Source organism: Talpa europaea, assembly GCF_964194135.1.
Source record: "Talpa europaea genome assembly, chromosome: 1".
NCBI classification, from domain to species: Eukaryota; Metazoa; Chordata; class Mammalia; order Eulipotyphla; family Talpidae; genus Talpa; species Talpa europaea.
Genome location: NC_140073.1, coordinates 91082440 through 91226618, shown reverse-complemented (window position 1 = coordinate 91226618; position 144179 = coordinate 91082440). Strand labels below are relative to the sequence as shown.

General features: G+C 37.2%; 1 protein-coding gene across 2 annotated transcripts; it reads right to left on the bottom strand.

Annotated features, from left to right (window-relative positions):
• Nucleotides 1–32426: 32426 nt before the first annotated feature.
• On the bottom strand, nucleotides 32427–86770 carry MBD5 (methyl-CpG binding domain protein 5; the record flags this gene model as incomplete). Of its 2 annotated transcripts, none has more annotated exons than XM_084231896.1 (10): nucleotides 32427–32498; nucleotides 35465–35540; nucleotides 45735–45808; nucleotides 55875–57083; nucleotides 59771–59979; nucleotides 61491–62516; nucleotides 74753–76888; nucleotides 82290–82470; nucleotides 83529–83631; nucleotides 86652–86770. In XM_084231896.1, the coding sequence occupies 10 exons, from the start codon at nucleotides 86762–86764 to the stop codon at nucleotides 32427–32429; spliced, it is 5199 nt and encodes a 1732-aa protein (XP_084088022.1). The 2 variants fall into 2 exon arrangements, with proteins under 2 accessions (XP_084088022.1, XP_084088023.1); XM_084231897.1 differs by having other exon boundaries at nucleotides 62190–62516; nucleotides 86652–86764.
• Between the last annotated feature and the right edge of the window lie 57409 nt (nucleotides 86771–144179).

The window sequence follows — 144179 nt, the reverse complement described above, 5'->3', positions numbered from 1 at the left end:
GCCTTGGGATTGTTAATGTGTTTCTATGGACAGGTGTTAGCTTGCCACCCAGACAGAGCTTCACCTTTAGAGCACAGGCGCTGGCATATTTATCTTGGTATTCTCCTCATCCCCAAGACCATCATGACTGGCACCATACTTTATAAGAACAGGGGCTCCACCTGTGGTAAAGCTGCATTGCCTGTACAGCTCTTGTGCCTAGAGGGAGAATGCTTTGTCCTCCAACCACTCAACTGTGGGCTCCATGAATCCTGCAGGGTTCTTGCTCAGCCATCTTGATCCATTCTGGAACCATCAGATCCACAGGCATAGGTGGCTCTTGGGATACTGTACTGAAGTGCAAGTTGGTTTGTCTCTGCAAGTGGGGTCCCACTGAGAGTCAAATATTCTGAGGTTCTCAACAGTAGAGAATTTGAGATCACAAGATGGAAAAGAACCAATGAAGGCCCTGACTTCTCTGCATCTTTCACTTGAATTCCTCAGGGAAATGAAAAAAGAGGCTTTTCATTCCCTGGTACTTGAATATTAAATTTGAGATTCCTAACTCTTTCACCTTCCCTCTGCCCCTGCAGATGAGTTTTATTCGCTCTTGAAATCTTCCCAATGGCATGGGTATTAGTTTCCTAGGGCTACCATAACAAAGTGCCGCAAACTGGATGACTTAGAACAGCAGAAATCCATTGTCTCACAATTCTGGAGACTTGGAGTCAGCCATTAACGTCAGTATGAAAATTCACCCTGTGAAACCTGTAGAGGGAATCCTTCTCTGCCTCTTCCTAGCTTCTAGTAGTTGTTACTTGACTTGCGGGTGCATTGCTCTTATCTCTGTCTCTGTTTTCACATGGCATTCTCCCTGTGTCTCTATGTCTTCACATGATCATCTTCTTATAAACAGCTATCAGTTATATCGGATTGGGTCCTTAAAAGTAAGTGCCATCCTATGTCAGTATAACCTCATCTTAACTCATTACATCTGCAATGACCCTATTTACAAATAAGGCCACATTTTTAGGACTTTAACATATCTCTATCGGGGAACAAAATTCAACCATTACAGCATTATATTGGAATGGGATGAGGGCCAAAGGTATGTGTGCCCAAAGCGAACCATAAATGTCCATAAAACTCCCTTGAAGTTGAAATATTTTCAGAAAGTAAACAGTCATGTACACAAGGTAATGAGAAATAAGAATCTAGCAGAGCAGAATGAAGGGGTGGGGGGAAGTAAGGTAAGAATAAGGGGAGGGGAGGCTGAGTGAAGGAGCACACTCAGGAAGACACATGGGCAGCGAGAAGCATGGAAGGGAAGACAAGAAGCCTGTTCTGAAGGACAAGAAACCACAGACTCAATATGGGAAATCTCATCTTTGTGAGTTATTATTTTGGAGTTCATTTAGCAACTTCCTATGTGAAGTTAAAAAGGCAATGGGCATTCTATCCAACAAGCTCATGGTACTGCTTCATTTTGGCTTAAAAAGGTTATGACATTTTGAGCCAGGTCCCTTGAGATGTAGACCCAAGACCAGACTGATAGACACCCCAGCAAGGGGGCTGGCAGCACTGCCCAGAGGAGCAGAATTGCTTCCTGTGGGAGCTGAACCAGGGGCCTTGCAAGACACTGACTACTCTTGCCTTACACCAGGGAGTGAGCACAGTCTGGTCCTCTCAACCCCCTCAGACATAGGAAGGCACACTATTCTTAATGGTCGGCTAGAATCCCCCATACCACCTTGCCCCTCTCTACGTGGAGGGCATCTAGCCATAGTTCCAGCCAGGAATGCAAGAGCTGGGGTGAGAGAAGTGGACTTATCCACTTATTTTTGGGGTTCTAGAGGACCATGGATCATCTCCTTCTGAACACTAGCACAGGTCTTTGTGAAACACAGACAGTCTTTAGGGTCACCCCTCAGCAGATTTGAAAAAGAGACAGATGACCTCTAGTCGGCCCTCGCCTCTATGCTGTTCTTACAGACAGTCCCAGGTTGGAGTGTTCAGTTGGAGTGCCAGGTCCCATGTCTCTCCAGCTGTCTGGGGGTGGGGGGAGCTGCAACCATAAATTTCATTTCTGTAGTGGAAAGGGGAGCATGTTTTTCTATTTTAGGGTTCCTCCCAAATAGGAACAGTTTAATGTAGGCAGCCCAAAAGAACAACTGTTCAATAGAATAAAATATTCATAAGGGCCTCTCAAGACAGCTCCCTAATCAAAAGAGAGTCTCTGCTCATGACTTCAGGCACCATGACAGATGGATGGGGAGACTTGCCTAATCTCATAGGCAGGAAACCTACGATTCAAAGTTCAGTTCCTCTGTATATCCAAGTGCTCTGGATGCTACTCAGCAATATTCACTAAATTAATAAATGGTTGGATATTCCACCTCCCTCAAAAAAACATCAAAAGAGGTAGGATAGGACTAGCAATAAATAAAATAAAATCTGAGGGCCCTCAAGTGAATTTCTGAAACTCTCTGGAGCTTAGTCTCCTTATCTTGTAAGATAAGTAGTTTTAAGAGGCTGATCTCTAAGAACTTGCCTTTGAGCAAACTGCAAAAGAATTTTTGTCACATTTAAGACAAATGGAAATTTGAACACCGACTAGATAACTTAATGATCTTAAGGAATCTCTATTAATTATATTTTAAGTGAGATAATGATACGGTTTGATATTTTAAAGTTCCCTTGTCTTTTTTAAGATACATGCTGAAATAATGTTGGGTGAAATAATATGATGTCTGGGATTTGCTTCATAATGAAATGAGATAGAAAGAAGGGAGGAAAACAGATAAAAAAGATAGTTTCAATATGTTACTGGATTCAGCAATGTGTACATGGGAGTTTATTGTACTGTTTTGTCTACTTTTTATATGTTTGCAACTTTTCCACAATAAAATGTTCTGAAAATCTACAACTTTCATTCCCTGCAGCACCTATAGTACCCAGCCCAGTCAGAACTCCTGGTAGACCCCAGGAGTCACTCACCTCATGGGAATGATTGCAATATCCTCCATGATCTTTCTGAATCAATTGCTGCCTCTTTCCAGCTCCATTCTCCCCAGAGCCAGAGCGATCCTTTAAAAATGCAAATCTGATGGTGTCTTTCCTTGTCCTGTCCATTGCTGCTCACTGCCAACCATGTTCTCCCAGCTTCTGCCCACCTCCCACCTCCCCTCCACTCCTTCCTTGTCTTCTCCACTCTAGACATCTCGGTGTGCTCCTTAACCACACCCCATTCTTTCACCTCAGGGTTTTCCACCTAAGCTGATTCTTTTTTGGAGCTGTCTGCTCTTCATCTCTCCCTGATTTCATGTAGCCAACTCCTTTAGGTCTTACCGTAAATGTCACTGCCTCGGGAGGTCTCTTTCTCTCTTAGCCCCACCAAGACTTCTTTACATGTGCCTGAAGTATCTTACCTTTCTCCTTCTTAACAATCAATATAATTGGAAACATTTGCTTACTGTCTTTCATCCTTATTAGATATTACACTTAACGAGGAAAGGGATTTTATCCACTTTGCTCCACACTCCGTTCCACAGTCCTGGCACATAATTGGCAATTAGTAAAAAAAATACCAGTTGGGTGCCTATCAAGCATAGCCATTGCTGAGGTGTCCTAAAAGCATGGCCCCTGTTACCCTCTGAGACTCTATTCTGCTTCTTAGAATATTCTGCTTGATAGAGATTCTGCTTATTCTGCTTGGTAGAGCTTCACATCTACCAAGTTCTCCCTGGAAACAGGGCCTGGACAGAAACAGTTAATAAACCAGAGTCTACTTTGGAACCTGGAATCAGTGGTGTCACCTTACAGAGAGAAAATGGCTTATTAGAATTCAGGACATTCGCTCAAGCAGACTTGCTTCTTACTCTTCTAAAACGTTTTGTGTGACTCAAAGAAACAGACTACAGCCTTAAAACAGCAATGGCTGAGAGGAGGAAGAAAGGCTACAGTCATTTCCTGTTCACCCACCGTACACACCAGGGGAGAGAGTGTCCTTGTCTCCATCCTGCTTCCTGGGAGAAAAGAAGCCTTTAGAGTCCTCAAGTCAGTGCTCTCTCTCCCTTCTGGGCTGCAGGGAGAGGGCTGGTAGGAGAAGCCACAGCTATGATGTCAACAGATGGGGTCCACATGAAGGGCCTTAGGTGGGAGCCACTGGTGGTGGTGGGAGATACCCAGTGAAACAGGCATCTGGAGTATTTCAACTTCCTGAAAGGAGATTTGACTTCAAAGGGTAAACCTTTCTGCCTTCACACAAGGCTGTTGGGTCTCCTTTTGCAGGGTCACATGAACCTCATCTCCACTCTGGGCACGAGAACACTCCCTTCTCAGAGTAAACACAATCACTAGAAAATCAGAGCCCTCTGAAAAAAACATGGAGTCATTTTACCCTATAGTTGGATGTAGAGTGATTGAGACTGTTGTGTTAGGGAATAGGCGTTATAGGGATGGGCGTTGAAGTGGAAGTTAGGTACAGGGCGGGCGAGCTAAGGGCCAAGAGAGACCAGAGGGTTTCTTTTTTTATTTTTTTTAAAGATTTATTTATTTATGCATACAAGAGCTGGGGTACAGGCCAGAGATGCAGGAGTGGTGGTGAGAGGATTTACCAGAGACAGAGTGGGGAACAGAACGAGGCAGACTGACTGAAACACATTGCTGAGGGGAGAAGCGGGCGAGACAGGAGAGGTCTGCTTCGCCATGTGAGTTGCTCTCTGGCTGCAGATTGCTTCATAGTGTGGTGCTTAACCCCTTGTGCCACCAGGGAGGCCCAACCAGAGGGTTTCTAGACCCAGTCCAGTCTGCTAAGTCATGATGCCTCCTACAGGCGGGCCTGGCCACAGGGACCTTGAAAGTCTGCCCTAGAGATGCTGGAGAAGGCCAGAAGGTGGGAGCCATGGGGACAGTGGTCAGAAGATATAGCAGGTGGCAAAAGTCAGCAGGCCCAGGCTTAAATTCAGACTGAGAACTTGTCACATCTCCTGAGACTCACTGTCCTTTGGTAATAGGTCTTACAGACATGAAGATAAATGTGTATGGACTCCCTAGCACACAGGAGGTTCCAGATTCAAAAGACAAACTTGCACAATTATTACACAGACAAACTTGCACAAGAATCTCACCTCCATCCCTCCTACCTCAGCAGGCTGCCTTCAGAGTGGTTTCTCCAATACACAAGCAGATCCTGTCAGTCCTTGGTGAGGACACTCACTTTGGAACTTCTGCAACTTTTCAGCTGAGGTATCCCTAAAGAGAGAGAATACATGCCCCAGAGCAGCAGAGATGAAATTTCTTTTCTTTCTTTTTTTTTTTTTTTAAGATTTATCCATTTATGCATACAAGAACTGGGGTACAGGCCAGAGACGAGGCGGGTGAGAGGATTCACCAGAGACAGAGTAGGGTACAGAACAGGCAGACTAACTGAAACACACTGCTGAGGGGAGCAGCAGGCAAGATAAGAGAGGTCTGCTTCACCATGTGGATTGCTCCCTGGCTGGCTGGGGATCGAATTTGTGGAATTTGTGCTGCAGAGGCTGCTGCGGATTGCTTCACAGTGTAGTGCTTAACCCTTGCACCCCCAGGGAGACTCCAAGATGAAATTTCTTTTAAGTCCCTCATTCTGTCTTAAAAAATCATGTTTATTTTTGCATCTTGCTCCATAATATATTCATGCTTGCTTTAATATAAAAGTATTACTTTTTCAAATGTTAAAAAATCTACAGTTCTAGGATGTTGCTGAGTAAAAGGGGCTGGGAAGTAAGGAAGGAGAGGGAGGGCTAGGCACCTCACATCTGGAACTTTATTCAATTCTTCCCAAAACCCTATGAGGCAGAGCTTTTTTTTTTTTTATAAAAGAATCAAAACAATACAGATTTTATATAGCAGAATAAGAGTACATCCCACAGATGTTAATTCCCTAAAAGAAACCCTTGCAAAGAGTACCTAGGGTCCCTTTATTTTCACTGGGCTTGATGAGTTGTTGGCCATCGCTGTGCCCTGGAGACTGTGAGGTGTATCTCAATTGTACAGTCACTTTAAACACTGTCCCTACCTTTTTAATGGAGAGTGTGGGCCTCCTGCCCATATTCCATTCTGTTAATTAAATGTAAGGTTTGGCCTGAAGTCAGTTCTGTCAGAAACTAAGTGAAGTGATAGGAGGAAATTTAACTTCTTAGGACGGTGGCCTGATATTTATTTTAGAAGTATCTGAGTCTGATGAGGATTCCTTGTTCAGAGGCAGGAGCAGTTGGGCAGCTCCTCAGGGATCTATTTGCATAAAGAGAGGAGGTGGTGGGGACTTCAATTCAGAGCTTGATGGGGAGGGGGATGGAGCTGGACATTATGATATCTGTACCCTTTGTCTGTGGAAGAGAGGGTGAGAAAGAAGCTGCAAGAAGTTCAATGAGCTGCTTGCAAAGGGAATTTTGAGACCCTGGTCCAGTGGATGAAATACAACACAGGTATGAAAGTCTACCTCCTGCATCTACAGGGCATCTAAAGGCTCAGGGAAGAGGCAGTGCTTTCAGGGATCCTGGCCCATAAGTGGTCGCAAGTGGCTTCATGGGTAGCAAAAAGCAATGAGGGAGCAGGGCAGAAGGTCCTTCCTGAGAGAGGAGTTTGCCCTTTCACACAGAGAAGACCCAAGTACTACTCAGGGGGAGTCTTATAGGGGATGCCAGGGTAGAGGCAATGACCAAAATAATTTAATACTAAATGTTTATATGGCCTCCAAACGATTGACATCCAGGGAAGGCTTGGGGAAATTTAGTTGAGAGAAAAATTCCATCAACCAAGCCTTTAATTACCAGATTTTTTTTTTTTTTGCTCATATGTTTCTGAAAACAAAAACAAAGCAACAACAACAACAACAACAAAAAAGCCTAGTACTTATACATCAAATGATTTGTCCCTTCAAAGTAGTACTTTAGGTGGCCACACATGCATTCCAGATGCTCACAATATTTGCACAAATCATCTTTGGGAACTGACTTTAAAGCCACCCTATGAGTCATACTTTAAAGTCAGTTAGTTTGATCACCCAACTTATTCTTTAGATTTGCCTTTGAATAATTTTTGTTTGATTCCAAAGATAAAATCTTCTATCAAATTATTGTACTCTTTCACCAAGCCTTTTTCTCTGTAGGCTATAAATTTCTTGAACCAAGAGAGCATGTCTGGTTCATCTTTGGTATCCAAGGCCTGGCCAGGCACTTGGGAAATGCTTGATCAGAATTCTGTTGTGTATTTATTCACTCTACCTCATAGGGCTGTTTCCATCACCATTGTGTCTTATATATTTTGCAGACATCAAAACACTTGCCTTCTCTTCTCAGGCTTTTAGTATTAAATACTTAATACTTCTACCAGAAAACGCAGGGTTTCTCTAAATCTGTGCCCTCTAAAATGCACATTAAAATGTCTTCTGGAATGAGCATCAATGGTTTAGTTTTTTCTGTTGGTTGACGTCACAGAGAACATTCTGTCAACAATTTTCCCTGCATTGCTTTTCTTTTTGGGGCCATAGAATAAAGATGAAAAAGCACTGCTTTGGGAGCACACAGAACAGAGAGCTGGCACTCGAGGGATTGATTATGTATTCACTTATTTATTACAATTTTTAAAAAATGGCCCAGCTGCTTTGGCTTACACAAGCTGGGCTAAAAGATTTCACTTGCTAGCATTCTCATCTGGTGGTTACAATACTGAGAGATTTAATGCAAGTTGTTTTTTTTAAACCCTAAAAGAAGAAAATCAAAATTAAAAAAAAAAATCAGTGCCTAAAACTAGGACTCAAATATTCAATTGTTTGCAAGCAGTGGCCACTGCTTTGCTTTCCCTGCCTTGGGGCCCATAGCAGACATACCCTCCAGGGTGCACGTGGGGACCACCACACCTTAGGGAATTTTTCAGTTGCCCACATGTGTTCCTTGTATGACATGGAAGACCTAGGCTGAAAACTGGCCACTTGTATTTTGGAAAACATTCCCAGGTGATTGTGATGTGGCTCTCTGATGGGAAATAAGTGATCTGCAGCCATCTGACCAATACTGCCCTGTGGTTTCTCTCCTGTGATGGTTGTCATACCTGAGTAAGAAATGCATTGGCCAAATGGTGGGCTAGCCCAAGTCCAACTGTTTTAGACAGAAGCAGAACTTTGGTGATTCATGTATTTTGCAAGTCCAGCATAGGTTTGGCCAAGATGCTGCTGGAATCAGGTATTCCAGTGGTGTGAAAATTAGGCATCTCTCCTTTTGTGGCCCCTCTCATGTTGGTGTTTTTCTTGGACAAATTCTCTTGTGAAGGCAAGCTGACCACCAACTGCCCTGGCCTTGTAAACTCTAAGTCCATAAGAAAGTTAGTCTCTATATCTCAACTGTTTGAATGAGATTTTGTGATATGTGTCTCTGTCCAAATGAGGTTTCAAGCACCAATTTCATCTATACCAGGGCAGATTCATTGGTCAAGTTAAGAAGCCACTCTAGATAATTAAATCAGAGAGAAGTTTAACATCAGTATTGGGTGCTTGCAAAATTGTTGGCTGCAGAAAGAGGGAGTTCTACGTTGAATCTTTAGCAATAACTCTCAGAACACAGCAGAATGGACCTGCTAGGGAGAGCAATGACTCCTGAAATGCTTAGGAAGGTGTTGGGGGAGGGGAGGTCAGGAGGCTACTATGAGAACGGTTCAGTTCAAGTTCACTGCTTTGCCACTGAGCTGCTTCTCAAAACCACGACACTATTAACCAGATGTCAGAGCACTGCTGCAGGAGGAAGTGTCTCCATGAACACACATTTTATACAAAATGTGAAAGTCACAGGGAAACCATCTCTTCCACACTTCTGTATTTCAAATCTAGTTTGAGTGAAATTTTTGAATAAAATTTTTTTATTCAGATCATTGCCTATATAAGAGTGTGGGAAGGTAGCTTTCAGTTGTCCAGCCTTTGCAATAAAGGGTAGCACACCAGCGGGCAGTTGTGAAAGATTCTGAAGACCAATTCAGCATAGAAGGAGACTGAGAGAATTTACGGCTTTCCTGGGCTATGCCAAAATCACACCCCCAGTTTCTGGAACTGGGGGGAGGGTCAAGTACACCTATAGCCCAGGGACTAATAATGGGATGGGGTTGGTTGTCCAGAAGAAATTTAGCTTTAATATAATCATTATACTTTTACTAGGAGGGCCACAGGTAACAAAACCAAAACATAACCCCTGCCAGGTATATATAACACTTTGTTGTTTACGAGTGCCTTCACCTGCACTGTTCCATCTGATTCCTCACAAAAATTCCATGGGGGGGGGGTGTCAAAATACCATTATTCTCATTTTACAAACAAAGAAGTCCAAATGCAGAGGGTGAGAGCTTCCCCAAGCTAATTCCTTAAAGATGGTAAGTGGCTTTATTATAATTAGTCTTTTTCCTGGTCCCTTATTTAGGTTTTCTCAATTCCTGCTATGAGACCCTCCGGTATTTTTCTTTTTCTTTCGGGCTTATTTCGTTGAGCATGATCCCTTCCAGCTCCATCATGTTGCTGCAAATTGCATGAGTTTATCTTTTTTGATTGCTGAGTGATATTCCATTGTATATATGCACCACATCTTTTTGATACAGGAAAAAGACTAATTATAATAAAGTAAAAATCAAAATCAATAAGCAACTATAAACTAGAGACACACTGCGGGGGAGAAGAGAATAGGATCAAAACAAGGGTGGTGAGAATTGTATGGGGACTATAACCAAGATGAAAATGCATACATTGTGCAAAATGAAAAATGATGTAAAATATATATACATATATAAAAAAAGATGGTAAGTGGCAGCACTCAGATGAGGGCCCAGTCTTTCAGATTCAAATCCCATTCCTTTGGAGCAGAATGTGCAAGAAACTTCTTTCCAAAACACTGTTTCCCAGCCTGGTCTCTGTGTGCAAAGCCTTGTGCCAGGGCCCTCAAACAGGAAAGCATTCCCCTGCTTGCTGGCAGCTATGGCCAGAGTGGAGCAGCGGGTCATGGAGAACTGTGGTTCCAGACAACAGGCAGGAAACTTGCATAAGCCCTGGATGCTTGGCCCGTTCTTCATTTGATCTTTATTTGAAGAATGAAACAGTGAGTTTCACCTTTGTTTGTTTAATGCTGAGTGTTCCAAGATGCCTCTCTATCATTTTAAATATCTGAATTTAGGGCATAGATTAGCTTCTGTTTCTCCCAAACAGTAATATTTTTAGCATTAGCCAGTCCCACATAAACGAAAAATCTTCTTTGATAATAGATCAAAGCAGATCCCTCCTCCCAGCCTTCCTGTGGGCTGCAAAATGACTAGGTTTGCATAAACCAGATTAGAGTCACACAGAGAGGCTACCAGCATTACAAATGCCTCCCGGTGTTCAGCACCAGAAAAACATCCACTGCCAGACCAGCAAGAGCTTCCTCTTCACTGACCCTCAGAGACAAGGCCATCATAGTGATAAGTGTTTTCAAAACCTGAATGCATGGAGTTCTCAAAAGTGGCACCACATCTTGAAAAAGGAACCTGTCCAAGGGCCAGCGGGGCTACAAGAATTCATGGGCACATACTTGAGTAATAAAGAGCAGCATCTGGGCCTGCCCCAATGAAGTCCTACCTCAAGGTCATACCCCTCAGGGTTCCCTCCAATAGTTGCTATGTAAAGACGGCTACACCATGTTGAGCAATGGGGTCAAAACTGTTTGGGATCAAGGAGGACCCTCCTCATCACAAGTGTGTCTGGGTCAGCCCACTCCTGGAATCCTCGCTATATGTCTTCTTAGTTAGCTGGGGCTGCTATACCAAAGCTCTAGAGGTGGCTTAAATATCAAGTATTTATAGTTTTGGAAACTGGGAGGTTCAAGATAAAGATGTTGGCAGTTTCTTTTGTGGTGAAGGCCCCCTTCCTAGTGTGCAGATGACTTTCTTTTGGTGTCTGTACATTAAAGAGAAAGGTGGAGAGAAGAGGAGAGGAGAGGCAGGGAGAAGAGAAAAGGAGAGGAGAGATGGGAGGGAGATAAGGCAGAGGGGAGAGACAGATGTCTCTCATGTCTCTTCTTATCAGGATACTAATCCCATTCAAGACATTTATATCCTCATGATTAATCAACCCAAAGGTACTTCCTAATAAAACCATCTTTTATTTCACATCAGAAGAAAGACAAAAACTGAATAGTATCATTCCTTTGTGGGATATAGAGAAATCAAAAAAGGGTTGGATAAAATCAAACTCACATCAAACAGTAGAAAGCTGACTATAAAACTGAGGCTACTGAGAATAAAGTGTGGGAAGAGCACAATGGAGTATGGGGAATAGCTGTGGATGCTTTGGTGGTAGGTGTGTTGTAGCAGCCACACCTGAAAGGGGAGATCCTGTACCTCTAAAACAAACAACCATGCAAACCAATGTTGCCTCAATAAAATAAATGCCACCACATAATTCAACATGGATTTAGGGGAACACAAACATTCAGTCCATAGCAACATGCTGCTGTAGAGTTTGTTAAATCAGCTGCTACCTTTGGTGGCAGTAAGTCACTCCTGGGATTTGGGCAAAAGTGACCAAGTGGGGCCATTCTTCTGGTTAAGTTGGTTGGCTTTTTCCCCTCTTCCATTGCTTCATTTTACCAAAGTTAAGAAAATACTTCTGGGCCTCCCTGGTGATGCAGGCGGTTGAGCAGTGCTGTGAGGCTGTCCACAGCCTGTGCAGTGCCGGTTCGATCCCCGCCAGCCTCGGAGCAACCCACATGGCACAGCAGACCTCTCCTGTCTCGCCCCCTGCTCCCCTCAGCAGTGTATTTCTGTCAGTTCTGTTCCCCGCTCTGTCTCTGGTGAATCCTCTTGCCCTCCCACACCTCTGGCCTGTGCCCCGACTCTTGTATAAAGATAAATCTTTAAAAAAAAAAAAAGAAAAGAAAAGAAAATACTTCTGTCACGGGCTCAATTGTGTCCTCCTCAAAATTTATAAGCTGAAGTCCTAATTGCCAGTACCATTGAATGTGACTGTATTAGGAGATAGAATTGTTAAGCAGGTAATTAAATTAAAATGAGCTCATTTGAGGGGGTCCTAACCCAAGATGACTGGTATCCTTATAAGAGATTAGGACACAGATACATAAAAAGGAAAGGCCATGTAAGGATAAAGGGAGAAGATGGCCTCTAAGCCACGCAGATGGTCTCAGAAGAAACCGAACTACTGACTGACACCTTGATCTCAGACTTCCAATTTCCAGGACAGTGAGAAAATAAGTTTTTTAGTTTAACTCATCCAGTCTGTGGTATTTTGTTACAGTCGCCCCAGCAAACTAATATACCTTCACTCCAGATCAACTGGTAGTATGACTTTTATTCTCTAACCCTTTTCTTAATATAACTGCTGATCATTTTTCCTTCAGATTTAGAGATGGCAGTGAGGCCATCACCAGTAGGCATGTGCATGGAATCCTTTATCGGGCCAAGGATCACAGGTGCCTCTGCCAGGTAACACTCTGTGGAGAAGAGGGCCCACATGTACGTGACACCCTCCTTGGTCTCCACCTTACCATTCTAGACAGCAGAGTCACCAAATATTTGCCCCTCTATTTCTTCTCAGTGGCAGACATTTAATCCAGTGGAACTTGCTCTCCCAAACTTATTTCCAACTACCTTGGCACAATACACACAGAAGTTCTGCTACATCTGCCCCAACCACTGGGGAAGCACATTATCACATGGCTGGACCCAGGTCTGTGCCCTATGCAGAGTCTGGGCTATAAAGTTGCTTCTTCCTACACAAGGGACTATGGTGATGGTGCACAGGTAAGTTGGTGGTGGGAATTTTATGGGGACTACATCTGAGAGGAGAAAGCATATATTGTACAAAAATGAACAATGATGGGCCTCCCCTGGTGGCGCAGTGGTTGAGCACTGGGCTGTGAAGCTGCCCGCAGCCTCTGCAGCGCCGGTTTGATCCCCCGGCCCGTAGGCGAGGGTCCCACATGGTGTGACAGACCTCTCCTGCCACGCCCGCTGCTCCCCTCAGCAGTGTATTTCGTTAGTCTGCCTGTTCTGCTCCCCACTCTGGCTCTGGTGAATTCTATCACCCTCCTGTGCTTCTGACTGTACCTAGCACTTGTATAAATAAATAAATAAATCTTTAAAAAAAAAAGAACAATTATGTAAAATATATACAAATAAAATACATTAAAATTAAAAAAAGAAAAAAGTTGTTTCTTCCTGGAGAGCTGGGTCCAGACTTCACCTCCTTCCCCTCACCCTCTCTTTCCAGCCCCTATCTTCTCCACTCCAACACAGGCCTTTGTCCCTCCTGAGCCAGATTTACCGACTACTGACATTGTCCCTGTAAGGCTCCAAGTGGGGGCACCCACCTCTAAGCAGGTGCACTTTCAGGTACAAGAGGTGAATGTGATTCAAATCCTGCCTAACACAGCTAATGGCTCATTAATCTTCGAAAACTACAGGTACTGAGCTACCCTGAGCCTCTTTTCCTTACTTGTAAAACAGCACATGAAGCAGGGCCTGGCCTTGTGACCAGAGCTCCTTCCCAGCTCTACCCAGCTCCCCACTCACCCCCATGGCCCTTCCTAAGTGGCAGATTCACCAGGGGTAACAACAGCCTCTGCCTCTCCTGCCTCTGCCTTGCCCTGTAGTGATGTGTTAGTCAAGCCCCTGGTCTGCACAAACAACTGCATGATCACTGCCCTTAGTATTACTATTCAGAGTGCTGCAGAGCCTGGCATGTAGTTGACATTAAATAAATATTTGTTAAATGAATGTGTGAGATGTTCTGGAGGTGCTGTCACTGCCCTGGCATCCATAGGATGTGTGCCCTCCATGCCCTGCTACTTGGCAGTAGGAAGCCTGGAGAGCAAGAGGGTACAATCTAAAATTCCTTCATATCTTTGACTCTTTTTTTTTTGTGTGTGTCTTGCAAAAGCACAGGAAATGAGGCCTTCATAACTCATAAAAAGATGGGGGAGGGGATACTCTATTTTCCCCTTCCCTGCTGAGTTACTGACTTGGGGGTCTGCATGGGATTTCCCTCTGCCTTGAGCGTGGTTTGCAGCAGGACCCCCATGGTCCACCCCATTCCACCCCAATCCTAAATGGATGGAGCCAGAAGATGTGTGCTCCTGGGCCCTGGGGTACAGTAGCACCTGCTGCCTGGTGCTCAGAGGCCCCTCAGAGCAGAGCTTAGAACTTATTGTGCCTCCTCATTCTGGCTAGAGGAGCGCCCTTCTCTGAAAGCTCCAGCAGCTACAGAACCCTGACTTGTTTGTGACATCCAGAGGTCACAGAAGAAGGCAGCTGACTGGCAAGGGAATGCATGAAGGCAGGAATAGTTTAATCTCAAATTGAGTGCATCTACAGTTTCATTTTTAGCTCATATCAACAAGAGCCTGAAGGCATAGCATTCCCGGTGGGCACATTCCCAGAGTGCAGACAAATCCAACTCTGACTGGTGATGTCGGGAAAGGACAGCAAAGGGAAGGAGAGCAGATACAGAATGGCAAACACACACACACACACACACAGAGAGAGAGAGAGAGAGAGAGAGAGAGAGAGAGAGAGGCAGTAGAGCAGAACCAGGTTGTCCAGAGATGTCCCTGCAGTTCTCAGATTCCAGTGTGTATCAGAATCCCTGGGATGGGAAGCTTGATACAGACCCAGATCTTGAAGCCCCACCCCAGGGATCTTGACCTGTAGCAGGGTGGGGAGGGGGATTGGGGTGTGACAGGAAATTTGCATGTAAATGAGCTGGTGATCTGTGAGCCACACTTTGGAAAATATTTTTTTTTTTTTTAGCCAGCACTATGTTGATGGGCATTTAAATTGAAAAACATGGGATTTCCCTCTGGCTTGAGCCTGGCTTGTAGCAGGACCCCCATGGTCTACCCCATTCCACCCCAATCCTCATGGATGGAGCCAGAAGATGTGTGCTCCTGGGCCCTGGGCCCTGGGAACTAAATAATTTTGGAGCCTGGGTCAATTCGGGTGGAGGCAGGTCTACCACTGTTCTAGAACACTGTCAGGGAGGAGTGTGGTTAAGAAGATGCCAGGGCGCCAGGTATGAATGAAGGAGCAGACCCAGTTTAGCAAGGAAGCCAGAGGATGCAAAGTCTGTCTTTTCTGAGCCTTCGTGTGTCAAGCTGCCCTTTCTCTCTCCCCTTCTCCATCTCCTGGACCACTGTGGGGGAGAGCAGAATGAGGACCAGTAGGTGAACTGACCCCTTAGAGAGGCCAGACTGCACCAACCTCAGTGGCACTTCATCTCTGCCTCCCCCAGAGATGCCAGGCCCCTCCAGCACCCCCATGCCCCCCGCCATTATGGTCCTCTCTCCCAGTCTACACGGCCTGCCCTCTCGTGTTCCTCCCCAGGAGATGCCTCATGAACACATCCTGGTCTTGCTGTCTTCTTGGGGATGAAGGCAGGGTGGAGGAAAGCAGGCAACCACCACTGGCTCCTTCTTTACTAATTGGAGGCCCTGGCCTAACCCCTGGAACACCTTGTCTTTCCCAACCAGCATACGTTTTCCATGGTGTTGCATTGGGGCATCGAACAGAGCTTTGGTACGGGGAATGGAACAGGATAAGATCATTTCAATCTTCCCTTTAAGGTGTAATGTGATAATATCTTCTGGGATAAGATGCTGGGGACAGGGTGACTGAGGAAAATGTTATGTTTTTCCTCCTATTTTGTGCAGTTTCTCTTTTAAATTTTTTTTTTATTTTCTTACATCATTGTGAACAATGATCTTTTTTCTTTTTATGAGCAGTTGGCCAAGTCCTTTGCTTTTGTAAGGGTCTAGGCCTTAGGGCAGATGAGGAGAATGAGAGAGGAGAGAGAGCAGTGCCTCGGTGTCTCTTAGGAAATAAGAGGACTAAGTAGCCCAAGGGAAGAAAAGCAGATTGCCCTTTTGACCTGGGGCAAGGAGAGGTGTCCCTGGGCTCCTTGATTCTTCAGATAACTGCCAAGGAGTCTCACTGGTAAAGCAAGGGGTGAAGGGTACAGATGGGGGACAGGTCTTAAAGGAAAGATGTAAGTTTTTTCTCTGCAAGAGGATTCAGGAGGAAAGGATGGCACCTTAAAGGCCCAAAGAAGTTTTCTCTTGGAGTTCTTATTGGTGATTTCCTGCATCCGCGTAGCCCAACCATCCCATACCAGGCAGGCTCATTACCGGTTCTAGCAGCCGTGTTGGTGTTTTCCTGCGCTCTGCTGTTCGTTGCGCTCCGCTGCACTCTGCCACAATCTGCCACATTCCTGCACACTCTGCCACATCCCTCCACACTCCACTGCACTCGTCTGCCGGCACCACGCCACGCCGTGCTGCACCACACCATTTGGCCGAGTGCACATGCGCTGTGGGAGGGCGGAAAAGACTGAGGCTTTTCCCCTTTGCTTACCTCACAATCTGCTATAGGACTATAGGAGCAGCTTCTCCCCTAAGGTTCAGGTAGTTTTTTGCCTTCCCAAGTTTTTTGCCCTTCCTGGACCAAGAGGTCCAGGAATATGGAGCTAAGGTGAATTGAGGCCCTTCAGGTCTTGAGAAACTGTCGCCCTTACCTTAAAGAATGCTGGTCACCCAGATTTAGGGACATCTCCCGAAATAACCTTTTTATAGGAGAAACCTATCTTACAGTAGCACGAACATCTAGAGGCAGGACTTGTCACATGAAGTCATTCCCTCCTCATCGTGTGAGACCCTCTCCTCTCTCCTTGATGCCCCAGACCCTTATCCCATCTTAGACTCAAGGATAAAAGCCCTTGGTCTAGCCCATTGACTCTGGAATTTATAATTATATAAATTCTGCATATGTATGCCTTTGAACTTGATCTCTTTTTCCAACTAATCTGTCTGATACTACTTTGTTTTCTTGACTAGCCCAAGAAGACCACAGAAGGCTGGGAGAATTTTCCCCTGCATCCCCAAGGGATGTATGATTTGGGTTCAGTCCTATTTTCCTGTGGAGGAATTTCAGCAAGACCTCATCCCCTGTCTTCTCTCCCCACTTGGTGCCCGCCACCCCTGCAGGAGTAAGTGGAGGAATGATGAGTTTGGGAGAGGAAGATCTCTCCCCGCTTCTGTTCTAGTTTCCTGCTCCCTACGGTGTGGGGAGGAGTGGACTGGCTGCGTCCACAGGTGTGTGAGAATACCAATTTTTTTCTACAACTATAGATAGGAGGCTGGAGGAGGATTTGGGAGATGATAGTAGAATACCATGCAAACTCGGCTTTGCAGAGCTCCAACTTTATGGGCAGGATTCTGGAACTCACACCCCTTTTGATCCAAGCAGCTCAGCTCATTGTTATCTCCTTTGTTTCTTATTCCCAGTAAGATTTCTTTTGAAGAAAGGTTTCTTGTGGTTTAACCAAAAAAAAAAAAAAAATTTAAACCACAAATCTAGTACAACCACCTCACATTTCAGATAAGGAAGCCAGACAGTAAATTTTTTCACCTTCCTGGTGTTTAGTTTTGATTTGGGCATTGCTCATTTTCTTAAATTGGGTGGTGATTTCTTAACCAAGTTCCAAACTGGAACCAAAAGAATCACAGTGAAACCAACTTCCTTTGAAAGCTGAATCGAGGTGGTCTCTTCCCGGTATTTTTCAGCCCCCCACCTTTCCCAAAGTCCTGGCCCTCCTACCTTATGGCCCCCTGAGAAGTGGGCATCAGTTCTCATGTGTATCAGGTGCTATGGCATGCCATCCACATGTCCCATCTTAGAGCAGAGGCTCTTATTCCCCATTTCTTTGGGTATCACCTCTGGTGCTCTCATAGCGGAGTCTCTTCCCTGGAACTGCTCTTGATGCAAAGGAGCGGCCTTCCCTAACAGGGCATCCCAACAACTTCTCCATGGGAGTGAGGCACAGAGGCACAGCATCATGCCTCAGTTTGGGACAACTCAGAAGGGCAATCCTACTCGAGTTCCCCATGAAATTGTCTGTCACCTTTGCAGCCACTTCTCTCCCTTCTTAACCTGGCTGCCCTCACCCCTCACTGGTGTCAATCCTGAGCGAATTCCCTGCTAAACTTCTTTCACTCAAATCTCCATCTCAGAGATTATCTGGAAACCCTGACCCGAGATCCATATGGGGAAGGCCTATCAGTCTCCCCAGAACACTATTAAGTCAGGTTCTCACTATTAAAAAAAATTATCCCCATTTTATTGACCAAGAAACTTAGGCTCAGAAAGGAGGAGGCATGACAGGCTCACCTCACCCATTCTAAGAGTGGCTGAGTCACAATTATCTATAATGCATGGCACAGCCACTGAATTATCTATAATTCCTGTTAGCTTGGTTAGTTAGTTGACTTGCTGTGTGGCATTGAGAGTGCCCAATGGCAAAACTAAGCCAGATGGTGCAATAGGAAAAGAAAAATCTCTCCCTCTCCTTAACCCCATCACTTTGTACTTCCTTGCAGGCTGGCTCCATTCACTATCTCTTCTTTTTCTCTCTCTAGCATCTCCAGTCTCTTCCACACAGAAAGCGCAAATCTCTCCTTCCAATTTGGTTTGGATTCTTTTGGCTCCCAGGAGCTGAAGCCTATTCTGGATGGCTCATATAAACTTAGATGACCTCAGGAAATTTAGTAAAAACTACAGTTCCTCAGTTTAGGAAGGGTCAGCTCCCAGAGCTTTAGACAGCACATTCCATCTCCCCTTTGAGAGGAGGTAATGCATACTGGCTAACAGCAAGGACACAAGAGTCAGCCAGTTTCACTTATATTGTAGTTTTCCTGTGAGTCACACACAACTTCATTGTCTTAGCTCCCTTATCTGCAAAACTAATCATAGATCGTAACATCCATCTCATAGGATTGTTGTGAAAAACAAATGAGGTAACAGTAACATAAAGAACTTACTACAGTGCTTGGATGTCTGAAGCACTATAGATTATTATTGTTACCTCTTACTTATGGCTTTGCCACTTTTCTCCTTGTATCTGTTATTCTCTCTTTCCCAGTCACTTCCTGAGGTCCTCATGACTTAGGCACACACAAGGCCTTACAACAAATATTCTATTCTCAACTCTATTTGATATTCAGTTCAAAGGTCCATTCCCAAAAGACATCTTTTTTCTGTGTCTCTTGATTCGGGGTTCCAATGACAAGGAATCTGACTGTCTTCAGTCACCTTTTTAAACCTGATCATTCAAGCAACATGTCACTTGGCAACTTAAGTTGGCCTCTTCTAGTCAGGTGCTCACCTTGGTCCAATTATCGGAGGCTGGAAGATGGAGATAACTAATTTTCCCTCCACTCAAAGGACCACTGGGCAGGAGAAGACTCGATGAGAAGGGAGTGTAGGGGGTCACAGAGCCCCACATATGCCTGTAGCATACTCCTGAGAAACAGCTGCAGTACTCTGAGCTCCTTCATCACTACATTTTCTCTTATTGCACAACATGTTGAAAGACTAATCTTTTTTGAAGACTTTGCTTACTCTTCCCTTCTTCAGCTCCTTGCATCCAACTACCCACTGTACCCACTCACTTGAAAGTACTTCCTTGAAGCCTCTGTTTGTCACCTAGTCACACAATCCTCAAGCATCTGCTCAGTCTTTTTCCTTGAACTCCCTGCATATTGAACACCCACTTTCATCATCCCTTCTCTATGCATCTCCCTTGTAATTTTCTGTGTTGCTAACCACCCCTTGGTCCTCCTACCTCACTTGCCAGCTTAGCCACTTCTGTTACTTTAACAGGCACTTGGGTATCTAATCTTCTGTCTTAGATTATAAGCTGCTGGAGGTCAGGGACTGTGTCTTGTAAGGCTGTGTTACACAGGCTTCTGCATGGTAAGTATATACCTTAAATCATGAATGTTTCCATCTGCTTTTGCTAGGTTATGCTGTGGTAACAACTCCCAAATCCTCGTGGCTTAAAACAACAAAGGTTTGTTTCTTACTCATGTTTCATGACTCCTGCAGGTCAGTTACAGCTCTGCTAAGCTCTGTCCAGTTCGGCTCTCAGTGTCTCATTCACTGTAGACTGACGGAATGTCTCTCAGCTAAAATAAAAATTTGTGGGTAAATAAACCAGCAGGAGATCTGATAGAAGCACACAGTAGTTCTTTAAAGCTTCTTCTTAGAATGAGCTCTGTCACTTCTACTCATAATTCATTGACCCAGTGAATTAGCCCAGGGCCAAGCCTGATGATCTCAGGGTAGAGAACTGGGAAGATGCTACAAATCATATGGCAAAGAGGTCCTTTAATAGGGAGTTGTGAGCAACTGTGAGAATGACAGGGCATTCTACAATGCCAGACACTACTGTTTAGGGACTACTGACAGGGAGAAGCTTAGTGGTATTGCACAAGCAATGTCGTGGCATCCTTATTTCTATACTAAGAGAGATCCATTTTAAGTAATGACTCCAATCAAAACATAACTCACTCTTCCCTTGAAAAGTGGCATAAAGCCCTGATTCCTCTTGTTGTTATGGATGTTTCTCCTTCCCCACAGGGAAAGCAAAACAGCCCTCAGAATGTGCAGGTGATGGCGACAGGAATCAACAAAACCCACAATATCAGGGCCAGATTTTTTAAAGCTTGATGAAAGAAATCAAAGCATTTTGTAGGAAATAATTGGCACTTGGTGTTTAATGGCTATGTACTATACAAGGGCAAGTATAAAGAATAAGTTTATCACCAAGAATCTGGGGCAAGAGGCAGCAGAGGACACCCGACAAGAACAACATAGGAAACCCAAACTGATCAACTCAGACTGGACTTGCCTTTAGTTAGACAGGTTAGGAGTTACTGTCACTTCTCTTGCTAACCAGAGACATTCCTGAGGTCCTTTGTTGTTAAACCAAAGAATGAAATTAATCTGGTTCTCACAGCAGTGTCCTGTTAGTCTTACCAAGAACTTGGAGTTGGTTTTATAGACTCATTGAGATTTGATTAGTATCTAGACTGGTACTTATGTATCTATTACCTTTCTAGTGTATTCTTGGTATCCAGAGTGGACAAGGCCATGTGAAGATCCCCTCAATCTAGAAGTTAGATTTACTGAGGTTTGTTTGCATCTGGGTGTGATAAGGGGTATAGGCATGCAGTAAGCTTATGCTCAGTGGAGGAGACTCATTCTTCCTGGAACAGGTTGGGTTTGATGCCAATTTTGTGGAAGGAAAATGTGTCCTCTAACAGGACTGAAACTAGTTAATAATTTGATCATCTGTCAGGGACATGAAGTACTGGTTATTGGGCATGATTTAAGAAAACAGAGATTAGAGTCCCCTTTATCATTTTGTGCTGATACTGAGGCATTATATAATTCTCCATCTCCAAACTAGCTATGACAATAATTCCAATTACACCAGACCCATTATGGTTTTATTGCAATTTCACTGAAGATTTGCAGAGGCATGGGGGGGGTGGGTGGGAAGGAGAGGTCACATGTAGAGCACGCAGCATCTTTCTTTACAAGAAAGAAATTTCTTTTAGATAAGTCTCCTCTCCCCTAAATCACCCCCTGTGGTCCGTTGGGAACTGAGTTGGGCTGGAAGGCCAGGGAACTTTCTCTTCCTTGATACTTTCCCCACAACACTCACTATCTCCTTCTTCCAAGAAGCTCCCTCTTTCCTTCCAATCTGACAAGGAATTCTCCCTACTCCACAAAGGAGTTATCACAGCTTCTTTCTGTCAAATCTGATCTCCTTTCTCTAGAACCATTATGTAATAGCTGCCAAGAAGATATTTTCTCTATATTATAATGAACTTTACAAATATGCTTTTGTGTGTGAGGTTGGATATAGTTATATATCTACTTATTAATGTTGAGAACTCTATTTCATGTACTTGAACCATACCTTATATATGTAAAACTGAGTCTGAGGAAACCTGACAGTTTGGTGTAGCAGTTAAAGCACTGGGACCTAGGATAAGCCTTGGACGTAGGAGAAGCCAGCCTGGGCTCTCTCCCAGGCTGCCACTCTCTACCTGGGTAACATGAACAAATTACCTAAATTCTTTGTTTTAGCTTTCAGATCTATAAAATGGGGTGATAAGAGTGCCTATTCCATAGAGTGGGGAGTAGTACATCATTTAACTCTCATAGCATGGAGAATGCTCTACATTGTTCTTGGCAAAAGATAAGTGGTCCCAGAATATTACCAGTTGTTTTCTATCATAGAAATACCAGCAAAGAGACCATGCTCTAATCACACATTTTGTTAAAAACTTGTACAATGGTTTTAAATGTGTCAGCAAATCTTTGTCACTCCATCAAGAGAGGAAGTTGAATTTTCCTCTTCTAAAACACAGGCTGGCTTCAGGGCTGTGCTTCTAGCCAATCTAACTGGTCAGGAACAAAGATGTGACTTCGGAGGCTAGGGTTAGAAAAGATAATACAGCTTCCAACTGGTTCTTTCTTTTGTGTCTGGGGACACTTGTTTTTGTAACCTAGATGCAATGTTGTAAGGAAGCCCAGAGAAGCCATGTGTAAGTGTTCCCCCAATAGTGTCAGTCCCAGCTGACAGTCAGCATCAATAATCCGTCACTGGACATGTGAAGAGAAAACCATTATTATAACTCTTCAGGCCCCATGTATCTGGCTGCAACAGAGACCCAAATGATAGCCTCCTAGCAATGGGTAGGGCACTCAAAGGTGATATGGAGCTGGTAGTGGTGAATCTTGACAGAAGTGCCACTTACAAATGTTCTTACTTCCTAGTTTGATAATGGTTGAATGCCATAATTGCAGAACAATTGCAGCACAGGGGAGTGTGTCATCATCGAAGTGGGCTTATTTTTAGGCACACTGACAGGCAGACTACCTTTCTGTACCTTTGGAGGACAGGATGTGTGTGACACTGGGACAGCTTACTGCCCATCTTTGCCATAATGATCAGGTCTTCATGATCTCAGAGGGATTTGTAACCCTTGGGTATGGAAACTTTAGACACGGGACGGTCTGGAGGGATTTGGGTGCTCATCAAAGCTCACCCTGTGCAGTATCCTTCTCAGGTCCTGAAGAAAACACTGTCTTCTTGCCTGAGGAGTTTTATCTCCTACAATCTTTTGCAGTAAAAAAGAGAAAGGCAAAATCCAGCCTGAAGGAAATAATCGCCTGCTGAGAGGTATAAGGACAATGTGTACACACCAATTGGACTGTTCTTTGTTACGCCATCTGTGTGTTTCAATTTAGTCCAATAATAAGGACAGATTGGAGTACAGGACAGGGGAGGAAGGTGTGGGAACCCAAGTTACACAGAAATAATAACTTCAGTAGACTGTCTGTTCATTGTCAGTCCATGAATAGGTAGATCTGACAAAGATGAACAAAGATTAATTAATCTGACAAAGATTATGAAGGGATTATGAAAATCCCTTCATAAACAAATAGTAGCTATAACATGCTGATCACTAACCCTCTTCCAGAGAACCTTAGACTATTAATAAGAAAAGTGGACTCCTCACAAAGGCAGTCACTATGGTTTTATCACTTTCTGTGGACCTGGTTGTCTTATAAAACACACACCTTCCCCTCCTCCCAGAATGCCTCACCTGCTCTATGATTGCCTTGGACATTTGGGAAGAGTCAAGAGAAACGGGAGAAAACAGTCTCTCCTCACCTTTGCTGACTTTTGTTCAGATAGATGGCTTGTCCAAAGAACATCAGTGCCTTCCACTATTCCAATTCTTCTATGCTTTCTTTTCTAGTTCTTGTGAATTTTTGCTTTTCATTCTTTGCCAAATAAACCAGAACAGTAAGAATCAGTCTGCTTTTGAAATTTGAAGGAACCTACAGATTCTATGTAATCCCTACATGGCTGGAAAATTGGGACAAAGCCTTGTAAAAGGTCAGATTTCCTAAGGATATATTTCATGGTCGTGAAAGCTATATAATAGTAACTTGGTGGAGAAAGCTATGCTTTGTGGGACTCAGTCACAGCCAGGGACCAAAGCCCCACGCATTCAGTCCTTCAGGTACATTCTCTATTTCAAAGTTATGACACAGTGGCCCAGGGAGCTGAAGAGACAAGAAATCCTGAAGACACCCTGCCCCTCAGAGCTATGTGTTCTGATAAACCTACTCCCCTCCCCATTAGTGTCTAGAAAACTCTGTTCCCCTCTTTTAGCAAGATGTGCCTAATCTGAAAAGTCTAGAAATAGTTTTTAGACATAAAGTTCCAGTTAAGAATGCTTGTTTTTAGACTTATATAAGCATTAAAAAATAATGCTTAATAACATTTAAAAATATCACCACTTTAGATTATTAGTTGTTTCCTCTCCCTTTTAAAAACATGTCTCAGTGCACTTTCACTTTTCATGTTCATATTAGTTTTCTACTCTATTACATATTAGTTTAGTACATATTAGTCAATACATATTGATTAGTACATATTAATTAATACATATTAGTTTAGTACAACTACTGCTGGGATAGTTATGAACACCTTCCTCCCATCCTCCATGTTCTCAAATCTTCTGGAAACTTCCTATCTTTGGTTTGGTTCAACATTTCACTCCTTTCATGAGCACCTGTGTTTAAATTAGGTAAGAAATGAACAGTTAAATTGTGAACAGCAGCATCTTCTAAAGTGACTACCTCGGAGATGACTGGTTCTTTCCCTTGTATGGATGAGGGAACTGAGTGAGTCTCAGCCTCTATTGTTAACAGTAGTAATAATAATAACAATAACTAGACTTCCATAGCACTTAATCTATACCTGACACTCCTTTAACATCTTCACATATGTTTGGGCCTGCCTGGTGGCGCAAGGGAGTAAGCATCGCACTACAAAGCAATCCGCTGCCTCTGCAGCAAGAGTTCGGTCCCACGGCTGGTCAGGGAGCAACCCACATGGCGCAGCAGACCTCTCCTGACTTGCCCGCCCGCAGCTCCCCTCAGCAGTGTATTTCAGTCAGTGTGCCTGTTCTGTTCCCCACTCAGTCTCTGGTGAATCCTCTCACACACACCCCACCCCCATCTCTGGCCTGTGCCCCAGCTCTTGTATGCATAAATAAATAAATCTTTAAAAAAAATGATTAAAAATAAAGTCATCACATACGTTAAATTTATGTAATTCTCAAACCATTCTCCCCTCTTTCAGAAAATGAAACCAAGCTGCTGAGAGGATAATTTGCCTGTGGTCATAGAGCTACTGAATGACCGGATTCACACCCTAGGAATCTGGCCCCAGGATCTTTTAGTCATTTGTTCTACATTATAGAGCCAATCAGCAAGAAATAGGACCCCAAATTTCAGGCTCTTTAGTAAAATATACTTTTCCCTGTACCACAATCCCAATTTGCCTGATTTAAAAAATTTCACATCTTGAATCACTTATTTGACGACACAGTTTCAACTTCACTCTGAGGTTGAGGGTTAGAAGTTCTATCTGATTATCACAGTCAATGCACTTCTTGGAGAAATCATTTTCCAGACTAGTTTATTGGGGAAATATTTTGTCCATTTTTTGCATGTGGCAGTATGGACAGTAGAATCTAAGAAATACCTTGGGTAGTAGATCCAGAAACTGGGCTGGAAGGGGAGAACCAGAAAAGGTCTCCCTGCTGTTTGTTTTGGGCAGAACCACCTTGGCAGGTAAACCATCCTCTTATGTTGAAGGGCTTCCTGGGGAGACATAGCAACTGAAGACACACCTTTCCCTGGCAGGAATTCCCCCTTTCTGATATAAATACTGACATTGAACAATAAATATTCCCTCAGTGCCTGCTCTGTACCAGACACAAGAAGCTTTATCTGCATAATTTCCTTCAATGTTTAATCAACCCCATGAAGGAAACACTATTTCCATTATCATCATTGCTCTTTTGTAAATGAAACTAAGCATAAATAGGTTAAGTAGCTTTCCCAAAGTCAAACAACTAGTTAGCGGCAGCAGCATAGCATAGATTTTGATGCAGACTATCCCCCTCCAGGGCCCAGTTATAAAGGGCTGCCTCCCTGTTGAGTCTCCATTTCCTGTGCACAAGACCTTGTACTAGAGGGAAAGGCTATTTGCTGATCTCAGGATGGGATGTCTTTTATTGCATTGCCTCTGCCTTTTTTTTTTTTTTTTTTTAAAAACAACCCAATAATTAGCTTTAAAAAGCCCTCAAATTCAATACTTGGTGAGTGTAGGAGGTGACTAATTGGGGGTACGGGATACTTTGAAGAGCATGTACATAATCATGGGCTCAGATGGATGATGAAAGGCTGTGTGGTCTCCCCTGCTGTGGGGCAGAGGTCCCTATAGCCAGATGGCCTTGTTCTGGGCCCTGACTCACTGTGGGTCTGTTTTCCAGTGTTTTCATAACCTTTGGTGCTCACCTGGTACCTCTGGCATCTTGTGTGCTCCTCTGCTATTCTCTGTGTGTAGGAAGAAGTGATCATGCCAAAGGCCTATCCCTGATTTATACTTACCTGTACATGCTGGTTAGCAGGCCTTGCTTTTTGACACTATAACTAAAGCCTTTGGGATTTCAAACTTTCCTATCCTCTGAGCAGCAGCATAAACACATGCTCTATCAAGAAACAGGGAATGATATTGTTGGCAGTAACTGTAAATGTGCTGAATAGCATCTCTTCGTGACTCTTACAGTGAATTTACGCACATATATTTATATACATACCTCACAACTGGGATGGATCTTGCTCATCAAATGTAATTTGAAGAATTAAGTAGGCCAGAATTTGAAAAAAAGTTTTAAGGAAGTGCATGCTTTTTAAAAATGCTGCACTTAAAACGAGATATTATACTCTTCAGTGTTGTCCCCAACCAATGCCTGTTCTTCACAATGCAGTCAGAATCATCTTTCTAAAACACAAACACGATCATATCACCCACCCTTAATTCCCTATTACCATCCCGTTCAAAAGCAGTCTTGACAAGACTTGGCCAGCCTCCCATTCCTCTTCAAAACTCCTCCATGCACTCTCATCTTCAGACATTCTTGTCTCATTCATGCTTCCTCTGACCTCCAATGTGCCATTTTCTCTGCCCCTAACATGCTCTCTTTTATCTCTTCCAGGCCACATACTTCTCTACCTAACTGACTCTTACTTCTCTTTCCTTGATTCTCACCCAAGACCCCATCCCTATTAAACCAGGTCAGAGGCCCATGATGTGCTCCTCTGAGCCCTTGTCATCCGTTAGTGTACTTACATGCTTAATTGGCATCTTTCTTCAGCAGCTCAGAGAAGGCAGAGATTGGGCCTGTCTTATTCACTATTTATCCCCATTGTTGTGCACAGGCTGTGGCATATAGCGAGACTCAATAAATATTTATTGAACAAATAAATTTATCAACGATATCCCCAAGATCAACTGAACTGCTTCTGTGAGAACTTATAAGAGGATCACACATAAACTACTGATATCTAGGCCAGATTGCTAAAGAAAGCTGTATATAAGTCTCATAGTCCCTTTAGCCAAATTCTTCATCTTGACCCAAGGGGGTTGCGGTACTGTCATCAGGAAGCTTTCTACTACCTGAATCGCCTTGGTTTTTTAAAGGTTATCAGTCTTGTAAATTCTGTTCCCAATTCAGGCAACTCTCCTAAGCCACAATTTGGGAGCACTCAAACTATGATTGTCCTGGGGCTTATGGCCAAATGAGTCAAATGTATTAAAAATGAAGCTGAAGCCAATGTACTCTGTCTTTATAGATGGAATGAGACACACCCCTTTGGCATGGATTTTGATTTGGAAATCAGTTTCCTGTTGATTATAGCATGTAAAACATACCCAGGTTTACATAGACATGTGCTCCCTAACTGATTCTTTTAAGGTAGCGGTTTTCAAATTTCCCTTTGCCCCTCACCCCTACCCTAGGAGACATTTGATAATGTCTGCAGTCATTTTTTATTGTCACAATTTGGAAGGGGTCCTACTGGCATCTGGTGGGTAGAGGCAAGGGAGGCTGCCAAGCATCCTACAATGCACAAGACAGTCCCACAACAAAGAACGCTCTCACCCAAAATGTCAATAGTTCCAGAACTGAGAAGCCTTGCATTGAGGTGACACTCTGTAGACACCTTGGTACACAAAAAGTAGGCTCTGTTTATCTGTGCATTGCTTTTCAAGACAAGCAGAAACAAACAAACAAAAAAGGAATAAAAAGCAGTAAGTTGTCTTCCCCCACTATGATTAGAGGTTAAGATGCAATCTCTGTCTCTAAAGTAGAATAATTCTGTTTGGGGAAGTTTCCTATATAGATCCCAATGAATCTCTTATGGAAATCTCATAATGAAGGCATCTAGCATGGAATTGAACAGACTCTTGAGTGTGAAAAGAAATTTTGGTGAATTCAAAACCGTGTCTGTTTTTCACATTAAAAATGTTCAGGTCATTTTCTTTTCCTAAGAGTATAACCATTTGGACAAAAATCTATTTGAAATGCAGGTAAAATGTAAATTACTAATGTTCTACACAGACAATCCAGTGTATTTATACTTAATCCATAAAGGCATGATGTTACAAAACACATTTGTATATTGTGAAGCCATCTGGCATCAAATTTTTCAATTTATAGACAACTTTGTATTTACATAACAAATTATTAAATCGATCGTTTTTCCGGTTTATAAAAGATCACTGAGGTACACACACAGTGTGTATAAAAGCAAATAAGGCTGATAATACATATTTACAGTAGATACAAATTAATCTTTCATATTTGAAGATAATGCTTTTTATATATATTTTTTCTATATCGACTCCCCACTGGTTAGCAGGATTTCCATGCTTGAGTTGTTTATTGCTTTTTGGCTCACTGATTGAATATTCACTTCTGGGTTGTTTACACATATAAATTACTAATGTTCTTATCTCTTTGGCTAATGCAAATGTGATAGAGTGAAGGAAAGAAAAAAATAAGTTAATTCAATATTACAGTTCTGACTGGTTGATATTATTTGTTCATAATCCCCAAAGAATTAGGTAATATATAACTCATTTACACACTACATTGAAAATTCTTGGGTCTTTCATTACACCATTTGGACATAATTGGGCAAAGTAAACAAGACATCAGATTTTCCATAAGGTCTAGAATCTTGGCTTCTTTTCAGAAAGACCAATGTCACTGTAGCATTTTAAACTTTAAAATCTCAATGCAAAATTGCTTGTCACTTATGAGAGAACATGATAAACTGCATGAAAGATTACCAAAGTTAACTTCAATGTGTTCTCACAGTCTGAAATAAAAAAAGAATCACCTCATGGGATAAATCAATTGAGAAACTTCATAAACGTACAGAAAGCAAAATAATGACCTTCTGCTCCTCCCACAATTCTGTAGAATGATATTCAAATAAGGTTGTGTCACTTAAAAAAAAAAAAACCAGACATAGCAAATAGCAGGGTCCAAATAAAGGACTAAAAGTGGCCCATGATATCACAAGGGATGAATATTCTTAAAGCATTTACATTTTCAATGAGACTGAAAAGACTAATCAAAAATGTTCCTTTAAATAAATAAACCCCCTGATTGCTTTTAATGCTACAAACAAGACAAATCAAACAAGAGCTGCTCAGTTAATTTTCACTCATTTGAAATAATCTTTAGAACTATTTAAAGGTGTAGGTTATTCTCCTTGTGCTTTCCTAAGACTGGTAAGGGACACAAAACAAAATTAAATTTCATTTTCCAGGAAGGACTATTATGTTCTCTAAAGGAGCAAAAAATTTTCATCTGTTTTCATTTTAAGATTTGTTGGAAAAAAGGCCTATTATAGAGAATAAAAATGTGCTAATGTAGAAGGGCCAGCCTCCATTAAAAAAAAAAATGAATTGGCTTCAATACAGAGAAAAAGACATGGTTCTATGGGCAAAATTCAAATATGAGTGACCAATTTTTTTAATTGTAAAGTAGGTGCAACATTTTAAAAATGTTACAGCACTGCATGACCTGTAATGCTAACAATATTTACATTAACTGCTTATACAAAACCATATAACTGTAAAAAGAGAAAGAGAGAAAAACAAAAAACAAGCCCATGTAGACTAAAACAGCAATACCTAGCACCCACATCAAAGCCATAAGCAACCAATGGAATCATGGGCACAAACATACTTTACATGGTCTATTGATGTAAAGTATACAGTGGTGGGAAAGCACAAACCCAAGTAGCTTCAAATATCAAAAAGAAGGCTTGGTCAATACAATCATGACAACACAAACAAATGTGTTATCATTATGGCAGTCTGAAGACAAAAAACAAGGGCTAAAAAAGAATCTACATATCAACACACACTTCCCCCCACATATATGCAGATATCTCCAACACACAAACACACATACACGCTATCTGTGAATGAGAGCAATGGGGTAACTGGATAGACAAACAGTAGTAAAGTGGGTTGGTGTAAAAAAAAAAAAGAAAGAAAGAAAGGACAACATTAATGATTCAAACATACCAATCACATCAATTTATAACAAAAATGTGTCAACTAAACTACTCAAAAGATTACTAGAGGCAGAATGCATGAAGGATGGGCAGTCAGTTCCACCATTAGGCAAAGAAAAACACAAACCCAACCCCAGAAGGAAGACTTCCTGCCTCCAGGCATGGAGCCCAGTTGCATTCCACTAGGCTTAGGGGTAGGGGTGATGGTAGAGTGAAGTGGACAGAGAGACATAGGAGACCTAGGGGAAGAATTAAAAGCTGTTGCTATCAAAAGTGAGCCTGGGTGGAGTGCTCTGTGCTGTGGCTCTAAGAAACCAACTGGAGGAATGACCTTGGTCTCCTTTTTCCTGAGTGACTGAAACTCTGCTACGAGGTGGGACTGAGGCGATTGGGGGTGGATGTGGGAGAAGCAGGGAAGTGGTAGGCATTTCCAGGTCCGGAGACTCCTATTGGAGGGCCCCCAGCAGTCCGAGCATTAAGCTGTTGAGTGAGCCCCAGGCTAAGGGGTATAAGGTTTGGGGGTGGGGGCTGGTGGTTCTAAGAGTGAAGAGATAATGCATCCCTTCCTTTGACAGTTTATCTGCTGAAGTCAGGCTGGAAACCTGAAACTTCGCTTCATTGCCTAGAAGATAGGGTTGCACCACCACCAAAGAAATTGTGAAAAAAAGACGGAAAATTATGTTGTGCTACATTTCTTATTAATAACCTTGTACTTTACAATGGCTCACAGTTTTAGGTTTGTATACTGGTAATGTATTTTCTCTCTACCTTTGTTTCACATTTTTTCTTACTTAATATAATATAAATAATTTGGTTAATAGATTTAACCTGCACATTTCAGCCACATTAATATATATAAGAATCTGTTAATGGTATAAATAATTCTTTAAATAAAATAAATCTGATATGTTACATAATACTGATAAAAAATTACCATAGCTAATAATTTTGTAAGCCACCTTAACTTCTGTTTAAGTAATACTGATGAATGGATATGAAACTTGCTTTGATGATTTAGATTTATTTTTGCCACTATAAAAAAACTGAATTATAGTTAACCTTCTGATAGATTTCAAAGTGGGGCTTTTGCCTCCAGGTACAGAAAAAGAAAATTATATCTTGTCAAATATCATTTGCAAAAAACAAAAACAGCAAAACCCTCCACTCTGAGTCTCAATGATGGTGCAGCATAAACTATCTAGTTCAATAGGTGGCTATCAAACGTTAACTACAGAAATGATTGAGTAAAATATTCCATCTAAGATCTTTTTTTTTTTTATAAAACCTATTCTACTTTAAAACTTAGGTAAAAAAAATATGCAACAAATGGTTGCAGTTTCTGAATTCTTAATTTAGACCTGTGAGCCCTCCTTCCTTTAGAAATTTGCAAGGTTTTGATTTCCTAGACACCCAAAATCGAGTCCAGTGCTTCCAGGCAAGGTTCATTCCAAACAGACAATATAAATGAACACTCAGTGGTGTGCAGTGTATGTCAGTACATCATCATGCCTTTTCTCTGCTGTTAAATACAAAAACAGCATCTTTTATATTATCATAGAAAAGGATTTAGGTTGTATTTTTATTTATCACTTTACACTGGTAGTCTCTGGTAGGTGTACTCCATAGAAACCAAAGAATTTTGTACACTATTTCTTTGTACAATAAAAGATAAAGTGTGCATTAGGTACGCTTATACATGACAATATTGTACAATATTTACATTTCTGATATCACCATGAAATTCTGTATTTTCTATATACAACATTGAAAATTCTTCAGAAACATTTGGACTATTTCTTATAATCACAATTTCAGTATTATAGAAAAAGAGTTTCTTAGTAATCTCTTGACCATTTATCATTCTCATCATTCAGGGATTATGATTGATTTTACCAGCATTCAGTATACTTCCTGATCAAAAAATATTGTATCACTGTTTCTTTTAGCACCCTGTGGTGGTGGTAGCTATCTGCCATAGTATAAATATTGATATAACAGCTATATCAATACCTATATACAGATACATCTGTGCATGTTCCTTTAATAAACACTGCGCATTGGTGGAGTAGTGCCTGTTATCTGGAGATCTTCCTCCTCTTGGGTTTGGGGGGTCTCATTTGTCTGTCTCCCTGTGGGATTTGATGAACCTGGAAATAAAGAAGTAGAAAAAAACAGGTTGAAATCACAAATACCATATGATCTCTGACAAAGAAACAGAGTGGGGAACAGATTCTGACATTCTTTTTCAATCAATGATATCCTGAGGTATTTAAAATTTTTACTAAGACCTCAGATCGCAGTGTGTCCACAGTAACTACAGAGTGAGGGATCCTAGAAACTGATAAGCAGAGAAACACTGTGGGGTCTCCCAAGCCAGTGGAAAACACAGGAGGAGCAGGAAACTATCAAGTGTGGGAAATGCAATGTACACATGCTATCCCTGCTGTACATTTAAGACAAAGTAAAATCTTTTCCTGTCAGCAATCCCTAGATCACCAAATTCAGTAGTGTCTGCAAAGTGCTTATATACACACCAAACATGTTATCTTTTTTGCTTCAGCACCCTGCTTGTTTTCCAACTACAAAGATGGGTGAAAGATTGTAAGAACAGGCACACAACTCAGGACAAGCAGGTTTATTTATGAGAAGAAGCAGGATGGAAAACAGAATACCACCACCATCTGTTGGCAGATCTGAGCTTGTGTGGTCTGGAAAGAGCAATTAATTCAACTCATCTTTATAAACGAATGCAGGAGCCAGCAACATTTAGGGCTGGGTATCAGATTGAGTGGGGAGGGAGGGTTGGGGAGTTGGGGGAAGCCAGCTGCACAGCACGATTGCCAGGTATCAGACAGAAGACAGGAGAGGGAGGAGAGGAGAGGGCCTAGAGAAGAGGTCAGGTAGTCCACACTGTACTATAGCTACTGATATGAGAGGTCAAGGTCAAGAGCTAAGAAACAGAGGAGGGTCCAAGGCAGTGGTGTGGCAATTAGCTCCCTGAGGGGTAGGCACTAACCCAGTGTAGCTGGGTTTCAGGTTATCAATATGATGTCACAGAACTTAGTTAGGAAGAGATGTGCACAATCAGTTCTCAAGATTCACTATAAATTGGCACAACTGAAATTTTTAAAAATGCTTACATAATAGCAACAACCAATGGTATTTAGAAACAACTGCAGAAAGCTTTTCTAAAATTCATATTTACATTAAAAAAATGTAAATAATATATAATATCCGGCCTCCCCTGGTGGCGCAGCAGTTGAGTGCTGGGTTGCAAGGCTGTCCGCAGCCTCTGCAGTGCCGGTTCGATACCCGGCCACCGGTGAGGGTCCCACAAAAAAATATATATATATATATAAAATATTAAAAAAATTAAAAAATAATATCTATGAGCTTTAATCTCTTTCTCCTTCCTAACCTTTCCATGTATATATTTTAAAACCAACAGTCCCTAATAAGGAGCCATAACTGAAAGCTTTTTATAATTGAGCAAAGAAGCCTTTATCCAAGACTATAAACTAGTAATCTGTGGACCAACCGTGGCCTGAAAAAGGCATTTGTTCAGTCATATGATGTTATAACATTTAAAAAATAATTGTGAACACTAAAAAAGTGAGAAATTTACTTCCAGTCTTCTAGCTTCTCATGAAAAATGGGAAAATCATGTAACATTGGCTCAGTTTCTCATATAGCTGAGAGCTGTTGGAGTGTGGAAGAAGGAACTCCTTCTGGAGAAAGCATGCTCACAAGTTAGCACAGTCCTTATTACTTCCAACTGCCTGCTGGCCACAAAGGCCAAATGTCCTAAGCTAGAGACTAGTGAGATGCACGCCCAGCCAATTTTCTCTTTTTCCTGAGCACGCACATCGTATAATACATTTCCTAGTCCACTTGAGGAAGGGCATTTGATTGGGTCAGGCCAGTGGACAGTCAGCAGAAATGATGAGCTTCCAGACCTCATCCAGAAAAATCCATCCTGGCAGTGCTCTGTGTACGCTTTTCTCTCACTTGCTGAGCCAAAGAATAGAATGGAACACTCAGAAGGCCTAGGAATGGTGGACACTGGAAACAGAAAGAACTTGAATTCCTAAGCCTTTTCTCCCTCCACTAGTAGCAGACTAACTGAGCAACAGCCTTTACTGTGTTGAATCTTTAAGACTAAAAGTTGGTAGGCAGCCTACCCTGACCAGTGCATGTTGGCTAGAATTCCACAATCCACTTAAAATCCTGTTTTTCTCATATTTGACCCATATTACTTACTGATATTATTTCCATGATCCTAGATGGCATTTGAGTTTATAATCCCCGCTCTAAACTTTTCCTGTAATTCTATCTAGCAATTTAACCTCTCCAGGCTTCAGTTCACCCATCTGTGAAATGACGGGTTAGATCACAAAATCTCTGAAACCTATACAATCAATATTACATGAATCTATAATTCATAGCTTTCATTCCAAAGCCACTAGATGGTTTCCAGATAACCTAAATCAAATAAAAGTAAAAGAAATTACCTTCATTGCTGAATAGGTTTAGATAAATCACATGTTTAGAGATTACCAAAGTTATACTTCATTTACTAGTTGATATATGAATTAGAGGATAATGACTAACCATTTCACATTCAACCCAATTATACAGTTCAAGAAAAATTAAAAAAAAAGTGGACACTTCTTTAAAACTAGAATTTATAATGTAAAATAATTGAAACACAGAATTTTGTGCGAAATTATTTCTAGGGAACAATAGAAAGGAAATGAGAGGTCTATACACACTTGTACTTGACCCTATGTATTCAATTTTGCCTTTATGTTCGAGGGCAATGTGAAACTTGCATTACTGGTGCTGGACATTTAGGCAACTGTATTGACCAGTGCAATTTTAGAGTCAAATTTTGAACTGCAATAATTTTCTCTTCACATTTTAAAAGAATGTTATGTGGGAAAAACAAAAGTTAATTATTTTTTCTTAAATCACCCCAAAGCTTTTCTGATACTAGCCTTTTTCCAAGCCTAGTAATTTAGTATTACTTCATGAGTTGTGAGGACTTTACAAAAAGTTTGATACAACTTATTTTCAAGGAAACACAGTATAATGGAAAAATAAATTAACTTACAGTCCCAGACATTTTGTCCAATTCACTCATGGCCTCATGAATAGCAGCTTCTAAATGGTTATTTAGCTTTCCACTTCTGCAATTAATAAAGAAACAACACAAGAGATTAATAAACTAAAGAAACCAAATCTCAATTTAACTCCCTAATCAGAAAACAGAAGTCTCAACTCCATCAGAAAAAGTCTTTATATTCGCATGTGGAAAATGCAGATTGACAGAATACTCTGGGATTCTCACCACTGAATATTAATTGTGAAGTCACAGTGCTACCAAAGAAAGAAACATGAACACATGATTGTGGAAAATGGATTCTTTCCCCTTCCACATGCTTAGTCCTTCGTCTGGTGATTTTGCAAGAAAGTTGGGCCAAGAGTCTGCACAGATGCAGCTCCTCAAGGATTCCAGCCTGCCCTGCATTGCCTCTTGTTCTGGCTTGTCTCAGGCAGCCACGCTGTGTGGCCAGGAAAGGACGGAGGGGCTGAACTGCAGGCTCTGGCCACTAGGGAGCTCCCTCTGCCCTCTCTCGAGGGTCCTGGCTGAGCAAGTAAAGGATGAAATCCCAGTGTGCGTTTCTTCCAGGTGGGAAACAGCTTATCTAGCTGCACCTGAGGCTCCTGCCATGCCTGAACTCATCACATTTTCCCAAAAACCAAAATGACATAACTATTTAAACAGATTAAGAATGACGGTCTCAGAGTGTCCATCACTCCTCTGACCTTTTCTCTCCACTCAGCATTCCATTACAGGTGTTTGGCCTGAAAAACACACATATGGTACATTATTGAAACTTACATCTTGGAAACTGTTGAACTAATTTACTAAAATGAGGCAAATCCGTAGTATACAGCTCTCTGGTTATGCACCATTTGTCCATTTTGACTGTTAACTCATTTTTTCTTTTTTATGCCTATCAATAATTATTCAATTATTCTGAGTACTAAGGTGACTAATTTCATTTATCTTGTCACGGCAATTATTAGAAAACCTAGAGGCTTTTCACAAGCAGGCTATTTGAATGACTTTCCAAGCTTTAAGTCCTATCTCAGCATTTACATGGAGACTGGAAATTTGCAATTGTAGAAGAATTTGGCTCCCTATCATCCCATTTAGTTTGGCTTGCATCAAGCTTAAAAACATATTTGAACTTTAGTGGAATGCCCTTAGATGAGGCCTTTGAGTTTATCACAGCTCTTGCCAGATTACACTCTCATAAACCGGGACTGGTTCAAATCTAGCATGGTGATAGTGTATTTTGGAAAACATATATGCACTTAAGTCAGTTTAACTAAAAGAAAAGACTGATATGTTGCTTTTTATTAAATTTATAATAGCAGTGGTGTACCAATTCCTTCCACCTACCGTTTGCTGACCTATAAGCTAGCAACTAGCTTTTATATTTTCCCCATTTATTTGTGAAATGTAAGCAATGCAGAAAAGTGCATAGAATAAATTAACAACTCCTAACCCACTTCCAAGAATAACTATTAATAAATTACATATTTCTTTCAATAACTTTTTTTATTAAAAAAAATGAAGCTCAAGTTCCCATTTGTAATCAATTCCTGGTCTTAATTTTTCCACCCTCTTTCACAAAGAGATTTATGTTGTATATCAATCTGTATGTTTCTACACTTTACAAATATATATATATAAGAATAGTACCAGTATCATTTATAAATATTTTTATGTACACACAAAGGGTGTCCTGAAATTCATACCATTTTACAACTTGTCTCATTCCCCGTTTTGCACTGTTTTTAAGCATTGTCCAATAATCTATTCATATACTGTTTAAAATTTCATTCAGGTTTTAAGGCGCCCTGGGTATCCTGTACAGTCAGTCTGAGTTATTTTCCCAGTGAGGCGTTTGGAAGCATGATTCTGGCTGCCTGAATGGGAATATAGTCCTAGGACTCTGCAGGGCCATCCAGGTTTGACTGAGGTTGGACTGTGGCCCCTTTTTGTGGGTTGTTTGGCAAGGACCCTGAGCATTGTCTGATTGCCTAATAATAGTACACTTGTGTCACGTGTTAAGTAGATTTATCCTCATTATTTCTTTTGTATTTGAAGTATAAATGGAGCTTTAAAAGAGATCTATTTTTTAGACATGTTGATTATAAGATTTTATGGACTTAAAATTGACTGCACAGAGGGAAACCACAGCAAAAATAAACAAATGGCACTGCATCAAATTAAAAAGTTTCTCCACAACATAAGAAATTAGCATTAAGACAAAAAGACACCCTACTGAATGGGAGAAAAATTTTGCATATTAACATTTGACAAGGGACCAATGTTAAAAATTACAGAGAAGCCATACAACTCAAATAAAAAACAAACTGCCCAATCAAAAAATGGGCAAAAGCCTTAAATCAACACTTCTCCAAAGAGGACATACAGATGGCCAAAGGCACATGAAAATGCTCATCATTACTTATCATCAGAGAAATGCAAATCAAAACAGCATTGAAATTCCACTTCACACCTGTGAAAATGGCCCATATCAAAAAGACCAGCACCAAGAAGCATTGGCAAGGGTGTGGAGAAAAAGGAAACCTAATACAATGTTGGTGGGATTGTAGATTGGTCCAGCCGCAATGGGAAACAGTTTGGAGGTTCCTCAAAATATTCAAAACATGGGGTTATGGTTAGAGGAAGAGGGAATGGGACTAAAAGAAAATAGATATAGCATATGATCCAGTAATTCCACTTCTAGGTATTTACTCCCCAAATAAAAAAATCATTCTTTAAAGGGGTATATGCACACCTATGTTCACTGCAGCACTACTTACAATAGCCAAGTTATGGAAACAACCTAAATGCTCAATGACAATGCAGTGGAATAAGAGGTGATACATAAGCACAATGGAATACTACTCAGCTATAAAGCAAGATGAACGCTTGCCACTTTTGACAACATGGATAGAATTTGAAGGGATTATGCTAATGAAATAATTCAGAAGGAGAAAGACAAATACTGGGTGACTTCACTCATGTGGAATATAGAAGGAAAAAAACAAAGGAACTGACAAAACTAAACCAAAACAAAGCTTAGAAATATATTCCCCTAAATAATATACAGTGTTGTAACCAATGTGACCTCAAAAAAAGACAAAAAGAAAAAACTAAATAAAAATTAAAAAATAAAATACTATACCCAAAACCTATATAATGTTATAAACCAATATTACTTCAATAACAATTTTCTTTTAAAAAGCAAAAGACATGGATTAGAATCCTGGCTATGTCCTAAGCCCATTGCATGGGGATGATCAAATGAAATCAACCTCTCTTACTATTTCCCTATATTTAAAAGTAAATAGTTGAGTAAATAAAAAGTTTTAAAAATTAAATGTATCTTTAATCTCTTAAAAAAAATCTACCACATGATCCAGCAATCCTTCTCCTAAGTACCTAGAATAGAAATCAAAAAGACAAATTTGAAGGGATATATGCATTCCGATTGTCATTACACTACTCTTTACAATTGCCATGCTGTGGAAACAACTTAAATGCCCCAAAATAGATGAGTAAATGAAGAAGATATAGTATATACATACACAATGGAATATTACTTAGTTATTAAAAAATGAAATCTTGCCATTTGGGATGGAATAGATGAAATTCCAAGAGAATTATAATAAATAAGTCAAAAGAAGAAAGACAAACACTGTATTATTTTACTCATAGATGGAATATATAAAACAAAGCAAATGAACAGGAAAAAACAAAACAAAACAAACTCTAGAAATCTGACTACAGAACTGAAGCTACCAGAAGGAGAGGTTGGGGAGTGTGGGAGCAAAGTGGAGAGGATATTTACTGGCCTGGTAGAAAATAATTGGTGCTCTGGTGCTGGATGTGATGTAATAACTTACATTCCTAGAGGTATGAAACTGTACCCCTAAAACAAATAAAATGTTTTAAATCAATAAACATAATTAAAAAATAAAATGAATTACATAAAATTCTAAATGTCTAAAAAGGTGAAATGTTTCAATGGAAAACCTTCAGAGAATTTTGGTTCTCTCACCTTTTTTCAATAATAAAAATAGTTATTATTTAGAAAAATTTTCTATGTGCTAAGAATTGTGTTAAATCTTTATACCCATTATCTCATTTAATCAATGCAACAATCCTATGAGATAGGTATTAAAAAATTGTTTATATGTAATAATTCATCACCTTTTAGGAACAATTGGTAAGCCATGAAGAAGGTAGACATTTAACTAGTTTTAAAACTGTATTTTTTTAAAAAGTAAAATTGAAAATGTTTTACCTAAGTATAGAAAATTGCAATAACATTATCATTAAAGAATAAAATAATTTGACCTTATTGCATGAAAAAATATAATTTTAAGCATTCCTAAGATATTTAAAATGTTTGTAAATGGTATTAATTTAAGCTAAACTTGAAGTGTTTTTCCTTTAACAAATTAATTTATTGAGGGAGAAATGACCACTTTTGGAAGACAGACAGTAAATACAGAGATATGGGACATGAAATTATTTGAATACTTCATGAAAATCAAGAGGTAAAGAAAGAATGTCCCACATGTGGAATCTGCAGACCAATTTTAACTGGTCAGATCAGGAAAGAAACTTACAAGCTGAAGAGAAAACTCCCTGAATTTATGAAGTGAACAATTAGTCAAAATTCAGTCTTCCAGTCCAGAGGGCCTCCCTGTGGAGTCTCTTCTACTATTTTCTATTCCCTGCTGATATTTCATAATAAACATTTGTACTAATGGACACTCTAAAACCTACTTGATTAAGCAATAGATGTTTATATAATTACATTTCTAGTTATTAATGGAGATAATTGCCACTTCTCATCTTCATTGCCTATATTGTCACACATTATCCTTATCTTCGCTAATTAAAAAAAAAACAGGTACACATTTGTGAATGGTACAAGAAACGAGAGGGAAATGAGAAATTGGATCTTGCTCTACACTGTCAGTTTCAAGTTTAAACAACTCACTTCATATAAAAAAACAAATTTGGGTGAGACTCTGAAACCTAATCTATAGGGAAAGTGCAAATTTAAGTACATTTAACATGTTTAGTATCACTTCTTGTTTTTAAAGTGAAAGTGTAACATATTTTAATCACTATGGTTTTCCAATATCATAAAAATCAGGTTACCAAGTAAATTTATAAGTACATATAAATAGAAAATTTGATCCTCACTGAGATTAAATTCATAACATAATTAAAAACTATGAAAGTTTGTTCTTAATGAAGCTATTTCCTTGTTTAAGTAGAAAATAATTCCAAGATGGGTCTTCAAAAATATGTTAATATTTATTTTGTGATTAGGCTATAATAAACATCAACTTAAAGATATTTATTTATTGTACAATTTGATGGTAGGATATTGAGAATTAAAATTATAAAGTTCACATTTCATATGGTGATAATGTTTCAACTGATTAAAACATCAGATAATTTTGTTTTCTATTTGTATGTTTATAATTAAAACAACTGTTTATTAAATATCATGCACCTGGTATTGGAACAAGAACAGACATACAGACCAATGTAATCGAATAGAAAATCCAGAAATAAACCCACAGATTTATGGTCAACTAATCTTTGACAAAGGAGCAAAGACTATGCATTGGAGCAAAGAAAGTTTGTTCAATAAATGGTGCTGGGAAAACTGGGTCGCTACATGCAAAAGAATGAAGCTCGACCACTACCTCACACCATACACAAAAATCAACTCAAAATGGATTAAAGAACTAGACATAAGACCTGAAACCATAAAATACATAGAAGGAAATATAGGCGAAACACTACGTGATTTGCATATCAAAGACATCTTTACAGACACATCACCCAAAACAGTGATAGTGAAGGCAAAGATAAACAGCTGGGACTACATCAAATTAAAGAGCTTCTGCACAGCAAAAGAGACAATAACAAAAACAAAGAGAAACCCCACCAACTGGGAGAACATTTTTGCACACAACACTAATGATAAAGGACTGATCACAAAAATCTGCAAAGAGCTGATGAGACTCAGCAACAACAAAGAAAATAACCCAGTCAAAAAATGGGCAGAAGAGCTAAAAAGAAACTTCTCTGAAGAGGAAATGCAAATGGCCAACAGGCATATGAAAAAATGTTCAACATCACTTGTCATCAGGGAAATGCAAATCAAAACTACCATGAGATACCATCTTACACCAGTGAGAATGGCACATATTAAAAAAACTAGCAACAACAAATGTTGGCAAGGTTGTGGAGAAAAAGGAACTCTTCTGCACTGTTGGTGGGAGTACAAACTGGTCCAACCACTATGGAGAGCTGTGTGGAGATTTCTGGTCCTACTAAACATAGAGCTCCCATATGATCCAGCAATTCCACTCCTAGGTATTTACCCAAAGGACACAGAAACATCAATTCCAAAGAGCACCTGCACCCCTATGTTTATAGCAGCACTGTTTACAATAGCTAAGCTTTGGAAACAGCCCAAATGCCCAAAAATAGATGACTGGATCAAGAAGATGTGGTACATATATACCATGGAATATTACTCAGCATTCAAAAAAGATAAACACATGCAATTTGCAGCAACATGGATGGCGCTGGAAGGGATCATGCTCAGCGAAATAAGCCAAAAAGAAAAAGAAAAATACCGGATGGTCTCACTCATAGCAGGAATCTAGAAAACTTAAATAAGGGACCAGGAAAATGAATAACTATAAGAAAGTGAAAATCAAAATCAACAAAAAACTATGAACCAGAGACACTTTTTGGGGGGTGGGGGCCAGGAGGGGAGGGATTGGGTTCAGAATGGGGCATTTGCAATTGTATGGGGGAATATAAAAATAAAATTTATTATTTAAAAAAATAAATATCATGCACCAAGTACTATGTTAAAGTCCTCTTTATATTAGCTATATTATAACAATTCTAATTAAAGCAACTGTTTACTAAATATGCACCAAGTACTATGTTAAGGTCCTCTTTATATTAGCTATATTATAACAATTCTAAGAGGTAAGTATTAATATGCCCACTTTAGAAGTGAGAAATTTACACTTAAAGAGATTAAGCAACATACTCATGCCACACTGCTCTGAAGTTAGTGGAAACCAAATTTGAACTCAGGATAATACCAACTTCTTAACCATCTTGTTCCAAATACCAGTTTGTTTGTCAGTCTCTTCCTTTCTTCTCCACCCCCACTACTCACCAATGTACAAAAGTAGTCAAATCTTTTTTTTTAATTCATACAAGAACTGGGGTACAGACCAGAGGTGCGGGAGGGTGAGAGGATTCACCAGAGACAGAGTGGGGGAGCAGAACAGGCAGACCAATCTAAAGCACTGCTAAGGGGAGCAGCAGGTGAGACAGGAGAGGTCTGCCGCACCATGTGGGTTTCTCCCTGGCCTCCCGGGAATCGAACCCACACTGCAGAGGCTTCAGACAGCTTCACAGTGCTGCGCTCAACCCACCCACTGTTCCCTCGGGGAGGCCCAAAAGCAGTCAAATTTTTGTTCTTAAAAATTTCATTGTTATTTTTAGGAAATTTTCAGAAAGGAGAGGACATAGTTTATATTATCTTTTTCAGCAACTTTATTCACTCTTCAATCCAAGGTCACTTTGTTTTTATACTCATCATTCTACCGGAAACTGTTTCTGCTAAGATTACTAATGGTTTCAAAATTATCCACTCCAAAGGAGAATTTTCAGTTTCTCTCAGTGGACTTCTGTTAATCATTCTACTATCCTGGGGATTTTTCTGCTAATACCCTATGATCCTATCCCTGATTTTCCTCCTCTTTACTGATTGTTCTTCCCATCTTCTTCATCTCTAGTTGTTCAAATGCCTCCGCATTCAACTTAGTCTACTGCTCAAACTGGCCACAGTGTCTCTGATCACAGCCAAGTCTACATTGTCAAATATCACTTATTTCCATCTTTAGATTTGTGCATCAACCTATCCCACAGGCAACCCACACAATACTCACTAGTTTTCACTTGGATTCTTCCTTTCAGTCAATATCCCTACCACTAACCCAGTCACCTAAGCTAAAAACCTGAGTTGTCCTTTATTGATTGCTCTTCTTCACAGTCCAGTCAATCTCCATGATGTCCTGTTAATTTCACCTCCTCAATATTTCTTGCTCACTTTCCTTTTCCCTCCATTCTCTTGTTCCTCTGCTTTTGTAAATCCTCACCCTCTCTTATATTTTGCCATGACATCTTAAATGATTTCCCTATGTCCAATATTGTTCCCCTAGAATTTATCTTCAAACTGCCATATCTAAAGTGAAAATTCAACTACGTCCCCTTCAGGCACTTCCTATAAGATAAAAGATCCTAAGGTCTTCACTGGGCCCTTCATAATCTTGTTTCTACTTAGACCTTTTTTTTTTTTTTTTTTGGTAGAACTGGAGTGTAGGCCAGAAGTGAGGAGGGTGTGTGTGGGGGGGGGTTGTGTATGTGAGAGAGAGGATTCACCAGAAACAGAGTGGGGAGCAGAATAGGCGGATTTTCTGAAATACACTACTGAGGGGAGCAGTGAGCAAGACAGGAGAGGTCTGCTGCGCCATGTGGGTTAGCTCCCTTACTGGGGATTGAACTCAGGCCCTAGCAGTGCTAGTGTTAAGACTTAACCCCTACTTAGGACCTTTAACTGCATCTGTTAGAATTTCCTGCCCAACACTTTGCATCTCCCAAATCCAATTACTGATTTCATCTAAACACTAGACCACCTCACTTCATCTTACTTCCTGTTTCCTTTCTCTGGCTAGTATCTATGGAGTGTATAAGACTTGGCTCAGATACATCTTTTCTAGGAAGCATTCCTATATCCAAGTTTGATGGAACTTCTCTGGGGTCTCACAATACATTATGCACACTATTTTTGCTGCAAATTTAACATTTTAATTATTTGTTTCTAGATTGATTTCCTTCTCTAAACAATGATTTCCAGTTGTTATAGCACTGTGCCTGGCATAGGTTTTTTGCTAAATTAGTCCCCTTAAGTTGGGGAATAATATGTGAAGGCATTATTTCATTTGTTATCAACCCTATTTTGTATATGTTACACATAATTCAACTAACTGGCATACCTTACTGGATGAAAGATTTTAGGGATTTTTCACATGAAATCAACAAATATTATTGAATATTCTATAGCAAATGACCCATTGCAAATTTGTGTTGCAGGTAAATTCTGGTTTCCCTCCTTTTATCTAGACCTTGTGTTAATTTTATAGGTTATCCTACTAATAAGCTCTGCATAGGAAAAGTTACTTCAGTCACAGGAAATGTTACTTCAGTCCTTATGAGATCTGTAACCAATCTAGTAATTCACTAGGCCCTTGTCACAACCAATGCAAATTTGCTGCCTTCCAAAGGAATTCTGAACATAATGTGGGCATATGACTTTACTCCTTGCAGTTGGCAGCTCTTTATGAAATATTCTAGTAATATCTCCCCAGGACTTGCTGAATTTTATCTCTGGCAAGTATTATTGATAACATCATTTATTAAGAGAACGTGCTCTCTAACAGATATTACTGATATAATTTTATAAACATTTTATACACGATAGACTACTAACATTTGGATGTTTGATAATATGAAAATAATAGTAACTGAAGGAATGCCCAAAATAACTCATTTGCAGTTTTCTACCTTAAAATGAAGTAATAGCTATAAATGAAACTACATTATATTACTATGGAAATTATGTTTCCAACATTATCTATTTGTCCTGTATTTACTCACAAATATTTGGGAAAACTCAAACAATAATGCCCCAAAGCTCAACTTCTTGCTAAAATTCCAGAGAAATTCTTGCCCTTGCCCCAAGAAAAGATAATTATTTATCATTACTTTGATTAATCTACCCAAATTATTTAAATGTTATAATTAAGGGTATATTACTTTAAAGAATTTGAGTAGCAAAGGGATAGACTTTTGCTACATTTTCCAAGACTATTTAGTTGCTACAAATTGAGATTAATCACATTTTTCCACTGAATGAGAGGGATGGAAATAGAGTGAGAAAAAGGTGATGAACAGGGAAATCCCAAATACAGTATAAATTGTTAAGAAAAAAAAACATTTTATGCAATAGCTAATTTGGCTTGTCCATAATGGTCCTGCTTGGTGATAACTATTAAACGGTATTGAGGTGGTCACAAAAATAGACAAAATCAGTGAGATTTCATTGTCTCTTTGGAGGAAAACCAGTGAATTATATCCTTGAAAGACAAAATGGAAAAAAAAAATTAGTGCTTACTTTCTGTTCCTTTTCCGGGCTCGGCTGTAGGCTTCTAAACCTTCTGTTAGTGTCTTCAACTTCTCGGGCTCCACCTGAGTGAAGGTACGAAGACCAAACCACATTACCCAGACCTGCAATTGCTAACACTGTTTTTAGTTTCCTGCTGTACAAGCAGAAGTTTCATTGGTGTAGGGGAGGCTGAACTTTCACTGCCCTGTCAGATGTCCTGTCCTTGCTCAACAGTAGTTGATCTCCATGGCTCCAGGCTGCAACATCGACGGAAATGAGACTGTTTGGCTTTCAAATTGTCAACGTTTTGAAAATATTTTAAGAATAAAACCTGGAATTTAAATCGTCTTCAATTCATAAAATCATATAAATCAGAAATCCTGGTTTGCTTTCTTCACTGCTCAGCGACTGCAAATCTGGATTCCATCAGAAGAGGACAGAGCAATGGTTAGTGAAGGAGGTGGGCTTGGGAGCAAACAGATGGATATTTGAATCTGACCTCCTTACTTCCTAGCAGGAGTAAAACACATTTTCCAAGTCTCGGTTTCTACTTCTTTAAAATGAGAACAATAAAACCTACCTTCCTGCAAAGCTGTGAAAATTCAAATGTGACAAGTCAACACTTAGCCAAGCCAAGAGGAGCTATTATTACCTAGTTGTGTTAGGCTCTGCAGAAGCTACAAAAGTGGGGCAGTAGGCCATGCAGAGTCCTCACTGATGTGGGAAGAGGTGATGCTACAATTTGTGGGTATACCCTCTCCTCCCTGCTGCTTTATCACTGTGAAGCCTGTTACATCTTCACAGTGAGACCATCAAATGGTGGCTGGGGAATTTGGGGAGATGTAGCCTTTACTATCACTCAATACTATCACACAATAACCTATGACGGTTCTTGAAGCTACCTCTCCCAAGAAAAACAGTTAATAAATGGGAATGCTTGTATGTAACTTGTGAATAAAAACACTTCTAGAAAAACATTCTATTTTTACTGATCTTAAAAAAAACTAAGTAAAAACAGTCTTGCTTGCTATGTAAACACAACTTCCAGGCAATTCCCTCATGCTATCCCATAACCCAGTTTTTTTCCCATCCACGACACTATTCTACAAAAACTCAGAGTTTGCTAAAATGCTTTGGGTAAGAAGATAAGATTAATACGCAATGAAATTATTATTATTTTTTATCTTTAAGTCTTTCCGACTTGTGAATATTAATTATAATTTTTCTTTGAACCCTTCAACTTTATTACACAGTAATAATTAATAAAGGGTTTCTATTACCAAGACTGACAACAGGCATTTCTAATCATTCAATGTGAAAATCAGTCAAATAATACAAACATGTTCTTTTTCACAACTTTTACATTTTGTCCTGAGGACTCCAAAAATCTTACATATTCGGGGGATATCCAATCTATGGCAAGCCAGAACAAGAGACAACTTTATTCTAACAGCACTTTACAGGGACTATGGAGAAAAGTGTCTTATTGAGATAACTAGAAAAGTTTAAGCAAGATGAATAGATTTAGGTGGATTTTTTTAAAATGTGCCTGAAAACATTTTTGCAATTCATGTTAGAAATCAAGTTCTATCTTGTATTCATTCCCACAAAGAGCATAAGAAAGATATTTCATACATTACATTTATGTAACTTACAGGTAATTCCACTTTTATTTAGATGACTTTCTTGACAATAGGAAGGAAGGTTTTTTGTAATATAAACTTCTATTAGACACAAACTGGTATAGAGAGAGATCCCAGAAAGGATTGATGCAAGCAACAGAAAGCTGATTCACAGTGATTCAAAGCAAGACAACAATATGAAAACTTGTCTTACTCGTCTTAATTTTAAAGAACTAAATTAAGTCAAACTATTATTTTAATCTTCAGCTTTTATTTTTAACTAAATAATGGGGTGCAGTAAAATCATTTCTTGTGCATTTATTATGTAAAGTCACTGTTTTATCTTTAATATGGTAATATTGTAAAACAGTATTATTTTTGTTATTTTGAGTTTAAGTAACATGGCTAGAAGAAACACTAACTGAATCCACAGCACTCACTCTCTCTTTACCATACCAACTCCCATATACACTCATTACATATATATACATACATATGCAGACACACAAATATGTATATATGATATATACATGCATATACACAGATTTTTAAAAAATTAGATGAAGTTATTTTAAATTAAATTATATATTTTACAGACATTTAGGTGAGACTTGCCCAAATTTATCTTCAAAATTTTTTATGCTTGGGTAATTTTCTGAATTATCATCATTTCTGCATTTAAATTTAAGGTAATCTATAATAAACGATTTTATTTATAAAGGATTCAATGACCTTAAAAGAGAAAACAATGGTGGTGCTTTCTGAAACTACATATAAATAAGATACACATCACTGTGTATTTCTGATACGACAAGATCATACATATCTAGAGGTAAATGTTTAGTTTATTTTGTTTCATAATTTTAGTACTTGACTATTGTGAAATATATATGAAAAGTGTGTGTTGTTTCTAGAGAAATATGCAAACAGTTCTGCAATAGTCAAGAAACTCCTTAAATACCCCCAATATAGATTCAGAGAAGAACAAAATAAATTTCTAGTCAAATAGAAATCCTATTTAGTGAATTAATGAACACGTCCTTCATAAATTACTTAGCTAACTTGTAAATGAATAGAGTACTCGGAAATCAAACAAGTAAATGTAGCACCAAAAAGGTTAAGCACTCAATTTTTAAATAAAACTTACACTGAAGGAGCAAGTAATTTAAGACACTTACTACCTTAATCTGTAATTATAATCTCATATTCCTGTATATTCACAAGTCAGGAGTTCCATAAATTATTTAATTCCTATCTTGGTAAGGAAATGGGGGAGGATTTTAAATGTATCTTTACTCATATTCTGCCCACATATTCTCATTCTAGTAATGATATTGCTAACAGTAGTAATGGCCATCATGGTATAGAATTCTTTTCACATGGGATATTTAAGAATAGAAAAAGAAACCCAAATTTATATATATATTTGTAGTTCCCATATATAACCTATACATTAAGTATACACACATATCAAATACTTTAGACTCCTAAAACCCTTCTTTCACTCATTCAAATAATTAGGTGACAATTCTTTTACATAAATAGTCCAATAGTCAGTTCAGTAGGGTTAGTAACATACCCTTAAGGACAGACACTATTATATGGAGGAGGTTTAAGATTTTTTTCTGACAAGTCTGAATCCCTGGTTGTTTATTTTGTTCACAAAAGCACATGTTAAACATTTGGTAATTTAGTTATTTGGGGTTCACACAGTAGCATGTAATGCACTCAGAAGTAACTTAAAGTCCATGATTGAAGGAGACAAGAACTTTTCAGAGACCCAAATTGACCCTCAGAAATGAGGGTCTAGAATATATTAGAAGAACTGGCTCAAGGACCCCAGATCACTTTTGAATGGAGCCAGTTATCCAGAGAGGATTTCAAAATTCCCTGCAAACTTTAATCCTCATAACAGAATTAAATCTCTAGGTGATTATTTTGATGCTACTTAGTGGTAAAGCAAAGCTGTCACATTAAGGTTGAAGAACAGAGCATAAACCACATCACAGATTTCATCAAAGTGATAAAACAGCTGATCTCAAGGTCCTTTCATTCTTTTCTTCTCCACTCCATTTCTACAGTCACCAGCTCCTGTCCTTGGAGAAATGGTATAAAGTAAATAGTAAGAAACTCAAGAGTTAGGAACCCAGGGTCAGGGCCTGTTATTTGTGTCCTTAGGAATGCCACCTCTCAGGGTTTCAGTTTTCTTATCTGTAAAATGGGGATTATGGACATATTTATGGTCCATTGAGATAATCTAAGGAGACAATGAACATGAAGGTGCTTTATAAATACCAAAGCAGTCTACCTCAAAGTGCCACAGGTAGTATGTGAAGTTATTTTAGGTGGAATGTGGATAGATCTTCATTTAAATTTATATTAGAAATTTTAAAATATTCTAATATAAATTAAATACTTCTATTAGAAAAATACAAAAAACATGATACCTATGATATCACATATACTTCTATTAGAAAAATACAAAAAACATGATAGCTATGATATCACATATAGTATACCTTAGAAAAAGACTGAAGAAGTTATTTCAAAGGTGACTTGAATCAAGCCTAGCACATAATGAATCAAAAATATTTGTTGAGTAAATAAACGAGCAAATGAATTTAAAGAAAAATTTTGACTAAGTAATAGTATAGGTCACATGCACTGAGCTGAGGTCTGAGAAAAACAGGTTTGGGAACAATAAGGTATTTATTAGGTACACCTATCAAGCATTTACTAAACAGTAAATGTTAAAAAAAAAATTTCAAGCTCAAGATGTCCTGCTAACATAAATGTACTGTTTCAATATATTTGAAGCATGCGGATTCATGATAAATCAATAATGTGGGGTAAAAAGTTGACTCACCTGTGACAAAAGGGATGAACCTAATTTCCTAACAATAATACAAAAATAGTACTCATGGAAAAGTCCCTACAGTGAATTTCAATTTTTTCAAATTAACTAACAAAATCCACATTATTAAATTTTTGTTAATCTGATGAAGTATCTTTTTTATTCTTTCCTCTTTTTTTCTTTCATTCCTCTTCATTTTGACACATTAAGTACTACAGAACTATACTACAAGACCAGAGTAAATCTATCCTGAATGTGACAACAAACTTCATATCCATCCACAGCACATTAATGGAATTAAAATGTTTTGGATAAACTTGTATTTTAAGAGACACCGTTTGAAAGTTCATGTACCAAAAGGATGTATTTGCCTTAGATTTGAGATTCCATTTGCTACGACTTATATGGAAACTATTGACAAGCTCAAGAACTATGTGTGGTTCTGTTATCTGTGTGGATGAAGATAGGCCCCTGGTTTTCAGGCTTTTCTGTCCTCCCACCAATAGGATTGCCCTGCCTGATGGGGTACCCACAGTTGTTACATTGTTGTAAGCTGTGTTGTTGACGTCTATGGGCCAAGACTTAGTATTGATACATTGGCCAAGAGAAGCAGGAGAGGAGGCAGGAGAAAGAAGCAGAGAAGAGGCAGGAGTGAGAAGGGGAGAAAGAAGGCCAGGGAAGCCCAGAGTGAAGACTTGCTGGGGGCATGGAGGCTTACTGGCCTCTTGGCACCCCCGGCACCCCTGCCTGCCATGTACCTGTTTGCCACACTACTTGTAAAAGCTCAATAAAAGCCTGAGTAAGCCACCGAGGGCTCCAGGACTCTCCTTTACCCTGTCTGCCCTGATCACAGAAATCCTGTTCCATAGGCTTCCTGACACGACAGCCTCCTTTTCCTCTTTAATCTGGCTCAGGGGGAAAAAAAAAATGTCCACAATATCCCATAATTCATTATAGCAAAGTTTACAGTTCTGCCCTAGGATTTTTACTTAATTTAGTTTTTTTTTCTAGTACATTTCTGGTATTACCTAGTTCTTCATATTTATTGGCTTTCAAATTTTGATCAGTCACAGTCTTTATTAGCCTGGGCTTCATCTTTTTATAACTCTTCAAACACTATTTTGCTTTCTTCTAAAATGCAGCTAACTCTTCCTGATTCTGATTGAGTAAAGAGAAGAAATTCACTTCCAACATAGGTTAAGAAAATATATAAGGCAGAGAAAATGCACAGAAAACACTTTAAAACAAGAATCATATTACTGAAGAACACAAACGGCTAACACTGATAATCTAACACAGAAAGAATGTTCTTCAAAGTAAAATGTTTAAACATCACAGGAGAGTTTACTTCCCAAATTTGAATCCTAGGTTCAATAACTTAAGTTACACATCCCTGGAATGTGCTGTAAGCTGTCTCTGGTCATGCCCCACACTGTCAAAATGCGCTTGTGTGTGATGCTGAGCTGACATCGAGAAATGTATTGTTCCAAAATACATTTGGTTATAGTTTTAATATTGATGACTTTTGCCTGGTTTGACTAACTATCCATAGAACAATTTTTATAATTGTATGGAAAAAGTCAAAGTGTAAGTCTAAAGAGGAAACACTCTACTCACTGCTTTTAAAAACATGTTTTCATTTAATCAGATGGTGCTGTACCGAAATGTAGAGCTTTTCTGGGTAATCATGAGATGTCTCTAACTGTCCAAAGATAACAAATGTTTCATTGAAAAGAAACATTATGGTGCCAATCTAGAAATACATCTTTTCAAATTTGGCTTAAGTCAGAATATATACATCAAATGTAAGAGCAATGAAATATGAAGGCCAATGGGATACTACTCAGAAGAGTAAAAGTGATCTACTCAGAAAAAAATAAGGATTTTAGTTGTTGATTACTACTTGAGGGGCAACCCTTTTAGGCTAATTATTATTGTAAGATCAAAGATGACAGATGATTATTACAAAATAAATAAAAAAAATAATTTTTCCTATTTTTAAAAAATTATTGGGAATATATAAAGATGTTTTCCCTAATAGTTAGAGAGGCTTTCAATGGTTACCCTTACCCATTACAGTCTATAGGTGTAATGTCAGTATTTTCCTTTCCAAGAAATTCCTAATACTGTGCCAAGATCTGGCCATGGAACTTTCTGGTCATGACTAGATACTGGAGCACAGCTCTGATGTCTTAGTCTTGGTTACTCAACCTGAAACGATAAAAGGTTCATAGCTTACCTTGAAACTTGCACAACTAAAAGATAATCTATGTATGGTCTCATTTAACTCTTGGAACATCATTCTGAGCAGAAATTTACATTCCCACTTGAAAGGTAAGGAAACTGCAGTTCTGGGATATTAATATACCTACCAAGGACTATTTAGGTAACTGGAAGAGGTGAGCTTGATTTCATGTTAGAATGCCCAAAGCCCACTCCTCTTTCTGCCATACCCTGCTTTCTAGTTCTCTGTAGACTGTGTTACATTATTTGATATTTAGAAACCAAACCTTATAGGAAATAATCTCAGAAACTGAAAAACACTTCTAATGCATTTAGTAATTTTGCGACATTTAATACTCTACCAAACATTTAAAAATGCCTTTTTAAGATCATAAATTTACTATCACGACAAACATAATCAGTTAAAGTATCAACTTATGAATATCACGGAGATCTCAGTTATTGGCAGGTATCAGTGCTCTGATTACATCATTGACCTCTCATCGTAGTAGCTGCTCATTCAACTGAAAAATGCAAGAGGCATCCAGCTTGCTTTGAATTAATAACCTGCAATCCTGTTAACTAATCATTTCCCCCCTACTATATCTGCTTCCAAAGAGAACTTGAAGTGGCTTGCTGAGAATCAAGGTCATAACAGAAAATAAATGATAGGTTTGTAGGACGTAGGGGAAGGGGAAAGACAAGCTAATAATCTATTCTAAAATTTCAGTTAACATAGATTTTATCTGGTGGGAGGGAACTGACAGGATTTTGGATTATTTTACTTGGACATAGAAATAGAATGAAAAACTGAGAAACTAAGAGTTTAATATAATAAAAAAATGTTGTGTAGCAAGTCTTTTATTTGAGATACTGCAAATTAATCACTAGTGGAAATAGTCACACACTCCACATTAGCAAGGTGGAATAAGTAAGATTTTATATAATAAACTGTTTATGGAGTCAGTCTCTATTTTTCTCTATTGGCTTTATCAAAATGTCAGGCATTGCCATGGTACCTAATGCACTGCTTTCCTTTTCAAAAAGCAGATGTCTGATTATTATTGCATAAAACTATTTCCCCAACATTGTCGAGGACTAAGGGTTTCTATGTAAGTAAAATTTACATTATAATTGGTTCACTTGAATAAGAGAACAAATCTAAAAAGTGTTTTACTGGAACTCTTTCTCAGAAAGATCATTCTTGTCTTATACAGATATTGAACTTGGCTAAATAAGTTCTTGATGAACCAGGATCCCAAGACATAAGGGAAAGGCCATTTGGCCAAAAGACAGACAGACCTGTGTTTGAAATTCACTTTTCCTGGTGTTAGAAACTGAGTACACTGTTTGTTTTACTGGACACCATTAAATAAGGTATGAGGAAGCCCATCCCTTGATATGTGAACCATAAGAGAAAAAAGAGCACTTGTGAACTAGTACTTTGTTTTTTGTTTTTATGTGTAAAAGTGAGTAGGTTCTGGAAAAAAAACAGAGTTTTTAAAAAATGGTAAGTACCCTAGAGCTCTTAAGGCTGTTATACCTTGCTTTTTAATGACAGATGAATATTTCATGTGTTACCATTAATATTTTATTATGTTTTCCATTTTTCATCTCTAAATGTGTGCTTTAAATTATTTTTTTCTGAATTACTAAAAATAATTTTAGTGTGTCTTGATATTGAGGTTTTGAGAATGCTAAATTACACCGTCAGTCATTGAGAGGAGGACTATTTGAATTGACTGAAACAATTTTATGTTTCCTACTAGAAATTCATCTACTGTTTATAATAAGGAAGAATCTGGATTTTGGAAACATTTATTATGATTTTATAATGAATGAAAGCCAGTTATTTAAATGAAGCAAAATAAATGTTTCTTATACTCTTAGATAAAAATTTTTTTAAGGGCATCTCCTTAAACATCAGTGAGTAACTTAATCTCAGGAATTTAAGAATACAAACTAATCAGAAGAGCAGGACTATTGTTTAATGTGAAATGTGTTAAAAGTGCATGCCTTTATTCTCCTGAGGACGTAAAAAGATATTTAGACAAGGCATTTGAATGAATGAATGTTTCCAGGAAAGGGAGGCCACAATCTTTTCTTTAGTTAAGTTTTTGTAAAATGGCACATAAAAAATACTTGGTTTCATCTGCACAGAGATTGCAGAAACATTTCAATGCCTGCATCTTGTATTTGTAGCAGTCCCATTTATATCCTAAAAGCTCAATCTTGCTGTTTCTAATTACTTTTTGAATGAACTGTCAAAAATATTTAGGTTTATCAACCCAAAGAATGTTTGTCTGGTCTCAGAGAGTATAGAGAATAAAATGTTTCTTGAACAGAAGTATGGAATTCATTTTCTTATCAAAAGTAGAAGCATTATACCGAGAGTGTATCCTGACAAGTATATATTAGGCATTATAAGCAACGGGTTTTAAGGACCTCCTGGTCATTTGGAGAAAGACAATCCTTTTATTGTGCTGGCAAAAATGCTTTTGGTTTCCTGCCATTAAACCTAAGTGCCAGTGGAGGTTTGAGCAGAGTTGAAATAGTTCTAGACAATATACTCTTTAAGAGAACACTACATATCTGTAAGAATACTTTTCATTTCCTAAGGAGATGAAAAATTATATGTTTCTTCATCATGTGTGAGGAATGTGCATAATTATCTCCTCCTGGTGAGATATAAATTTTTCTATCTACTTTAAACATTCTGCATATGTCTTGCCTAGAGAGCCAATTCCATCAATTGTGAGGGGGAAAAAAGCCCAGAAGACCCCTACTAATTTCTGCTAAATTAAATGGTAGTTTCATGGAGAAGTTTTCATTTAATTTATATGATCAGACTGTGTTAAGTAGAACCAGACTATGAGGTTAAACATTTCCATATGTTATAAAGGCTCAGAACTTTTCCTGAAAGGAGACACCATTCTGAACTCAGACATTACCTGCTGCTTCCAGAAATGGCTGCAAAGGCACCCTCGCCCCAGCTTTACATGTCACAGGCAAGCACACGGAGGACAGGCTGTCCCTGGCACTTCCTGTCTCCTGGGAGGGCGCCTACCTCTGCCACACTCCTGGACTCCAACAGCCACCAGATTTTATACCCAGTCATTGCTACTTGCCTTCATCCTCTGTGCACGGAATGAAGAATTAGGTAAATGCAGGGAATGAAGGCAATATTAACAAAACGCTGGAGATCTGGGTCCTAGGTTAAAGTCCCCCCTGAGTCCTACAAATGCTTCACAACTCACCCCTTGATGATATGAAATTTTGGTGACTACAACCATCCCCTCTTCATGTTGTGCTCCAGAAGTCTGTGAGACCTCACTGAGTCATGAAGAATCCTAATTTCAAATCCAAAGAATCCAAAGTGATGATAACAAAAAAGAATAATTGATACCTGAACAAAGGTTAGTATTTGACAATGGATAAAGATTGGTATACCTTCCCTTCCTCGGGGCTTTGTTGACATGAATTGTGAACGTCGTCTTCTCTTACTAATTTTCCAGGCCAGGACGTCAGTCCTTTGATTTGGCCCCAGACCAAGTCGCCAACATTGAACGTCCTTGGCCTATAATGTATCAATTCATTTGAAGAGGGGGAGTCTGGATTCCTTAGGTCTTCTTCACTACTAATACTTTTAGCGTCTGAAGGGCTAGGCACACACCCATTAATGCCTTTGGCATTAAAGTCTCCATTGTAATGGATGTAGTCTTTGACCAGAGAACTTTCCAAACTATTTGAGGAACTTGGAGACTGCTCCTCTAGGACTAGGTCTTGCTTTGTGGTGCTCAACAATTCTCCAAATCCCCGACTCTGTAGAGGTCTGTTCCCATTAATATGTGCACATCGTTCCACAGTGTTCTCTAGTCTCTCCTTAAAACTCATCATAGTTCTTTTGTAATTATTATACCTGAAATTTTCCTCCAGAATTTTATCCCCTTGACAGTTTCTTGGCGGTAACAGCATTGGGTGCTGTTCCCCAGGCAGAAATGGCAGTGTAGAGACATTGTTGGGCCTTTCGTTACAAGGACTACTGTGGATATGGCCTGGATGGTCTAAAAATTCCTCACACTTCCACCTGTTTCGCTCCCCTCCAGGGCTTTGCTCCCCATCCCACTGTTTTTTGGATGTGTGACAACTTGCTGACTTGAAATATTCAAACCCATCTCCTTCATTGGGGTTTTTCCCATGGTCCAGGCTCCTGGGCAGCCGAGCCCCTCTTGCATTCCTCAGCCTGCTATCATGATCGACAATGCCCATGTTTCGTCCATGAATGACCGCACTGACAGCACTGGGGAGACTTAATGGGTCGCCAATCGAGGCAGTGAAGGCACTCATGGCACTCAGAGCTGGAATGGGGCTGATCTGAGTTGTACTGTTGACTGCAGTGGTAATGACCACCTGCATTCCTTTGCTGGCTGCATCAACGACTGCTTTGTAAATGGCATCTACAGAAGCATCGCCTTGGCCACCCATAATGAGGCCATCTTTCACCTGCTGGCCAAGGGATGGGTCAATCCTAGGTTGCAACTCACAAGATGCATCTTGGAAAGGTGGAAGTGTAGTGTTTGGATTCTCAGGAAGTGCTGTGAGCCCTGGTTGAGTGCTTATTCTTTTGTTTAGGAGAGCTGCATCTTCCTGCATTCTCACCTTAAAGAAATACACAAGAAGTAGTGTGAGACAGAAACATTTTAAACATTTTTTAAATCACTTTTTAAAGAAAGGCCATAATGTTAAGATTTACTAAAAGACAAACAAATCTAACAAGGAAGGGAATATCATGAAAGAACAAGATTCAAAAATGAAATAAAAAGTCTCTATTGAAAAAAGCTCACGTCTTGATTATATTTGGGTACTGTTTCTTTGGCTGAAATTATTCAATATTTTTTTAAACCACCATTACTAACCATGCTTTAGAAAAATTAAGATTGAAAAGGTTGAATATAAAATGTTTTCATGTAATGAATCCACATAGTAGTATTACAGTTTTGCAACTTGAGACTTAAAGGGAGGAACAAGTCAGTCACTAGTACTGCTTAAATTGCAAAAGGGACCAGATTTTGAAAATGATTTCTAATTGCTACCGAATGCATTATCAGATAAAACAAAACAAGATACATACATACACACACTCCTTAACAATAATATATTTCTGATATGACACTACGTTTTTCAGGTCTTCAAAAAGAACACCCCCCTTTTCAACCTTGCCAGCCTTCCAGTGGAGGGACACTTCCAAGCTGTCAATAGTGACGATGGTTCTCTATCCAGAAGAGATTCTCAATTGTGAAGAAGGGGAGGGAAGGGATGCCCACTGAGGTGGAATACCAATGCTCAGGACAGGAAAGATGAGTATAGTTTGAAAAAAAACCCAAGGTTGTTCTAATTTCATCAACCTCCTCTAAGAATTATTGCTCCAGACCTTGATACTTAGAATTTTCCCACCAATTACTCTCTTCCTGTCTTCACTTCTTCTTGGACCTTGGCCCATCAGCACATTAACTATTCTCTTGCCATTATCCTCTTGTCTACACCTACCAGATAAAATCTCAATCTTGCATCAGTTCAACTACCTGCCATATCTATATAAGGATGATTGAATGGTATTGGAACTTAAGACTTTTAAGACGTTGCTGGGACTTTATTATTCCCATCAATTCTGTGATCCTCAACTATTTAAATCTTCATCCACTTCTTCAAGCCAACTGCTCCACCAAGCCAATTATATTACTCTTAGTATATCATCTTACTTAACAGAGAAAATAGAGTTCATCTTTCTAAATAAGATCATATAGTTCTACCTAATTTTTTTGCTAGAAAATATTTTTACTAGGTAAGTGGATATACCATAACATATCTATTTCCTTATTGATGGATGCTTAGTTTCTATTTTTAACAGTATACATTAGGTTGCAATGAATATTCTGATATGTGTCCTTTTGTTCACACATGAAGATTCCTTTAAAATAGATGCATAGAAGTTGAACTGCCATCAGGGTTTACATATATTAAAAAAAACACTGATAAACTGCCAAATTAGCCTGAAAAAGGAATTTACCAGCATATAAACAGACCAAGAATATTATCTAAAAGAACCCATTTCTCCATATCCTTGTCAGCAAGGGATATAATCAATCAATCTGATAAACATACAATATCATAACTTGTATAACTCTGATTATTCTTTTCATATGTTTATTAATAATTTATTACTTTCATTGAATTATTTGTTTATATTTATTGCTCATTTTTCAAATCAATCATCTTTTGTCCTCCTGGTTTATAGGAGCTCTTTTTATATTATGGATGTCAATCATTATGTAGTATGCAAGTATTTTCTGCCAGGTTGCCACTTTAACTTTGTTTAGAATCTTTGTTTGATAAAACAGAGATTTATAGGTCTTATGTATTCAAGTTTTTTACTTTTTGACTTACTGTTTTGTGTCTTGCTAATAGAACATTCCCTAACCCAGGATTATTTTTGAAAAACTTCTTATATTTATTTGAAAATATATTTTATTTATTTAAAAAACTTTATATATAAGAATATATTCTTATATTCTTTTTTTTTAATAGAGGCATGTTTATTTATTTATTTGTTTGTTTGTTTGTTTGTTTATACATGCACTGGGTATAGTCAGAAGCGCGGTAGGGTGAGAGAATTCACCAGAGCCAGAGCAGGGAACAGAACAGACAGAAGGACTGAAGTACACTGCTGAGGGGAGCAGCGGGCGGCAGGGGAGGTCTGCGCGCCATGTGGGACCCTCCTCTGGTGGCCGGGGAGCAGCCTGGGATCGAACCGGCGCCGCAGAGGCTGCGGGCAGCTTCGCAACCCAGAGCTCAACCTCTGCACCACCAGGGAGGCCCATATTCTTATATTCTTATAAACGTATTTATTCACATATATATTTCTAACTTCCTATATTCATTTCACGTTACTCTCTCAGAACTTAATCAGTTTGTAGACTATATGTCTGAATCCAAGAGAGGGCTGTAAGAACTGGGGCTGGAGAACAAGGCAGGCTAGGCAGGTTAAGGATGTAGACTTTAGTCATGAGAGCAATGGGAAACTGCCAAAGTATTTAAAAGGGGTGGGGGGGCGGGGGGATGTGATCAGCTCTTACTAACAGCTCCAGAAAAACCACTGAGATTCTTTAGCAAGATGAAATAAACTCACAAAAAATAATGGAATATTTTAACAATATTCACTATTGAGAAATAACAGTAAGCAAAGGTAAAACAGTACATAACTCCCTTTTTGCCTCTTCCCTCAAATGAAATGCTTAAATAAATCTAGACATTGTTTTCCACTAAAGTAACTGAGGAAAGGGGAGTACCTGAAAGTTCTGAAACAGACAAGCCATGGGGTTATTGTTAGCTGGGCAAGGAATTGTGGACTGTCCTTGAAATGCCTGGAGATTCTGGTACCCCTGAAGAAGTTGCTGTTGTTGCTGATTTGGAGGAAACATCTGATTGTTGTTTAACAGCGACTGTAGATGTGTCAGTTGATGGTTATTCAAAGTATTGTTTATTGAGGACATGTCACCTATAGTTTGAAAAACATAAAATGTAAGTCAATGTGATTCTTTGGAGATCCTATGCCTATCTTTGTACCTAAGGATTCCTGAAACAAAAACTAAAAACTATACTTACAAGGTAATTTTTTCTCTTTTTCTCTTCAAAGTCTTACTAACTGGTAAGGAGAGAGTAGTTTTATTATTTAATTTTGTCTTTCATCATTAACTTTTATGATTTTATGTCTTGGAAAGATACTTTGTCTTTGCTCTATCCACTAGCCAATCCTTAGATTCAATGTCATATATTTCCTTAAAACTCTTTTTATTAGAGCACCTACAAGTAAAGGTTGATTGATAAAATTTTATCAAAGTATTTGACCACATGATTAAGCTAAGCGGTTCTGTGGACAGGCCTTAATTACAAACTTTTGCTCTCAAGTCACAATAATCTATAAATACCACCAAATGAAACTTGATTTGTGCTAGAAGTAAGTATTTTGTTTTTAAGTGAAAAGTTGGTCACCTAAAATTAAAATTGTAAAGAAATCAAAACAATTAATTGGCATAATCATTAAAACTAAACACTGTATAATCAGATAGGAGTAATAACTAAATTTAAATTAAAATTAAGTTAATTTAAAAAAAACTATCCTGAGAATATATAAATTGTTCTGCAACTTGAAACATGTACATCTGTAATGATGTTTAGATTATTTAACTCTTCTGAATTCAGTGGAAAATAGAACTAATTATACTACATTATAAAGATATCCATAAAAATCTGGAAACATTATATTCTTAAAAAAATTGACATATCTCAATAATATCACACATATATATCGATATTTCCAGACATTATGGACACATCTCTGTACTTTATATGATATTTACCTCCATCAGTCAGTCAATTATACATGACATTATTTCTAACTTTTTTGTGATTGGGTAGTCTCCATGAAGATTTCAAGTCACAAGTTAATAAAGAGTAATACTAAGGAAATCTAGCAGTTGCTATTGGGTCTGTCTCCTTGAACTTGGCCCTTTAACTCTGAATGTTTTTATGCCTTGTTTCTTATTTTGCTGGATAAGCATTTAGTTTTGTTTATTAAGGGATCACCTGGAAAAACACACTTCCTCGAACTGTTTCCATCCACAGTGCAGCTGCTCATACTAACCCTGTGATGCCACACCAACTAAAATTCAAGTGAAAGTTATTTTAAAGATGTGCCTGTGCTTTATTATTGGAGAAATAAGACTCGGCTTAAGAGAATGATGGGTAGGTTAAGTTTAGGTGGCATCAGAATTAGAAGGTAAGAGAAAGCAGATACTTAGTATTGCTAGAACAGGGGCAAAGGAAAAAGTCCTTTTCATGTTTGTATAACTATGGGTGTGTGTGGGTGTTGTTATATTTAGTTCCTTAAGCAACTGTGACATAACAAAAACATTTTTAAAAATAGTGTGACAAAATGGAGTTTTTAAAAAGAAAGTAGAATTAGAAAAACGTTTCTTTTGTAAAAATCTGTGAAAAAATTTAACTTACCAAGCAGACCTGTCCCCAGTAGAGGGTTAAGTAGCTGTGGCACCACAGAGTTACTGTTGAGTTTAGCTGGACCAGGTGTATTCCCAGCATTATTAGATATATTCAGCAATGTTTCTGCCATTGACACCACTGCTGTCCCACCAAGTGTTGAGACAGTCAGTGCTGCCACTGCTGATGATGTAGTGGTTGTGGTAGTGGTTGCCTGGGAGGAAGTTGCTATGGAAACCTCTGGATGATTAGCGGTGTTGGCCGATGCCGAGTTCAGGACACCTCCCAACAGCTGGGGATTCAAGGCCATTAATCCTGAGGCCCCAGTGACAGCTGGGAGGAACAGGGGGTTAAAAGTAGTGTCACTGCCTGCAAAGCTTGGTATAGGGTTCCCCAGGGGGTTGGTTAAAAGGGTCTCAGCTCGACTGTTCTCTGACTGATTGCTTGGCAAATGGTCTGGTGGGGCTGTCATCTGTGTTAATGAGGGTAAAGGGGTATTTTGCTGTTGCAAAAGATCTGAGATGGTCAGATTGAAAGATGGCAGGGGAAGCATGGCAGCTGCTTGGGCTTGGTTCTGAAGCAGGGCTGCTAAGAGCTGAAAGTGAACAGGCTGCAATACCTGCCCATCCATGTCACTGGAGAGAAAAGCTAAAGCAGCGTTTACATTTGGGTTGAGAAAACCTAAAGGGTGGAGGTTGATCTCAGACTTGCCTTCTCCTGCTGAAGGCTGGAGGATATTTAATAGATTCTGGTTTAGGAGATGCTGTTGATTCACTGGCAAAGAGATAGGTAGAGAACTGAGGAGGCTGGGGTTCAAGGGGTGTGGAAGATGGTTGTTTGAAGTGCTGTTGGATGGAAAATGAAGTGCGTGCTCCTGGCCAACAAAAGGAAAATCACTCCCAATGGGCAGCTGACTCTGCAGTGGGTTTCCAGCTGCGGTGGCGACTATGACACCGTCTTGAAGGACAGATGTTGTCTTTGTGATGGCAGGGTGGTTGGTGCCGGCTATGACTATGGAAGATGATGGTCCCGAGCCGCCTAAAACGAAGAAAAAGAGACACTTATTAATTATGGATGTTAAGGAAGACAACCCTATAAAAATACATCGAGTTACATTTCAATTAATTCATTACATGTCCCCTTTGTTGATTTTAATCAGATTAAAATTGTAATCAGAGATGATTTGACATTTGCGAATAAAATTTAAATTTCACTTCATACTTCCTAACCTACTTTGAAAAGAAATATATTGTGTAAGTGTAGCATATTAGGAAATAGCTGTAACTATCAAGTAACTTGCTATTTACAGTTAGAAAAAGTGAGGATTAGGGACTCTTTGTTGTAGTTCATTCAGTTTGGAAGATAAAGGAACAAGCCTTCATTTTTTCAAACTGTGATTTTTTCATTAAAGAAGTTTTTGGTCTTTATAAGACTAGTACATATTTTTAGTGGGAATAAACTTTAATGTTCTTGAAGATGTAAAACAGAAAACAAAGAGGACCTATGGAGATAACAAACATTAATATTTTGGTGTATAGTTTTCTGGGCTTTCCCATCTGTATAGAGACGCATATGCATATTTGTGTGTGTGTGTGTGTGTGTGTGTATCTATATACAATTTTTAAAAATGAATACATTTTTAAACAAAACCAAATTATGCTGTTATATAACTTTTCTCCTTTATCAATATTATTGTATTATTCCATGTTAACTAATGTTAACTCTAGAACTGTTTTACTAGTATCATGCATGATAGACCATAATTAAATCAATACACAGTCATGGATATTTTGATTGTCTATGATTTTTACTACTGTAAGCAACCCTAAGGTAAACTTTCTTATTAATGTAACTTTGCCAATTTGCTCAATTATTTTCTAAGGACAAACCCTTAAAAGTAGAATTCCATGGACAAAAGGAATTTCATATTTTAAAAGTTTGGGATATGTACTGTCCAGGGAAGTTGATCATATATTCAATTTACATTTCTATAAAGTGTTATGACAGTATTTATTTTGCTACCAACACTGTGTTTTACCATTATTTTAAAGTCTATCACTCTGATAGCATAAAGATACTTTGCACTAATGAGTTCTTGAATCACATCAGTTTTCACTCAAGTAGCATGCTTTTTCTTGAAAGTCTTATGCTAGACATGAAAATTCAGCTAATTTAATAATTAAAAATATAAAATTCAGTTGTTACTATAATTGCTATTATAATGTTATTCACTCATTTATTATAATTGCTTTTGTTTTTCTCAATCCAAGTTGTACAATAGAATTATCTGGAGAACTTAAAAAAAATCAAAACACCAAAGTCTGGACCCTATTGCAGGCCAGTTGAAAACCATTTCTTGGGGTACAGCTTAGGTAGTGGTATTCTTTGAAATCACCCCTGGTGACCCAAATGCAAAAAGGGTGGTGTGGGGATGGCAAGAATCACATTCCCTTGAAAAGGAGTCTATAATCAATTTGTGCAAAACTCTTCCCCTAAGGAGATGCACTGCTTTATGAAATACATACATTTAGCAATTATTTTTATTATAAGCATATGCATTTAATTTTATAGTGAATTATCAAAAATGTATATGGTATAATGAACAATACCAATTTTACTGAAAATCAAAAATAATTCAAACACTGCTACTATGTCACCCATCATAACAAAGTTAACATTTGTCCACATAACTATTGAGGCCTTACCCAAGTACAAAGACATATTTCCATAGTTACTATAGTTGTGCAAGTGTAAGTTTTATTCTTACTGTTTTTTCCTTACAGAACAAAAGAATTTTTCCTTTTTGATAGATGGACTTTGTATTAATTTAAGGGGCCATTCTGATAAAATTTGACATTTATATTTTGACTTTTCATCATTATACATAACACAAGAATGAACATCTTTCTGCACATGATGCTTTCTTCTCTAGGAATTTTTTCCTTAGGAAAAATTCCATCATTGGCATGACTGTCATGAGAATCAAAAATAGGTAAATACTTGTGTAAAAGTCTGTATAAATATAGGCAGTTATCACTGTGAACATTATGATCATTAGTAGTTGTAGTTAGTAGCCGTGATAGAATAATGGTAGTAAATTTAAATTTAACACATCCAACATACCTTCTAGAAAGACTCAATAGCAAGCCTGCAATTTTCCCCAGCTGTCATGGTCTGCGTTTAATTTAAAATTCTCAGTGTTTCATTTAAAGAATGAGATTTTTTTTTCTAAAAACCCATTTTGAAAATTATAAATATTTATGAAATATTAGCATGAAATAATGACTATGCTCATAAGACTAGGGTAAGAAGACATACCAATTGCTGAAGTAGGCATATGGCATATACTTCTTTAAATATTAATTTGGATTTGTAATAAAACATGAATACCCTAAACATTTCATTGCTTCTTAAATCTTGCTGCTGTTTCTATAGATACTGTGTTTCATTTGCATTTGGAAACTGTCTTTTAAAACAAGCTAATAAAAAGTCTTATTTACTCTTTGGGCCTTTTTTCCCTATGTGTTAAATAATGGGTGACATAATTAAATGTACAGATCACCATGCCTCTAGCCACAGTCAGAACACATTTTCAAAATTCTCTAGCATGTACATGATTTTGCAAATGAAGGGTTTCCCTACAGGTTATTTATTTTTTTAATCTCTATTTTGTAAGAGAGATGCATTCATATTTAGGATATAAGGCAGTAGCTGTTTGGCAACATTATTCTACAAGTTCTCTCCATTTAAATATTCCTGAGGAATGATACAAAAGAAGATACAGGCAACAATAAACCAGAGACAATCTGCAGGGGGCAGAAGGGAGTAGGATCAAACAGGCGTGGAAAGAGCCCAAGGAACTATGGTGATGGTGCACGGGTGAGTTGGTGGTGGGAATTTCACAGGGACTATAACTGAGATGAGAAAGCATACATTGCAAAAAAATGAAGAACGATGTAAAATATATATTTAAAAAAGTTAAAAAAAAAGAAAATGTAGCTACTGTGGGTATATTTTTGTGTTACAAACAAGATGTTGTGAATACCACAAGCGTGTTAAGGGTAACACGATCAGTATCTATTTTTTTCTCTCTAATTTTCAAAAAATAAATTCAACAAGCAGGCATCCTCTGCTAGACAAAAGGATAGAAATAGATACAAAAAACAAAACAAACTCAGAGCTTAGGCAAAGTGAAACAACAGCTCTTCTAATCTCCTTTTCCTCTCTTAAATATACATTTATTGAGAGCTTATTATGAGCCAGGAAAGTTTTAAGCTCTTTTCATGTAGTTAGTGTATTAACAACACAATATGCTAAGAGTTACAACAAGGGGACAATGAAACTGAAGGTGTCAGGGAAATTATGCAATTGGTAACATTTGATCTGGGATTTGAGAATGAAAAAGACATAGAAAGGAATTCTAAGTGGAAACAAACTAATTTAAAAAAGACAAGGAGATAATAAAGTGTAATAGAGTTCTGTGTATTCTCAGAATCAAGAAATATGACTGAAAATATCTTGTTTCTTTATCACACATCCTGGCCTTCCTACATGGTTAAACCTGCTGCCTTAGACAAGAAGTGAAGACATTTGAAATCATCTTTCTAAACTCTTAAGGGAAAAGATTATTTCCTTCTGTATTTCTAAGACCTAAAACAGCCTCTAACATATCGCTGGCATTCAGAAAAATGTTGGTTGAAAGAGTCTATTAAGAAGTTCATAAAACTGGCACTCTCTTTCTATGAATCAAGTAACTTGATTCTTTGAGTGTGAGCATGTGTATCATGGAGAAAGGGGGAGACTATCATATGTATTTGGAGAAAGTGAAAGCTGACTAAGAAATAATACAAACAGGAAAAACTGACTCTCCATTTTGGGCCAATGTCAGGGGTAAGAAAAAAACTGGAAGATGACAAGTTACTTTTGAAAAGTCCTAGGTGTTCCAAGGAATTAGAGTCACCTTACAGAGTAAGAGGTTCATCTTAAAGTACTCTGAATGCATAGTCACTCACTAATGCTTGGGGTCATTCAAAGAAATAACTGAATTTGTATTAATGAAAAATCATAGCTAGATGGCAACTGGAGATCACTTATTTCTGAGCCACTTAATCTTGAATAGACATTGTCTTATGAACCTCTTTCACAGTTCTGCATAAAAACCTTATAGTGTATTGAAGCATGTGGAGGAAAACGTTTCCTTGAAGCCAATATTTTTTTAGGCAAGATGTTTTGTGCTTAATCTAATGAAAGGGATGGATGCTTAGTGGTTTTTTTTTTCCCCTTTCTTTTTTAAAGCAAGCTATTCACTGGAGATTTAGCACTTAGATCACCAAAAAGCAGATGGGAGTCTAAGTAAGTTGAAGAAGTCCTTTAGTTGGAAAAAAATGATTATTTTACACCACCCAGCAGCACCATGAATTGGCTTAATTTCTATTCTCATAGTCTCTTTTGCTTTCAAAGAGTAGATGACTAGAAAGTCACCCAAATAAACTTTTCTGGCATGAGATCACATACTTAGACATCCAGTTAGAAAGTGAAAGTCTTGTACAATGAGGAAACAACAATAGTGGCTTGTATAGAACTGATTTCTTGATGTGAGGAGTGCTCTTTGCACATACATTTACTCTATGACGTGACATGTGTATGTGAGCATACATAGAAATAGCATCGGTAAAATTTTTAAAGGGTTTTCAAAGGATGTTCTAATTACAAATTTCATTCTTGAGATGTTTTCTCTGCCTCATAAAAAGAAATTCAAAAGAAATTGCTATTTATATTTATTTCTCTTCTTCCTGCTTACCAATATTCTTTGAGAAAAGCCATTGTTCATATTATGCTAAACACATGGCTCTTAAAAATAGTTATAATATTTTTACATGTCTTTTTATATGTAAAAGAGAGGGCATAAAGGTCATATCAAATGAACCAATGAGGTTCCTTTTAAATGTCATTATATCAGTTTGATATATGTCTCTAATTTTGAATAAGTACTACTTTATCCTAGAAGTTTTTCCAAATTGATATATCCAACTACTATTTTTTAACCTATAAAAATTAAGAACTTAAGAAAGGAGTCATATAAAAATTACTACTTCATCATTTCACCTTTATCATTTCTGTGGCAAGTATACTTTAATTGCAAAGTCATGTTAACCCTTAATAAGACTGAATGCTTCTGGAGACAAGAGAACATAGCATGCCCTAGTGAGTTCATTAAGTAGAATTCACTTTTCCTATGGAAATAAGTAAACTTCTATCTTCTGTATTTAAAGGATTAATAAATAAATTGAAAGATAACTTTTATGTCAACTCTAGATTTTCCACCAAGATTATTATTTCTCCTATTCTTAGTGATGGCTTGGTAATATTTTAAAAAATATCCATCTTTGTCATTGTGCTTGGGATCTTTATGTAAATTCCTAGCATTCCTTTACCTGAAGCAGGGAGGAAGCACTAGGGACTAGTGGTTCTTTGTTATCCACAAAGAAAGGAGGGAGTGAATCAAAAATTAAAGTACTTAGGAGGAAGTAAAGAGGGGCAAGGGCTCAGTGGCAGTTTCGAGAAGTGTTCCTCACGCTCAAAAGGGCCAACCTGCTGGGGAAGAGGGAAGGACAATGGAAAGGATGTAGCTTGAATCTTTGAATATGTTGACTGAGAAGTTATGACTATATCCAGGGGATCAGTCTTGTGGCAACAATGAGAAAGTGATTTTCTTTTGCTACTGATCATTTCTGTTTCCTTTCTTAATACACAGATTTATGCAGAAAACCACTGGAATGAAACAAAAAAGAGCTTGAAATTTTCCATTGTTTACTTAGGTAACAGTTTTTGTTTTTGTTTTACAAATGAGTTATCACATTTTTCTTAATATTTGTTCTAAGGAAGCACATGTTGACAAAGAGATTAAGCTTCTTCCTTGGTAAGACTTCTGTTCCTTGAGTATGTACTACAGTAACAAAATGTTTCATCAATGTTACAATCAGAAATTTTATCTCCTTATTTAATGAGCAGAGTCAGCTGAGTCTCTAGATTAATTTGTACCTTTCCATTGTATACAATTTTATTTGCAGTGCTAGTAGTGCAAAGTAGGTGCTCAATAAATACTTGCTGTTTTAATTATCTCATGAATATTCTAAGACAGTATTTAGACCTACTGGGGGCTACAAAATCATTTTAGTATCTGCCAACTAGTATATATTGATACATAAAAAGAGAAAAATTGCATTGTTTAGTTAGGGTATTATTTTGTGGAAATTATTTTACATATATGAGTAGTCATGTTCTGTTAGTGGGTGATAAAGTCATTTAGTAGGTATGACTGTCATTACAAAAACAGAAAAAAGATAGGGTAGGATAGAATGGGATGGAAAGTATCAGTGTATCATATGTATTAAGTGTCATATATTAGAAATGTATCTCTAGTGGAGTGGAAATGAAAGTTACTTTCTCAATGTGAGAAAAAGCAAAACAAAAAAATGGGGAAACACTGCTTTGGGATCAGACCTTTGAGTTGCTCAACTCTGAAGGGGTTGGTGTCTGGAGCTGTGCTCCAGGAAGCAGATCTATCAGAATATAGTGTAAAAGGTGTCCATGTGGAGTTGTGCTGTACAGGACTTCTGCTCTAGGGTATCTGTGATGGATACTCTCTCATAAACTTGTACTGTGGGTCTTGGATATTCTAAATTTCCCTGGACTAGTTCCAACCCCAGGAGCATCTCAGCAACTCCTTCAGACTTCTGTTAGTTCCATTTTTAATCTGTGAAAAGGTTAGTTGCTTGAATTTACAAGAAGTATAATTCTTAGAAAATAATTTTTACTCTTTGCTTGGTTGGCATTAATACTATTTGGTGTAAGTTCCCAGAAGGTTTTATGATTTATTTAGAACTACATGCATGTGGAAATGAAATCTATTTTGATGACACCACAGGGATATTTTAAGCATTATTTTTAATGAATTAAAATTTGGTAGAGTTAACACTACAGCCTAGAATTTGGGTATTTTTAGAAGTTGTTTCCATTTGTTCAGACCACTGGATTTTAGTAAATAGCTTAGGCATCTCCTAGAGAACTGAAGGCTTTTTTAGTGGTTTTGTAAGTGAGCTTAGTGTATTGCAATAGAATAAAATTCTTCTAATTTGCACACTGGGACAATTTATTTCTTGAAAGATACAAGATAGGCCATTGAATCATCAAACATGTCATACCACTCTGAGTTCTGTTATCACCTTTGATTACACAGACTCGATGTCTAAAGTCAAACATATTTTAACTCCTTTTGTACATAAGAAAACACTAAGCCTGGAATATGTAAATAAAGTGGTGTAACCCTGATATTAGGAAACCTTAAACAGTAAGGCATTGTCTGTTGTAAAAATATCTTACAGCAAAGAAGAAATGGCTCATTCTGCAAAAATTTAACTAAAAGACACAGATTTTAATCACACAATTGAGAATTTAATATAACTTTGGTATTTGTTTAGAAAACAAGAGCAGAGGGCAACTTTTAACCTAGAAGGTTTATATATGAGATGGGGGAATAAAATCTAGGTATTTAAAAACTTTGATGGAACAAGTTTCCAAAGCAACTACTACTAATTCAATCACAATTTTCACTCTATATAAGGCTAGATTATTTCTACATAAACTTCCCATATCTGGAGAGGGTTCATTTATATAGTATAATCCACCCTTAAGCATTTTTATCCTGTAATCTTTCTTCACATGTAACTTCAGTGTAGGGAATAATTTCCCTTTATTTTTTTTACTCACATCTTCTCAGAATAAATATGTACAAAAAAACCCAAAAAACCAAAGTAACCCAAAAAACAAACCAAGTTCATTACTTTGCCGTTTTTCCCCCAAAGTGTTCTTTTGTGGTCTCACTACTTTGTTTTCTTATACCTACCATATCAATGCCTGTAAGTTTCAATCAAATGTGTTTTGTGCTGAAAGAAAACACCTTCTTTTTCAGAGGTAAAAATTTACATAAATATTCATGAACATTTATTTATTTGCAGTTTTACTCTTGTTAGTCAATGTCTATCTTTAAAAATTAAGGCAAATAAACGTTTGGATGATTTTTTCTTCCGGTATAAACTCAAACTCTGCCCCTTCAGAGGATTATATTTTCATGTGTTTACAAGAGTTGATTAAATGTTTTCTATTAGGAAATAAAAGAGAATATAATAAAACATTTTAAAGTGAAAAAGTATATTTAATAACTTCATCATATTGGAGGAGGTCAGGTTCATTTTCTAAGTTAGCAGAGTATTATAAATCTTTTTCTTTGGAAATTGTGAAAAACCACAGGGCCACAGAAGGGATGGGTTCTCATGTGGACATTGATAGGGCTAAGTCCTCTGCAGAGGCCCAGGTTACTGGCATGTGTGTTTTGTTCCATGGTCAGAAAGAGGGCAGCAGTCAGAAGATCAGGAAGGCACGGGGCCCTAAGGAAATTTGCAAGTCAAGGGCACTTGATTTTGGATTCCTCCCTCAACCAAAACACCACAGGACATGTGCTGAAACCACTTAAATACTGAAGGTTGTCTCCAAAAATTGAAAGTTGCTTTAAATGTACACTAATGATGGACTTCAGAACATACCTGCTTTCATTAGTTTCAGTGTTTGGACTGAGAATCAGGAACTTTGGGGTTTCATTGCCAGATCCACCAGAGCTTTGCTTTAGAACTTGAGGAATGTCACCAAGTATCCTACCGGTCAGTTTCTAAATCTGTTACATGAAAATATTAAACTTTACTTGTAATTTGATAACCAAAAAGCTAATAGAAACCTGTAAACGTTACAGTGCAAAGTATTTAGAGAGCTTTAGTGGAAAGGCAATTTCAAAACACCAAGTAGAATTAATAAAACCTTGTATATTCCTAAGTTTTAGAAATGTTTTTTTAGGAAACATTGTATCTTATATCTAAGTTTTGTTTTTTTGTTTTTTTTTTACTATCTTTGCCTCCAATCCCTACACTTGAATTATAACACATTTAAAATGTGTCACACAGCATTCAGATACAGATTTTTTTAAAAAATCAATATTTGGGTTGTTTATGATAGAAATACTCTCTTTAAAAGAAGTCTTTGAAAATAAATCTCATTAAGCATTTTCAGAGCAGAGATTTCCTGTATTTAATTCTCGTATTAATGTAACATTTTTTTCAGTTGCTGCTTAGGAAAGTGGAAAAATGGCATTGGATTGAGCAGGAAGACACTTGAGTTCTGTCTGGATCTACTACCATGCAGTGGTACTGGACTATGTTACATGTGGGTCTCTTTTACCTTCACTGTGCTTTCATGCTTGGGGCTCTGGACCAGCACCTGCAAAGTCATTTCCTTTGAAGAGTTACTGACACATTACCTACTAGGTAACCCACTTTTACTTGAGTAAGTGAGGTGATACCAATTCATTAAAATAAATATCACCAAATATGATTCAGAAATGAAGGGAATTTCTCCTGGTATTTTGAACATATCATGTACACTAACACAAACGTTTTAAGTCACTGTATTAGAGTCCAGAGAGAGATAGTGGACTTTTATCTAAAAGTGCATCAGAAGTTTATAAACATGGCTTTAATATGCATCAATGTGCTTTAAATTCATTACCTGCTGGATGTTTTTAAAGATTTTGAAAGTGAAAACAGTCTTTTTACCATTAAATTTTTCAGATGAATAATTTATGCAGCTGGGAAGAAAATGGATTTTAGAATGAGATAAACCTGAGTTTAAATCCTAATTTCAGCAATGTATGATCCTGGACAGTTATTTAAGGTCTCTGAGACTCAGTTTACTCATCTATAAAATGGGGACAACAATACCTTGTATTTTGGGAAACCATACAAATTAGAAATAATATAGGTAAATTACCTGGCACATAATGTATTCACTGATAACTCTAAGAAGCATTTCAAAAATAGAATGTGTTTTTCTTCTACTATATTACTGTATGCTAGGAATACAGTAGCTACCTGTAGGGGTAGCTATGACTGTCCTGTTGTCCCACCCTAAATGCTCAGCCTTGGCATGTATTTGATGAATGAATAAATATCAGTATAAATAACTAATTAGCTAAGCAATTACAATGACAGTGCATTCATTGACACAGTTCACTACATATCAAGGAGAAACATGGCATTAGAGACCCCTTCAATATTCAGCTCATCAAAAGAGTTACATTAATTAATCCATTTTCATAACCAGCTGCACATATACAGTAATTAATATTTAATTTCATTAAGTTTAATATTTAAAAATTTTCTTATTTACTTTTTAAAATTATGCATGTATTTTCTGTTAGCTTACACATGATTGGTCACATCCATATTATTACTGGACCCTTATTTTTGTCCCTTTCAGCCATTTATATGCTAATATTTTTCTTGTATTAATAAATTTCCAACCCGTGTGTTTTGACACTCAGCACTGGCACTCTAGATCTGATGTTTTACAGAGATGCATAGAAGAAGAAGATACATACATGTCCAAGACTATATAAAATATGTCTAAGCTTGACAATTAGAAGAAACAATATAAATAAATGTTGGTCTTTTCCTTTATAGATGAATTGAAATACATCATTAAAAAATACATACACTTTGCAATATGAACTCAGACCTGAAACAAAGAAAATTGAGGTAAAGGGTATCAAGATTTAAAGATATACAATGAGACTAGAAATGTCTCATGTAAATGATTGAAGCTATGTTTAATAAATATTATGTATTTAAAAAAGTTACTGATTTAATATAACTTTAATCTGCTAAATGCATAAGATTAAATTTTCATTTGTGTGGAATTTCTAAAATTATCTCAAAAGAATATGAGTCATTGAAAAATTGGAAGCCCCTTTGGAATAAGGATCCTGTTAAACAGATAAAAAAACAGTTTCATCAGATTACTTAGACTAAGAATATCATGAAGGCACTAATAATTTCAATTATCTTCTCAACCTTATATTCTTTTTACACAAGAGGCCAACAAACAATTCTTCATCAAATACTGACATCAAAACATAACACATAACACAAGTGTGGAGGATGGCAGGTAGAAGTAGTGACACTAGGAAGGAAAATACTTGAGTTTACTATCAGCAACAAAGACATTAAGGTTATAATGTTTTCCCAACATGGTGGTATAATACAGACTACAAATCTACACGATAGCTTATTATTAAAAGCTTCAGCAGTTTTCTCATATCCAGTAGCAATGTGGTTTTTAATGTCCACTGTTTTCATATCTGAATAATATTTTGTCTACAATCAGCTTTTATTTTCCCCATTATTTCCCACAAATCTCTTAAATCATTAGTGTTGGGTTTTGGGTATTCTTTCTAATGTTTTCATGGTCAAAAATTTCTGATGTCTCAGTGAATTTACCTCTCTAGCGCTTCTTTACAGTTTTTATAACAATGTCTGAGGACTCTATTGCACAAAACACAGTTCTTTCTAATGTGTCTATTTTTAAATAAAATGGTCTCCTTCATTAATAGTGAATGAAAAGATGCAATAAATTTGGGTTCAAAACCTTACTATTAATGGTAAAAATAATAGTTTAGCTCTACAAGGAACTTGTAAAACAGTTTCAAGATCAAAAATTCTGGAAATCAAGTTTTCAAGCCTTTTTTATTAGAAAACTTAAATTAGTAGCTTTTTTTTTTTTTAGAAAGGGAGTGGCCAATATCCATTTTTGAGTTTTCTCAAACAAATAATAATAAAGGATAGCAAACTAGAATAAGAAAACACATTAGAAGACAACTTTCTATTTCATACAACTTCTAGTTACCAATTCCTATCCATTCACCTATTTCTGGTCAGCAGCAAGAACAAAAAAAAATCCTTTTATTTTTGCCTTTTTGGGTTTTCCAGGATGAGCTTCATTTACCTGAATACAAACAAAAGCTGGGGGAAACGGCTTTTATATTGGCATAGACCAAGTACATGTCTCATGAACCAGGAAACCCTGCCTTTTATGGCTTCTTTTGTAGTATAGAGTCCATTGGTTTTACAACCAACTAAAAGTGAACAATGTTCAAAATGACACAGATTGACAACGAATAACGGAAACACATGGAATCTCCTTGGCTGTTATTTTTTCTAATAGACAAATCCCTAGTATTCTGTAAATAAATTTATAAATACTTAAGAAATGATGAGAATTTCACAATGGGGAAAGGACCATTTCTTATCATAATAAATATTTTGGTACAAATTTTAAAAAACGTAGAAAAGTTTAGTACCTTTGGGTACTTTTTTCTAATAAAACCATACCTGCTTCAGAACTTGTTTGATTATAGCTGCTAACAATGCTGTTTGGTATCACTGGAGTGGAGGACGTTGATATTCTTGACTGAGGTGGATTGGGATGTAATGAATTTCCTAAAGCCATGCCCGACTGACTGAGCATCCCACAGTTCCCGCTAGCCTGAATCTGATTTATTAAACCTGCAAGATGGTGGTTTGGGACTGGACTGTTACTGTGAACAAAGTTAGTGTTTGCATTGTGGCAGTGCACGGCTTCCCCTCTTAAAGGTATGTTCTGTGTCAGTGAATTCTGAAGAACACTGGAGTTCATATTGGGATCTGTAAAATGCAGCTGGTTAGCAGAGCAAGGCAAAGCAGTATTTGAGCCCCCACAACCCGGGGTACTATTGCTACTCAAGTGAGAGCTTTGACAACTCATAGACTGTAGTAACTGAGACATTGAACTGATGGGAAATGAGCCCTGACCCTGCTTCCTTAGCAAGTCAGGTCCAGGTTTAGGAACTGCAGAACTATCCATTTGAGACTGTCTGAGCAAACTCAACACTGTGGTAGGTGGCTGTTTTCTTTTCCGCAATGAGTCTTTTTGCTGAGACATCAGCTTATCTCTTAGTGCTGCTCGACCACTTTGCCCTTCACCTGTTGGGAGAAGCATGTTGGCAGTAGGAGGGAACATGGTGTTTAAAGTGCTATGTCCTTCAGTGTTGCCACTGCCAGCAACAGCTCCAGAATTGCTACCGCTGCTACTGTTGTTACCAGCAAGTTTGGTTTGATTTGCTAGCTGTGCTTTGGCTGCTGCTGAGAGTAAACTACTTGCTGGAAAGGAGGCAGCATTGTGCTGGTTCAAAATCTGATTTAAAGGCATTCCCAGCAAACCAGGCTGACTCTTTACAGAACCACTTCCGGCAGATGCAGTAGGAAAAGCTGCACTGCTTGGGGTATTTAGTACATTACTCATTCCAGCAATTAATGGGTTAGGGATATCCTTGTACTGATGATGTCCATCGGACTTGGTAGAAGGGCTTGATGGCATTGATGGCCTTGGGGACCCTATTGTTGACCTTGGTGACCTGGGTGGAACCTTAATACCACTACAAGTGGCCTGGGGTCCTAGAGGTGGCATCATGAAATTTCCGTGATCTGATGATGTGGAAGATGAGCGTGATCTTTGGGGCGATGCCTCAATCCTTCCAATTCCAGTCCCCATCATGTGCACTGGGGATGTCACTGGAGAAGGGGACAGGGAGGTTGAAGCTGAATGCTGAACTCTTTGTACATGACTCCCGTGATTCATGTGACCAGGTTTTACAGTTGGCAAAGGGAGATTACTTGGCAAAGGAACAACAGCAGGAGGCATGCTTACATTCATCACAGGTACCTGAGAGTGGACATTTGAATGGAAACTAGTTGGATTAATGATAACAGGGTTCTGATTCACCGGTTTACTAGGAATAGGGTCAAGAATGCCAAGTGGATCTTTCTCAGATGTTAATGGCTTTTTCTGAAGAGCACAAGAAGGTGGAGGAGGGGGTGGTGGGCCTTGGGGTGGTTTGTGGTGGAACATTGCTCGTGGTATTTCCATATTAGTTGCAAAATTACACAATGGTTTTTTCATTACTGGACTCTTTGTAGTCAATGTTGGGGAAAGAGGTATATTAGTCCTTCCAGCCATTGCACAGGATGACTGTACAGGAGAACCATGAAGCATTACTGAAGGTGGAGAAAGAGGAGTCCTATTCAGGTGAATAGGACTAGAGTTGGGAGCTCCATGAAAACCAGGATTGTTTCTTGTGAAAACATCAGGGCTTCCAAGTGGGTCAGTCCTTGGAGAGATTGAGCCATCTCCATATATCTGGGAACCTGATGATGCTGGGCTGGGCAGGCCTCCATGGTTGCCACGGAATGGAGATTTCTGCCCATGTTCACTGCTGCCCAATCTCTGCCGGGGGTAGACAGGGTGGAGTTCTTGTTGCTGGCTTCCAGGCAATTCTTGTACATATAGCCTTCCCATGGCGTTTGATGACCCCATCATTAACTTGAAAGGATTCTTACATTCAGGCATTACAGAATTTGTAATTCCTTCATGAGACTTGTTTCTTATGGATCTTGGAGTTGCTGCCCGGGAAGGTACTATAGGAGTTGCATCTGATGTGAAAGAGAGAATAAAAATTTGTTAGTAGTCTCCATTCTTTTGTGCTGTGGGAGGAAAAGAGGAAAAGGAGAAAGTGAGAAAGAGAGGGGCATCTGGAAAGTAGAAATTTACAAATCACTCTTGTGACTCTATGGAATTAAAAATATACTACACATGCCACAATAAACTATGATTTAAAAAATGCACATTATTCTCCCTTAGTTGACCAAAGGTTCTCAGTAACTGCTTGTTATGCTTGGTTATCTCTTAACTGTTGAGAAAGGATGGGGATCTGAATCAGTACATACTGACATCGCCATGCTAATACTATTTAGAACATGCAAAATCAAGATTGACGGAAATGATGTTTGCTATAATCGTCTTTCATTTGAATTTTTCAACAACACAGATATGATAAAATGTATAATTTGTGTGGCATAATATTTTCTTAGGTGACCTAAAAGAGTAGCTATTCTCATCAGAAAATTTGTTAGCCTATGTGTGGTCTGTCAACTCATTGAAACCTCCTCAGGACAGCTACAGAAACTTTCTTATTCTAACATTTTCATTGGGAGAGTAAAAGAGTCTTTTTTTTTTTAATTTTTTTTTTTATAGAGGCATGTTTTCTTTGTTTGTTTGTTTGTTTGTTTGTTTTGTTTATACATGCACTGGGTACAGTCAGAAGCGTGGGAGGGTGAGAGAATTCACCAGAGCCAGAGCGGGGAGCAGAGCAGGCAGAAGGACCGAGGTACACTGCTGAGGGGAGCAGCGGGCGGCAGGAGAGGTCTGCGCGCCATGTGGGACCCTCCTCCAGTGGCCGGGAAGCAGCCGGGGATCGAACCGGCGCCGCAGAGGCCGCGGGCAGCTTCGCAACCCAGCGCTCAACTGCTGCGCCACCGGGGAGGCCCCAGAGTAAAAGAGTCTTAATTCTTATGAATTAAGTGAGTGGGATTCTGAGTCTTTTATAATGAGAGTGAGGAGAACAGTAAATGCAGTGATACTGCGATCATGATTAGCATCATATTAAGTCTGTAACGTGCAATTTCTTTGCTCTTAATCAGTCATTACTTTAAAAACAGCCTTAATCAACCAACTTAGGTAAAATATTGCAGTTCTTTTATTAGGATAGAATTCTTATGCAAAATTTATAGTGCTAAAATCTTTAGTACTAGGTTCTAATAGAGTATTCTCTTTATACAGAATGCACTGCTCCCTTCCTGGCTTTTGGAATCCTTTCAGTTCTTCTGGAGATCAGACAGAATACGAACAACAAAAGCAAGTTGGCCCATCATACAGAATTTTCACACTATTATGTCAGAATTCTAGGTTTAAGTTTTTTAGCCACTACAGATATCTATTTTATAAAGTTGCACCTTCTAAAATAGGGATGGATGGAAAATAATTTTTTTAAAGATTTATTTATTTATGCATACAAGAGATGGGGTACGGGCCAGAGATGCAGAGGGTGAGAGGATTCACCAGAGACAGAGTGGGGGACAGTACAGGCAGATGGACAAAAATACACTGCTGAGGGGAGCAGCGGGTGAGACAGGAGAGGTCTGCTTCGCCAAGTGGGTTTCTGGCTGGCTGGCCGGGGATCGAACTCGTGCTGCAGAGGCTGCGGATTGCTTCATAGTGTGGTGCTTAACCCCTTGCACCACCAGGGAGGCCCGGAAAATAATTTTTATATGCCAATTACCATCAACTGATGTTGGCTGCTTAGAGAGCTGAATTGAAAAGGATGATGGGCTCTGGCTGGGCTGGATGAAAAAATGCCAATGAGTTTATTTCAGGCACAGGAGAGAAGAGTGGTATCATCTCTATGCTAAGACAACATATTAGCATGTATATTTGGATTATTTGCCATCAGAGGTATATTTACTTAAATGGAAAATTGTACATTTAAGCTAACTATACTTTCCTGACCTGGAAGGTAGTATACAGATCAAAGCATATCCTAACAATTTCTAAGACAGTGGTTCTTTTTTTTTTTTTTTAAGATTTATTTATTTATACAAGCACTGGGGTACAGGTCAGAGGCGCTGGACGGTGAGATAATCCACCAGAGACAGAGTGGGGAGCAGAGCAGACAGAAGGACCAAAATACAAGGAGGGGAGCTCCCTGAGGGGAGGAGCAGGTGAGACAGGAGAGGTCTGCCGCGCCATATGGGAATCTCCCTGGCCGGCCGGGTATCGAACCGGCGCCATGGAGGCTGCGGGCATCTTCACAGCGCTGCACTCAACCTGCTGCGCCACCAGGGAGGCCCAGACAGTGGTTCTTAATCTGGGGAACCCAGAAGTCAAGACAGGGTGTGTTTATGAGGTAAGAGAATGCAGTGAACATATATTTTTTTTTAAATAAATATGGGTTTTCTGTTTCTAGCATGTTAGACATCCTTTGATAGAGTGATTTATAGTTAAAATATATTTTGAAAGTTTGTAATTAAAGAAATAATGTATAAAAATATTTGGGTCACTGTGTTTGGCATATAGTGAGACTATAGTTGTCTGTATTAATATCACTAGCAATATTAAGGCATTTGCTCTGTTCTCTATAATAACAAAACCACTGACATGTTTCTTCTTGAGTATTTATATAATTACCTATGATGCAATGATTAAAAATTTAGACACTAAGATTTTTATATTCAATTCAAATAATTTAGATAGCAGCTGTGGTTTATAAGGGACTTTTTCCCTATCCAGGAAAAAAATAGTTAACATCTTTAAAATAATTGAACACCGGGCCTCCCCTGGTGGTGCAGCGGTTGAGCGCTGGGCTGCGAAGCTGCCCGCAGCCTCTGCAGCGCCGGTTGGATCCCCGGTCGCCGGCGAGGGTCCCACATGGCGTGCAGACTTCTCCTGTCGCGCCCGCTGCTCCCCTTAGCAGTGTATTTCATCAATCTTCCTGTACTGTTCCCCACTCTGGCTCTGGTGAATTCTCTCACTCTCCTGCGCTTCTGATTGTATTCAGTGCTTGTATAAATAAATAAAAAATAAATCTTAAAAAAAAAAAGAACTTTAAAATAATAAAATAACTGAACACTGATACAAACAAAAATCATATAGATGCTATGTTACAGATAGGAAGTAAGGTATTAACAAGAGTTGGCAAATATAAAAGCTAGGTATCCATCAAGTTCTTTCATGTATGTTTATGTAGATCTTTCAAAAGAATAAACAGAAAAAAAATAAGGTGAAAACTACTATATGCTTATTCTTAACTTCTAATTGTTTAAATATCAGCCTTATGACAGCAGAATTTAAAGTTAAGAAATTGAAATAAATGCTACCTAAAAGCCAGTAAAAGATCATAATTAATGCAATAAAGTGTACCATTTTAAAAAGGGATGGAGAGATAACCTCTTATATCTGTTCTTTTCCAGTATTTATTATTAATTTCAGTAATGAAACTTGTATGGATAGGGTATGGAAAGGGTCCAGATTAAGATTTTGTTAAGGCCATTAAGAAGGCAATGAGACTCACTCTGTATAAAGCAGTAACACTATATGATAGAATGTGGTATGAGAACACCAGCAGATAGAGCATATATAAACACATGTGAAAGGTAATAAGCAAACATGAAAACACACTTAAACACCAACATGAAGGCTAATGGCAAGTCTTAAATAATTTATTACTATTAAACATGCCATTAAATTATTGGAATATCTTTTCAATTAAAATGCAGCTCACTAAAAGGAACAGGAAAATTCCCTAAAAAAATTTTTTTCTTACATACCTTAGTGGGACAATTTTTTCTGATCATTTCTGTTAAAGTTTAAAGGTTGGAGGATTATTGGCAAGGAGATCTTCATTAAAAATGGTCAAATTCATTTCTCCCGGCCCTCTTCATATAAGTTCTAAGTGTGAATCTTTAATTACCTACATCATATCACAATTGCTCCTCTTAGTGTCTATGGCTATCAATAATTTGGCTCCAATTTACCTATACATGTTTAAACTTCCACTCAAGTAGACTGTTTCCACATCATCCCTTAATTATGCTACAATCATTCTGTGACAAATGTTTTCTGATTTGCCTCATATTTCTAGACCCTACCATTTTCCAGGGCTGGTTCAATTCTTAGTTCTGCCATAAAGCCTTCTTTGATCACCACAGATTGTACTTATCCTTACTTTTCAAAACTCTGTAGAAGAATATCAATTCTCCTTCATAAATAAATATGTTGGCAGTTAGTCATATTTTATTCTGAATTACTATTCACCTGCAAAGTAGACTGTACGACTTTGAAGGGAATCCACATTCTAGCCCTTACAAAAAGAGGTTTCCTTAGTCTCAAGTATAAATCCCATATTAATAAAGAGAAAGGGTACCTTACCAGTGGAGAAACTGGATAAATGTAACTTCAATCAAGCAATACAATTTAATATCATCCATGTGGGATAAATAGCTATTATGTGCCTCCTAATGAAGCCATAACATCACTGACACAGTATTCTTACCAAAATGTGTTCAACCTGAGTATAATGACAAATCCAAACTCATGAACATTCAGTAAAAGTGGCCTGGATTCTGAACTGTAACAACAAATTGCTGTGCACAATTTTTGCATCCTGGGTTAAAAAAAGATTGGATTTTTAAAAAGCTATAATAAATTATTAGGAAAATTGGAGAAATTTGAATATAGACTGCATATTGGATAGTAGTATTATATCAGTATTAAATTTCCAAAATGTGATAGACTGTGGTATATGTAGGAGAATATCCTTGTTGAAATATTTAACTGTAATATTTAACTTGTTGAAATATTTAACTGCCACAATATCTGCAACTTCTACAGCAAAATGTTAATTAGTAAATCTAGGTGAAGGGAACATGGATATGCAATGATAATACAATTTTTTTGCAGCTTTGAAATTTTAAGAAAATGGAAGTGTGTGTGTGTGTGTGTGTGTGTGTGTGTGTTGGGGCGGCATAAAAAGTTCCTGGCAAGGTGATTTTATGTGTTTGATGAACAGCTATTAAATGACTGAAAGAATAATAACACAGCTAATTCTTAACAATTTAGCTAGTTGCTTTTGAGGTTTGATATCACACATTCTAATTTAGACCTAGGAAAAAGGGTCACATTTGTTTCCTAAAAATCAGTGGCACTTTCTCCTTTGTTAACTCAGCTCTACATACTTGCATAGCATTTGTATGTGCTAATCAGTATTTAACCTGCTTGTTAAACTAGATGATTTGGATTAAAAATTTTGGGAGACAATTTAATGGGGATTTTTCTGAGATAATCTATTTGTTATAAATGATCAAACATATATAACTTTAAAACTTGTGCAAATTTAAAAAGTGGACCCAGAAAATGCCTGGCAAAGTGCTCTCTAGTGACTCCTCTGCTAGGAGAGGAACAGGGGTAGAGAATCCCTAACCCCTTCACCATATTACATACTTGTTCCTCCTCCAGGGCTGGTGAGCACCAGAGAAGGATGTGGAGCTTCCATGCTTTTATGAAGTGTGGCCACTGCAATGATTTTTCTTTTATGTATGCATAGCTTTGTGACATCTTCATCTGCTTTAACATCCTCTGCAGTTCTCTGTTTCACAGCAGCTCCAGGGTCAAAGTTAAACACCTGGAAAAAGCACAGCCTTTGTTTAGACTATGTTTGCAAAAAACAGTAAATAAAAAGATCCTCTTAAAAAAAAAAGTTGTGCAGAGATTAAGCCATAAATCTGAATAAATACTCTCAAGTTTTTAAATGTAAGAAAAGCAACTTTATATAACTTAATTAACACTTGGGTTGAACTCACAGCTTTCAGGGGTAAAGAGTGAAAATTATTCCAATTCTAATATAGCTAAGATAAATATACAGAAAGGTATAATATCTGACAGTGGTCCCAATTTTAGATATTTCCTGATGTTCCAATACTACAATGACAGAGGAAATACAACTGAAAAACCTTAAAGGCTGACATTACTATATATTAAATTTTTCTTTGACTTTATTACTATATTACCTTTTCATTGATTAAAAAAATCTGTTGCTATATCATTTCAAAATATTATTTACTATGTATGTTTGTAAGCTCTTTCAAATGCTTTCTTTTAAATGAGACACAAGTAAAAAGTAAAAAAGCTTTAGTTCTAAAATTAGCACTATGATAGACATTCAGAGAATAATGACATATGTTTATAATAAATAATATTTTATCACTTAAATTTCCTTTTTTTAACTTTTTACCTGCAAAGGAGTAAAAACAGTTTCATGCTTTGGTTAGGAGGGTTCAATTTTGTGATTCTAGGAATATTTGTGGAAGATTTAACACCAGTGGTATTAACATCAGCACTAAAAATATTGTAGATTGAGCAGTTACAGCAGTTCAAGAAGATATTGCATTATTAAATGTTGAGAATGAGTATAGCTCTAATAAAAAGATGCAAAAGATGTTATAATGAGATATTCAATATAAATGTAGGTGTGTCATGTTTGAAAATTAACTTAATTTGAACTATTTTCTGTATTCTTTAAGCACTCCAAAATTGCATGTAAATGACATGTAACTAGATAAAAACTTTAAAATACATATAATTGAAGAAGTAATATAATAATGAAATACCAAACAAAGGAAAGCAAATATCTGAAATGCCTGAAAAATAAAAACTGCTGATAGATCTACTGTGAAATGTTACCTTGGGAAGAATAAGAGGACATTCCAAGCCACACTTGCATGTTCCGTCAGTAAGCAGGTATGTTTTAACCTGCTCCAAGCAAGATAACAAAGACCCACTGGGACTGTAAAAATAGTTTAAGAAAACATCAGGAAATAATTCTGACTGTACATACTTATGAAAAAAGACAAATTATAGTCTACTGCCCTTCTCAGGAAAAGCATTTTTTTGGGTCAATATTTATATTAGCTACTAAGCCCTAGTCTTTCACACTATCATTCCTTCTTTTGAACCCAAGTATTTCTCAGAAAAAAATACAGATCTTGATAGAAAATTAAACAAAAGTATCTTGAAAACAGAGTATAATAATGATGGGGGAAATGGTCTCCTAAAAGAAACGATAGAAGCAGACAAGAAAGGAACAAGAAAACTACATGAAAGTAATCATTATCATTTTACAAGATCTACTTTTAAAACTGTTAACACTGAAATTTAAAAACATGTTGGAGGAAAACCAGAAGGATACTAAGACTATAAAAATTGGAGCTAACAAATTATTCCCTTTAATGTTGGAGCTACAACCAAGATGTAAAAACAAGTTTCTCTTTTTTTTCCCCCTGACCAGGAGTTTCTCTGAAGATAGGTTAATGTGGCCAGTTCAAATGACAGTGAAGAGTCAAACTGTGCTGAGAGAGAGAGAAGTAGCTGTAGGTCAGGTAATTGGGTAATACTATGTCATGAGTCTTTACGTCACAAAAGTCAGTATGATATATGAATTACTGATCAACTTCAACTTAGATGTCAGGATTTTGTATGAATGGGCAATATATAGACCTTTACTATTATTATGTTGATTTCACAACTTATCCACATATGATGCTTTGAAAATGTCATACTTTCCATTCAATAATTTTTTTTTTTTTAATTTATGACTATTTGCCAAAACCTTCACTTAAGCCTTTTTGGTAGAATTTATCTAAATACCCTACATTTTGTATACAAAGTATTACACTATTGGGGGTAGACTTTCTGCTTTTTACAAAACCATAGGTAGTAGTTTTGTATCTATAAACAAATGAGCTTTAAAATGCAATTCATATGTTATTTATGGACAATTGCAGAGGTGAGTTATACATGTAGAAAAAACTCAATCAAAATCCTCAACTTTGTCAACTTATTAATTTATTTAGGCTAATTTTTTTTTACATGATATGCAATGAATAATGAATCCTATATTACAGATTTGAGTTCCACCTCATCAATAGGAGCAATGAGATGTTTTTGGAAGTTTGGTAATTTTTTATAAAACTAAATCACCAAACAGTTATGTAAAGAATTAATGAATTTTGCAAAAACAAATGCCCTAACTTTTTATAGTTATAACAAGCATACAGACTGAATCCTAGAGGAATTTAATTGTAAGATTAAACTTGAAGACAAGAATTCCTGAATTCTATTAGAGCACTCCTCTCTAGACACTTTAAAAACACTTCCTTTCAATCAGTCAGTTGGTTTCTTTCTCTCAGCTGTAGCTCTTTAATTAACTTTTGGGAGTAATAATTAATATAAAAAATAGTTACAAGTCTTATGGCACAGATAAAGCTTACAAGATGGGAAGCAGGTAGGAAATTTAATGTGTAGCCTCAATGCCACCCTGAGGCAGGAACAGCTGGAGACTAACCTAAAAGTTACAAGCAAACTGCACATTGAAAAGGCAGCTATAGGAGGGTCAGCTATGTTTTCAAGTAGTGATTTAACCATTTATATACAGAGGAATCAAACCCATACTGGCTTAATTTACTCGAAGGTAAAATAATACCTTTTTTGGCAAAGTTAGTTTCTAAAATAATCTTATTACACAGATTTGATTTTTAGAATTCACACTAGTTTATAGTAACAGAAGTGAAGTCTAGTCAGACTTGGAAAATCATGAACAAGATAAATGACAGATTCCCAAACTTAACGAAATATTAACTCTTAGCAATCTAAAAAGCTGACCTATCTTTCATAGGGATAAACGTAAAGTAAAAAATTTATTAAATTATCAAGATTTTAGAGTAATTTTAAGAATATATTTGCTTGTTACAAATCAGAACAATAAATATGAATAACACTGACCATTTTGCTATATTGTTTATATAACAAAGTATTAGCAATGGGAACACGTTGGAAAAATAATGTGTTCTAATCCATCTTATTCACCAAGGAAGGAGCTCTACTTCCTGACCCCTTGTTCTAAGTAATATAGGGCACATGTTTAATACTAAAGAAACAAAATCTTAAGTGCAAAATTTTAGTTTGTAATTAAATTTACCTCAAGAAACACCTTACATAAAACAAACAATGCAGGACAGAATCTGAACTGATTTTCTGAGTTGTTAGGGCTTGAAATCACTTGTGTTTAACAGAAAACACCTCATTCATAGAAATACATCTTTGCACAAATGAAGGCCTCTGTAGAAGCTGAGATAAAAATAACCACATTGAAAGTAATAGCATTTAAGGAAAGATGCATTGTGATTGCTTTTAAAAAGTTATGTCTATTTCTAATAGTTTCAAAATTACATTCAAAGAAAGATTTTTGGTATCTTAACCTTTCTTATGCTTACTGAAAACTACAAAGAAGGAACTTAGGTGCTAATTATTTAATAATAATACTAAAACTTCTTGCCAACAGTTCAGTTATTCCAATTATCTTGTTCTAGAAGAGATAATATGCCACTGAAATTTAAAAGATTAGGCTTTTGCATTTTATTTGTATGATTTTTACTTGTAAGATAAGAGCCATCTCCATCATAACTTTTTATTTTTTTTTACTATTACATGCAAGGGAATAGATTAGAAACTGTACAGAATAAATGGAGGAAATTACTTTTAGTTAATACCAGGCAATAAGATGTCTAATAACTGAAATACAAGCAAATGCATAAAATTCTCTCTAGAAACCTAAGGTAATTTACATTGCAAAATAGTACAGTACAGATCAAAACCACCTGACTATTTCTAGCATGAAGATAATTTATTTGACATTATTTCAGGTGCTGTTAGTCATGATATTTTGTTCCCTCAAAGAGGAACAAAGTCTACCTCCTTAATTTGGGGACTGCAAACTTGCAGGCAACACAGGTAGGAATAAGGGCTCACCTGACATAAAGCACTCCATTTTGATCCACACGTCGCTGCCAACCCACAGGAACTTGTATAGCTGGAAGACCTCCATCCTTGTCCCCTCCGTCACACTCCTTGCCTCCATTCATTTTCTGTGTCTGCTTGGGACTCTCCAAAGATATCAGCAATAAGATGATATCCTTATATTACAGAGCATTGTGGCCTTCAAAAATGGCCAATGCAGCACAGTTTTTCTCAGACTGTACAAAATGCATTGGGAAGCTTCGGCTCAGTTTGGAACCAAGTCCTTGAAATCTGCCATAGTGGGAAAAAATCAGTTTCCCATTATAAACTACATTAAATAACAAAATTTTATTCCTAGCGATGGTCTACATGGATAAAAATGAGTGCTTCTGATTAAGGAAAATCATATTTACCAATGCTGGTACCTGTCTGAAGTGGGGAGGGGAGGAGTGTAATGTTTTTAGTTGAACATTGATGTTAGACTAAATAAACTCTACTGCTTAGAAACTGGTCTCATTTTTTTCAATGTGAGTCAATTATTATTTCCAGGTACTACCCGCCTTTATAGGCCACATTCTTTACACTTTCTCTTCATCTTCCAAACTGAATTCAAGATGTTGCAGATTGGTTCCTCTGATGTTTTCATGTCTTCAAAATTCCAATAATGTAGCCTGAAACATACATAAATATGAAAATTATATATTTAATTTGAAAAACTGGGAGGCCGTATACTTGAAAATAGAATTGCTAATTGTACCAAAGCACTCTAATGTCCTCTGCCATCAAAATCATGAATCAAATTCAACTTGTTTTTTCTTCAAATTGTTCTACTTACTCCAACTAAACAAATTCTTGCTCTTCACCACATGCAACTTTCTAATTATTAGAGATAGACTTATAATTATGGCATTACACATAAACAAACACAGAACTTCCTTCCAACTCACAATGAAAATACATCTATCCCTTCTTATGACCTGACAACTGGAAACTTGTGTTTAGTCCAGTAACATTTTGATCACGCCTTAATTTTATATACCTTTTTTTTTTTACTTTTGTAATCATCATATTGATATAAAGAAGGAAAGGTTTCTTCTTTTAAAGGACATTAACCCATTAACCTACAGTACTTTTCCAAGTATGAGAAGCTTTTCCCCCACTGTTATTGAATAAGTGGGAGTTGCTTTATGGTCTAGATTTATAAACTCCCTTTTATTAGGAGGTACTCTCTTAATTCCTTTATTGAGTCACAGGTGCTGTTGGGGAAGACATACTGGCTTCAAACAGCAGCAATTAATGTTGGTGTGCAAAGCTTATAAGAAGTCATCCTAATGAAAAAAGGATGGAAAACAAAAATTTAAAAAGGTTTCATATTTAACTCTGTTTGAGAATGTGATGTTACAGTGGCTAGCATTATTTGGTGGGATAAAAAAAAACTTTTTTAAAAAAGATTTATTTATTTATTTATTTATTTAAGATTTATTTTTATTTATACAAGAACTGGGTACAGGACAGAGGCGTGGGAGGGAGAGAGCATTCACCAGAGACAGAGCGGGGAGCAGAACAGGCAGATTGACTGAAATACATTGCTGAGGGGAGCAGTGGGCAAGACAGGAGAGGTCTGCTGCGCCATGTGGGATTCTCCCTGGCTGGCCGGGAATCAAACCCGCACTGCAGAGGCTGCAGACAGCTCCACAGCGCTGCGCTCAACCCACTGTGCTACCTGGGAGGCCCTAAAGAGTTATTTTATTTATACAAGAGTTGGGGTACAAGCCAGAGGCATGGGAGGGTGAGAGGATTCACCAGAGACAGAGTAAGGAACAGAACAGGCTGACGGACTGAAAGCACTGCTGAGGGGAGCAGCTGGCGAGACAGAAGAGGTCTGCCATGTCATGTGGGAATCTCCCTGGCCGGTCGGGAATTGAACCTGTGCTGCAGAGGCTGCAGACAGCTTCACAGTGCTGTACTCAACCCACTGTACCACTGGGGAGGCCCAGGATTAAAAAATCTTTTTATAGTCAACTTAATATATAACATGTGATTACATTATGGGACTCATGACACTACACTAAAGGATAAATGAAAAAACTTGTTCTAGTGTTATATGAGCAGGACTTGTGGTTTGTGTTAAAAATTTTAATTTCAGCTTCATAAATAGATTCAAATTATGCTATAACTCAAACAACTTAAGTGGAAGTGAGATGATATACTCTGGAAAACTGTTAAATGACTTAAGATTCATATAGAAGTATTAATTTGAATAAAATTTGATACTATAGGTAATATTTTTAAATAGTCATGGATAAATTAATCAACAAATTCCAACAATGTAAACAGATCCATAAATCAACATTCCCAAATCAACATTCCTAAAGGTCTACCAATTTAAGTTAGCACCAAAACTTTTTTTTAAAACATCTTCAATGGGAAAGGAGGAAAATAACTTTTAGTAAGGGACATCATATATTCAGGCATATGCCTTAGTCATACTCTTAGCCCTGAGACAGATTAAAGGTGCATAACAGTTGAGTAATAAACATGGCGGCGAGGAGACGCTGCGAGTAAGATCTCCCATTAAAAAAAGTTAATAGGGAGGAAAAGCGGCAGGTCCCAGTAGAACTGGGACACGGAAGATAAACGGGTGACTCCAGCAAACTACCCAAAGAAGAAAGTGGCCATAAAAGAGGACCAGAAGGGAGGGAAGCGCAGAACCCTGCTCCCCTCCCCCGCCCACAGAGGCGGCACTCTCCGACCGGCAGAGAGGAGGGAAACAACAAACCAAAACGGCCAACAAGAACAAACGACGCAGCAAGCGGGACTGTGAGTGGAAAGGAACTATTTCAGCCACCACACCCCGTGAACGGGAGCTGAGGCGAACCCTGCAGGATTCGCCGTGGCGGTGAGCGAACGGCTCCGGGCGCCATTATAGAAGAAGAAAGACCCCGGGAGACGCGCACACAGCCCAGGCTGCCTGTAAGCTTGCGCGGAAAAGCAGCGCGCTTGGCGCGCTTAAAAAGCAAGTGCAGACCGGGATCGCGGCTGCCCAGGTCCCCAGGCCTGCGACCTAGGCTTGCGGGGAGATGCGCGGAGGTCCTCACTGAGGTGAAGGTCCCTCCCTGAGTAAGCAGGAACCAGGCGCCCAGGCACAGGAGCGTTGCAAAAGGCGCCATTCCCGTGCCACTGAACTGGGCTACAGCCCGCGTCCTGGAACTGAGGGCTTTGAACTGAGACCCGGGGCACGAAAATTTGGGGCGTGGGTTCTCCATGACGGTGGGGCACAAGGCAGACACAGCACCCCAAAGCTGTTGAGGTGTACCTTACCATTCCCACTCTGTTCCCTGTCCCACGGGGTGGGGGGGAGGCGAAAAACAGCCCCCCAAGGACAATAGGAGAGATCTCTGGCGCCACCTAGCGACCAGGAAAAAAAAGTCACTAACACCCCATAGAACAGGAAATTTCTTAAGACTGCTTGAAAAGGGCAGAAGGCTTCTGGAGGACCCAGTGGCCAGCCGGGAAGTTAGCCCACGCCAGACCCCTTCCGACCAGCAGTCTGAGCCCACAGAGGGAGCAGGCACTCACGTCCGGGGCAGACCGGGTGCGCAGAAGAGTGTGCCTGAAACCGGAGGCGCAGGGACTGCATCCCACTTCGCCATTTTAGAACAGGGACATTTCTTCAGTAAAAACTGCCTAAAACCAGCAGAAAGCTCCCCCAGAAGACAGAGATGGCTCCTGGAAGAGCCAGAGGGGTGCGGAGAAGTTCACCCAAGATGCCAGTCAGTCCGAGCAACACAGTGTCCCAACGCATACGACAAATTAGAAAACAGACAGTAGGGAGTAGAAGAACCACACACAACCTAACAACTCCTCAGGAAAAAAGCACACCACAAAAAGAAAACCACTCCCCAGATTGCAACAACAGCAACTTGGAAGAACTTCTGAGCCTTCCAGAAAGAGAATTTAAAATTGCCATGATTAAAAAAGTGATAAATCAGAAGAAGGAAATTGAGTCCCTAAAGAGGGAAGTAAAAGAAATGCAGGAGATCAAAGAATTAATGGAGGAACTAAAGAACTCTGGGAAAAGCAAGGAAAGCAGAATAGATGAAATGGAAGAACGAATAAGTAATCTTGAAGACACAGAAATGAAAAGAACCAAAATAGAAAAGGAAAGAGAAGTACGAAGGAAAAAGAATGAAGAAAGACTTCGGGAACTATCTGACTCCATGAGGAAAGGAAATATAAGAGTTATAGGAATTCCAGAAGGAGAGGAGAGAGATGTAGGAACAGAGAAAATATTCATGGATATAATTGAAGAGAATTTCCCAAATGCGAAGAAGGAGCTGAAAATTGATATACAAGAAGCAAGAAGAACACCAAACTTCCACGACGAAAGGAAAAACACAGCAAGACACATAATAGTAAAGCTCTCAAGAATCCAGGACAAGGAAAAAATAATGAAGCTGACATACTAACCATCTTTTCTGACCACGAAGGCATCAAACTAGAAATAAATCATAAAAAGAAGGCAAGGAACTATCCTACCTCATGGAGATTAAAAGCCACACTACTGGAAGACCACTGGGCTAACGAGGAGATCAAAGAAGAAATTAAAAAATTCTTTGAATTGAATGACAAGGAGGACACCAATATCCTAAATGTATGGGATGCAGCAAAAGCAGTAATAAGAGGAAAATATATAGCAATAGAAGCTCACATCAAAAAACAAGAAAGAACTCAAAGAAACAACCTAATTTCGAAGCTCAGAGATCTAGAAAAAGAACAACAAAAAAACCCCAAAACCAGTAGAAGAAAAGAAATTATAAAAACCAAAGCAGAAATAAATGAAATTGAAACTAAAAAAACAATCCAAAAGATCAATGAAACCAAGAGCTGGTTCTTTGAAAAAATAAATAAAATAGACAAACCCCTAGCCAGGCTCACAAAGGAAAAAAGGGAGAAAGCACAAATACACAGGATCATCAATGAAAGAGGAGAAATCACAACGGACACAGCAGAAATCAAAAGAATAATCAGTAACTACCATGAACAGTTATATGGAAACAAGTTCAATAATCTAGAGGAGATGGACAAATTCCTACAACTCTACAATCACCCAAAGCTAGATAAAGAAGAAATAGAACACCTAAACAGACCAATTACAATTAGCGAAATTGAAATGGTAATCAAAAACCTCCCCAAAAACAAAAGCCCAGGACCTGATGGATTTACAAATGAATTCTACCAAACATTCACAGACGAATTAGTGCCTATCCTTCACAAACTCTTCCAAAAAATTGAGAAGGAAGGGACAATACCAAACACGTTCTATGAAGCCAATATTACACTAATACCAAAACCGAATAAGGACAACACAAAAAAGGAAAACTATAGGCCAATCTCCCTAATGAACACTGATGCAAAAATCCTCAATAAAATTTTAGCTATCAGAATCCAACAATGTATCCATTAGATAATTCACCACGACCAAGTTGGATTCATTCCAGGGGCACAAGGATGGTTTAACATCCGAAAATCAATCAACGTTATCCAACACATCAACAAAAAGAAATATAAAAACCATATGATAATATCAATAGATGCTGAGAAAGCTTTCGACAAAGTGCAACACCCATTCATGATAAAAGCCCTTGAAATTCTTGGGATACAAGGAACATACCTCTACATCATAAAGGCCATCTATGACAAGCCAACAGCCAGTATCATTCTCAATGGTGAAAAGCTGAAAGCAATTCCATTAAGATCTGGAACAAGACAAGGATGTCCACTCTCACCACTGCTTTTCAATATAATACTGGAAGTCCTAGCCAGGGCAGTAAGACAAGAGAAAGACATCCAAGGAATCCAAATAGGAAAAGAAGAAGTCAAACTATCACTATTTGCAGATGATATGATAATATACATAGAGAACCCCAAAATCTCCACAGAAAAACTAATTCAACTCATCAATCAATTCAGTAAAGTGGCAGGATACAAAATCAACACGCAAAAGTCAGTAGCCTTCCTATACACAAACAATAAATCTGAAGAAGAAGAAATCAAAAAAACCATCCCTTTTATTATCGAAACAAAAAAATCAAATATTTGGGAATAAATCTAACAAAAGAGGTAAAGGACCTATACAAAGAAAACTATAAAACACTGTTAAAAGAAATAGAAGAAGACACAAAGAAATGGAAAGACATCCCCTGCTCATGGATTGGAAGAATAAACATTATTAAAATGGCCATCCTACCAAAAGCAATATACAGATTCAATGCTATTCCAATCAAAATCTCAATGGCATTCTTCAAAGAAATAGAACAATTATTGATGAAATTCATATGGAATCACCAAAAACCCCGAACAGCCAAAGCTCTACTGAAAAAAAAAGAAGGAAATGGAGGCATCACACTCCCAGACTTCAAACTATACTACAAAGCCATAATCATCAAAACTGCATGGTATTGGAACAAGAACAGACATACAGACCAATGGAATCGAATAGAAAATCCAGAAATAAACCCACAGATTTATGGTCAACTAATCTTTGACAAAGGAGCAAAGACTATGCATTGGAGCAAAGAAAGTTTGTTCAATAAATGGTGCTGGGAAAACTGGGTCGCTACATGCAAAAGAATGAAGCTTGACCACTACCTCACACCATACACAAAAATCAACTCAAAATGGATTAAAGAACTAGACATAAGACCTGAAACCATAAAATACATAGAAGGAAATATAGGCGAAACACTACGGGATTTGCACATCAAAGACATCTTTACAGACACATCACCCAAAGCAGTGATAGTGAAGACAAAGATAAACAGCTGGGACTACATCAAATTAAAGAGCTTCTGCACAGCAAAAGAGACAATAACAAAAACAAAGAGAAACCCCACCAACTGGGAGAACATTTTTGCACACAACACTAATGATAAAGGACTGATCACAAAAATCTGCAAAGAGCTGATGAGACTCAGCAACAACAAAGAAAATAACCCAGTCAAAAAATGGGCAGAAGAGCTAAAAAGAAACTTCTCTGAAGAGGAAATGCAAATGGCCAACAGACATATGAAAAAATGTTCAACATCACTTGTAATCAGGGAAATGCAAATCAAAACTACCATGAGATACCATCTCACACCAGTGAGAATGGCACATATTAAAAAAACAAGCAATAACAAATGTTGGCGAGGGTGTGGAGAAAAAGGAACTCTTCTGCACTGTTGGTGGGAGTGCAAACTGGTCCAACCACTATGGAGAGCTGTGTGGAGATTTCTGGACCTACTAAACATAGAGCTTCCATATGATCCAGCAATTCCACTCCTAGGTATTTACCCAAAGGACACAGAAACATCAATTCCAAAGAGCACCTGCACCCCTATGTTTATAGCAGCACTGTTTACAATAGCTAAGCTTTGGAAACAACCCAAATGCCCAAAAATAGATGACTGGATCAAGAAGATGTGGTACATATATACCATGGAATATTACTCAGCATTCAAAAAAGATAAGCACATGCAATTTGCAGCAACATGGATGGCGCTGGAAGGGATCATGCTCAGCGAAATAAGCCAAAAAGAAAAAGAAAAATACCGGATGGTCTCACTCATAGCAGGAATCTAGAGTTCTTAAATAAGGGACCAGGAAAATGAATACAAGAAAGTGAAAATCAAAATCAACAGAAAACTATGAACCAGAGACACTTTTTGGGGGGTGGGGGGCGGGAGGGGAAGGATTGGGGTCAGAATGGGGCATTTGCAATTGTATGGGGGAATATAAAAATAAAATTTATTATTTAAAAAAAAAAAAGCCTAGATGTAAACACACACACAAAATAAAAGTTGAGTAATAGAAAAAAAAAAAAAGGTGCATAACAAAGTACATTTTCATTTAGCCGAAAGTCAAAAACCACAGTTCTGGCAAAAACAAACAAACAAACAAACAAACAAAAAAGGCAAAAAATTGTTGGGTAAAATTGGGGATATAAACAAAATTACCAAGTAATAACATCGTTGATAGTGTTTCAAGCTGGTAATAATTTCCATTGTTGGGTCTATTACACTGTATCCACATTTCTCAAAAAAAATAATACAGGGGCTTCCCTGGTGGTGCAAAGGGTCAAGCTACTGCAGCACAAGTTCGATCCCCTGCCAGGGAGGTGACCCACATGGCACAGCAGACCTCTCCTGCCTAGCCCGCTGCTCCCCTCAGCAATGTATTTCAGTCAATCCGCCTGTTTTGCTCCTCACTCTGTCGCTGGTGAATCCCCCCACCTCTGGCCTATACCCCAGCTCTTCTATGCATAAATAAATAAATCTTTTAAAAAAATAATCCACTAGCATAGTGTTCTATTTCTGTTTTCCATTCACTGTCTCTTTAACCATGACCTCTGCTGATCACGTATGTTTATCCACATTTCATTCAATAGTCAGTGAGCAGGTGCTATGTACTGGGGTGCAAAGATGGTAAAATTCCACTTTATCTGAAGCCCATTTTAATGTGTGGTAGCTCATTGTGGAAGAAGATAAATGAAAGAGGGAGGGAGAAGTGGGAAGGATGGAGAGAGCAAGGAAGGGCCAGCCCCTGTTCTGAAGGAATTCCCAACACTAGTGGAAATTGTGAAAGAAATGCAAATTTTGTGCCATCTTGGACTCACAATTTGTCACACAGCAACAGACTCTGATGACAGAATCTGTTTTTTTTTTTTTGTGGTTTCTTTTCATGCTTATATTATGATGCTGCTTTTACTAAAGAAATCTCTTCAGTGGTCTCTCATCATTAGATTGGACTGACTTCCACTTTTCCTACACTTGAGTTTTTGACCATTTTATACCCATTTTCTTTTCTTTTTCTTTTTTGTCTGCCTGCTTTGACATGTCAACTTCCCGGAGACTGGCTGGCTCACTTCATTAAGCAAGATGTGAACCTGCCAGATAATAACACTGGAGTGATCCTTGCCAATTACTCTCTCATATCTTAATAATCAAAAATACAAATATCTGATGGGTGGCTTTTGCATAAGCTAGCAGTTCTCAAAGCATCTTCCTAGGACAAGCATCATTATTGTCAATAACACCCGGGAACTTGTTAGAAGTGCAAATTCACAGGGCAGATCTTAGACTTACTGAATTAGAAACTCAAGGGGGAAGTATTTTTTTTATTTTTTTTATTTTTTAAACAACCCATCTCGGTGACTCTGATGTATGGTCAAACTTGAGAAACACTGATTTAGACTGATGCTTCTGCCTCCTTTCCCAGGATGTAGCCCATTTTCCATCTCCACATTATATGGGTAGACAGTCCTCTACTTCCTTTTGTTCCTGGGAGGGCCATTTTTATTTTGTTGATACCCCAGCCTTCCAAAGGCAGTCCAATTAATTATTAGGACCTTAAGAGTCCCTCAGAGAGCAAAGATGAAGTAACAATATAGTTATCATTTATTTGTTTATAAGTGGTACTAATTTTGCCAACATTCATTTTGTGAACTTGGAAAATTCAAAGATGTTAAAGATGAAAAAAATTAAACTGTAAAACTAACCACAACATGGTAGAATAGGGAGGTTTTAATAACCCTTTTCCCTAAGGACAACTAAAAAAACCCTAAATATTGCTCATAGGAAATTTCACCAGTTCATTGTGAGGGGTGGGAGAACCGACTCAGTTATTTAATCAAGTTTGTGGCTCCCTGTGGTTGTACAACAGGAAGGAGAGGGTGTTGTGGCCAGGGTGCCAGCCATTTCACTTATCTGAACAAGCTGGGGTGTGGGCACAAACTGTGTGAGGGGAATCTTTTCAGTGAGAGTAGAGTGCAGACCTATATGGACGCAGGAACTGGGACCTGGCTAAACTGTGGAGAAGCTGGCTGCTGCCAGCACAGATGGTGGAGTTCTATCACGTTCCTTCCAGGAGATTGGAGAGTGACCTGGGTATTGCCACACAGAGAAAAGGCAAGGAGGTGGAGCCTTAGAATTTGGTGCTTGCTATGGATTAAAGAGAACAGGCAGTGTAAAATTCTCCACCTCCTATAGCTATTCTTCATCACTAAGACCGAGACTGAATCTTTGGACTCCAGCTTTCCATGCCCTCTCTTTCCCTTACCCACTACCAAGTTAAACAAAGAAGATAAACACAACTAAAGTCACAGTAACCCAACACTAAAACTAAATATGGCAACACACATGCCTAGGAAACTAGGTGCATCTGAACACAAGGCAGAAAAACTGAAAAAGAACAAAAGTTCAGAGACCTATATAAAATTACACAGAATTTGAGGACCTAACAAAGATTTTAGAATAACAATCATAAAGACACTCAGTGAAGTCCTAGAAGTTCAACCAAATATAGTTTCAAAGTTGTAGAAAAGAGATCCAGGTTGCTAGGCAGAATTTTCTAATATACATATACACACATATACATACATTACATACATTATATGTATGTGTGTGTATATATACAGTTTATTTACTAACTTCCCTTTTGTGGACATAGTTTTTTTTGCCTAAATTTTTGATATTTCACTTAAAATTATCTGTTAAAATACAATTGCATAATTTTAAAGTTCTTAATAAATTTCTTAAAGTTCTAGGAGGTAGTTTCAAGAAAACATTTTGGTTCTTTTTTCTCAAACTTTTGAAGCCCATACATTCCTTCTTTTGCTAAATATTAACACTTATTCTATTTGCCCCCAAGATTCTGATATCATTATTTTCCATATAGATCTATCAATTAAGATTTAGTCAAGCTTTATTTTTATATTTTGCATTGTAAAAACAAGAGTTTCTCTTCTTTTCCAAAGTTAACACAAAAAGTCCCACATCCATAACAGCTTCTCTTCAACTGTCTGCAAGATTCCATTACAACCTGTACCTGATTTATACGGCTTGGTTAAGCCCAAAAATATACAGGTTAAAACAGAAAAGATAATGTGCTATGAAAGCCTCCACCACTACCTAGTACTCAGGCTAAAGGATAGATCTAATATTTAGGACATAATTAAAAAAATTTTTATAAGCAATTCTAGCAGCAATAATAATTAAATAAAAACAATAGAGTGTGTATGTATGTATGTTCTGAGGAGGATATATGCCAATAGCTCTACTTCCTTTTCTTTTAAAGTTTTTTTTTTAAAGATTTATTTATTTACTTACACAAGAACCAGGGTGCAGGCCAGATGCACGGGAGGGTGAGAGGACTCACCAGAGACAGAGTGGGGAACAGAACAGGCAGATGGACAAAAATACACTGCTGAGGGGAGCAGCATGCGAGACAGACGAGGTCTGCTGTGCCATGTGGGTATCTCCATGGCAGGCCAGGAATCAAACCCCTGATGCAGAGGCTGCGGACAGCTGCACAGCGCAGTGCTCAACAGCCTGTACAGTCAGGTGAGGCCCTCTATTTCCTTTCAAATAGAAGTTAGTCTACGAGAACTGGATTTTGTGGAAATGAATTTTGGTTTACTTGTTAACATTGGCTTCTGACCATTCAGAATGTAAGTTAAAGTCATCTCCTCAGAGACTATACTATAAACTCTTAAGTACTCTCTTATATTTTGGTAATTCATTACTGCCTGTTATTATCCAATTTTTCTCTTATTATTTATTAATCTCTCCCTATAGGAACATAAAACTCCCCCAGGGAGGGACCTTCTCTCTCAAGTTCCTGCCTATATTTCTAGTTTTGGGATAGTACCTGACCTACAGCAGATGCTCAAGTATTTCGTGAAGACTAAGTATATTCTACTTAGTCACTATAATTTTATATTGTGATTTCACCATGTAGGCTTATAAAATTTTAGTATCATGTCTCTAAAATGAAAGAGAGGTTTTTAAAAGAAAGTTAGGAAAAAAAAAAGAAAGTTAGGAGAAACCAGTGAGTACTGAAGTTGACAAAATATGTAAAATTTTGCTGTATATTTTTCCCTAACAATCTCACAATCTCTGAGTGATAATTTCTGTATAGAAAAAATATTCGAGGACTTTTAAGAAAATTTATACACACACACACACATACACACACACACATTAACTGGATTAACTAAGGAACCACTAATTAATAATGCAACAGTATAAAAATTAAACTATTTCAGCAGGATGCTAATTCATGCAATAGACCTTTTTTTTTTCAATTTGCTATACTGACATTTTTGTAACCTAAGAATAAAGTCACACATTGTGGAGTGTGAGATGTATATTTAAAAAATTATTTCCAAAGCACCATAAAGACTACATTTCAGAGATAGGACATCATGAAAAAAAGTAGTTACTCCTCATGAATCTTTCTGAAAGACATCAACTGTCATAAATCTTCCTATTACACAAACTGTATTAGTTAGTAAAAATAATAGCTTGATCGTTGAGTCATGTCATTTTATGAGTAAAATCTATTCAAAGTAAAGTAAAATCTATTAGGTGTAAAATCTATTTTACTAGTAAAATCTAGTAAAATTTATATTTATAATGACATCACACATTGAACTTGTGCTCAGTAGGGCATTTGATTACACAGTAGGACAGAATGAAAGCCCAATGAGCTATTAACTGAAAAAGATCATATAAATTAGGCAAATCACCAATACTTAATATGCTGGTATTTATACATTTAAATCATTAACACTTATTTTAAAATTATGTTTATAAACTTAGCTTATGAAATATTTAAAATGAATGAAGAATCCATGCTGTTCTTTTTGCAAGAGTCAATGTTTCATGTTCTCCAATTGAGAACTTGTCTCACATAAAACCTATCTCTATACTTAAATTCCAATGCACATGCAACATATATAATTGAATTAAAATATAGCATCAGCATTAGCATTTTGGAGCATGTATGAGTGGATACTACATAATTATCTTTGATTGGATAACAAATGATATAATCTTTCCATCACTATTAGTTAGATTAAGCTTGTTAGAGTAACCCTAAATGACTTTTCCCCTTTGTAATTCTTTCTCTGCATATCAATTATTCTAAGGGCTCCTTCACAGTACATAGCTAGCCCCTCATTCATCCTTCCTGTTTCTCCTTTTGTTGAAGCTACTCGTTTTTATCTATGAGCACACTTATCTTACAGTTCTTTCATTTTTTTAAAACCTAGATTCATAGTTTAGCTCCATTTTCACTCTGGTTATAATTTCCACTTGGTTCTTCTTTTAATCATACAGCCAACACTTCCAAAACATATCTCAGATACATCCTTTGTAAGATACCTAATGCTTCTTTCAGGTTCTACTTATTCACCCCAAATTATCCCCATATTCACATTTCTATTTGTTTTATATAGTTGTATCGGGATACATTAAACATATTTTTTCTGCCTGGATCAATGAAGTTTTTTAGTTCCAATGCCTCCACCCTTTAAATTTAGAAAAGTAAAAACATTTGTAATTTGTGAAGTATCCCAGCCTACAACATATGGAACAGGGCTGAGCTGGCCCAGCCACCTCACAGAATCATGAGTATTATTTCAAATAGTCAAAAACTGCACTGAAATCAACCTGAAAGTCTATAGTTGATTTTATAGACTTTCAATTACACCATCGAGAAGTGATGCAGTTCTACCCTTTATTAGCTTGTGATTGTAGGTAAGTTTTAAAATTTCTTTCCTTATGAAATGATTATAACCTTATGGGATTATTCTGGGGATATAACAAGAACCTAACACAAAATAAATATCCAAGTTGTTGTTTATACATGTTATAGAAAATTTAATAGCACAGGGAAAACTCATGATACTGTCAGGTGAAAAAACACATTACAAAGTTACAGGTGGAATTATAAATCTTCATATATAAAAATGTTACTATGTAGATATAGGAATAGAACTAGGCACTCCTTCCAGTAGTTGTCTAGGGACAGTATGAACATGAGTATTTTAATTTTCTCCATTTTCAAAATCTTCCATAACAAAATATATTGGCTCTATAACCAAGAAAAGCATTTCCAAAAAATTAATGTTATATACCTAGAATAATTAATTTTTACTCATTTTCAAAACATTAGGGAGGCTTTTAAATGGAAGTAGTCATAAGCTTTGTGGATAGTACTATGCTCTTATTTCTCTTTTTTGTTTTAGTCAAGTAGAGAAAAAGGTATGAGGAGTAAGAATGGGCAGCATTTACCCGGATGATCTAAATACTAGAAAGAAAAATGAAGGTTATTCCTTTGATGGATTCTAAAATGACTCAAGGCATTTCTTATATTAAATGCTTTATTAATTTATTTTATTATTATATATCTTATCTTTTTATTTAAAATACTATCTCCTCTCCTAACTCTTATTATTCAGTAAACTAACTCCTACTTATCTCAGTTGAAATGCCACATCCTCAGAGAGACGCTCCCTAGTTTCCCCAAAACCTCCAAGTCTAAATTGGGTTCACTTTATAATTTTCCCTGTGATACTCAGTAATTCACATATACTACACATAACTGAGTTTTTCTTTGGGTTTGCCATTCTCCATGACTGTAAAGAAAACACAGTTGAGAACAGTTAACTTCAAGTTAGTTTCCCTTTGTACCTTTAAAATTATATAAGGAAGTGAAACATAAGTGTCTGTATGCATATATAGAATAAGGGTCTGTATGCATATATAGAAAATACTTAAAAGTCAAAAAGTGACAATCACCAGTTCCCAAATACAGACACTTAAAAAAAAGTTTAGAGAAATGTTTTAAAGTATAGTTACAAGTAGCATCAAAAAAATCTATTAACTAATTGATAAAATGTATAATTCTGTAGAAAAATTATTTATGCTCTATAAATATTTATGCTCTATTTCTGTATATTAGCCACCAGCATAGTGTGCTATTTTTACTTTTCTATAGTTTAATGAAATTTATCATAGGGAATATTTATAAAAAGTATTTGTCTCATTTACATAATCTATTTAAGAGTGTACAAAAGCAAGTTTAATGGATAATATTCACATCTTATGTGTGCATTACTGATATTATAACTATTCAAGATGCAGCTCAATATATACACGTCAAATCATTGTTGAAAAATGCATATTATTTTTTCGAAAACTGTACTAGAAATGAAACAATGTGAGTTATGCCCATTTGGGGCTGTGCAATTTATTGAAATGATTGTTATTTATATGCTCTTCTACTATAAAAATGTTTAACACTCTTTAATTCACCTGGCAGTGGAGAAATTATAGTCAATTCTGTAGAGAGGCAATGATAACTGCTAATAACACTGAAAATCAAGTCACTTTTAAAGTAAAAAATTGGAAGACTCCTCAGCCATTGAAGAGATCTACCCCATATCATTGTCTTTAAATATGTATAAATATCTAGGCATACTCAACTCCAATCTATGTCTCCAGCAAGCATAATTAAATGTAAAAGACAAATACAATCTAATAAATTGTGTGATAAGGTCTTTCAAAAAGCAAGAGGAGAATGATAGTGTGGCTCTAGAAATAAGATAGAGTCCTAAGCTCCATGAAATTAATGTTCTTTTACTGTTGTTCAGGTAGTTTCACAATACCCGCAGATGTTTAGTGGTGGAATAGGAAAAGTTTTTCAAGGAGACTCCATTCAGTGTTAGACCGTTCACTGGAATGCTGAGGATAGCAGAGAAAATGTAGCAGCCAAAGAAAATAAATGCACAAAATTCTCAGGTTGGAGAGGAAGGGTTTCAAGGCATAGAGTATTTTGAAGAATATACTAAAAGCAAAATCTATAGAAAATAAAGTCTCTAATATAACAAATACGTAAACGAAATATAAGACCCAGTTACAAAAGTAGGGCTATGGGCCACAATCCCACCTGCAGAAATATTTTGAAAACAATAATGAAAGTGAGTTAGTTAATGTTTAAATTAGAAGATTTCGCATGAAAATTTGCATTTCCTGCTTTACCTGGGAAACTGGATACTGTGGTAACACTAGGTCAACATTCCTGCCTTGCAACAATTATCTGGAATGGAGCAGTGGCTGTGCCTTCACAAAGGACTTGGCTCTCCAGTTCACTGCAGTGGTTTCCTGCTTCATTCCCACCAGCCTGGAGTCTGTAGGTACTTGGGTTTCCAACCTCTGGAAGAGAAAGACCCCTGAGATAAGGATTGAAGGACTGATTGTGGTTCTAGATAGGAGGTATAACTTATTATTTTTTAATGACCATCTAACCTATACTTCAGTTTCTTCACAATGGTGGAGGATGAATTCTCAGTAGATCATCATGCATTATTAGCATGTGTGGGAGAGTCAGTATGCCAGCTAAAAGCCGCAAACACACAATTAACTTTCTTAGTGGAACTGAACTGACAGAGACTGTGATCATTCTTGAGTTAGAGGAAGCAGAAGGCACAGAGAATTCTCATCCAACTTCAATCCCCCCTCCCTCCCTCCCCCTCCCTCCCCCCTCCCTCTCTCTCTTTCTCTTTTTCTTTCTTTCTTATCATTAGCAATACTACATTATCATTATGCCATCAACTCATGTTGGGATCAAAGAATCAAGGAATCAAATTGTACATTGCCATAATTAAGAGTTATAACATGCCATTTACCCCTTGATTTTTAAAATTGTTTTCTTTAGCAAATAAGAAAAAAAAATTATAAGGGCTTTCAACAGTGTACTCTAGCCCTTACTAACCTAACCTTTACTTTGTTTTTTCCTACTCATCAGGGAGGATACTGACAAGTTTCTTGGGTCAGTTCAACTCATTTTGTTCTATTTCCACGATAACTGGACAACCATTTGATTATTTAGTGGATTTCATAGGTGCTTTGAAATCATTAAGTTAGATAGCAGTTACAACAGTCAATGGAAATAATAATAAGTCAACAGAAAAATACAGTTACCTGACTTATAAATTAATTTCTTGTAAATATGGATGGTCTGTATCAGATTCTATAGGACTGCTACCCTTGCTATTCAATTCCTTTTTAAATTGGAAGAGTAAGGACCACATCCTGGACCACAGTCACTCTTGAGGGTGCACCTCCACTTTCAAGGTCTTTCTTGATAGTAAGCCTTTCTCTTTTTCTTTTTGATTTTGGGCCAAAGCAAGACAGGGGGATGTCTAGGGCAGGGTACAGCAAAGAGAGCAGCTAGGAGAGACAAAGGAACAACTAAGGGATGTGGGACCAAAGGGGGGTGCGTGTGTGTGTGTGTGTGTATCTATATATCTATCTGAGCACAAAAGTACTCCAGTTAATGTTAATGTTTCTAGTACTACATGTGAAGCACTGTTATGGATACTAGGCTCAAATATAGCAGAATTCCCATCTCAAGCTTACTTCCTGGCAGGTGGAAGGTGGGGAGTTGGGCAGTTAGGTAAACAGGTAATTATAACACTGAATGATACTGGCTATGGTAAGTGTGGAGTGACAAATTAGCACAAAGAGCCAGTTCAGCTTTCAGCAGTAAGAGAGGGAAGTGGAGGCAGGATTCGTTTAATGATACACAGAGGTTAGACAGGCAAAGAAAGGTTTGTGGAAGACCTGCAATATCACCTAACCCATGCAAATGAGCTTAATGCCAAAAGATTAATATCGAAGATTTTAAATTTCTATCTGGTTATAACAATTCCAATATTGTACTCATTTTTAGCTGGTAAGCATGCATAAAGGTCTCATTTGTCAGACCTTTTAACCTTGAGATGTGATAAAGAATTAATAAATATTTTCCACAGGAAAATCTGGATGCCTGTCTGATGCCTGAAATAGAAAATGATGACTTGATATCTAGATACACAAACATTGTTTTCTAGAAGAAATACTATTAAAGAACGATGATTCACTTCAATAAGAAAGTAATCTTATATGTGAGCACATTGAAAGCAGAAGCTAAAAGAGACAAGAATATGGATGAGGGAGTCAGCTTATAAAGGAAGTAATTCAAAACTGAAGTATATCCTTTAATAAAGGAAGTCCATATGTGATGAAAATAAGATGACTATTGTGTTAGTTATTTTAGTCAAATGTAGAAATAATATTAGCTGACATTTATGTTACTGTCTTCTGGGAACTGGACTGTGTATTTTATAAATACATATATAAACTCATTTAATCCTTGTGACAATTGTAAGAGTACAAGTAATATTGCTTTTTCTTTTCTAGAACTGAGGAAACTGAGGCAAGAGAAATTAAGTAATTCACCTTTTAATTCCTTTCTGATAATTTAATCTCCCTTTATTACTTTACTTTTTTCTTCTTAGTATTTATCACTATTTTTTTCTATTTACCCTAGTTTATGTATCTCTCCTCTGACAAATATGTAAACTCCATGAACACATGAGTATACTAGTCATCATAAAAAAAAAACTATGCTATTTTTTGCTTTGTTTTCAATAGGTTCTCAATAACTGACTCTGTGTCACTACATTTTCACTTCTTAATAGCACAGGACTCTATACAAGATAGAGCAAAATATATTTGCTGAGTGAATGATGAGCACAATTAATCAATAAGTGTATTTTGAACCCTTGCAATGCTCAGTATTGTATTCATCACTATAATGTAGGGAGCTACAAAATACCATCAGTGTTCTCAAAGAAACTAACGCTTAGAAATGGGTAGAAGCACTTCCATTTTTCAATCATCTAAGTGATAACTAAAAATGCTTATTCACCACCCCATCTCCCAACACACCTTATTATATCCTGCTTCATTAACCTTTCTTGGAAATAACATAACCATTCACAACTCAATACCCATTCACATGTTGTTCCCTGGACATAGAAAGATTTTCTCCCACATTCTTATTTTTTTTCTTTTTCTTTTTCTTTTTTTTTTTTTTGGTGTAGAAGAACTGGGGGTGTAGGCCAGAGGTGTGGGGGAGGGTGAGGGAGAGGGGGAGGGAGATTGTGAGAGGATTCACCAGAGACAGAGTTGGGAGCAGAATAGGTGGATTTACTAAAATACACTGCTGAGGGAGCAGGGGAGTGGGGCAAATTTCTGCTGCGCCATATATGGTGTTAGTTCTCTCGCCAGGGATGAAACTCAGGCCACAGCCATAGAGCTGACAGTGCTGAGTTTTAATCCCTAGGCCAAAAGGGAGGTCCGCTCTTCCCAAATTTTTTTTTTTTTTTTAAGATTTGTTTATTTATTTATACAAGCACTGGGTACAGTCAGAAGCACGGGAGGGCGAGAGAATTCACCAGAGCCAGAGCGGGGAGCAGAACAGGCAGAAGGAGAGCAGAACAGGCAGAAGGACCGAAGTACACTGCTGAGGGGAGCAGCGGGCAGCAGGAGAGGTCTGCGAGCCATGCGGGACTCTCCTCTGGTGGCCGGGGAGCAGCCGGGGATCGAACCGGTGCTGCAGAGGCTGCCGGCAGCTTTGCAACTCAGCGCTCAACCGCTGCGCCACCGGGGAGGCCCCCAAACGCTTTTTTTTTTTAAAGAGTTATTTGCTCATGCATACAAGATCCAGGGTACAGGCCAGATGTGGGGGAGGGTGAGAGGATTCACCAGAGACAGAGCAGGGAACAGGCAGACTGACTGAACAGCTTCACAGCATTGTGCTCAACTATCTGCGCCATCAGGGGAGGCCCTTTCCCAAATTCTTTTTTTTTTATAAAAGATTTATTTATTTATGCATATAAGAACTGGGGTACAGGCCAGAGGTGTGGGGGGTGAGAGGATTCACCAGAGACATAGTAGGGAATAGAACAGGCAGATCTACTGAAATACACTGCTGAGGGGAGCAGCAGGCGAGTCAGGAGAGGTCTGCTGCGCCATGTGGGTAGCTCCCTGGCCGGCTGGGGATCGAACTCGTGCTGCAGTGGCTGTGGACAGCCTCATAGGTTGCGTCTTAACCCCTTGTGCCACCTTCCCCAAATTCTTAAAGCAACCTTCTCTTCTTTAATTAAACTCCAGAAATGACTCTTCCATGAAGACTCCAGAATTACCAAGCTAATAGTTCCTTCCTCTCTCATTGTACCATGTTGGTTACACCTATGTAATAGCACTTATGACACCCTGCTTTATATATTATATACTCATTCCTGGTTTCATACATCTTTCTGTTTGTGATTCAAAATACCAGGTACATGGTATGCAAACAGAATATTTGAGTTCAATTATTTTCACACCTTTCAAAATATTAAAGAATTTTTTTACTCTCCTAAAATATAATTATAAGTAGAAAAGTTCTTGTTAGTGATAATGATAAAACTGCTGATGTACACAAGGTAGCTAACTGTAGGTGTGTAATCAATCAAAACTGATTGCAGGCTGGATAGAATCTACTTTTCTTATTTTATTTTCAGCACAATTTCTAGATTCAGGGAATGTCTCCAGTACTAGGAGAACACCTGTCACACAGAAAATTACTTGTTGAATAAATAAAGGAATGCTTGTATGCAAACCATATCATTAAATGCTAAACGACATGGCATAAATGTACCATAGGAACTCACAGATGAGGTAACAAAATAGGGAGAACAGTGAACTAAGGGGTAGGACGTTTGCTATCTGCAATTTTCTAGCAGTATAACTTAGAGTGAGACACTTAACTGAACTTTAGTTTTTCAATTTGTAAATTAATGGATTATACCAGACCAGCAGTCTTCAAAATATTTATTTGTAGATCTCTTTTGTCTAACAAAATCCTAATGGAACTTCCATTATATAAAACAGAAAGAGATTTGTTAATAACAATTTACTTTATAAGTCCTAATTATAATATCATTTATTAAAATTTATCAATAAGGGTGGACTATTTTGATTAATGAAAAGTATGATGTATGGGTGACAGTTGTAATTTTATGTCATTTTCACCAACAGTTTTATTTCTGTATTGTTTTGGCTTTATAACACTGAGACAATTCTTATTACCCCAGAAAATCTATTGCAAATGGCACCTTTTTAAAAAGAACTAATTTGACTTTGGCAATATTACTATCTCTGCAAATAAAATGGTCTAGAAATTTGAAGGAAGATCTTGTATCCAAAAGTAAATGACTATATCTAATCACATTACTCCTGTTCTTGTCATGAATATAAACTATAGGCAAAAACCTACCCGAAATGTTAATTAAGCAAGAAAATTTCCTTTAATACAATATTATCACATTAGTTTGTTATAGCAAAACTGTTAATGAGTGATAAGGATACATGCCAGCAAGATGTAGCTCTGTCTTGCTTGCATTTATTCAAAGAACGAACACATAAAAAAAAAAAAAAAAAAAGAACGAACACATGCTGCATTAATACCCTTGCATAATTTGATGTGGAGATATAATAATGGACTCAAGTTTTTAAAAATACCAGCTGAAAATTTAAAAATAAAAATGCATACTCATGAGATGTTCAAATATCTACATGAAAACCGATTGCAAAGCTTTAGTCAGCAGTCCATATAAATATATAAACTCACAGCACAGTTTATTTTTGTTTCATGATGTGTTCATGTGTTACAATTTGGTATAACACATTTGAGTGTGCATGTTATTTTTATAACAGCTTTAAACACTTAATATATTTTTAAACTTTAAATTCGTGTCTGACATTTGGAAAACTGATGAACCTTTGAGCTGAATGTTTTTCTGATTCTACCATTCCTATACAAGCTAGAAGAGCAAGAATTTATATAGATGATTCCAGTTTTTTTAACCCAGTCTTATATATGTTACTGAGATAAGAGATTCACAGGATAGTGAAGAACCTGATTATATTGAAGTGGAGAACTTGTATTAGGGAGTATCATAAACATGGTTTTTAAAAACATGTCAGTATTCTTACTGTAGGGTTAATCTCTATGCATATAAGCTAAAAAGGTTTTGATATCATAAATCCATAACATATTTAATATAAGCAATGCTGATCTAAAGGTATCTTAAATTATACATGCAATTTCACTCCTATGTAGTTATTTTCTGATAATGATGTATTCTGATTAGAACCTCAGAGGAAACCCTCTTTTTTTTTTGTGGGACCCCTGCAGGTGGCTGGGGATCAAACTGATACTGCAGAGGCTGTGGGCACCCTTGCAACCCAATGCTCAACTGCTGCGCCACCAGGGGAGGCCCCTCGGAGGAAACCCTCTTAACTTACATCCATATAAACAAATTGCTAAATGGAAAAAAAAAGCATTTTAAAATAGAGAAATGTTTACCTCTGTTCTTATCAGTTGAATTGTATGCTAAGTTTAGCTGTATTTTTCCAAAGTTCTAATTTAGTAAAATGTTTTATAAATTGACAAAATATAAGTATGAAAAGAAAAATCACCATTTCCATAAAAATTGAGTTGAAAACATAGCTTTTATTTTTATTTTTCATTATTTTTAAAAATTTTATATATTTTTTACATCATATTTCATTTTTGCACAATGTATGCATTTTCATCTTGGTTATAGTCCCCGTACAATTCTCACCCCCCCTTGTTTTGATTCTACTCCTCCCCCCCACTCCCGTAGTGTGTCTCTGGTTTATAGTTGTTTGATTTTGATTTTTACTTTATTAAAATTAGTCTTTCCTGGTCCCTTATTTAGGTTTTAATACCAGTATCTTAAAAAATGAGGTCAGACAACAAGAGAAAGAGAAGGAACTTGGGGAAGGGAAATTCTAAAAATTTGAAAAATTTTGCATTTAGGTCATTTTGAAAGTGTCTTTCAGTTCTTGCCCCTCTCCCAGGTTAAAAAAAAATGGGGCCTCCCTGGTGGTGCAAGGGGTTAAGACACAGTCACTGCAGCACGAGTTCGATCTCTGGCCAGGGAGGTGACCCACATGGGGCAGCAGACCTCTCCTGGCTTGCTCGCTGCTCCCAGTGTACTTCAGTCAATCTGCCTGTTTAGCAGTGTACTTCAGTCAGTCTGCCTGTTCTGTTCCCCACTCTGTCTCTGGTGAATCCTCTCCCCCACCCCCTGAACACCTCTGGCCTATACTCCAGTTCTTGTATGTATAAATATATACATCTTAAAAAAAACTGATGACACATTATTGGTGTAAAGACAATGCTATACGTCAAAAAGTAGATTTACAATTGGAGAAAGGCTTTGATCTAAAAAGATAGATGACTGAATACACATTTACATGTAAGTTAAAACAAAATGCTTAATTACAGGAATTTTTATTACTCTCTCTTTAACAAATTTTCTCAACTAAGGAACCAATTATAGGTTCAGAATGTATTGTATAAAAGATCTTCTCTGCTGCTCCTACAAAGGTAATACTTATTTTGTTTGTGACTAAGAGACTGAATTTCATGTTGGAATGAAGTTGTTTGAGAACTAAGATCTATTTTCGTTAGCTTCTCTTATTATTCTAAAAAATATTGAGAAGGAAATTATTCTATAATTATGAAATGAAAAACTGTTTGGTGAGAAATTAAGACTCTGAAAATAGATATACCTAACAATACCCTAATAATTGACACACACACACACACACACACACACACAAAACCCAACAGAATTATGAGAAACTGATCAATCTACAGTCGACATATTTGTTAGAAACTGGTAAGTCAAATTGGCAAAAAATTAATGAATGTATATAAGAGTAGAATTATCCATGCAAAATCTAATGGAAATACAAAGAGGACTACATAAATCTGTAAGATTTATAAATGACTGTAAAAATTGACACAACACAACAGTAAAGAGATTGTATTGTGGATCCATACTTCTGGGATTAAAATCTCAGTCCTACTATTTTCTGTGTGACTTAAGGAAGGTTATACTTTGTCCTTCCATTTCCTCATCTGCAAAATGAAGAGAATAGTATCTACCACATAGTGTTGAAAAAATTGCTTTCTCAGACAAATAGAAGCTGAAGGAATTTGCAAACATTAGATCTCTCCTAGAAATGCTGAAAGGAGCTCTCACATCTATAGTAAAGAGGAAAACATCCATAAAAACCAGACAAAGAAAGAAAACCAGAAAACTCAGGACAAAATTGGCAGTAGAAGACCTTCATAGATACATAATCACCATAACTGAACACACCTCAAAAGGCACAGAGAGGCTGGCTGGATAAGAAAACAGAATCCAACTTTCTGTTGTCTCTAGGAAATGCACCTAAGCTCCAAAGATACAGACAGGCTCAAAAGAAAAATTAAATTCCAGAAGCAAAGGGATCCAAAGAAAGGCAGGGACAGCCATCCATACATCAGATAAAATAGATTTCCAGTTGAAAAAGGTAAAAGGTGACAAGACAGGAATTAGCAGTACATAATAACTAAGAATATGGTACATATGAAAGACATACCACTAATTAATAAATATTCACCAAAGGTGCATCAAAATATATAAAGCAATTATTATCCAATATGAAAACAGACAATGGAATTAACTTCATATTTATAGTCTAGCTTTCTAGAGTATTTTTTCTCCATCTGTTGGTTGTTGATAAGGTATGACCTTATTTTCAGCTTACAGAAATATAGAAGCTTTATAGTAAGTTACAACAAATTTTTAAGCAAAGGGACAGTTAATCAGAGGGAAAATAATGGAGGAAACAACAGCTTTAAACAAAGAATTAGACCAAATGAACTTAGTAGATATTTATAGAGCACTCTACCCTGAAAAAAGCTTAGTACACATTGTTCTCAAGTGCCAACTCTCAGGAATACACAGAGGGTCTCAAAACAAGCATAAACAAATTCATGAGTATTGAAATCATACCAAGTATTGTCTCCTATCATAATGGCATCAAAGTAGAATTCAACCACAAAAAGAAAGCAAGAAAAACATATATGAGGGCCTCCCCGGTGGCGCAGCGGTTGAGCGCTGGGTTGCGAAGCTGCCCGCAGTCTCTGCAGCACTGGTTCGATCCCCGGCCACCGGAGGAGGGTCCCACATGGCGCGCAGACCTCTCCTGCCGCCCGCTGCTCCCCTCAGCAGTGTACTTCGGTCCTTCTGCCTGCTCTGCTCCCCGCTCTGGCTCTGGTGAATTCTCTCACCCTCCCGCGCTTCTGACTGTACCCAGTGCTTGTATAAATAAATAAATAAATCTTTAAAAAAAAACAAAAAAAGAAAAACATATATGAGACTACACAACACACTTCTGAATGACTATGGAGGAAATAAAAAATGAAATTCAAAAACAACTTGAGACAAATGGAAATGAGAACACAAACTATCAGAACCTATGGGACATAGCAAAAGCAGTACTTAAAGAAGTACTTATTTCCCTTTAAGTACTGATATATATATATATATATATATATATCTCAATACCATTCACAACAAAAAAATAAGAAAGAGCTGAAATAAATATTACTTTTGAACTTAAGGAACTAGAAAAAGAACAAATGAAACCAAAAGCCAGCAGGAAGTAGGGAATAATTAAATTTAGAGAAAAAAAAATGAAATAGGAAAAAAAGCAATCCAAAGAATAATGAAAGCAAAAGTTGGTTCTTTGAAAAAATAGACAAAAAACTTCTAGCTAAGTTTACAAGGGAAAAAAAGTGAGAAAACTCAAACAGACTCAATAATGAAAACGAAGAATTTATAAACATCTCAGAAATTCAGAGGATTATAAGAAATTACTATGACTATTTTTATGCAAGTAAGTTAAATAACCTAGAAGAGACAGACAAATTCTTAAAATTATACAACAGGCAAGACTGAATCAGGAAATAGAACACCTGAACAGACTAATTACAAGCAATGAAATTGAAATAGTAATCAAAAGGCTCCCAGTAAACAGAAGTCCAGGACCAGATGGTTTCACTAGCCAGTTTTACCAGAGCTTCAAAGATGAACTAATACCTAATCATTCTCAAATCTTACCAAAAAATCAGGAAAGAGGAAATGCTCCCAAACTCATTTTATGAGGCCAAGATTACCCTGATACCAAAGCCAGACAAAGATACTACAAAAAAGGAAAACTACAGACCAATTTCTACGGTGAACATGGATACAAATATCCTCTACAAAATCTTAGCAAACTGAATTCAATAAAGGATTAAAAGGATCATACACCATGAGCAAGTGGGATTTATTCCAGGTACACAAGGATCAATCATAATCAATAAATGTAACTTAACCACTTCAACGAAAAATAAAAATCATATCATAAAATCATAAATATCCCATCAAGAAATGCTGAAAAAGCATTTGATAAAATTTTACATCCATTTATGATAAAAATCCTGAAAGAATTGGCGATAAAAGGAATATGCTGAAACACAAAAAAAGCCATACATGATAAAACCATGGCTAACAATTTTTAGTGGTGAAAATGTGAGGTTTTTCTCTAACACCAGGTACAAGCAAGGTGATCAGTCTTACCACTACTATTCAACATAGTATTGGAAGTTCTAATTAGAGTTATTAGGCAAGAGAATGATAAAAGGAATCCAAATTAAGAAAGAAAAAAGTATAACTATCATTATCTGTAAATGGCATAATATACATTTAAAAAAACCCTAATAAAATTTCGCTAAAAAACCATTGACAAGAAATCAGTTTTGCAAAATGGCAGGTTACAAAATCAGTCAACAAAAATCATTAGCATTCCGGGGCCTCCCGGGTGGCGCAGCGGTTGAGCTCTGGGTTGTGAAGCTGCCCACAGCCTCTGCAGCACTGGTTCGCTCCCCTGCTGCTTCCGGGCCACCAGAGGAGGGTCCCACATGGCGCGCAGACCTCTCCTGCCGCCCGCTGCTCCCCTCAGCAGTGTACTTCGGTCCTCCTGCCTGCTCTGCTCCCCGCTCTGGCTCTAGTGAATTCTCTCACCCTCCCGTGCTTCTGACTGTACCCAGTGCTTGTATAAATAAATAAACAAATAAATAAACAAATAAATAAATAAATCATTAGCATTCCTATATGCAAACAATGAGCTAGTGAGAGATTAAAAAATAATTCCATTTATAAATACACCAGAAAGAATGAAAGAGCTAGAAGTAAAGTTAACAAAGGAGATGAAGGACCTGTACAATGACAACTATAAGACATTGTTAAAAGACACAAGGAAATGGAAAGATAGTCTCTGCTCCTGGATTGGAAGAATTAACATTATTAAAATCTCATCTTAGCCAAAGTAATACACAGGCTCAATACAATCCCTATCAAAGTTTCAGCGCCATTCTTCAAAGAAATACAACAAATGTTACTAAAATCATATGGAACCACAGAAGATCCCAAAAAGCCAAAGCAATGCTGACAAAAAAAGAGAAAGAATGGAAGTCTCACACTACCAGAATTCAAACTATACTACAATGATATAATAATCAGGTCAGTATGGTACTGGAACAAAATGACACACAGACGACTGGAATAAAATTGAGAGCCCAGAAGTAAACTCACACTTATATGGACAGATAATATATGAGCCAAGAACAGATGTTAGAGGAAGGAAAGCTTCTTCAAGAAATGGTGTTGAGAAAACTGGGCAGCTACATGCAAATGAATGAAACTAGAACACTCTCTCATACCCTACACAAAAATAAAGTCAAAATATATAAAAGAATTGGATGTAATACATGAGACCATAAAATACATAGAAGAAAACAGGCAAAATATCCTATGAGATAGGCTTCAGTGATGTCTTTGTGGATTTGTCTCCAACAGAAAGAAAAACAGAAGAGAATATAAACATTTGGTACTATATCAAACTAAAACGCTTCTGCACAGCAAAAGAAACTATCATTGAAATAAAAAGACACCTTCCTGAGTGGGAGCAAATATTTGCACACCATATATCCAACAAGGTACTACTATCCAAGATCTACAAAAAGCTTATACAACTCGACAAACAGAAAATAAACAAACTAATGAATAAATTTGCAGAAGAGCCTATAGGTACTTCTCCAGAGAGGTCATACAGATGGCCACAGGTACATGAAAAAATGCTCATCATCGCTTATCATCAAGGAAGTGCAATTCCACACCACAATGAGTCACATATCACCAGGGAAATGCAATTCTACACTACAATGAGATACAACCTTACATACACGAGAATGCTCCATATCAAATACAAAAACACCAGGCTTTGATGAAGATGTGGAGAAAAAGCAACCCTCATACACTGTTGGTAGGAATATAGAATGGTTCTGCCTCTATGGAAAACAGTATGGAGATTTCCCAAAATATTAAAACTAGATCTACCATATGATCCAGCTGTTCCACCCCTAGGTATCTATCAGACGAATGCAAAAACAGGGCTTCCCTGTTGGCACAGGAATTAAGTCTCAGTGCTATCACTGAGATGGCCTGAGTTGGATCCCCAGCCAGGGAGCTGACCCACATATGGCACAGGAAGCCTCTCCTGTCTCGTCTGCTGCACCCCTCAGCAGTGTATTTCAGTAGATCCACCTGTTTTGCTCCCCACTCTGTCTCTGGTGAAACCTCTCATCCCACCTCTGCACCTCTGGGCTACACCTCAGTTCTTCTATGCATATATAAATAAATAAATCTTAAAAAAAAAGAATGCGAAAACACTAAGAAGAGGGAAGAGGGAAGAACAAAGTAGGGAGGGAGCACAATGGACTATGGTGGAGGACTATGAGTGCCTTGGTGTGGGTGTGGTGTGGTAACAACACCTGAAGGTGGTGATCCTACACCTCAAAATCATATACAATGTTGTAAACCAACGTTACTTAAAAAAAATTATAAAATAAATTAGAAAACATTTATATTATGAAAGATAATACAACACTTAAGGAAGGTAGTTCTATTTGTAAAGATTTCCAAGACATACTGTCAAGTGAAGAACAGTATGTTGAGGAATATTTTCAAAGGGTAAAAATATTTAAGTGTCATTTAAAACTCATACGTGTTTGAACATTTTATCTATAGATGGTGAAATTGGTATCCTTTTAAAATCTCCAATCTTTTTATCTCTGGTGGCCTTAGTGAAAGTAATCTTTGTATCTTAAGCTTCAGAGACTAAAATCATATGCTACTATGTACCCACTATAAATCTAGGTGCTTAAGAAACAAATAATACATGGAATATTCCCTTAAAACATGAGGAATAATTTTTGAAAGCTATTTGGGAGTTTCATTTAAGTGGCATGAAGATATCAAGTACTTAGAAAGAACAAAATTATGTTCATGTTTGACAATCTACATAAGCTAAATATTAATTTTTTAAGCACTGACTCAAGCATGAATTTTAACACCTAACAAGAGGTCCAATTGTTTAATTAAATATTGCTTTTCTATGTTCATCAATGCAGACTTTAATATTTCAGAGCAAAAAAGCATAAAACACAAAATATAAGTATTTTTTTCCTTTATAAAAGATTTGACATTTAAAACTTTTTATTCTGTAAATATCTTTGGAACTTTTCAGCTTATAATTCAACTATTTTCATTGATGATTTACAACGCGTTTTTTTTTTTTTTTGGACTGAGACTGAAAACATTACAGTGACCTTGATACAACATAGAACACATTAGTGTGCTACAATTGAGTTTCAAGAGTACTCAGCATGAAAAAAAAAAAAAGAGTACTCAGCATGGCAGAAACTCTTGGGTATCTGGAATGACTTGGAGGTTAAAACACTAAAAGTTGGTTAAGAAGGCTTTAGGAACACTGAAAGATGAGATGATGCAAGTAGTTTCATTTCAGGGTAAATCAACCTAATGTTAATAAAAAAATTTCCATGGCAACATGATACAGAAGTAAAGGTGCAGAATAAATAAAGCTTTTTTTTAGTTCTAACTATAAGTACCAACTGAAGAATTTACTCTTTACTGCAGTTGTTTTGATTTTAAACGTATATTGTGATAGGTTTTAATACTTTTATTTTTATGTTTTCAAGATGGACACCTTTGAGTCAGATTAACCGATTAGCTAATAGATCAGTCTCTACTGACCTACAGAGTCAAGGTCTTTGACGTAGGTTATGTAACTTCTAGAAGCATATAATAATTCTAGCTTATGATTAAGCAGTATTACTAGCTATTGATTCATTATTTTTGTCAGAAAGATAACCAAATTAGGTTTAGAAAACAGATGTTGATATATATATATATATATCTCACTTATTTGACAAATAAATATTTACACTGGAAAAAAGAGGGACAAATAAAAAGAATTTACTAAATTTTCAAGATAGTAGTCTGAAATCCCAAAAAAACCTAAGGTCATCTTATGGGTACTAAACAATTAATAAATCCAAAGGTGTGATTGGAGTGATAATCCTAATGTGAAACATGTACACTTCAATAGACCAAAGTAGTGATAATTTGTACATTTTAAGCATGAACACTTCAACAGACAATATCATTTTTGAAAAAAAGTCAGAATATTATAAGTGCTGTGATTTAACAATACCATGTGACTACAGTTGAATAATAAAAGGAAAATACTACACACACATATATATAAAAATATAAATATTTTAATTGAGGTAACACTGGTTTGCAATACTGTATATGATTCTAAGGTATAGAATCACAATCCTTCATATGTAGGGCACCATACCACACCCACCACCAAGATACTCATATCTCTCACCATAACCTACTGGGTACTCTCCACACTTGCTATATTTTCACCCATGGTTTAATAGCAGGCATTACCAATCTGCTGACTACTATATAAATTCTATTTTCCAAAGAAAATTCTTAGTCACCTCAATTTACTTCATATATATGAATATGAATATAAAGATATATCGCATATAAATATATAAATATTTATATATCTATATATATTTACAAAATATATTTTCATTATATAAGTTTATATGATTGTGTTATATGAAGACATTTTATAGGTTTCTTTTATGTTTTATTATATTTGTATTTGTACTTACATGAATGTACAAATAGTCATGTAATATTGACAGTTTTGTTCATTTAATATAGTCACATATTTTACATATATAAAATATGAAAATCACTGACAAATTTCATATTACCAAGTCTACATTTATCTTACAGAATAAAGAAAGACTATCATTAAAATTAAAAATGAAATTATATTTAGCAAAAATTTATGTTGTGAGATAATAATGTTGATGGCATTCTTTTTCATGTGTTCAGCAGCAGAAACACAAGTGTAAACTGTGTCACAATACATCAGTAAATTAGATAAATAAAATTTTACAATACCTCAAATTCCTTTTCTGTTCACTGGACTTTTTAATACTTCAATATTAAAGAAAATCTGCTGAAAAGTCAGTTTTATGATTTACTTTCTGACAATTAATAATTAATATACAAACTTGCTATAAATACAAATTAAATTATTTAAATCCTCCACCATGGCCTACTATATTTAAGACAGTATTAGGCACTGTAAATACTGCACTTGGGAGACTTACATTGTAGAGGTAAAGAAAGACCAAAATCAATAAACAAATGCAAAGATAAAATAGCTCTCAGTTCTGCTAAATGCTATTAAAAAAATAAACAAGGATGTAAGGGACAACAAGGGTGAGGAGTAGGAAAGATCTCCGTCACATAAAGATGGAAAGTTCTCTCTGAGCAGATGCAATTTGAAGCATGAGGTCAATACCTGAAGTGTGAGAAAAATCCACTCATGAGAAGAGAACCAGGACAAAAGTATTCTAGCCAAAAAACAAACAATAAAACCAGCATATGCAAAATTCTGGAGCTGAATACAAGTGAGGTGTGTTCCAGCAACTGAAGATAGATGGTGCTGGAGTGTAATGAGGGAAGAAGGGAGTGATGAGATGGAGTTGAAGAAACAGGTAGGAGGGAATAATGTAGGGCCTTATTATGTTCTGATTTTGTTTTTCAAAAATTGCAACAGGAAGCCATCAAGAGTATAAGCAGAGGAGTACAGTATCTTAATTGCTCTCTTTACTATGTTGTAAATGGATTGGGAATCTGCAGGAAGTCTGTGATAAAAGTTGATGGCCTGACAAAATTTTGGTTTCCTGTTCACAATTATCCCTTAAAAAAACTTCTCTGTACTTAATTCTGACTAATTAACTATAATTAATTAATTATAGGTATAATTGGAATAATGGGAGACATGAGCCATGTTATCTTGGAGATTGTAATAGCCCAGATATACACATTGGAATTGATTACACAGATATTTTAGACTTTAAAAGGCATATTTCAGATTTCAAAGTATTCAAAGACAGATAAAAGTGCATCGTCACTGTCTGTTACAAGGAAGGCAAAGAAGGTTTTGAAGTTACTAGGGGGAAAAAAAAGACACTCTGTCCATACAACTAACTTACACCCTAAGATGAGGAAACCAAGAGGCTTTCTGTAGATGTTCTAGTGGTTGCATTAGGAGCTCTCTATGTAGCTAGGTGGAAAGAGGCCATGTTTCAAAAGTAAAATAATGCCCACAATACCTAATGTGATTTGACTTCTGAATATTTTCCTGCCCACATTTTATATCATTCTCTTGTTTATACACCACTCTCTAATCATGTTCTTTTTCATTGTTCCCTATATATGTCAAACTTATTGTTAACTTTGAGCATTTGTGATTGCTGTTCCCTCTTACTTGAATATTTTTCTCTCTCTTTTCATGGCTGCTCTTTCTTATTACTAATATTTAGTTCAAATATTACCTCAAATGTTATGTAATTTATTTTTATAGTACATATTTCTAACTAAAATAATTTTTGTGTTTAAGCGCCTTTCATCCATATTTAGAATTTAACCAACAGAGTAAGTACTTTGTCCTTTTTCATGGCATTATTCTCAGTGTTTAGAGTAGCCTCTGGATCATTATATACCCTAAAAAATATTTATTGAATGGAAAGGAGGAAAAAGGAAAGAAAAGGAGAGGAAAATGAAAAGCATGTGAGAAAAATTTCTAAAGCTTTATCAAGTCCAGAATGAAACAAGATTTGAGAAAAATCCTAAAGATAAAAGGAACTTCTTCGCTAAACTATAAAGGATTTCTAATATTCAGGAATAGGGTAAAATTATTAATGTGAATTTTTTTTCCTTTTTAAATATTGTTTTTATTGAAGTAACTTTGCAGTATAACATGTTTTAGGTATGCATCACCAAAATAACATTTGCATGTATTACATTCAGTTATTTAATCCACCACTAAGAGTTCAATTATATTTAAAAGGAACTTTTAAAGTTATGATTGGAACAACACAAAGGGAAAACTAGGGGAAATTTTATTTGGATGAATGCAATAATAATATAATAAAATTCCAATTTTTTTCTATTTTCTTGATCAAAGACAGTAAATCCCATGTCAAGATGCAAAGAAAAATCTGACAAGGAATAAATCATAAAGGACTTTAGTTTCCAGTTGAGATGGATTTACAGAGGTCATATTTGCTTTCTTGCTTGAAGCAATCAAAAAAGAAAGAAAAAAGAGCAAAATGTATGAGAGTGGTTTTTAAGACACCAGATAACAAGCAATCAAGGACAGTGATTCTTCAGAAACAAGACATAAATAAATGAACTTTAAAACTGCTCTGGTTTAAAGCCTTGAGTGAGTCTCTAGTATATGTGTACAGAGGGTGAATCCAGTTGAAGTTCAGCAGACTCCTTAAGTTGAGAAGATACAGCTTCAGTGTCAGGAAGACCAAGACAGTGTGGGTGCACTACAGTATGTTTGAGCAGTGAGAGCTACAGAGAGAAAAGCAGAGATCTGCAGGTGATTCCCTTTACATATTCAGAAGTGCCGATAGGCACTTCTCCAAAGAGGAAATACAGATGGCCACAGATACATGAAAAAATGCTCATCATCAATTATCATCAGGGAAATGCAATTCCACACCACAATGAGACACTACCTTACATATATGAGAATGTACCATATCAAAAAGATCAGAAACAACCAATGTTAGTGAGGACAAGGAGAAAAAGCAACCCTCATATACTGCTGTGAATGCAGACAGGGCTAGCCCCTATGGAAAATGGTATGGAGAAAATGGTTTCTTAAACTACTGAAAATGGATGTACCATGGGATCCAGAAATTCTACTCCTAGGTTACTACATGATGAGTGCTAAACACTAATTCAAAGGGATACATGGAGCACTATTTATAACAGTCAAGTTATAAAAACAACCTAAGTGCCCAAAGACAGATCTATGGATTAGGAAGATGTGGCGTGTACACAATGGAATACTACTCACTTATGAAAAAAACCAAAACAATGAAATCTTGCCACTTTCAGCAACGTGGATGGAATTGGAGGGGGATTATGCCAAGTGTATGTCAGAAGAGAAAGACAAATATTGAATAACATCACTCATATATAAAATACAGAGAAACCAAAGATACTGACAAAATGAAACCAAAACAGACTTTAGGAATGTAACTATAGAAATGAGGCTAATAGAGGTGGAGGTAGGGAATGGGATAAAGAGAGAAGAGGGTCCAATGGTCTAGGGTAAAGGATAAGGGTGTTTTAGTGGTGGGTATGATGGGTAATATATATCTGAGGAGTTGGAACATACCCCTCTAAATTATGTATAGTATTACAAACCAATGTTTTCTCAATAATAAATAAAAGTTTAAAAAGAGAGGTGGCCGCAGCTTTTTCTACCAATACATCCCTAAAGGAAAAGATCTTGCCCACAGTCCCTGATCATCATAGCATAGGTTATATGTATATGGTGTGGCTTCTCACTGCTCAAGTCAGATAATTGATTAATGACAGGCATATAGATTGGGTAAAGGTCTGTTATCTATTATTAAAAATTGAGTTGAGCCTTCTGGATTCTTTTTAAGAGTATAAACAGAGAGGGGCCTCCCTGGTGGTGCAAGGGGTTAAGACGCAACCTATGAAGTTATCCACAGCCACTGCAGCACAAGTTTGATCCCCAGTCAGCCAGGGAGCAACCCACATGGCACAGCAGACTTCTCCTGACTCGCCTGCTGCTTCCCTCAGCAGTGTATTTCAGTCATTCCACCTGTTCTGTTTCCCACTCTGGTGAATCTTCTCACCCCCACACCTCTGCCTGTATCCCAGTTCTTGTTTGCATAAATAAATAAATCTTTTAAAAAAGTATAAACTGAGAATATGGAATTAGCTGGTTAGCAGTGGAAGCTCAGAAAAAAAGGGAAATGATACAAAAAGATAGTATGGCAGAAATGAGCCATATTAAATGTGAAGTTAAAATAAAAACCATGAGATGCTAAAGGAAACTTCATAAGGTAGAACATGAGGAAGCTAGCTTTTAGAGAAACAGAAGAGGAGAGAGATGTGTGGACAGAGGCACAGGCTCCGTCAGAGATCATGTCTCTTTAAAAAAAGAGACAGAGAGAGAGAGAGAGAGAGAGAGAAAGAAAGACAGATGCCCACATAGACACCCCCCACCCCCTTGGTGGCTTTCGACAGCTTTTCAGTTATGGTACAATGGTCCTTATATTCCACTTTTCTTCTATCTGAATGGGTTTCAATTCCTTGAATCTCAAACTCTAACACTGAGACATGGACTAAAACAAAAGCTATGTAGGTAATACAAGAAGGAAAAGTGAAAATGGCAATCATTAGCCTTGAAGAGGAAGGAAGAAAAATGCAATCATCAGTGATCTTGGGAAAGAAAGGATGGACATCTGATTAAGTTCATAGTTCAAACTATATTTATCAGGGCCTCCCTGGTGGCATTGGATTAAATGTCAGTGATATCACTATGATGGCCTGAGTTTAATCCCTGGCCAGGGAGCTAACTCATATTTGGGTGCAGCAGACCTCTCCTGTCTCTCCTGCTGCTCCCTTCTGCAATGTATTTCAGTAGATCTGCCTGTTCTGTTCCCCACTTTGACTCTGGTGAATCCTCTAACCCCCTGCACCTCTGTCCTACACCCCAGTTCTCCTATGCAAAAATAAATTTTAAAGATTTAAAAAAAATCTTTAAAAAATATATATATTTATCAAGAAAAAAAAAAGAAAACAAGTTAAAATTAAATGTGTTAAGCATCCAACTAAAGAAGTTGGTTAAAAGAGTAAGTCCAAAAAAAGTAAGGAAATAATAAACATAAAGGCATATATATTATATAGAGTACATTATCAACAACTACAATAATAACAAAAAAGATGACTAGTAAGCCAAAAGCTGAATCTTTGTAAAAGATTAATAAGCAGACTTCTGCCCAAATTGAAAAAACACAAGAGGCAATGTACAAATAAACAAAATACAGAATTTTAAAGGGAAATAACTATAGACACTACAGAGATTTAAATAAGGAATAAGCATTATGAACAAAATGTATTAAAATATTTTGAAAACAGAGCTGAAACACATAAATTCCCAGCTAATTCAAACATGAAATAGCTCAAGTGTTATGAGAAGAAATAAAGAATTTGAATATGTAACAAACAAATTAAATCAGGAGTCAAAGACCACCTGTCTCAAAGAAAGCCTAGGACTATGTGATTTTCCTCATAGGTCCTACTAAACATTTAAGACTTAATCACTATTTCATATAAGTTGTTCCAAACAACATAAAAGGATGAAAAACTACCCAAGTTACTTAGGAAGCTAAAATATAATCTTGATCTAATACAAGATAAAAATAAGGCCATGCAACATGGATGGGACTGGAAAGGATTATGCTAAGCCAAGTAAGTCAGAGGGAGAAAGGCAAATATTGGATGTCACTTATATGTGAAATATAGAGAAATCAAACAAAGGATCAAAGACAAACTTTTAAACTAACCCTTGAAAGCTGACACAGAACTGAGGCATTCAGAAGGAGGGTTGAGGACAGGGTCGGGAGGGAGCACAATGGATTATGGTGGGGGACTATGGGACTTTTGATGGTGGGAATGCTATCTATGTGACTACACTTGAAGGGGTATACTTCAAGTGTAGTAACAATGTAGTAACTTCCAAATTAGTAACAATGATATAAATCAATAGTATTTCAATTAAAATTAGAAAAAAATGCTATAAAGAAAAGAATCTAGACAGATGGTGAATTTAGTATGTCAGAAAAGAAGACTAGGACTTTGTAGATTTGTTGATACAGAAACGCATTTGCTATTCATAAAATCTTAAGTCAGAAGATTTACAACATAAAGTAGTAAAAAGTTTAATTAATATATCATACAGTAATAATAGGTTAACATTGTCTAAATGTCTACCTCAAAGTTAATCTTGATCTTTTCCTTCCAATTTGAAATTACAATGTATTCTCATTGTTTCTCAGCAACTCATCTATGTCCAATCTGCCTTGCCAGTATATTGTGTCACTGCTACTAATACCTCAGGTGTGTAAGGATTGAGCATAAACAAGAACATCTACTTATCTCAAGTTCATCTAGAAAGAAGCAGGATTTTCTTTCCAATTTGGTGAACTTCAGGTTAACAAGATCAAGCTTTTCAGACCAGGGTGAAAGTGTGAAGAGGTCAGAGTCCAGGATAAGGAGATGCCTGCTGCTGATTCCCTAAATATGGTATTCTGTTATCCTTAAGATAATTTGGAAGCATAAAATACACAGGAACCAATGAAATGTGTAAATTTTGCTATTTGGGGTACTCCATCTATTTTTTATTGTGGTTTCAGTATCTACTCACTGTTAATCCACAAAGATGAAAAAAGGTAGAGATATTTAGGAAAATGAAGATATCAAGCAGAAACCATAGCAGTTTACTGTTTGGTTATTTATCTAGTTAAGGGAACAGAAAAGTCTATTTATTTCCTTTAATTTCAGACTTTTGACTTTGGAAATAATTTATTTCTTTATATTAATATCATAACGGTTGAAAATAGACTGACTGGAAAATAGATTAGCTGGACATAAGTTTAAAAGATTAGACAGGTACACTTTCCCATGGGATTGCGAAAACTTCTCATTTCTCTGAAAAACATTCTTCTTTACCCCAAAACACCTATGGGATTGAGAACTAAACAACTTCTAAAAAGGTCTTTATCTTAACTCCTTGGGTCTGTATACAACAAAAAGAGTATTAAAAGACCTGGGTGGTCTATAATGGTCTATAATGTTTCTGGAATTAACTAAATCACAGTAATAAAGAGATAAAATAAATAAGTCATAACTCCAAGCAGAGATTTATATACTGCATTTAAAAAGGTGAGATATTTTTAAAATTTAGTTTGAAAGTGTTTCAATTTACCATTACATTGAATGGTGGAATGGAAGTGAATCTTCCATTGAAACCATTACCCCCTACATATAAATATTGGACTAAAATATTTCTTTAAATAAAGACATAATTCATAAACTTCTCATAAAAAGACAGAAAGGGAAAGATTTTAGAAATGTTATTTATATTCCAGGTCTGCAAGACAAACACAAGGCAGTCATAGACTGTGAAGAATGAAAAGAAACAAAAAGCTCTACAGATAAAGTAGTGAAGAGTAGATCATTTAGCAGAATCAGAGCTCAGGCTAGTTCTTCTTGGTTTAAATTGCTGTTTGATTTAAACCACAGTATAAAAGAACTGTAATACTGATATAATCATATTAAGTAATTTGGAAGATGAAACACATCTAAAAAGGCAGAGGGTAAAGCTCATGTTCTCAGGTTATGGGGTTCATCAACAGTTTTCAAATTACAGTCTGTTTAAGAATCATCAGTGTTGCTTGTTAATATGTGGATGTCTAGGTCAGACTGAAGATATTCTGATGGAATGTCAGAAGAGCATTTGGGTATCTTTATTTTTCATAAGAACCTCATTTCAAGGTAATTTTGATAGACATGTAAATTCCAGGTACAACATATGGAAAAATACCAGTCAATAATCTATTAAGAAAGAGTAGTGGGAGGGGCGGAGCAACATGGCTGCGAGGAGACGCTGCGAGTAAGATCTCCCATTAAAAAAAGTTAATAGGGAGGAAAAGCGGCAGGTCCCAGTGAGAACTGGGACACGGAAGATAAACGGACGACTCCAGCAAACTGCCCGAAGAAGAAAGTGGCCATAAAAGAGGACCAGAAGGGAGGGAAGCGCAGAACCCTGCTCCCCTCCCCCGCCCACAGAGGCGGCACTCTCCGACCGGCAGAGAGGAGGGAAACAACAAACCAAAACGGCCAACAAGAAAAACGGACGCAGCAAGTGGGACTGTGAGTGGAAAGGAACTATTGCAGCCACCACACCCCGTGAACGGGAGCTGAGGCGAACCCTGTAGGATCCACCGCGGAGGTGAGCTCCAGGCGCCATTAAAGAGAGCCCCGCCCCCCAGGAGGAGACCAGCACCAGCACACAGCCCCGGCCGCCCCGTAAGCTTGCACGGGAAGTGGCGCGGATCCGGACCGGATCGCAGCTGCCCAGGTCCCCGCGCCTGCGACCTAGGCTTGCGGGGAGACGGCGGAGGCCCTCCCTGAGTGAGCAGGAACAAGGCGCCCAGGCAGGGGAGCGGGATTCAAAAGGCGCCATTCCCGCGCCACTGATCTGGGCTACAGCCCGCGTCCTGGAACTGAGGGCTTTGGAACTGAGACCCGGGGCACGAAATTAGGGGCGTGGGTTCCCCACGACGGTGGGGCACAAGGCAGACACAGCACCCCAAAGCCGTTGAGGTGTACCCTACCATCCCCGCTCTGCTCCCTGTCCCACGGGGTGGAAAATCAGCTCCCCAAGGGCTCTAGGAGAGATCTCTGGCGCCACCTAGCGACTTGACCCCAGCACAGGCTACTGAAGGAGCTAGTGGCCAGCTGGGGAGTTAGCCCACACCGGGCCCCTTCCGAACAAGTAGTCTGAGCCCACAGGGAGAGCGAGCACCCACAGCCGGGGCAGACCAGGCGCGCAAAAGAGTGTGCCTGAGACCAGACGCGCAGGGAGTGTGTCCCACATCACCATTTTAGAACAGGGACATTTCTTCAGTAAAGACTACCTGCAGAAGGCTTCCTCAGGAGCCAGAGGTGAGCGGGGGAAGTTCGCCCACGCCAGACCCCCTCTGGCCTGCAGTCCAAGCCCAGAGGGGAGCAGGAACCCACCGCCGGGGCAGACCAGGCGCACAGGGGAGTGTGTCCCCACATCGGCATTTTAGAACAGGGACCCTTCTCCAGTAAAGGCTGCTTGAAACTGACAGATGACTCCTGGAAGAACCAGAGGGGAACAGAGAAGCCCACCCAAGATGCCGGCCAGTCCCAACAACACAGTGTCCCAACGCATACGGCAAATTAGAAAACAGACAGTAGGGAGGAGAAGAACCACACGCAACCTAGCAACTCTCCAGAGAAAAAGCACACCACAAAAAGAAAGCCAGCCCCCAGATTGCAAAGACAATAACTTGGAAGAATTTCTGAGCCTTCCAGAAAGAGAATTTAAAATTGCCGTGATTAAAAAACTGACAGAAGTCATAAAGGAAAACAATGATAAGGGAAAAATAATCAACGATCAGAAGAATGCAATTGAGTCCCTAGAGAGGGAAAACAATGGTCAGAAGAAAGAAATTGAGTCCCTAAAGAGGGAAGTAAAAGAAATGCAGGAGATCAAAGAATTAATGGAAGAACTAAAGAATTCTGGGAAAAGCAATGAAAGCAGAATAGATGAAATGGAAGAACGAATAAGTAATCTTGAAGACACAGAAATAAAAAGAACCAAAACAGAAAAGGAAAGAGAAGTACGAAGGAAAAAGAACGAAGAAAGACTTCAGGAACAATCTGACTCCATGAGGAAAGGAAATATAAGAGTTATAGGAATACCAGAAGGAGAGGAGAGAGATGTAGGAACAGAGAAAATATTCAAAGAGATAATTGAAGAGAACTTCCCAAATGTGAAGAAGGAGCTGAAAATTGATATACAAGAAGCAAGAAGAACACCAAACTTCCACGACGAAAGGAAAAATACAGCAAGACACATAATAGTAAAGCTCCCAAGAATCCAGGACAAGGAAAAAATAATGAAGCTGGCAAGAGGGAAGAAACAGATAACATTCAAAGGAAAACCAATCAGGCTGACATCAGACTTCTCTGAAGAAACACTACGGGCAAGGAGAGAGTGGAGGGACATAGTCAACAGACTCCAAGAAAACAGATGCCAACCAAGAATACTCTATCCCGCAAAGCTCTCCTTCCTCTTTGAAGAAAGAATATGGACCTTCCCAGACAAACAGAAACTCTGGAATTTCATTGCAACTAAACCCCCACTCCAAAAAATACTACAAGGAGTCCTAAAGCCAGAACCTCAGAGGGACAAATAACAATGAAAGAAGGCCAAAAAAAAAAAAAAGTTATTAAAAGAATAAATAAATAAAATCAAAGGAAAGACAAACACAATGGCAAATACAGATGTTAACATATCAATATTAACTCTAAATGTAAATGGACTAAACTCTTCAGTAAAAAGACACAGAGTTGCAGCCTGGATTAAGAAACAAAACCCAACCTTTTGCTGTCTCCAGGAAACACATTTAGCTACAAAAGATAAAAATAGGCTCAAAGTTAAAGGATGGAAAACAATCCTACAAGCAAATGGACCAAAAAAGAAAGCAGGAACAGCTATACTTATATCAGATAAAACAGATTTCAAACTCAAAAAGATAAAAAGAGACCCCAATGGTCACTACATTATGATCAAGGGGACAATACTTCAAGAAGAAATAACACTCATTAACATATACTCACCAAACGAAGGTGCACCAAAATATATCAGACAACTGTTGTCCTCTCTGAAAACAGACATCAGAGAAAACACATAAGTAGTGGGAGACTTCAACACACCACTATCAACAATGGATAGATCAACAAGACAAAAAAATAAGTAAAGAAACCAAAGCTCTAAATAAGGACCTAGAGCAATTAGGCTTAACAGACATCTATAGAACACTAAACCCCCAAAAAACGGAGTACACATTTTTCTCAAGCGCACACGGATCATTCTCCAGGATCGATCACATACTGGGGCACAAGACAAACATCAACAGATACACCAAGATTGAAATCATATCAACCATCTTTTCTGACCATGAAGGCATCAAACTAGAAATAAACCATAAAAAGAAGGCAAGGAACTTTCCTACCTCATGGAGATTAAAAACCACACTACTGGAAGACCATTGGACTAATGAGGAGATCAAAGAAGAAATTAAAAGATTTTTTGAATTGAACGACAAGGAGGACACCAATATCCTAAATGTATGGGATGCAGCAAAAGCAGTAATAAGAGGAAAATATATAGCAATAGAAGCTCACATCAAGAAACAAGAAAGAACGCAAAGAAACAACCTAATCTCGAAGCTCAAAGATCTAGAAAAAGAACAACAAAAAAACCCCAAAACCAGTAGAAGAAAAGAAATAATAAAAACCAAAGCAGAAATAAATGAAATTGAAACTAAAAAAACAATCCAAAAGATCAATGAAACCAAGAGCTGGTTCTTTGAAAAAATCAATAAAATAGACAAACCCCTAGCCAGGCTCACAAAGGAAAAAAGGGAGAAAGCACAAATAAACAGGATCATCAATGAAAGAGGAGAAATCACAACGGACACAGCAGAAATCAAAAGAATAATCAGTAACTACTATGAACAGTTATATGGAAACAAGTTTAACAATCTAGAGGAGATGGACAAATTCCTACAACTCTACAATCACCCAAAGCTAGATAAAGAAGAAATAGAACACCTAAACAGACCAATTACAATTAGCGAAATTGAAATGGTAATCAAAAACCTCCCCAAAAACAAAAGCCCAGGACCTGATGGATTTACAAATGAATTCTACCAAACATTCAGAGACGAATTAGTGCCTATCCTTCACAAACTCTTCCAAAAAATTGAGAAGGAAGGGACAATACCAAACACGTTTTATGAAGCCAACATTACACTAATACCAAAACCGAACAAGAACAACACAAAAAGGGAAAACTACAGGCCAATCTCCCTAATGAACACTGATGCAAAAATCCTCAATAATATTTTAGCTATCAGAATCCAACAATGTATCCATAAGATAATTCACCACGACCAAGTTGGATTCATTCCAGGGGCACAAGGATGGTTTAACATCCGAAAATCAATCAAAGTTATCCAACACATCAACAAAAAGAAATATAAAAACCATATGATAATATCAATAGATGCTGAGAAAGCTTTCGACAAAGTGCAACACCCATTCATGATAAAAGCCCTTGAAATTCTTGGGATACAAGGAACATACCTCAACATCATAAAGGCCATCTATGACAAGCCAACAGCCAGTATCATTCTCAATGGTGAAAAGCTGAAAGCAATTCCATTAAGATCTGGAACAAGACAAGGATGTCCACTCTCACCATTGCTTTTCAATATAATACTGGAAGTCCTAGCCAGGGCAATAAGACAAGAGAAAGACATCCAAGGAATCCAAATAGGAAAAGAAGAAGTCAAACTATCACTATTTGCAGACGATATGATATTATACATAGAGAACCCCAAAAACTCCACAGAAAAGCTAATTCAACTCATCAATCAGTTCAGTAAAGTGGCAGGATACAAAATCAACACGCAAAAGTCAGTAGCCTTCCTATACACAAACAATAAATCTGAAGAAGAAGAAATCAAAAAGACCATCCCTTTTGTTATTGAAACAAAAAAAATCAAATATTTGGGAATAAATCTAACAAAAGAGGTAAAGGACCTATACAAAGAAAACTATAAAACACTGTTAAAAGAAATAGAAGAAGACACAAAGAAATGGAGAGACATCCCCTGCTCATGGATTGGAAGAATAAACATTATTAAAATGGCCATCCTTCCAAAAGCAATATACAGATTCAATGCTATTCCAATCAAAATTTCAATGTCATTCTTCAAAGAAATAGAACAATTATTGATGAAATTCATAGGGAATCACAAAAAACCCCGAATAGCCAAAGCTCTACTGAAAAAAAAAGAAGGGAATGGAGGCATCAGACTCCCAGACTTCAAACTATACTACAAAGCCATAATCATCAAAACTGCATGGTATTGGAACAAGAACAGACATACAGACCAATGGAATCGAATAGAAAATCCAGAAATAAACCCACAGATTTATGGTCAACTAATCTTTGACAAAGGAGCAAAGACTATGCATTGGAGCAAAGAAAGTTTGTTCAATAAATGGTGCTGGGAAAACTGGGTCGCTACATGCAAAAGAATGAAGCTTGACCACCACCTCACACCATACACAAAAATCAACTCAAAATGGATTAGAGAACTAGACATAAGACCTGAAACCATAAAATATATAGAAGGAAATATAGGCGAAACACTACGGGATTTGCACATCAAAGACATCTTTACAGACACATCACCCAAAGCAGTGATAGTGAAGGCAAAGATAAACAGCTGGGACTACATCAAATTAAAGAGCTTTTGCACAGCAAAAGAGACAATAACAAAAACAAAGAGAAACCCCACCAACTGGGAGAACATTTTTGCACCCAACACTAATGATAAAGGACTGATCACAAAAATCTGCAAAGAGCTGATGAGACTCAACAACAACAAAGAAAATAATCCAGTCAAAAAATGGGCAGAAGAGCTTAAAAGAAACTTCTCTGAAGAGGAAATACAAATGGCCAACAGGCATACGAAAAAATGTTCAACATCACTTGTCATCAGGGAAATGCAAATCAAAACTACCATGAGATACCATCTTACACCAGTGAGAATGGCACATATTAAAAAAACAAGCAACAACAAATGTTGGCGAGGGTGTGGAGAAAAAGGAACTCTTCTGCACTGTTGGTGGGAGTGCAAACTGGTCCAACCACTGTGGAAAGCTGTATGGAGATTTCTGGACCTACTAAACATAGAGCTTCCATATGATCCAGCAATTCCACTCCTAGGTATTTACCCAAAGGACACAGAAACATCAATTCAAAGAACACCTGCACCCCTATGTTTATAGCAGCACTGTTTACAATAGCTAAGCTTTGGAAACAACCCAAATGCCCAAAAATAGATGACTGGATCAAGAAGATGTGGTACATATATACCATGGAATATTACTCAGCATTCAAAAAAGATAAACACATGCAATTTGCAGCAACATGGATGGCGCTGGAAGGGATCATGCTCAGCGAAATAAGCCAAAAAGAAAAATACCGGATGGTCTCACTCATAGCAGGAATCTAGAAAACTTAAATAAGGGACCAGGAAAATGAATAACTATAAGAAAGTGAAAATCAAAATCAACAAAAAACTATGAACCAGAGACCCTTTTAGGGGGGCGGGGGTGGGAGGGGAGGGATTGGGGTCAGAATGGGGGGGCTCCCATTGTATGGGGAATATAACAATAAAATTTATAAAAAAAAAAAAAGAAAGAGTAGTGGGCAGTTCTCCAGTTGATTTTGTTAATAAAAACCAATTAAAACCCATAACTAAGATTGGAACTAGGATTTATGGTATGTTTCTGCATATTGTCTGTACTTCTCTTACAACAGAAATAGAAATGGCAGTAACTATATCTGATGTCTGTCTTCCAGAAAACTCATCCTAATATGTTCTTTATCTACATTATTAGAGAAATAGATAGTTACAATCAGTAAAAAACCACTCAAAGTCAGGGAAAAAAAGAGGTAATTTCTACTTTGTGCGTAAAAAGCAAATCAGAAATTTACATAATGTAATATAACAACTGAGGGAAGATACAGCAAAAAAAAATTAAACATTCCATTTGTTTTTCAATAATGCAACACAAGTGGGAGAGAAAACAAATAGTTATTTATACTGGTCAACAGAATTTTTTAAAATAGAATACATGTCTTATATCTATCTCTCTTGAAAACTAGATGTAAAACTTAAGACAAATGAATATTAACTTATCTATTTTCAGAACAATGATTTGTAAATATTTGCTTTTATCTGACAACTCTATCAATACATCTATTAGCTTTCAGGCTATTACGCTTGGACAAGATACACAATAATTGAAAAAATATGTCTATACCCAGAAGTTTCCATTAATTTTTACATGCTCTCTAAAATCAGGCAGATGAACATATCAGAGAGGAATGCTGTCTGCTGATAACAAATCCATTCCTTGTTTTAGGTGACCTCTAATGTACATTACTGGTGAAATATATTACATCAAAAGAAAAAGTATTCTAGCATCAAAAATTACTTTCAGGAAGGAAAAAGACATTTAAATAGCATAAATTATATCAAATAATCATGCTAAAATCTCTTGCCTTCAATGCAGAGAAATATTAAGTCATTGAGTCATTCAGTGTGAGCAAATCATGATTTCCAAAATAAAGCGAGGCTGCAAATTAAACCTGTAAAATTTTTTTTGTGTTAAAATATAAATTCAGGTGATAAAACTATTTTTAGATACAGATTTCTTTCCTAGTAAGCACTATTATTTAACTTTGTTTCCCGAAACATCTAAAAAATAATCAACATTTCTCTAAACCTATAACGGAAAAAAATAACTTGAAAGACCATGTAAGATTAAATAAAATATTCTGAAACCTCAACATTTTCTTCTCTGATCTCTTCCATTACTAGGTTTATTATAGAGTCCTGGGAATTTCAATTTACTGGCTAGAAATGTAGACTTATGCAGAGTGATTTGTGAATATGTCTGCTAAAGGATGTAACTATTCATATCCTATTCAGGTCTTTTTAATTGATTTTCTTAGAGGAATATGAAAAGGAATTCCAAAAAGGCTAATATTGAAAGTTTCTGAACACCAGAAATGATATGATTGTGGGGTGCATGTTCTGTTTTGTTTTTTAAATTAAGAATTACTGTTATGAACTAAATTGAGCTACTTCAAATTTCATATTTGAAGCCCTTAGCCACCAATGACTGGAGAAAGGGTATTTAAAGAAGTAATTATGGTTTGTAGGCCTCCCTGATGGCGCAAGGGGTTAAGAACAGCACTATGAAGCAATACACAACCTCCGCAGCATGAGTTCTATGCTGGCTGGCCAGGGAGCAAGCCACAAAGTGCAGCAGACTGCTCCTGCCTCCCCTGTTGCTCCCCTCAGCAGTGTATTTCGGTCGTCTGCCTGTTCTGTTCCCCACTCTGTCTCTGGTGAATCCTTTCACCTACCCTGCATCTCTGGCCTGTACCCCAGCTCTTGTATGCATAAATAAATAAATCGTTAAAAAAAAAAGGTAATTATGGTTTGAGGGGGCGGTGGTCCTAATTCGACAGGCTGGTGTCTTTCAAAGGAGTGGAAAAGATAATAGAAGGGATGGCACAGAAAAGGCCAGTTGAGGTTAGTGAGAAGACAGTCATTTACAAGGTAAGGAGAAAGACTTCAACTTCAGGATTAACCAAACCTACCAACACCTTGATAATGGACTTTTAGTCTCTAGAACTGTGAAAAAATAAATATTGTTTAAGCCAGCCAGTTTGTGGTATTTTGTTATGTCATCCTTAGAGAACTAGTACAATTATGTAAACAGTATGTATATGACATGTATATGGGTTATAAAGAATAATAATAAAATAAATCCTCATGAACAATAATTTTCAACTACCTGTCCCAGAGGGAATTAGCCTAAATTTTGTATTTACAATTCCACTGCTTTGAAAAAAAGTTTTATCACATATTTTGTTCAACTGGTTATCTGTTAATATCACATTTTCTTAAATTCTACAGCTTCATAATATTGTTATCTGACAGAACAAATTCATCCACCTTAGTTTTACTTAGGAGTCTGTAGGCTATTGTAGGCTCTATGTTTACTTATATAAAATAAAGACACAAGGAGAATTCCTCAAAAACTTTGTTAGGATACTTCACTAGAAATACACTGATCTATGAATAAATTAGGGGGAAAATCAACATCTTAAATATATTGATTCTAGTATATTAGTGTAAGTTCCCATTTAGATCTTTAATTTGCTCAATAAAGTTGACAAGTTTTTTTTTCCATGGAGATCTTGCACAATTTTTTAGTTTTTTTCTGTGTATTTTGTGTCTGTTGCTGTAGAAAAATAGTAACTTTTCAAATGTTAGAAATGCAATTTATTTTTGTATATTGATTTTATAGTAAGCCAACTTGCTAAACTGTCATTTTTTTAAAATAATTTATCTGCAAATTACTTTGAGTTTTCTATGCTATCATATCATTTAAAAATGAAGGTAGTTTTACTTCTTCCTCTCAATGCTTATACATTGTATTTCTTTTCTGTTCTTGCTATGGGGACTCTGACCTCTATTACAATGTTAAATTGTCTTGTTGTTGGGCCTCCCTGGTGGCGCAAGGGGTTAAGCACCAGACTATGAAGCAATCTGCAGCCTCTGCAGCACGAGTTTGATCCCTGGCTGGCCAGAAAGCAACCCACAATGGCGAGGCAGACCTCTCCTGTCTCACCTGCTGCTCCCCTCAGCAGTGTATTTCAGTCAGTCAGTCAGTCTGTTCTGTTCTCCACTCTGTCTCTGGTGAATCCTCTCACCCCCTGCAACTCTGGCCTGTACCCCAGCTCTTGTATGCATAAATATATAAATCTTGGAAAAAAAAAAGTTATCTTGTGATTTTAAAGAAAATTCTTCCAGTATTTCATAATAAAGAATTGTATTTGCTGTGTGGTCTTAACAGATACCCTGTATCAAGTCAGAGAATCTTTCCTAATTTTGCTGTGAGGGTTTTCTCCCCATAAGTGAGTCAACAAAAATTTTTTAAAATTCCATTAATATTAACATGCTTTTCCATTTTTCCTTTAATCTGCTCATATGCTAAGTAATACACATATTTTTTACCCCTAAAGTTAAATGACACTTGAGTTTTTTAAATATCCTTCTTGGACATGAGTATTTTCTGTTTTTATACATTGTTTTATTAGTCTTTGTTGATCACACCTACTACTTATAAGTATTCTATTTCATTGATTTCTACTCTGTTATCTTGTTACTTTCTCTAATTTTTTAAAAGGTGTGTTCCTTCATTTAACTCATTAAATTTTAAGCCTAGATCTTAATTTTTTAGACTCTTTCCCTTTCTAATATAAGTATGTAAGGTTTATGTATACTATGATTTTTTGAGTTTTATTTAAGTCAAAATTATTTCTCTTTTAGAGCATGAGTTATTCAAAGGATTTTTAAAAAAATTCCAAATGTATATAATTATTTAAAAATTTATCCTTTTGCTACTGATTTTATTTGTCAGAGGATGTGATCTATAAGACAACACTTTTTGGAATTTACTGATCATTGAGGGTAAAAATAGTCAATTTTTGTAAATGATTGAGAATGCATACACAACTCTAATTGTTGAGTGTACAGTTTTATACAGACAAATATATGCTAAAATTTATTATGATTATTTTGTAGTGTCCCTCCTAATCTCTAGTCATGCTTATCACATTAAAACTGGCACTCCAGCAAGATACTCCATGACATTGGCTTTAGGGATGTCTAGGCTCTCGACTCCAATGGCAAAGAAAACAAAAGCAAAAATAAACAAATGGACTACATCAAGCTAAAAAGCTTCTGTACAGTGAAGGAAACTATCATCAAACAAAGATACCCGATTGAATAAAGGAAATATTTGCACATCATACATCTGACAAGGGAGTGATAGCCAAGATCTACAAAATACTCTTACAACCCAACAAAAAAGAAACAAAGAACCCAATCAAAAATTGGGCAGAAGAGCTAAATAGACATTTCTCCAAAGATGATACAATATACACATGGCTAACAGGCACATGAAAAAATGTTCATCATCAGGGAATTGCAAATCAAAACCACAATGACATACCACCTCACTCCAATAAGAATGGCTTATATATTAATAAAAACAAGAAACACCAAATGTTGGTGAGTGTATGGAGAAAAAGGAATCCTTATACACTGTTGTTGGGAATGCATACTGATTCAGACTCTATGGAAAACATGCAGTTAGTTAACAATAGATCTAGCATATGAACCAGCAATTTCAGTCTTATGTATCAACCTGAAGGATACAAAATCATTCATGTGAAGAGGTAAATGTTCATTACAACACTATTTACAATAGCCAAGTAATGGAAACAACCTAAATACCCAATAACAGAGCAGCAGATTAAGAAAATGTGTACATATACACAGTGGAATACTACTCAGCAATAGAAAAATGAACTCCTGCTATTTGTGACATGTAGATAGAACTTGAGGGAATGATGCTAAGTGAAATAAATCAGAAGGAGAAAGACAAATAATGGATGATTTCACTCATAAGTGGAACATAAATAAACAAAACAAATGAGTTAACAGAACTGAACCCCCCTCCAAAACAACAACAACAACAACAACAACTTAGAACTATGACTGCAGATTGAGAGTACTAGAGGGAGAGAGAAAGTTGAGGTGGGGGATAAAGGGGGGGAAGGGGCCCAATGATCTAGGTGCTTTGATGGTGGGAGTGATGTCATAACATACTTCTGAGGAGGTGTGAACCTATTCTCCTAAATCACATGCAATGCTAATTCAATAATGAATGAATGAATGAACAAATAAAAATTGGTGCTTCAGCTTTTGCTTGTTTGGTGCTTGCCTGGCATAACTTTTGACTAGCCTTTTATTTTCTACGTTTTCGTGTCTTGATATGTTCAATATTACTGATCATAACTGTCAACGTATTTAGACTTGTAAAAAACTCCCTCTTGCCTTAAAAATTCACAGGTACAATTTATATTTGTTTTGCACTTATTCTATTTTATCCCTTCTAATGGATTGGACATCATACACTTCTTTTATAATCTTTTATGGTTACCCTGGGAATTTTACTATGCATACTGATAATCCCTGCTGTATTCAGGCTTTTATGCTATTGTTGTATAACATATTTTTGTCATTTTTTTCAACTTCTGAAAATAGATACAATAATACGTATTTGTACTGGAACTTCCCTTTAGAAGTTCAGTTTGTTTGCTGACAGTAAACTGTTTCAGGTTTTATTCCTTTGGCTTGAAAGAAAATTTTGGAAGGTACTCAATTTTAGGTTGACCAGCATTTTTCTCTCAGAGGCATTTAGAAAAATATTCCATGGGTTTCTAGCGTCCTTTGTTGCTGCTGGGAGTCTAATATCCATTTTGTGTTACTTTTCAGGTAATAAATTTCTCATCTCTACCTCCCTAGGCTGCTTTATTATGTTTTCTGGCTTTGATGTTCTGCAGTATTACCACAATCTCAAGGTGTGGATTTATTTTTATTTTTCTTGCCTGTTATATATTGTGCTTCTGTTATCTATAGGCTCTTGTTCTTTCACCATTTCTGGAGTTATTAAGTCTTTAAATATTGTCTGTCCTTCATTTCTTCTATTTTCTCTGTGGAAGTCTTTGATTTATCTCAAAATTTCACACTTTAGACTATAAAACTTTACCTTTCAGGGCCTCCCTGGTGGCGCAAGGGGTTAGGACACAACCTATGGGGCTGACTGTAGTCACTGCAGCACGAGTTCGATCCCCAACCAGGGAACTGCCCACATGGCACAGTAGACCTCTCCTGACTCGCCTGCTGCTCCCCTCAGTAGGGTGTTTCAGCTGATCTGCCTGTTCTGTTCCCCACTATGTCACTGGTGAATCCTCTCACCCCTCACACCGTTGGCCTGTACCCCAGCTCTTGTATGCATAAATAAATAAATAAATCTTTAAAAAAATAAGACTTTACCTTTCTTTCATGATTTTGTCTTTCTGTGCTGTATTCTGTCACTTGCAAATCTCTCTTCCAGTTCATTAATTCTCTCTTGTGCTGTGTCTAAACTGATATATAACCCACTCTATTATATATAACCCATGACTACTTTTCTGTTTGTTTTTAAAGTTCTCATTCCCACTATTCTATCTATGCATTGTACTGTATTTTATGAGTCATTTGTTTGATAGTACTCTCCTTACAAAGTATACTATTAAATTTTCCCAATAAAAGACACTATTGGAAGATTATAAGGAAAGATGTACTACTAGGGCAGTAGGGATAATATCATTCTGGAACACAGCAGTTTGGGAAAAGGGAGTAAGTTTTTGTAATTCCAGTTGTAGCTGAGGTGAAACCATTTTGATGGATTCAAAGATGACTGCAGTAACATCTCAGTGAGTTTAGGCTTAAAGGCTCTAACCAAGGAGTGTTAGCAGCTTCTGAGCGCCAGATAATACTTCTACTTCCTTTCTATTTGCTCTTCCAGTTATTTCTTTGTTCTTGCAGTTCTTTTTAAAAGCCTGTGTAAACAATTCCATGTATTAGGTTGTCTGTTTAAAAGAGTAGCTTCTGTTTTCTTACATAGGTACTAAGACTTCTATCCACTTAAGTATTTTATTATTCATTTTGACAATTATTTTCCTAATTTTATAAATTTAAGGCTGTTGGATTATTTTAAAACTATTTCTGATTTGCTTTTATATATTCTATATCAGCTCATTTCAAAATCTGTAGTCCTTGTAGGTTTAAATCTGTAATTTCTCATTTCTTTCTGCTCTTATTCATGGTAGCTTATTTATGTGTTTGCTGGACTTTATGATATCGTATTTTGTTGCCATAATCACCAAAACAAAACAAAATGGGAGGAAAAAACTCCACTTGGGGTTATAAAGTAAGAATTATTTCTCTTACTTGCTCATCTTCCTGTTGGAATTCTGGATTATGAGTTGTTATTTTTATTTGCCATTCAGACAATCCCACCTGTTTTGTAAGACAGCCCCACCTGTCTTTCTTCTTGTTGAAATTTACCTTTATTTGTGGAACTGAGCAATGAAATAAATGTTTTTGCAGGATTTGTTTTATTTTTTTGTATTAGGATAGTCCTTCCAAATAATCTATTAGACTGCTAGAAATGAATGTGTTAATATTTATTTTCCACATATTCCACTTATGTGTTACTTGCCGACTTTCAAAATAGCATTATACATACAGTAAAAATTCTAATTTCTAAAAAAATTCACATAGTAATGCAGACTTTAGCAAGAATGTGCCATATCATTTTTCTTTCTGATTAATATTTCCTTTAATTTTAACAATGAATAATGAAGTATGAATATCAGTTTCTTATGTTTAATCATATTACTTTTATCTGATATACTTCAGTCTCCAAATTCTTTTTATTTGGTACAATAATATGCAGAATTTAAATATCATTAACATTAAAAATGAGAAGATTAAAGACACAAAAAATTGCTACTTTCCAATAAATAATTAGTGATTATATAACCACACAATAATTTTTCACCCATATATATTATAAAAATGTATCTAAACCCTACAAAATTCTAAGTGACTTTAAATTAAAACAATGGACATACAGAAATACATTAAGATTAACCAAATTAATAAATAAAAATGTATGATTTGAATTAGTAAGTTATTTCAAGAAGGAAAAAGATAAACATTTCTCTCTCTCATTTTTTACTATAGAAAAAGCTTAAGTATTCCTGGTATGGAGGAAAAAACCTTAATACAGTTGATGAGCTTCATATGATATTACATAAAATTGAAATTACCCTGAAAAAAGCTGAATTATTTATTCTACTTAAAAGTAGTATGAAAAGAAATTTAATCATGCTCTCATTTGCATAACTATAACTTACTATGCAGTAGAAGAAATGCTTAAAATAAGGAAATTGGATGCTACTCTTCAATTTTTGGAAAGCCATACTCCTAAACTCTTAAAACAGGTTAGCAATTTTGGAGGTTAATTTGAAAAAGTACCAATATGATTCAGGTCAACTTTGAAACTTATCAGGAAACCAAATGTTATTAAACTGATTTTCTTTACTACTTTATCTTGGTTTAGAATACTTAAGGATTAACACATAAAACCATTTTATTCACATAAACTATCATTTGTAATGAGCAAAGTATATATAAATTAATGAATACTGCAGAATGTATTAAAATAAAAAGATGATTTATATGTCTTATCTATACTTCCTTGCATATGGTTTGAATTGGAGAAAGAAATACAGGAAGTTTTTTTAAAGAGGACTTCCAGGCTCAATTCCAAATCTTGACTACATAATAGCTAATTTCTGTATAGTGGGAACATCTTTTTAAGTAAATGTAATGCAATGACAAAATGGATACTTTCATGTTCCCATGATAACCTTACAAAGTATGTATTCACTCAAATTTCCAAATTCCTGAAGTACAAAGTTTAAATTCAAAGTATGAACTAACTTTCCTTCTGTTACTTTCCTTCCTATGGGTATCCAATGTCAAGACTATTCTTGAAGAAGGGAGAGAACATAGAATATTTATACTGTACAGAAGAGGCAGAAGACAAGCAAAAATAAAAGTATCAGAGGAAGTAAGTGAATTACTTGAGGCCTTATGAGATTTATGTAATTTGTTATATTTTGACAAAGAGAATTTAGGGGAAGCAGTAAAAGACATAATTACAACATCAAAGGTTATAGTGTAAGAAACAGATAAAGTAGTCAAAGTTGTCATTGTCTATTTATTTGCATTAAGTTGTCCACTTGCAAAGATATAGTTGCATCTTAGTGGCTCTCAAAGGCACTTGCTTTGTACCACAAGGGCATCTGTCAATGTCTGAAGACAATTTTGATTATTTGTTTGTATGTGTGTGTGTCTCTGTGTGTGTGTGTGTGTCTACTGGCATCTAGTGGGTATATGTCAGAGATATGCTAAACATCCTACAGTATACCTTGTTCCCCAGGGGCAAAAAAAAAAAAAAAAATCCAAAGAATTAGCCATTTAAAAATTTCAATAGTGCTGAGGGTAGAAACCTTGTCTTAAAACCACAGATGTGCTCCTCTATATTTGTTTAAGCATGAATAATTGTTGGAGGAGTTAATATTTGGTGGAAGTGATTCACTGAGAAAATAATTTGGATTCTTACTGAAAGTAAAAATTGGGCCAGATTTCTCAGAGTAAGACAATGGCTGTATTCGACTCCCAGAAATTTTAAATGATGCAATGAAGATTTAAGATGAAAGTAAATCTAGGTCTCTGATTTCATGGACTTCAGTCACTTGTGGCTGCTACAAAGTTTTGAATACTTTTCTTACTTTTTGTTAATTTTCTCAGTGTGATTCCAATCTTCTTAAGGCAGAAATAAAAAACCTGGCATTCTCAGACTGTTGTATACCTAGGCAAGTACCTTAGGCCCCAGCAATCAAATTCACAGGGTGCGATCTGAAACTGGAAGCATGCAACCTGAAGATGCAATTGCTCTTGGAGAACTTGATTACTGGTAGAGACATCAGGTTCTTTGGGGATGATAGTGGTGCTCAGACTGATGCATCATAAGTGTTAAGTACTGTGGAAACAGTGTTTTTGCTAGAGGACTTCCTGGAATATGCTTACACAATGTTATTGATTGGATAACTTCAGAGGTAGTTCTCTGATCCTGCTGTGTCTGTTAGCTATTGAATTAATACCTTTTAACATGGCTTTTTCTTTGTTAAATTGACCAGAAGGATCATGTTTTTAGTAATAAAGAATCTGACCTGATAAAAAACATGACTTAAAATATTTCTTAAACTTCTTTGTAACTAATAAGGTTATGAGATTTAACAATAGGCCTAGAAGTGCTATTATGAACCAACGTGGTTTAGACCTAGTGTTTATAGCATTTTCATTAATAACATGTATGAAATAACATGCTAAAATAAAAGTCCAAAGCTGTCAAAACCAGGACCTATATTTATCTGTACAAAGCAAGAAATACTTAAGGGGTTAACCTGAATTAAAAATAAAATCAGTATATGGACTAGGAATCAAGTAATTAAAACAGTATTGTTTTCGGGCCTCCCCAGTGGCGCAGTGCTTGAGCGCCACGCTGCGAAGCTGTCCGCAGTCTCTGCAGCACCAGTTCGATTCCCTGCTGGCCAGGGAGAACCCCACATGGTGCAGGAGACCTCTCCTGTCTCACCCACTGCTCCCCTCAGCAGTTTATTTCAGTGGATCTGCCTGTTCTGCTCCCCGCTCTGGCTCTGGTAAATTCTCTCACCTTCCAGTGCTTCTGACCTGTACCCCAGTTCTTGTATAAAATCAATCAATCAATCTTAAAAAAAAAAAACAGTATTGCTTTCTAGTGTTAATAAAAAAGCACATATAGGGCCTCCCCGGTGGCGCAGTGGTTGAGCTCTGGGTTGCGAAGCTACCCGCAGCCTCTGCAGCGCTGGTTCAATCCCCAGCTGCTCCCCGGCCACCAGAGGAGGGTCCCACATGGCGTGCAGACCTCTCCTGCCGCCCGCTGCTCCCCTCAGCAGTGTACTTCGGTCCTTTTGCCTGCTCTGCTCCCAGCTCTGGCTATGGTGAATTCTCTCACCCTCCCGTGCTTCTGACTGTACCCAGTGCTTGTATGTATAAACAAACAAACAAACAAACAAATAAATAAATCTTTAAAAAAAAAAAGCACATATAGGAGTAAAAAAAGAAATGCTCTAAAATAAAAATGTAGTCGTATAAATGTAGGACACAAAGGAAACTAGTCATGACAATTCAAAGAAAGAAAGATCTACATTTTGTATTTTTGTATTTGTTATGCCAATATGCATATATGCCTGAAAGATAATTTCCCTTAACATCCCAGAGTCCTGAGACAATATATACTCTGTCCTCTATGCCTTACCTTCAGATTCCTTTACTATGGGAAAACACTTAATAGAAGGTTAACTGGGATAGGACTTCATTTTCTTCTTTTTAATATCACTTTAAATTTTAGGTTACACTTAGAAAGTGTTCAATAGGCACTTGTTAACTAAACTGTAATTTATGCAGGTTAAAAAATAAAAAAACAGGACATATTTTAAAACTCATAATAAGAAACACAGAATCTGGTCTCATGTTGCTTAGGGACTTTTATATTATAAAAGATAAGATAATAACTGAGAATTGATAGCATGTACATATACATTAAGCATTGTTCTACCCTGTATCTGACTCTGACACACATATTCATGTGCGCACACACACATGTACCACACACAGACAAAACACATACAAATAAATAGGCCTGTGTGAGATGTACTAAGCTTTACCACAGTCTGGGTGTGGAGAGTTGGCATCTACTAACTCCCTTCAACTGGATTAAATATTTTCATCATGACCTGAATGTAGTCAGAATTTTGTCCAGTTTTTAATTTGAGCCATCATTGATATTTATGTGTTATCAATACTCCTAGTTTGAATTTTTTTTTTTATTTTAAAGTTCCAACATAGTTTGGTTCAGAAAGTCTTATAGTTTTAACTATTTTTTTTTAAGATTTATTTATTTATACAAGAACTGGGTACAATTAGAGGCACGGGAGGGAGAGAGAATTCACCAGAGACAGAGCAGGGAGCAGAACAGGGAGAGGACCAAAGACATTGCTGAGGGGAGCAGCGGGCAAGGCAGAAGAGGTCTGCTGAGCCATGTGGGTTGCTCCCTGGCCGTCCGGGAATCAAACCCATGCTGCAGAGGCTGCGGACAGCTTCACAGCGCTGCGCTCAACCTTCTGCGCCACTGCAGAGGCCCTAGTTTAACTGTTATTAAAAAGATAATAAATGTAATGTATAAAAATGAAAGCAAAACCTCTGTTATTTGTAAATGAAAGGCATTTGTAAAATCTCTCTTACAAGAAAGGTATTTGTAAAACCTCTCTATGAGTAATAAGTACAGAAGAGTACATTTGTATATTTTCCCACATGTAAATTAACAAGGATCATTACATGTTAGGTCATTATTTGGTTATCAATATGTATTTCTCACTGTAATCAAATGCTATCACTGAACAAGTACTATTATATACTGAATTGATAGAAATCTATCAAAATCATGAATGCAAATACAAAATAGTAAACAAAATCTTATATGGATAAGATTTTTTTTCCATCTGTTCCCTGGAACCTCTGAGTAATTAACTCTATTTAAAAAAATCAGGCCTGCTTGTTTTCCTGTGGTATTATAGCTTTTAAATT